At 30.0% G+C, this 131,106-nt stretch overlaps 9 protein-coding genes, 2 long non-coding RNA genes and 1 other non-coding gene across 14 annotated transcripts; 5 read left to right on the top strand and 7 right to left on the bottom strand.

The window, feature by feature from the left end:
* Nucleotides 1-31,740: 31,740 nt before the first annotated feature.
* On the top strand, nt 31,741-41,160 carry LOC126682658 (probable disease resistance protein At5g63020). The gene is made up of 9 exons (XM_050378398.2): nt 31,741-34,415; nt 36,411-36,515; nt 36,609-37,052; nt 37,200-37,286; nt 37,420-37,490; nt 39,360-39,436; nt 39,728-39,875; nt 39,970-40,119; nt 40,520-41,160. Exons 1-9 carry the CDS (start codon nt 31,892-31,894, stop codon nt 40,706-40,708), a joined length of 3,795 nt encoding a protein of 1,264 aa, XP_050234355.1. The 5' UTR covers nt 31,741-31,891; the 3' UTR covers nt 40,709-41,160.
* Nucleotides 41,161-42,401: 1,241 nt separating this feature from the next.
* On the bottom strand, nt 42,402-42,473 carry TRNAP-UGG (transfer RNA proline (anticodon UGG)). The gene has a single exon. It is a non-coding gene; the product is annotated as a tRNA-Pro (tRNA).
* A 4,439-nt stretch (nt 42,474-46,912) lies between these two features.
* Nucleotides 46,913-47,688, bottom strand: LOC126682660 (triphosphate tunnel metalloenzyme 3-like). Its single transcript, XM_050378400.1, has one exon. The coding sequence runs from the start codon at nt 47,601-47,603 to the stop codon at nt 46,986-46,988; it is 618 nt and encodes a 205-aa protein (XP_050234357.1). The 5' UTR covers nt 47,604-47,688; the 3' UTR covers nt 46,913-46,985.
* Nucleotides 47,689-51,574: 3,886 nt separating this feature from the next.
* LOC126682659 (probable 2-oxoglutarate-dependent dioxygenase AOP1) lies at nt 51,575-54,302 on the top strand. Its single transcript, XM_050378399.2, has 3 exons — nt 51,575-51,992; nt 52,860-53,181; nt 53,825-54,302. The coding sequence occupies exons 1-3, from the start codon at nt 51,616-51,618 to the stop codon at nt 54,050-54,052; spliced, it is 927 nt and encodes a 308-aa protein (XP_050234356.1). The 5' UTR covers nt 51,575-51,615; the 3' UTR covers nt 54,053-54,302.
* A 3,525-nt stretch (nt 54,303-57,827) lies between these two features.
* On the top strand, nt 57,828-58,706 carry LOC126681383 (probable CCR4-associated factor 1 homolog 11). Its single transcript, XM_050376924.1, has one exon. The coding sequence runs from the start codon at nt 57,828-57,830 to the stop codon at nt 58,704-58,706; it is 879 nt and encodes a 292-aa protein (XP_050232881.1).
* An 8,867-nt stretch (nt 58,707-67,573) lies between these two features.
* On the bottom strand, nt 67,574-71,303 carry LOC126682664 (uncharacterized). The gene is made up of 5 exons (XR_007641482.2): nt 70,359-71,303; nt 70,237-70,278; nt 68,820-68,912; nt 68,642-68,736; nt 67,574-68,039 (listed from the first exon to the last, which is right to left on the bottom strand). It is a non-coding gene; the product is annotated as an uncharacterized LOC126682664 (long non-coding RNA).
* Nucleotides 71,304-82,912: 11,609 nt separating this feature from the next.
* LOC130015515 (probable CCR4-associated factor 1 homolog 11) lies at nt 82,913-83,788 on the top strand. Its single transcript, XM_056105835.1, has one exon. It carries the CDS (start codon nt 82,913-82,915, stop codon nt 83,786-83,788), a length of 876 nt encoding a protein of 291 aa, XP_055961810.1.
* Nucleotides 83,789-84,315: 527 nt separating this feature from the next.
* Nucleotides 84,316-89,975, bottom strand: LOC126683180 (uncharacterized). 2 transcript variants are annotated; one of them, XM_050379020.2, is made up of 9 exons: nt 89,699-89,975; nt 89,083-89,174; nt 88,860-88,984; nt 88,668-88,764; nt 87,647-87,756; nt 87,144-87,218; nt 85,362-86,262; nt 84,684-85,204; nt 84,316-84,553 (listed from the first exon to the last, which is right to left on the bottom strand). In XM_050379020.2, the coding sequence occupies exons 2-7, from the start codon at nt 89,150-89,152 to the stop codon at nt 86,212-86,214; spliced, it is 528 nt and encodes a 175-aa protein (XP_050234977.1). In that variant the 5' UTR covers nt 89,153-89,174; nt 89,699-89,975; the 3' UTR covers nt 84,316-84,553; nt 84,684-85,204; nt 85,362-86,211. The 2 variants fall into 2 exon arrangements, with proteins under 2 accessions (XP_050234977.1, XP_050234976.1); XM_050379019.2 differs by lacking the exons at nt 87,144-87,218; nt 87,647-87,756; nt 88,668-88,764; ... (1 more) ...; nt 89,083-89,174; nt 89,699-89,975 and having other exon boundaries at nt 85,362-85,619.
* A 7,355-nt stretch (nt 89,976-97,330) lies between these two features.
* LOC126681327 (arogenate dehydrogenase 2, chloroplastic) lies at nt 97,331-101,132 on the bottom strand. 2 transcript variants are annotated; one of them, XM_050376867.2, is made up of 2 exons: nt 99,768-101,132; nt 97,331-98,916 (listed from the first exon to the last, which is right to left on the bottom strand). In XM_050376867.2, exon 1 carries the CDS (start codon nt 100,892-100,894, stop codon nt 99,788-99,790), a length of 1,107 nt encoding a protein of 368 aa, XP_050232824.1. In that variant the 5' UTR covers nt 100,895-101,132; the 3' UTR covers nt 97,331-98,916; nt 99,768-99,787. The 2 variants fall into 2 exon arrangements, with proteins under 2 accessions (XP_050232824.1, XP_050232823.1); XM_050376866.2 differs by having other exon boundaries at nt 97,331-98,815; nt 99,768-101,131.
* LOC126681328 (codeine O-demethylase-like) lies at nt 97,782-99,497 on the top strand. The gene is made up of 4 exons (XM_050376868.1): nt 97,782-98,027; nt 98,107-98,354; nt 98,566-98,890; nt 99,085-99,497. The coding sequence occupies exons 1-4, from the start codon at nt 97,782-97,784 to the stop codon at nt 99,319-99,321; spliced, it is 1,056 nt and encodes a 351-aa protein (XP_050232825.1). The 3' UTR covers nt 99,322-99,497.
* Nucleotides 101,133-102,527: 1,395 nt separating the features above from the next.
* Nucleotides 102,528-108,059, bottom strand: LOC126681326 (pyrophosphate-energized vacuolar membrane proton pump). Its single transcript, XM_050376865.2, has 8 exons — nt 107,691-108,059; nt 105,350-105,924; nt 104,890-105,269; nt 104,402-104,488; nt 103,989-104,319; nt 103,310-103,720; nt 103,148-103,207; nt 102,528-103,059 (listed from the first exon to the last, which is right to left on the bottom strand). Exons 1-8 carry the CDS (start codon nt 107,944-107,946, stop codon nt 102,850-102,852), a joined length of 2,310 nt encoding a protein of 769 aa, XP_050232822.1. The 5' UTR covers nt 107,947-108,059; the 3' UTR covers nt 102,528-102,849.
* Nucleotides 108,060-115,691: 7,632 nt separating this feature from the next.
* Nucleotides 115,692-119,106, bottom strand: LOC130015594 (uncharacterized). Its single transcript, XR_008790797.1, has 2 exons — nt 118,887-119,106; nt 115,692-115,894 (listed from the first exon to the last, which is right to left on the bottom strand). It is a non-coding gene; the product is annotated as an uncharacterized LOC130015594 (long non-coding RNA).
* Between the last annotated feature and the right edge of the window lie 12,000 nt (nt 119,107-131,106).

Below are 131,106 nucleotides of genomic sequence, written 5' to 3' on the forward strand. Positions count from 1 at the left end.
TAAGAACTTAGAGAAAAACGCCGTGAGAGCGGGTTGGAATTTAGGTAGTCATTGAGTTTGCTTCATAATTATAATTTGATTATTTAATTCAGTTTTAATATCGTGAGAGCGAGTTAATAATTGGTTAGTTAATTAGGTTGTGATTTTATTCGGATCTTTGAGGCTTGAGAGGGCGGGATTCGGTGCTTTAGAATAGCTCGATTCGCGATAAAATCACTAAGAAATCCTATTCCATAATTTTACTTATTTATTTGGGATTATCAATCCTTGAACTTTTTAATCTTATTGTTTTAAACCCTATTTTATTATTTGTTTTCAGTTTATATTAGTTTAATTAAATTACAAAACCCTATTGATTTTTCTAGCTAGCCGATTAAAGAATATTTGAAATTAGTGATTAAGTCCATTGTCTCTGTGGGATCGATACTTGGTCTTCCAAGTTATATTACTTGAGCGATATCGTACACTTGCGATTATTTGCCAACAAGTTTTTGGCGCCGTTGCCGGGGACAATTGCGTACTTAATAAATTAAGATTATTATATTCTTGATTGTGTTAGCCTTTATTTTCTGTTTTTTATTTTTTTTGTGTTTATTGGATTTTACGTGGGGTGTTCTTGTTTTTGGGTGTGCAGGAAATTTGATATTTGTTGGTTTTTCCTCAATTTGTTTTTGGTGTACCTATTTTGGAAAGAGTAATGGCATGGAATCAAAATTATATGCAGTACCAAAATTTTCAGTATAACTGTGAAATTTGTGGGGATTTTGGTCATACTCGAGCTGACTGCCATGTACTCTATCCAGATTGGAATGGACATGCCAACTATATGGGTGATCAATGGCAAGCTAGTGAAACTTATGGTTGGAACGATACTTGGGAGAACTTCAATGAAAATTTGAACTTTAATTCAAGTTATCACCCACATCAAAACGAATGGGATTTCAATTCCAACTTTGATAATGAACCACAACAATCACCGGATTTTCAGCAAAATTGGAATGTGGATGAAGGAAGCAAGATTGACGAATTCATTGAGGAGATGAGAACCGGTTTCCAAAATCAAGCCGCGGCCAACCACCGTCTTGAGACGCAAATTTCTCAATTGGATATTTTGATTCAAAATATAGCTCAAGATGGTCTACCATCTACAACAGAATCAAATCTAAAAGAGCAAGTAAAAGTAATTGAGCTTCGAAGCGGAAAATCACTTGACAATCCGTATGTTACGAAGGTGGTTCAAGTTGACGATTTGTCGATCAATAGTGAGGATGAGATGGCTGAAATTCTATATGTCAATGCTTTAGTTGGACATCATCAAACAAAAGTACATGTAGAGGTCGAAAAAGAACAGTGTGAGGATGGTGAACTTGAAATTCCGATTTTCCGCCCAATTAGAACATCCATGAGCTTAAATGATAAAAATGGAGAAAAATTTGGTATTACGGTACTCTACGAGGAATTTAATAAAACCTTTGATTTCAAAGATCCATTCTTAGAAGGATTTGATTCCGAGTATGATGGAAATAATACTAAATATATTAATATGCTTCATACTCTTCATGTTCCCTACAATAGAGTACAAGCATATTTTATATATTATGAGCTTTATTTGAAGGAACCAACAAGGAAAAAGAGGGAGAAGATGCTACCACGAAGGCTTCCTCATGTTAGGTTGTATTTTTAGCAACCTTACGCGAAGAGTCAAGCTTTAGACTCTAACTAAAGCGCACTTGGGAGACAATCCCAAGAGGTATTATTTTCCTTTCATCTTACACTCATGTTTTTCAATTTTTTTTATTTCATTACACTGAGGACATTGCATGAAATAGTGTGAGGATGGGGGAAAAACATATCGTTTAGTTAGGATTTTTTATTTATTTTATTATTATTATATTTTCTTAGGGTTAGTATGTGTTTGTTTTTTATTATTATTTTATTTTTCTTGTGTTTTTATGCTTTAATAGATTGTTTTAGGGTGTTGTTAGGGTGTTAGTAGTTTATTTTCAATGTCTTGTATCGGTTTAAATCTTTGTCTTTCAAGTATGAAAAAAGTGTTAGTTGATTTGGTGTTATCTTTACAATTTGTCAATTTTAGATTTTCCCAAATCAATGAATGTATAAACGCGACTTCTTAATTCGACAATTGATAAGTGATGCTTGCTTAATAACTTAATAATTCGTTGACATAATCCGATGAAATAAGGGTGAATTCAAAATTTAGACTTGTTCAAATCGTTGAAACATAATTGAATAACTTGATGCGGATTCATGACATGTTGATTGTTTATTTTTATAGTCGTTTTTAAACTTTTGGCATGAGTAGCATAATTTAAGTAGGAATTGAGTTTATGGCATAACACTACACACTTTTGAGAGTTTTGAGCTTAATTTCCTTGTTGTGAGTATTGATTTCATGTTTTATTCCTAGAACTTGCTCGGTGTCCGTTTAAAGTTACACGATTGAGTTTTCAACAATTAGATGATTATGGCAATTAGGTATAACCTTTCTTTTAGACCACTTAAATAGACTACCCTTTATCCCTTAGATTACACCAATTTGAGCCTTAAACCTTTTTATTGTTTTTACCGTATTTTACCCTTTACCGTTCTATGCTTTACCTCTTTTGTTTACCTTATCGACTTTATATATTATTTGTTATGACTATGATGAATATAGGTGATTAATAACTCGAGATTAATGAAAAGAGAAAGTGAACTACATTGTGCTTAAAAGATTAAAGTTACGCCTTGAAAAAGATTGAAAAAGAAAAAAAAAAGATAGAAATTTGCAAGCAAAAAGCTTCAAAAAGAAGAAAAATTCTGAGATTGCAAAAAGCAATGAGTAGAGCGTAAATTCAAAAATAAAAGAAAGTTATAAGTTCACATAAACGCAAAACCGGAGTTAGATCAACCTAGAAGTTAATAGTAGTAATAAAAAGTGTATTAAGTTGATAATTAGCCTTTGTTTAACCTTTTTACCTACCCTTTACCTTAGCCACATTACAACCCAATAAAAGACCATATGATTTTTGTTGATTACCGAATCAAGTAGCGGAGTCCGGGACTATGAGCAAGCTTATGGTGAGTATTCATGTTTTCAATTGTGAGTTTTTTCTTTGTTATATACCCTACTTGTTGAAATATTGATGCCATTAGCTTAGTTTTTACTAACTTGTGCTATGATTTGCCTAAGTGAGAAATTGATTATTTTCCATGTCCCGCAAGTGATAGTGAAACTTGAAGTGTGATTCAATTTGACCTTGTACTAATGAGTTAATAACCTTTGTTATATTGAATTATGTCATAAATTATTATTGTTATTTGATTGCATCATTATTTAGTTGTCGGGTTTAGAAGTTTGTTTTTCATATTGTTCATAGGTTTGGGGATTTCTATTATTGATATATTTTCAAGATTGTGCTAAGTTTTCTAACATGTTTTGTAGAGTAAGATTTATTTCTTGCTTGAGGACAAGCAAAGGGTAAGTGTGAGGATGTTTGATAGGAGTAAAATTACTCCTATATTCCGAGTCGTTTCTAAGCGTATTTAATCACTTTTATCGTATTATGCATACATTATTTAGTATTTTTATGCTTTATGGTGTGTGTTAGTGTTTCAAGGATTATTTAGTGATTATGGAGCATTTTGAGCAATAAAGAGTATAAATCGTGGATTAGATCGAGGTCGTGAAGCTTGGGAATGAAGAAAGCACATTTGCACACATGAAAATCTGACCCCGGCGCATTCATTGGCAATTTTGGAGCAGATGATGACTTCAAATGACTTTATGTTCTTCATAAGAAATAAAGTAGACATCCTAAGCTTTCCAGCGGTTCAAGAACCGACTCATTTGGAGTTTTCTACATCGAGTTATGAAGTTTTGAAGTTTGTAGTTTCGCAGCTGAAATTGTGTCCCGAACGGAAAAGCCTTGTCCCGTTCGGGACTCAAGAAGGAATCTGATATCAAAGCTTTCGGTCTACAGTTTTTTCGAACGTGAAGGGGTTGTTCCGTTCGGAAAAGAGGAAAATTAGGCATGTCACGAACGGAACCAAGGGCTTCCCGAACGGGACAAGAGTAAAACACGCGTGCTTCAGGATTTGATTTGGACTGAAATTCTTCCTCAACTCACAATTACAACTCCTATTACAAATTGATTTGCAATACGAATTAGAAGACTCCGGAACTTCTCCTACTATATAAAGACCTTGTACTAGACTCAATTTAATATGTAGAATAATGTAGAATAATTTAGAATACATTAGTTTTAATTATTTTCTCTTAGATTAGCGTTTTAGTTTTCTGTTTCTCAGCAGTTTATAAGTAGTTTATAATTAGTTTCTGCAAGACGATTGTTGAAGATTTCAAGCTTAATCAAGACGATTCTCTCCGAAATTGACAACTCCGGTATTTATTGTTTAATTATGCTTTCTTCTTCATCATCCTTCTTGTTTTGTTTCAGTTTTAATATGTGTAACTAAAACCCTTGTTCGAGGGTTGATATGAACTTATAAATTGGTAATTACTTGGATGGGATGGATTAGTGTTAATTCGTGTCTTAATTATTAATCTTATTGCTTGGATTAAATTAGCTACTTAGTTCATGATTTTGTGTTTAATTAACTAATTGAGAGATTGTTAATTAAATAGACATAGATAATTAAGAACTTAGAGAAAAACGCCGTGAGAGCGGGTTGGAATTTAGGTAGTCATTGAGTTTGCTTCATAATTATAATTTGATTATTTAATTCAGTTTTAATATCGTGAGAGCGAGTTAATAATTGGTTAGTTAATTAGGTTGTGATTTTATTCGGATCTTTGAGGCTTGAGAGGGCGGGATTCGGTGCTTTAGAATAGCTCGATTCGCGATAAAATCACTAAGAAATCCTATTCCATAATTTTACTTATTTATTTGGGATTATCAATCCTTGAACTTTTTAATCTTATTGTTTTAAACCCTATTTTATTATTTGTTTTCAGTTTATATTAGTTTAATTAAATTACAAAACCCTATTGATTTTTCTAGCTAGCCGATTAAAGAATATTTGAAATTAGTGATTAAGTCCATTGTCTCTGTGGGATCGATACTTGGTCTTCCAAGTTATATTACTTGAGCGATATCGTACACTTGCGATTATTTGCCAACACTATCCGTTTTGCCATCTCTTGAAATAAGCATTGAAAATGGACATCCATCAGCCTTGCAAGTAGCCCTAACCCTCCACCTCTCATTAGGTTTTATCTTCAAATCATGGCCCTTTGCAACAGCGTACTTAGCAATAGCATCTCTGGCTTCATTGGCATTTCTGAAGGTCATTCCCAATACAAAATGTGGTCTATCATCATCCACATCATATCTAACCCTTTGTTGACTATTCTTTATGATTTCAGCAATATCATCATCAGTAGCATATCGTTCCTCGTCTTCAGTATCGACCAGCTCCTCATTGTCCTCGTTTTCTTTGTCTTTTTCTATGTTGTAATCCCCATCCTCAGAATCACTCCTCTCACTAGAATCTTCACTTCTCATTTCAGGCCCCCCATGAAACTCTGTAGCCCCATTACTTCCTGCACCATCTCTATCATTGCCTTGCCCAGGATTATCCTCAATAGCCTGCCCACAGACACCAACAAATATGCCTCCACTACAACCCCCACCATTCATATCACCCTCATTAACATGGTCTGGTATAAGGTCAGACATCTCTGGCATGTCTTCCATGTCTGCAAACATGTTGTTACACCATTTTCCAAAACTGGATTGAGAAGTGTTACATGGTGTAACCGGTGTGTTGTTCACCACACTAGCTTGTGTCTCCACTTGATTATTTTGCTGTGAGTGCATTTCACTGAGTTCCTTTTCAATTTCTTCGATGGCTTGAACAAGCTCTTCGTCACTTCCCCCGATGTCATCAGCACCCCCATTACCCTCATTACACTCATTATCCTAACTTGCCTCATTAGCTTCATTATGTCCATTATCCTTATTACCCTCAATAGCAACAACAATTTCATTGGCCTGATTAGCCTCAATAGCAACATTAGCTTGGTTAACATGATTATCCTCTTCTTGTACTTGCTCATCAACAACGATGACTGGTACTGCTACAAGACCAGCAATATTGGTTGAAGGGGGTACACCAACATCATATTGAGGATATATGTGCATAACTGATGCTAGAGTCCTTTGAAGGTACGATGTTACCTCTCTTATACCTCTATCGTTCTCTACCAGAACCAACCCATCAAGTAGCCTACTTCCACACAAAACCAATACATCAATAACCTTCCTCTCTTCCAATCCTCCATTATATCTTTTCAATATGTGTGTATGTGATAAATAGTCCATGTCAAACCTTTCGATGAGTTCTGCCTCCCCATTCACATATGCCACAGTAGGTTCCACATTCCATCGTCCACCATAATGTATCACTACATTAATGCAGTCCATCCTGTAAAAGTCATGTTCAATTTCAAATATTACAACCAAATTTAAATGGCACGGCAGGTTCAAATTATTTTAAATTTTGTCAGCCAAAAATTTAGAGCAATTGATATAAATATACAGCCCTAACTCAGCAAACCCTAACTCAGTATACCCAAACTCAGCAAACCATAACTCAGCAAACCATAACTTAGCAAACCCTAACTCAAGTAACCCAGACCCAGCAAACCCTTTCAATAAATGTACCGAGTTACACATAACTTTGTTTTTTGACCTAACCCTAACTAGCCAACCCTAACTAACCAAACCCTAACTCAATAAACCACCAAATATTTTGTTTTTCACTAAATAAACTAACATTACGATTAAATTACAATTGTCAGTTAGGGTTTTTACGAAAAAGACAAGAAATTAACACTTACCTTCGTCGTACGGTGCGGGGACCACAACGTCTCACAAGCTGATATTCTTTCAAGATTCTACCCTTCTTGACCACAAAGCTTATTCTTGTGGTCCCTCCCTTGCTTTTTAGTAAATACTGAAGCAGTTAATGGTTTTACCTTACTCCATGAGGAGCAGTAATGGAGGATGGTACAGTTGGTGAAAGTGAAAGAGTTAAAGAAGAATTTTCTTTTACGACTTACATTTAACCCTAAAATGACTGTGTAAACAAACGACGCCGTTCAGTCCTTGCATCACAAAATGGAGGAACGACGTCGTTTCCATTTTTGCCACGCGAGATGCAAGCAACTGCACAATACAGCGTCGTTGAGTAATTGTGACACGCTGGCCACAAACTAACGGCCAGCGTGTCATTCCGTCATTGGAGGGTCCAATGGGCTAATTTTTTTAAACGACAAGTACCCAAATCAAAAAAAAGTTTCTTTAAGGTCCAAATTCAAATCCGAACCACACATGAGGGTCCAATCTGTACATTTGGCCATTAAATTACAGTATGAGACTTTTCCCGCATTATTTACAAAATATAGTCAATATAAATTTATTAATTTATTAAATTTATAAAAATTATAAAAGTAATATACTTCATAATTTCACATTTGTGGATATGATATCAATATCATATTATAAAAAAGCCAGCTAAATGGAACATTTGCTCATAAGAATTGCACTATAATAACGATGTAGTATATCAATTTCACCAAGAAAAATATAGAATTATTCGAATTTGTATCTTAGTTGTTATTTTTGTTAGATAATGCAAACAATTATACGAGTCACGTATTATGTCGAATATAATTACAGTAGAAAAATTCCCAGGAAAGATCGGAGGGTCACAAGCGGACCGCTTAAGTACCGACCTCCTTAGACAGAATTTAACTAAATGTAATTAACCGCATAATACGACTTGCTATATTTTGCATTAACAAGACATCATTAACATAAACCTAAGGATCTTTAAAACTAAATAATTTCATAATACCGTAAATAAATATTGATAGAAAACTTACTTGAATTTCCAAGAGAATTTTCATTTGAAGCCATGAGTGAAAATTGATTTCTCTCCCTTAACCCTTAATTTCTTAATCACTCTCTTTTAGATGGAGTTAGAGTTGTGTTTTTTTTTGGTGGTAGAGAGAGGACCAAAGTTCATGCTATATATAGACATTTCAATTCAATCCGGTACGTCCATCACATAACCAAATCAACGGATGAGATTAATCCATATCATAATAATTTATATTAATTTAATTAGACCATAATTAGGTGTCAAATGAATGTTTAAATGCATGACACTTAATGCATAATGTGTCAAATTTATATTGTATATTTGACACCTTAATGCCTAATGTGTCATATTAAAACATAATGCATTGTCCATTTGACACATATTTTTCTAACATGAAAAATATATAATTTTCTAACATTCTCCCACTTGGTCTAATTAAAATTAATAAAAATTTATTGTATTCATAATGATTAATCTCTTTATGATTTCATCATAATATATAATATAAAAATCGTTCAATGTGAGTTATGGCGGTTATGTCCTATTTAATCGAACATTTCCTTCCATATACTACAACACTTAGAATTTTTTATATCATATCGATACTTAAATACATTCAAAATGTCATAATGGTCCACAATAATGTCAAATAAATGACTTTCTTGTTTATCGTTTAAATCATTAGTGTATACTAACATAAGAAACAAGAAATCGTTAATGTATATCAGAAACACATAATAGAGCTCAGAGTGTTATTACATAATCAATTATCCTCATCATCATTACAACCAAGACCCATCTTTAGAACATGTTCCTTAAATAATTTTGGTTGTAGACCTTTCGTTAAAGGATCCGCAATCATAAATTCAGTACTAATGTGCTGAATAAACACTCTTTGTTTCTGAATCTCCTCTTTAACAACAAAATACTTTAATTCCATATGTTTGGTACCTTTCGAGTATTTGTCATTTTTAGAGAAGAACACTGCTGCGGAATTATCACAATAAATTTTCAGCGGCCTGGTAATGGTGTCGACAACCCCAAGTCCTGAAATAAAGTTCCGCATCCATAATGCATGAATTGTAGCTTCAAAACATGCTACAAATTCTGCTTCCATAGTGGATGAAGCAATGATAGTTTGTTTTGCACTTTTCCACGATACTGCTGCTTCTGCTAATAGAAACACATAACCAAATGTGGACTTTCTACTATCAATGCATCCAGCAAAATCTGAATCTGAATATCCAATTACCTCAAGTTCATTGGATCTTTTATATGTGAGCATATAATTCTTTGTTCCTTGTAGGTACCGTAACACTTTCTTTGCAGCTTTCCAGTGATCAATTCCAGGATTACTTTGATACCTCCCTAACATACCAACCGCGAAACTAATGTCCGGTCTAGTACAGGTTTGCAAGTACATTAAACTTCCAACAACAGAAGCATATGGAATTGATTCCATTTCTTTTCGTTCTACATCATTTTTCGGACACTGCATAAGACTAAATTTGTCACCTTTCTGTAAGGGAACAACCCCAGGTGAACATTTATCCATATTGAATTTTTCAAGAACTTTTTCAATATATGTTTTTTGAGACAATCCTAACAATCCATGTGATCTATCACGAAATATTTCTATTCCAATCACATAGGATGCCTCTCCCATATCTTTCATTTCAAAGTTCTTTGCAAGAAATTCTTTAGTCTTATACATTATACCCAAATCATTAGCAGCAAGCAAAATATCATCAACATACAGAACCAGAAATATAAACTTACTTCCACTAATCTTTTGATATATGCATCTGTCAACATTATTTTCTTTAAAATCAAAAGATGTAATAATGGTATTAAACTTAATATACCATTGTCTGGAAGCTTGTTTAAGTCCATATATTGATTTTTTAAGTTTACACACCATTTGACTTTCACCTTCAATGGAAAAACCTTCAGGTTGATCCATGTAAACTTCCTCTTCTAAATCTCCATTTAAAAAGGCTGTTTTCACATCCATTTGATGTAACTCTAAGTCATAATGAGCTACTAGTGCCATAATTATTCTTAGTGAATCTTTCTTTGAGACAGGAGAAAATGTCTCCTTATAATCAATGCCATCTTTTTGAGTATAACCTTTAGCAACAAGTCTGGCTTTATATCTTTCAATATTGCCTTTTGAGTCGCGCTTTGTCTTAAAGACCCATTTACACCCGACTCTTTTACAATCAGATGGCAATTTAACAAGATTCCAAACATTGTTTTGCTTCATAGAATTTAACTCATCTTTCATAGCATTGATCCATTTATCAGATTCAGCACTATTAATGGCTTGTGAATATGAAACCGGATCCTCATTAATTTCAAAATCTGACTCTTGCAAATATACCACATAATCATTTGAAATAGCTGATCTCCTTTCCCTTTGAGATCTTCTTACTACTATTTCTTGTGGTTCATTTGCAATAGTCATTTGTGAGTTAGTTATTTGATGGGATGGTTCTTCATTCGAATGTTGTTCAATGTTATTATTGTTTCTTTCAACATCAGAAACAACATTCGGCAAAGTAATAGATGAAGGAATATCCATATATAATGGGACATTTACTTTAACTTCCTTTATCTCCATACTTTGTTGTTCATTACTCCCACTAACATCACCATTCTCAATAAATTTTGCATTTCCGGTTTCAACAATCCTCGGACTATATTTTGGACAGTAAAATATATACCCTTTAGATTTCTCTGGGTAACCAATAAAGTAACCACTAACAGTTCGAGAATCTAATTTTCTTTCATGTGGATTATAAATTCTTGCTTCCGCTGGACAACCCCAAACATGCAGGTGTCGTAAACTAGGTTTCCTTCCAGTCCACAATTCAAAAGGAGTCTTTTGAACTGCCTTACTAGGAACCCTATTTAATAAATATGTTGCGGTTTTAAGAGCATACATCCACAAAAATTTGGGTAAAGAGGAGTTACTCATCATACTCCTGACCATATCCATTAAAGTCCGATTACGCCTTTCTGCTACACCATTTTGTTGAGGTGTGCCTGGCATAGTGTATTGTGCACATATGCCATGATTTTCGAGGAGCTTTGCAAATGGACCAGGACACTGTCCAGACTCATTATATTTTCCATAATATTCACCACCTCTATCAGATCTTATATTTTTCACCTTTTTATCTAATTGCCTCTCAACCTCCTTTATGTATGTCTCAAGGGCATTAACTGATTGAGATTTTTCATGAAGCAAATAGATATAACCATAACGTGAAAAATCATCAATAAAAGTGATAAAATATTTTTCTCCATTAATAGTCGGAGTGTCAAAAGGTCCACAAATATCGGTGTGTATTATTTCAAGAAGCTGAGTGCTTCTTGTGGCTCCTTTCTTAATATGTTTGGTTTGCTTACCTTTAATGCAATCCACACATATTTCGAAATTAGTAAAATCCAAATTTGGAAGAATTTCATGTTTTACTAATCTCTGTAATCTTTCCTTGGATATATGACCCAAACGTTTATGCCACAAGTAAGCAGAATTTTCATTCATCATGCTACGTTTAAGACCAATACTGCTATTTACAGCGAGCAAAGATTCAGAAAAAATATTATCAAGTTTTAGTTTGTATAAACCATTAACAAGAAAACCAGAACCAATAATTCTAGAATTCTTAAACAAACTAAAACTATTAGATCCAAATTTTCCATTAAAACCACAAACATCTAGTTTAGAAACAGAAATAAGGTTTCTACTGATTGAAGGTACATAAATGGTCTCAGATAAGTCTAATTGATAGCCATTATCCAAGATTAGACGATAAGTCCCAATTCCTTCAATCGGTGCCTTCATGCGATTTCCCATAAATAGGAAATCACTTGTTGGGTTTGTAGTTTGGATCGTAGTGAATCCCTGCAACATATTAGCCACATGAGTAGTAGCACCAGAATCAAGCCACCAAGTATTATTAGGAACTTCAGTTAAGTTTGATTCGAAAATCGGAGAAGCATAATGAAAGATACCTTTCTTTTCGAACCAAGCTTTGCGTTTTAAGCAATCTTTCTGATAGTGTCCTTCTTTCTTACAGAAATGACATCTATCAATCTTTCGTTCCTTTTCTTCGGCCTGAGAAACATTAGTCGGCCTTTTGGTTTTCTTAAACTTTTTGGCTTTGACTTTCATTCTTTTTTCAGCTCCTTGACCCACAAGATTGACCATGTGATTCCTTTGAGTTTTTAACCTCGTTTCCTCCTGAACAAGCCTACCAGCCAATTCATTAATATCCCACTTATCCTTTATAGTGTTATAATTAATTTGGAAAGGCCCATATTCAGGAGGAAGCGAGTTCAACATAAATTGCACTAAAAAGGAATCTTCCACAGCCAATCCCAAGGACTTCAGTCTTGCTGCGATATTAGTCATCTCGATGATATGATCTTGCATACTCTTTGACCCATCATACTTTATGGTCGTGAGCTTTGCCATTAATGTACCAGCGAGAGACTTATCAGCAGAACGAAAACGATCTTCCACGAATGCTAGAAATTCTTTAGCATTTTCTGTTTGTGGAATAGTAGACTTAATGTTGTTGGCAATTGTCATTCGAAAAAATTTTAGGCATAATCTGTTACTGCGTTCCCATGCTTTAAGGTGTAACTTCTCAGCCTCACTACTTATATCAGTTATAGCAGCGGGCTTAACTTCTAATAAAGCTAAGTTGAGATCCATAGAGTCTAAATGGAAATCAACTTGCTCGTGCCATTCAGAGAAGTTTGTACCATTAAAAACAGTAACAGATGATGCATGTGAATGAATTGCAACAGCTGCAAAATATAACATAAAGCTCACAATTAATTTATATTCAGAAAAATTCTTAAAGTAGTTCTCCTTTGGGTAGATACTACATCATACTTTAAATACCATATATATAAACATAATGGATAATTATCACATTTTAATTAAATATATTTATTATCTTTGGATAATTAAATATATTTAACTAAAATATCTTAATATTGTTCAACAATCATAAAATAATAATTTATCTTTGGATAAATATTTAATTTTTTTTTTTTTTTTTATCGATTGTCAAACATTATACATTATTATGGTATTAAAATACATATATTATAGTTTAAGTTACTTTGATAACTTTAAACTATATATGTAAAGTTTATTCTAGTTTAAGTTACTTTGGTAACTTTAAACTATATACGTCAAATTCATTCTAGTTTAAGTTACTTTGGTAACTTTAAACTATAACAATTAATATATTTATTTACATATAAAACACATGTAAATTATAATTTCATCATGAACTAATAATTAAATTAACTATCATGAACTTTATGTTTTATATGTAATTAAATCATAAATCTATTATTAACATAAATCTATCAATTATACGTAAATCTATTATGTATAGAAATTATTTAGTTTTTTCAACCATACGCTCCGATACCACTTGTTAGATAATGCAAACAATTATACGAGTCACGTATTATGTCGAATATAATTACAGTAGAAAAATTCCCAGGAAAGATCGGAGGGTCACAAGCGGACCGCTTAAGTACCGACCTCCTTAGACAGAATTTAACTAAATGTAATTAACCGCATAATACGACTTGCTATATTTTGCATTAACAAGACATCATTAACATAAACCTAAGGATCTTTAAAACTAAATAATTTCATAATACCGTAAATAAATATTGATAGAAAACTTACTTGAATTTCCAAGAGAATTTTCATTTGAAGCCATGAGTGAAAATTGATTTCTCTCCCTTAACCCTTAATTTCTTAATCACTCTCTTTTAGATGGAGTTAGAGTTGTGTTTTTTTTTTGGTGGTAGAGAGAGGACCAAAGTTCATGCTATATATAGACATTTCAATTCAATCCGGTACGTCCATCACATAACCAAATCAACGGATGAGATTAATCCATATCATAATAATTTATATTAATTTAATTAGACCATAATTAGGTGTCAAATGAATGTTTAAATGCATGACACTTAATGCATAATGTGTCAAATTTATATTGTATATTTGACACCTTAATGCCTAATGTGTCATATTAAAACATAATGCATTGTCCATTTGACACATATTTTTCTAACATGAAAAATATATAATTTTCTAACAATTTTGTCCAAGATTTAGGTTTTATTAAATATTTATCTGTAATATTTTATAAAATTAATAACATTGGGATAAATTTGTAGAGATAAAACTAAAAAAATTTAGTTTGATGAATTAAAGTAATATGATAGAAAATGTCAGAGATCATGTTATATATAAAAATATCAATGGTTCTAGTGATATCCGTATCAAACTGTACCGAACCGAATTTCCGTATCAAACTGTACCGAACAATAAAATCTCCAAACCGAACCAATTTATGCTATGGTTCTGGAGATCCTATTTTAGAAATTCCCGACTTTTGGTATAATTCTCCGGATTCTCTTAAACCGTGCACACCCCTAACTATAATTGACGAGACAATGCGGCAATTACGACCTGTAATAATAATCAAAATAAAATAAAATAAAAACAAACCGAGTTTATTATAGTTGGTGGGTAAAAACCGGCTAAACTGTTCCTAAGTTCCCACCAAGAACTTTCCTTCACATATCATTTAATACCCAAGTCAAAGTCGTCTCTCTTTTTTTCCTTTGTCATTTTCTTCATCTTCTTCCTCCGTTTTGATCCACACTTTCTTTTCATCTAAATCTAATAATCCGTCTCCCTTTCTCCAATAAGTTAAATCCATGGAGGCCGCCGGTCTGGCGAAATCAGGCGCGGATTCAGCTTGTGAAGTCTTACAAACCTCAATAGGATTCATATGTACCCGTGGAGATTACTTTTGCGAACTCGAAGATAATCTCCGGGAATTAAAAAATCACAAGCGCCACTTACAGCGCCTGGTGGCGCACATACAGTTACGCGTCAGAGAAGATACCCGACCGGAAATGCGAACCAGGTTCGTTGTAGAGTGCTGGTTCAGCAAAGTAGAAATATTCGAAACTGAGTCAGTTCTAGTTATTGCAGAAGCCGATGAAGAAATCGGAAATAAATGTATACGATTTTGCTGTCCGAAGAATTGTTGCTCGTGCACCAGAGTCGGAATCAGAGTGAGCACTAAACTGGAGAATGTGAAGGAGCTGTACGACGAAGGAAATGGATTCACCGATGTGGTGGAGAGAATACCGAATCAAGATAACGGTTGGGTTAGAGCGGTCAGACAGAGTGTTGACTCAGTGAGTGGGATAATCGCAACTTCTCGAGAGCATGTTTTGGGTACCGGACGGTCGTTTGTGCTTAACTGGTTTGGGTATTCGACCGGAGCTAATATGAGTCCGGTGGTTGTCAGCAACTGAGTTAGTTTTTCCGGTGATAATTTTTTGGGTATCTGCATTCTTTGGAATAATCGTTGTTATTGTATTTTCAGTTCTTTTTCTAGATGTGGATTTTTAGTTGTTTAAACTTTATATTCATTTTGGAAGTGTGTTGAAGTGTGATCTTAAATTTAATTACCTATTAATTTTATAAATTAACATAAATTCTCCAATAATGAAAGATGAATATGAGTACTTATTTAATTTATTATAAATTGAGATATCAATTTTTAAAATAAATATATAATATATTGTTCATGTTTTTTTTTTTTTTGAGAATATATATTGCTCATGTTGAATGGATGTAAATTCAAGGCTAAAAGTAGAGGTGAGTATTCGGTCGGTTTGTTTGAAACCAAACCGACAAACCAAATCAATCATTCGATTGAAAAGCCAAAACCGAACCGATTAAATAAGAAATTTTAACCGAAAAATTGAACAGACTGAATAAGATAAGAAATAATTTCAAAATTGAACGGACCAAATAGGTCAATTAATTTGGTCGGTTTGGTAAAACCACATAATTATAAAAAAAAATTAGAAAAAAATTCAAAAAATTCAAAATTTAGTTAATTCAATCGGTTTGGTTAATTTAAAATTTAAATCGAACCGATAACAATGAATCTTTTTCATATTAAAAAACCAAACTGATTGAGTTAAACATTTTAACTAAACCGAATCGACAAAATTTACCAGTTTGGTCGGTTAATTAGGCCGGCCGGTTTTTTCTCACCTAGCTTTTAAAAGGAATCATTTGCCTTTTGGCGTTTTTCTTTTAAATTAGGCTTAATTCCTTAAAAAAATCCCACCTTGCATTTTTTCTTCGTTTATACCCTGATCTTGTAAAAACACCATTTGTGCCCAATTTAGGGTTTTTATGTTTCATCTCTACCCAATGGATTAAATTGTACTTTTTTCATTTGGAAAAGAGTTTAAAACATACTTTTTTCTATTTTAAAAAATACAAATAAATTCTTAAACTTAAAAAATTATCAAATACATCCAAATAATTAATTAATTTTTTTAATTTTATAAAAAAATTAAAAAAATTAAAAAAATTATTATTATTTTTAATTTTTTTTCGGAGATATATTTAAAAAAAATGAAGAAAAATTTAAAAAATGAAAAAAAAAATTCGGACATATTTTCTAAAAAATTATTATTATTTTTAATTTTTTTGAAAAAGATGGTATTTTTGTACTATTAATAACATTAATATTTAATTAGTATATAAGTTAAAAATGAAGGATTGTTTTAAACTCTTTTTCAAATGAAAAGAGTACAATTTAATGCTTTTGGGTAGAGATGAAACATAAAAACTCAAAATTGGGTACAAATGGTGTTTTTACAAGGTCAGGGTATAAACGGAAAAAAAATACAAGGTGGGTTTTTTTTAAGGAATTAAGCCTCTAAATTATTAGCAACATCAATCTACTATCTATCTACTATATATATATAAAGTAGGACATTTTCTCCCTATAATTGACATTTGGCACTCTCTCATTCGTTAATTAAAATCTCACACTCATAAATCATAACAACTTTTCTATTATTTTCCTTAATAACGTTATATTAATGGTTACAAAAATAGTAACTTATAAATAATAAACTCCAATTTAGAGCAATAAGTATATATTTAAAAAACTTACCTAATAAATTACAAATTTCCTTCCTTTGCATTTAATATTTCAGTTTCCTTAAAAAACTTACCTAATAGATTTCAAATTTCCTTCTTTTATATTAAATTCTTTCATTTCTGTTATGGACATAATAATTATTCACATCTACCTTTTTAAAAATAAATTAATTTTGGACATTCAACATATAAATTTTTTATTTTTTAGTAAAAATAGTTTCATAAACATAACCACATACTAAATAATTATATATTAATTTTAAATATTTTCTTTTAAAAATAATTTATATTCATTTTTTTTGTCTCAATTCAATATCATTTATATTTATGATAATAGATTCATTACCTTTTTAATATGATATTTTATATTTTAACCATTTTTTTAATCAAAGTCAATAATACAACTCCTCCCTATTAAAAACCATTTTTCATAAAAATGCAATAAATTAGAATGCCAGTAATTTAGCATTTATTTTAAAGATAAACGGCTGCCTTTTTATTTTACCGTTTCTTCAAATGATCAACTATTGCCCCATCCCATTCAGCAATATATATATAGAGAGACAATAGAACTTAATTTTCACCACCTCAGCTCAGTTCATATTTTTTTTTTCTTGTTAGATACCTCAAGTGCTTCTTTCTTGCTGATCAATTCTCTTTAATTTTCTTTTTAGAACTCTATCAATTCTTCAAGAGCGTTTTTTCATCCATTGATGTAGATTTTTGTATTTTATATTTGAATAGATAATTGTTATTTTATTGTAATGAAGTATAGTTCTTGTGCTTGATAAAAGGCCTTATAGATCCTTTTCTTTAAATTGTAGAGCAAATTTATGTTAAACTTTAGATTATATTTTATTTTTATATGCAACTGAAATCATAAATTGTTAATTTAGTCAAACAATATTTTAAAAAGAATATTTATATATCTTCACATTTCAGTTTTGTTTTTCTTTTCTTTGTCCTTAATCTACAGTATAATATATATGGCAATAGAATATTAGATTAGATTTAATTATGAGAAAACAAAATGTGTAAGAATTTATGTGGCACAATTTATTTGAATTATTAATAGTTAAATAAATTTTATAATTTTAATAATTTAATTTCAATTAGACTACATTATATTTTGAGATTAAAGTATATATTAATAATGTAAAAATTATAATATTTATAATTATAGAATCAAATAAAATTATTAATAAGTAAAATAATATAATTAGAATAAAAAATTTCAGTTTATTAATATTTATTTTGATTTGCTAAAACAATTTAGAAATAAATGACATTTCCTTAGTAGGTTACATACTTAATTTGGTTTTTAAGTATATTACCATTTACTAAATATTAATATTAGTTGATTTGCAAATTTTATGTGTGTGTTTTTAATATATGTGTACTTTTAAAGTTCTGGAAATAATTTTTATGATTTTTTTTGGTAATGTTATATTAATTGTTTCACACATTTTGGCAACAATTGATAATTAATTGACAAATGATTTGACCCAAAAAAATTGATAATTAATTCCTTAACATAAATAAATAAAGAATCAAATTTTAATGTGTATCAAGTACCAACAAAAAGAAAGAAAGAAGAGGGGCTATAATTAGAGATACCATTTTTTCTGATACAGAAATTCCTATAAAAATGGGAAATGCCCTATCTTTGAGTGCGGTTTGAACTATTGATTTACATAATTGGAAGTAATCAATTAGGTTTACGACGAAACCTAAAAATCGATCACTGATCCAAATTGAATACTTCTACAGGATAGATAAAGAAATAATACATATCCAAATGAGATATTTTTATTTTATAAAAAACAAATATGACGTTTTTCCCTATGATTGACACTTGGCGTTCGTATAATCACTCCTATTTTTTTCTTTTTAATTTTAATGATATTATATTAATTAGTTTATAAATTTTATTTGTAACTTGCTAAACTAATATAGAAAGCAATTGATTTATTATTTATTTGGTAATTTTACTTTTATTTTTTGTTAAAATAGAAACTCTTTAAATTCTCTTCTTAATCACATAGTCATTATTAAGGAACTTTAGTAATCTACAATAAAGCTATTAATAATTTTATTAAAATTCATATTTCCACCATTTAGTTTAGTCAATTAAAATACAATTAAATAAAATTAAAAATTGAAAAATATAAAATATAAAATATAAAAATATAAAATATATAATTATAAGTAATTTGTGATAATTTTCCTAAATTGTCATTTTAATTTCTTGAAGTAAATCATAATAAATTAGTGATTCACACAACCCAAAGCCACTATATAAATATTAGCTAATAGAATTTTAGATGCATAAAAAACAAATATTGAAACTTTAAATCAATTAATGTTAATATAAGGATATTTTAATAATTTTATAGTTACTAACACTACTTTTTCTATTTTTGTGTGACAAAAAAAGTAGCTACTTTTTCTATATTTACGGAACGGAAGGAGTATATAATCTTAGAATAAAAAAAAAAACAAAAATTTAATGATTTTTAAGTAAGGACAATTCAGTCATATATGACTATATAATACATAAATGGAGTGCAATTATAAATGGGTGGAGTGCGAAAATCTCCACCCAAGAAAAATATTTTAATCATTTCTTTTCATATTTAAAAATTATTATTTTAAAAGGGAGGAAATACAAACAGAAAAAGCCCCAGGATAACTAAAAATTATTGATTAAAATTTTAATATTAGAAGTAATTAAAGTAGATTTATCTAAAATCGTAACTGCCATTATAATTTAAATTAAATAATAATTTTCAAAACCTGAAAAGTGTTTAATAAACCATAAATGAACAAACAATCGTTTGATTTATCCAAAAATTACCATTGTATAAACTCATGTATTTGTCCTTTTTCGATACTAAATCCTTTTGAGTTAAGTTTTCTTTTATTTAGTATAGAATATCTTCTGTGTTTTACAAACATTTCAATGTTAATTTTGAGTTTGCTATAAAGTTTTGTTATTATAATTAAATTTAACTGGTTAGATGGTTCAATTCTTGATCAAGCAAATCAGGTATTTTGATGACCATTATTTTTATTTTAAAGAGATTTGTGTTGTTGATCATGAAAAAAAAATTCACAAAGGCTATATCTTAAAAGGAAAAATTTAATAGTTAAGTTTGAGAAATTGAAAAAAAAAATGCAAAAAAAGAGCTCTAATTATTTTTTTATCTTACAATTATAATTTTATTTAAAATATTGTGGTTGAGGATGATGTAGATGATAAGGCAGATTTGAGCCTAATAAGAAAACTTTTCACAAAGAAATATTAAAATAAAATATTTAAATAAATATCATGCAACGCATGGGCCTAACGCTAGTCTACTATATATATATAAAGCAGGACATTTTCTCCCTTTGATTGACATGTGGCATTCTCTAATTAATATTCTATTTTTCTTTTTTCTTCAATATTTTTATTACCATTTAACATTTATGATTATAACTTTCCTAAACAAAAACGTATTTGACTCCTTAATTGTCATGTTTACTCTTAAATTTTTGATTATATTTTTCTAAGAAAGCTAATTAATTAGTTCAATTTTATACTATAAATGTACCTAATATAACTTTCCTTTGTAAATAACTTCCTTTTACAAAGACAATACATCCAATTTTAGTATAATTGAGAAATTAAATAAAATAATTTTTTAGAGAAACATTTCAATATATGGATTCAATAAATTAAACAACCTTCTAATATTTCCCATCTAGCATTACAATGGTAAAGGTAACAAAATTATAACACTAAATGCATTAGATTTTGAAATATTAATTTATCATTTTTTATTTTATTTTTTTTAGAAATAACTTCACTAAAAAATCTGAAACCAAAATTTTAATTCAGTGACAATTTTGGGTCAAATGTTTCCAAGATTCAATAGTGCAAGTGGTGTAATTTTTAATCTTTAAATCCTTCTATTTAATATTAGCGCTTTGCTAAATTATTCATAAAATGAAACTGTAAACATAATGATTAATGACTTTTTATTTTATTTTTAGTAATAAGGCACTGATTGGGTTAATTATAGGAGTAATTGACAATTTAAAATTCAAAAAAGTAACCTTCTCATTTACTCTTCAAATCAAATTTATTATCATAAACTGAAAAGAGATTAAATGTTTAATCTGAAATTGGTTTATGCCCCCACCAAAAGCCAATAACTATCATTGCCAGTAATCTTCTATAAAACCCTTAAGAAGAAGATATGATCCGCCACAAAACAAACTCTATGTTTTGCTCATGGAAATTATTTTACTACCAATGATTATTTGAGATATTTTATTTATTAAGGTTGGAATTCTTTTGCTCTCTCTTTTTAAATATTTTTTTAGTATTCTTATTCTTATCCGTCTGGTTATTTAGAATCTTTTTAATTTGATTTTATTAAAATATATTTTTAAATATCTTTATTTACTATTGCAGGAGCACTTTTATTCATTCATGTAAATATATTTGGCTAATTAGGTACAAGGTGATTCTAAAAATTATTGTTATGTCATTACCATTTTTTATTTTTATTTTCTATTTATCTTGATTTTTCTATTATATTTTAGTTTTTACTTGATATAATAGTGTTATTATCAGGATTTGACTCCAAAATCCGAAAAGCGACAATAACAAACTAAATTGATTATTAATTATTTTTATTTTTTTCTTTTGAATGTCAAATGGCACTCCATAACAATCTAATATGATATATATATATATATATAAAGCAGAATATGTTTTCCATTGATTGACACGTAACATTTAAATATAGAGTGTTTACATAATTTCCATAAATATACTTTTTTTCTTTTCTTTATTTTAATCATCATATTAATTCTCTACATTTTACTATGCCAAATGGCAATCAACTATCAATCACATTAATGGTAATTAAATTTATAAGAATTGAATTGGTAACTTAATTTCGTAATTTTTGCATGACTACCCTATTTGATAAATATGCCAATAAAGCTTACTATAATTTTTAGGAAGGTGTGGATTTCATTGGAACCAAATCCACACTTAAAACAAATATCGAAATAATCTAAAGCAAATAGAAGTATTGATGGAAAATGGAAATTGTTTGTCATTTAATATTTTATTTTGTTAACATAAACATTACAAAACTGCAAGCAAATTATAGTAAGCTTAATAATTTCCTTAACTAATTGCAAACGTTACCAAAATACCAACATATTAACATTAATATTAAAAAAACTCCTAAGCTTCTCTTAAATCATATTTAACTTAGACAATTGAAACGAAATTATAATAATATTAATGACTAATCAATGGTTCTCACCAAATCTGTATATATAGACTTTGCTTCTAAAACATTTTCAAATCATCTTTTTCATCTATATTAAACCTTCGCGTCCTCTTTTCGATTGGGGGAGAAAACTCAGATTGTATTATGTTATAAGACAAGAAGTTAAGTGAAGATAAAAAGTCAAAGCATTTGAATATTATACAAGGGCTTCATATTTTATATGAATGACATTGTTTTGATAAGAGCAAACGGCTATTTTATTTTCTTGACAAGGTAAGTTATTTGGTAAAGTAGTTTCAATATTTTTATATTTGCATCTTTATTGAAAAAATAAAAAATAAAATGACTTACTAGGAACGAAAATACTTAAACTCTTTTTCTAGATTTTCTTCATTTAAAAATTATTGATCAAGAAAATTTATAATGTTGCAGATTATGTATGAGGAAGCAAGACAAAATGCAAATGAAGCTATTGAAAGTAATGTGAAGGACCTTTTATGACATAAATTAGGCAAGAGATTATTAGTGGAGCATCATTCTTTTTACTATGTCGATAGAATCATATATGTATTAGATTTGTTAAGATTTTGACGAAGATACATATTAATCGTTTTTTAATTTTTATATTTTTAATTATTTTCATAATTATATAATAAAAACATTATAAACTTAGATTTAATCTTTAATCACATGTAATATTGTTTGTTATAATAAATATATAAGGATGAAAAAAATTGTATGTAGTAAGTAATAAATTAAAAAGTAAGAAAATAACATATAAAAGATATAATTATTTATAAAATATAAATATCTCTTGAAATTAATTATTATAATCAAGTATGGCAATAATTGATAATTTAAATTTGTACTTGATAACTGTTTTTCAATTTACCATGAAATTAGTTTGGCATGGTACATGTAACTGGTGGATCAATTTGTGTAAAAAAGGAAATATATTTAACATAAAAGAGAAACAAGTTGTTTGTTTTAAAAATAGAATAAAGCAAAAACAATAAAAAATGACAAAGGTTGAAAAACAATTAAAAATCTGAAAAATGTTAGTTTCATTGAAATACATTATTTTTTATAAAATTGAAATACGTTAATCAATCAATAGTATATGATGAAAATCATTTTCATTACTTTTTTCTTAAGTTCATAATTATTTGCTACCATTTTATTATAATATTTTTATGATGATTATTTATGAAACTGTCATTATAGTTTATGAAATGAAGGTTGTATATGTATGTGCCTATTATTAATTGTTAGAAATAAGAGATATATGTTGATTTTTAGTAATATAATTAGAGTTGATTTTTAATAATATAATTTACTTTTTCTATATCCTTTTTTAGATACATAAATAGTATTTACAATATGTATTTTTCTTTATTATATATTTATTTTTATTTTTATTACTTTTTATAATTAGAATATAAAAATAATTATATATAGATTTTAAGCTTATCACACTCAAATAATATTAAACAAAAAACGTGCAACGCACGGGTTAAAGCTAGTATATATATAAAGCATGACATCTTCTCCCTTTGATTGACATTTGGCACCTTATAATTGGTTCTTATACTTTATTCTTTCTAATTGTTTTAACATTCCTTTCTAAATTTTTATAAACATAAAACGTTTTATTTTTATTTTAATGGAACCTTCATATTTAAATTGATAACATTCTTTCCTAAATTGCTATATATTTAAGTTGGTAACATTATTTTTTCTAAACTACTATATCCCTATAATATTTCTTTTTAACTTTTATAGAAAGAAATTTACCTTTTAAAATTTATTTTTATTATTAAAAATAAAATATTTTAAATATTTTTTGAAAATAATATTTAATATTAATTATATTAATGATAATTGCATAGCTATTTTTAAAAATTCTTTCTTTTTAATGTCTTTCCTTTATTTTAAATTCTTTCATTTTTAATACAAAAATGACAATTGATCACATTAAATACTAATCAAAATTAGTCTACATGTAATATATTTACATTTACTTATTTCATTCACTTATACAATTTTACACCTACTACTAATTGGGTCGTTACTATATATAATTTCCCACATTACACTCAATTAATGCATTTACTTACTACTAATTCGGTTACTATATATAATTTCTCACATTATGCTGAATTAATGCATTTACCTATTACTAATTCCATTACTACATATAATTTACCACATTATACTGAATAAATATAAAATTTAAAACAATACTAATTAGTAACAATTCAAATCAAATCCATCATCATAATAACTGAAAAAACATCAAACGCTTGATTTGAAATTGGCTTATGCCCACCACCAAAAATCAATAACTACAAGGGTGAATTAGGATAAATACTCCATTTTTAAAAATAATTAGATTTCCTACCTCAATAAAAAAAAGATAAAGAAAATACCTCACCCTTTTATTGTTTTTATTTTTTTACTCTAATAGATATTTATATTATAATTATACCTAACTTTTATTATTATTTTACTCTAGTCATAATTTTTTTACTCTCAAATGACAACTGTCATTATTTTCTTTTTTCTCTCTTTCTTTTCTCTCTCCTCTCTCCTCTCTTCTCTTTCTTCTTTTTCTTCTTCTTCTTTTCTTCTCTGTTTGACTTTTCTTCGCCATTTTTCTTCTTCTTCTTCTTTTTTCTTCTTCTTTATTTCTTCTCTTCTTCTTCGTCGTTCCTTCATCGGTCGTCGTCGCTCCGCCATCACTCAACCGTCGCTCCGCCGTTCTTTTCATATTTGATTTTAGTTTTTCTTAAATTCGTGGTGATTATTACGATTTATATTAACTTTTATATCTAAATAAATTATTCTTTGATTTTCTCAATTCTAGATCTAAAAATCTGCATGAAAACGATTTTATGATTGAAAAAAACGATTTTCTGCACAAAAAATAGCATCTGATTATCATATGAGTATCACTGCATTATCATAATATTATCATAACACTGCAGAAAAAATGATTTTTTTTAAAAGATAACGTCTGATTATCATATGAGTATCACTATATTATCATGTTATTATCATAACACTGCAAGAAAAAAATGATTTTCTGGAGAAAATAATATTTGATTATCATATCGTTATCATAATATTATCATGTCGTTATCATAATATTATCATATGATACCGAGATGATAATATTTATGGTAACTAGATGATAATGTTATGATAATATCTATGATTATGTTATGATAAAACAATGTCTGATTATCATGTCAGTATCACTACATTATCATGTCGTTATCATAACACTGCAGTATGATAATTAGATGATAATGAAGTATGATAAGGTTATGATAATTGTATGATAACCTACGAAAAAAATAAACTACATAAGTGTTTATGATAACCAGATGATAACGGAGTAAAATCATAAATATTTTAATACCGAGAGTAAAAACATAAATCTGGAAAAAACATGAGGTATTTTCTTATAACTTTTCCGTGTTGAGGTATAAAATGTAAATATTTTTATTTTTGGAGTAAATACCTAAACTTCCCTAACTACAATTGCCAGTAATCTTCTATAAAAGCCCACGGAAATTATAATCCGCCACAAAAGAAACTCCATGTTTGCCCACGGAAATTATTTTACTACTAATAATCATTTGAGACGTTTTATTGATCAAGGTTAGGATTCTTTTGCTTTTTCTTTTTGGACGCTTTTTTAGTATTGTTATTTCATTTTTATGGTCTTTTGGAATCTCCTTAATTTGATTTTGCTATAATTTATTTTTTGAATCTCTTTGTTTTCTGTTGCAGGAGCAAATTTGTTCATTCATATAAATGTCTTTGACTAATTAGATACAAGGTGATTTCGAAAATAATTGTTACATCACTATCAATTTTAGTTTTTGTTTTTAAGTTTATCTCGAATTTCTATTATATTTTAATCTTTACTTGATATAAGTGTGTTATTATCAGGATTTAACTTCAAACCTGGAAAAGTAACAATAACAGATTACATTTTTTTTAAGAAGTACAGACTAAATTATTTATTAATTATTCCCATTTTTTTCTTTTAAATCTCAAATGGCACTCCACAATAATTTATGCATATATTCTTTTTTCTCTTTTGTACATTTGAACATTGTCTCTAATCCTTTATTTTGATTTTAAACTTTATTTGTTGCTAGCTAATATAAAAATAATTAATGACTAATACTGGATTTGTTTACACTAATGTCAATAGAATATTTATTTGGTAATCCTATTCTTACAATTTTTAAATTGAATTTCTTTGATAACAGATTTGACCATTACCTTTTGATTTGCTATTGCAGCAATTAATTTGATTTAAAGGAAACTTAATTTAGATGTAAAATATACATAATGTTTTTATGAGAATTTCTTTTTGCGTCACGCGTTATATGCTATATTTCCTTTGAATTACTAATAATTAATATCGATTTGATAATTCTAATAATTTATTGTCAATTAGACTATAATTTTAATTATTAGATTAAAGTTTATTAATAATGTAATGAAATTAGAATTATAGAATTAAATATTTATTTAATAATCAAAATATGTATAAGTAGAATAAAAAATTTAAATTTGGTAATATTTATTTTGATTTGTTAAACTAATTTAGAAATAATTAATTATTTTCTAACATTGCCTTAATTGGTTATTTACTTAATTTGATTTATAAATTTATCATTACATGATTATAATTCTAATTTAAAGTTATAAATTTTGGCCTCTAGATAGTCAAAATATATTATCGCAATTTTCTAAATTTAAATATTAATATTAATTGATTTGATAATCATATGTGTAAATTTCAAGCTATGGAATTAATTTTTATGATTTTTTTTTTTATTTTGGTAACATTATATTAAATGTTTTGCACCTTCCATAATAATTCATAATTCAATGGCAATTAACACTGTAATCTTTTTTTTTTAAATTATTTTTGGTTGATTAAATTTATTCATTTGAATATCTATTTTAAATATGTCAGTTTTTTTTTCTTATTTTTTTTTCTGCTTAAATAGAAACTCTTTGAATTATATTTTTAATCGCTTTATTATTCTCAAGACAGTTTAGTGTATAAGTAAGTTGGTTATAATTTCATTACAATTCATATTTATACCATTTTAACCTCTCAAGAAAACCATTATTGAGATCATTGATTGATGATAATTAATTATTTAAGGCTATAACCTTTTTTTATTTACTGAGGCAATTTATACTAACAATGTCTAATCATTTGCCTCATAAAATTTGTATAAATAGACTCTTTTTTTTTCATGAGTAAAATAGACTCTTGGTTGATTACTATTAAAACCTTTAACCCATTGATTACGGTGTTAACTTCTGCCTTTCTATTTTGCTACTGAATTACCTTATTTGAATACATCATTTCACTGAGATAATACGTCACTCATAGTAATAGCTAATTAAGTTTAATAAAAATAGTGTAATTATTCTTATCATTCTTTCCAAAAATATATTAGTTATTCTTTTCAATAATAATTTAACAAAAGTATTTTAAATTTATATTTAATTTTTAGTTATATATAAATTTGTTATTCTTATTGTTTAGAGACTATAAATTTATCATCTAATGGAAAAAATAAACTGAAAATTAAGACTAAATGGTCAAAATGAATAAAAAATATTATTTGATATATTTACGATGATATGAAAATTATTGTATCAAATATAATTAAGAAAATAACATGTAAATAACTATAATACAGTTGTTTATATCAATTATTTTATATATAGTATGTTGTATTTAAAGATTTATAAAAAATAAAAAATAAAAAATAATATTAATTATTTTAAAAAAATCGTACAATGCACGGACAAAAGCATATGTTATGTTTCTCAATTTATCTCAATATTGACAATGCAATATCGTATCTTTGATTTTCTTTATTGCTATGAACTTTTTAAGTAAGTACTGGCTCTTTTAAAAAATACATACTGGCTTTTTTAAAATACTTAGTTTTAAAATTATCAAACATAGACTACTAAGAAACATCAATCCTCTACAAGGCCTATTCAACGGTAATAATCACTCAACTAGAAAAATATATAATAGAAGGAAAAATCTTGAACGGAAATAAAGTTTGAAGTAAAGATTTGATACCAAGAATTACCATGACTAAGAATGAGTCGAAATGACATTTCAACATTAAAAGAAGACAATAACTATTGAAGACTTGCTATGCAATGATAGTAAATAAATGTCAAGGCCAATCACTAAAATATGTTTGGCTTTATCTTCCGAAACCGATTTTCAGTCATGGACAATTATATGTGGCCATATCAAGAGTTACTTTTTCTGACGGGCTCCAGACCTTAATAGAAGAAAATACTGCAAATTTTAAATCTTCCACAAAAATTTATTATTTACAAAGAAGTTTTTAATAATCTTCTAATTGTATAATTTGTATTATATATTTTTAATAAAAATAGTTGTTGTACATCTTCAGGTGCGTAAGCATATTTTTAATAAATTACTAAGAAAAAAGGTTAATAGCAAGTACATTTAAAGTTATTTGTATTATTCCTTCCGGTTAAAAATTAGTATTGTTCAACGGTAAAAATCATAAGATTTTATCATCGTCGTTTTATCTTATTTTCTAAAATCTTAATTTTTGTATCCATAGTCTTTCATTTTTATTTTTTTCTCTTTCGATTAATATAACTACTCTCACAATCATTCTCATATTCATTTCTTTTAAATTTTAATATTTTTTTTATTAATATTTCTTTTTAATTTTTCTAACTACTTACTAAAATTAAAGGAAATAAAAAAATACATATTAATTTATAAATTTAAAACTATTCAACTAAAAAAACTATACTGATTATTTATTTTTTAAAAGTAAAAAAAAAGTTATAATATTAAATAAAATCGTGCAACGCACGGGCCTAAAGCTAGTCTTTTTAAAAAAGAAGAGATAATTATAAACATGACTCGAATGTTTAGGGGCCATAAAAAAAAACGAACCTCATTTGAGAAATTATAATAATATGAATGATTATTTTAAGATGCTTCAAAAATTACACTTGTTGATATAAAAAAGTAAAAATAAATAAATTATATTTATCTCCAAATATATAATAAATAAGTAAATATTTTATTTTAACACGAAAATAAAACATTATCATCGTCGTCCTTTTCTGGTGGTATTGTGTACAAGAAAACTTCATTATTATAGTCATGCGTAATTTTTATGTTGTTCATATATATTTATCATTGATGGAGTCTACCTTCTGATTCGGTGGATTAACATGCAAAACAGGGTAAATGCTAACTGGACGATGGTTGTCCGATTACCTCTCCGATGCTAAAGTCGGTTTAGAGGTTTGAACGGCGTTTTGAGAATATGAATGTAATTGTGTGTTTAAACATACCTCAAACTCTTTATATAGTAGTTGAATGTATACCTTGTAAAGTTGAAATAGGAAAGTGAATCCTATTTAGTAGGGTTTGACCCTCATTAGGAGTATGATTTCTTATTCAGATATGAGTACTATTTAAGAACATCTTTCTAAATAGTCTCGTATTCGTAAGTTGGAGGTTATCTTCCTAAACTGTAGTTCGTATCCAAATAGGAAATATATTCGAGAATCCTTATAGATATGTTGATATGACTGAATCCCAAGGTCGACGCGCTTTATTTGAGTCATAAGGGATTCAGTATTATTCTTGTGGATGAGATTGTATTCCAGTCAAGGCGGATCTCATAGATTCGGCCATCGGTTTCGTCTGACTTAGCCTTTTGGGCGGAAATTTGATATCGTCTGGGAGTGGATCTCCTGCGACTCGGCGTCATAACACTTATGGTAGGATTCGGTATCCATCAATCATTAAAAGGAATAAAATATGATTATATTCCAATTTGTTTTGATGCTATTGATTTTGTACACAATAAATTAATTTATGTTTTCTTAGGAAAAATGTATCATAAATACACGAAGTGCTGGTGTATTTATACTAAAAACCCAATCCTGGCATTCTAGAAATGCTAGCTTTACGTGAGGCGTTAAACTGGGCAATCAGTAAAGGCTGGACAAATGTTATTTTTGAAGGAGACGCACTTCAAGTATCCAACATAATCAACACCAGAAACTGCACCAATGGTGCGTACCAGGGTATTTGTGAAGATATATGGCGTCTACTACGATCCTTCACGATGGCACGCGTTCAGTATACACAAAGGAAGAACAATGAGGAAGCACATAAATGGGCTCAGCAGGTTAAAAGGCTTTACCGAACACCAAGGCCATAACACTTTCAAGCGTTTTCAAATCCGGGTTCATTAGGTTAATTCCTATTTATTTGTTTGGCTTTGTTGTTTTTTTGATAGCTATCCTTATTGCTCTGTACTTAACATGCTTTTTAATACACATACCTCAGTTAAAAAAAATAAATATTAAAAACCCAATAAAATACACTATGAAAACACTATAAAATATATCATTAAAACACTATAAACTATAAAAACATCATAAATATACTATAAACACCACTAAAAATATTTAAAAAATCGATAAAAATGACGTTAAAGGTAGAAAATAAAAAAAGATATTTTTGACATTAAAAAACTAGACACGATATTTTTATAAATAAAAAAAATATGAATTGTAAACATGCCAACAAACGGAATAAAGAGATAAATAAAGTTTAAAACAAAATATTTTAAAAAATCTACTTCTTCTATTTAGGCTATTTACAACATTTATCGCCTAATTTAAATTAGGTGAGAAGTGTTCTCCAATGAGTCATTGATAAGAGTTCTCTTTCTCTCATTAAAATATTTGACTCCCTTTTTGGATTCGATTTATAATTAAAAACTCAAATATATGAATATTATTTATTTATAATATTATAGAATAATTTTACACATTAGAATATTAAAATATTATAATTATTTGTCATCAATTATTAAAATTAATATAAATATATTATATAAATAATTTTACAAAAAAATAATCTAAAAGTTATATATTAATAATTTAACGAGACGAGAACATAAAAACATTATATAAAATAATGTAATATTCGTTTAATTTAGTCTTTTGGTTGTGTTAACTTGAATAAATTAATATAATTTTTTAAAGTAATATTAATAAAAATTAAGTTTTAAATAATATAAATATTATAACAAAAAGTATTTAATAATATTTTATTTATTTTTCTTATCATACCCCTATTTAATATAGGGGTTCACTTGCAATTTACTTTCAATGAATTCATTAATGGATTTTAAATAGGGATAATATAGGAAAATTGAGTGTAAAATTTAGTTATTTTTTAAAAGTGGACAAGTATTTTGAGACAAAATAATTTCTCAAAATAGACAACTCTATTAAGACGGAGGGGGTATTTTTTAGTGTTGGAAATGGTGATTGTGGTTGGAGTGAATTTGATAATAAATTATTTAATTAATATTTGGCGATGAAAATCAAATGATTTGAGTTGTATCTCTGAATAAAACGGAAAGTCAACTTTGTTTTGTTTGACTCCATTGTTGAATTTTTTCCTTTGTTTAGAAACCACCTTCATCCATATAGTCCACAATTTTCTGGTTTTCTTTAATTCCATACTCCTCCTCTTTGATCAGGTAAATGATCTCACATCCTACCTATGAAAACCTTTTGTTCATCAACTATGAAACACATATGTCAACTGGAACACAATCTTGACGCCTTAAACGACGCGTTGCACAAGCTCAAGATTAAGATAGAAAACATACAAACTAGCGTTAAAATTCAAGAAAATCCATACGAGCAGCCTACTTACCAAGTTGTCGACTGGCTCTACCGGGCAGAACTTCTGGAATCACAGGTGAGTAAAGTACTCGCCCAGGGTGAAGAAAAACTCCGAAATGAAAAGTACGGGTGTTGCTGTCTGATGAGATGTTCATTCAGCTATAAATTGGGGAAATTAGTTTACCATAAGATCGAGACGGTTAATCGGATTTTAATTGAGAGTAATTTTGATGCTGTGGTTCTGAGACTGCCTCATGATTCTGTGGAGGTGATTCATGTGGAGACGACTGTGGGATTTGAGTCGAATTTGGGGGAGGTATGGAGACGCCTCGGCGACGAAAGTGTTGGAGTTGTTGGAGTTTATGGGATGGTTGGAGCTGGTAAAACTACTCTGTTGAACAAGATTAGAGATGAGCTGGTTGTGCAAGGATTTGATTTTCAGGTGGTGATTTGGGTTCAGGTTTGTAGAGGAGCAGGGTTTGATGGAATTCAGAATGCTATTCATAAGAAGTTGGGGAGTCCTGATGAGAGATGGAGGGTCAAAAGTGTGAAAGACAGAGCTTTGGTGGTTTCGGAATTGTTGGGGGAGAAGAAGTTTATATTGTTTTTAGATGACTTATGGGATAGGTTGGATCTCGTAAAAATTGGAGTTCCTTTGCGTAATGAGAATGGTTCTAAGATTGTGTTTGCTACAAGATCTGAGGGTGTTTGTAATGAGATGAAAGCTCAAGTGAAGGTGAAAGTGAATTGTATGCCGCGGGAGGAAGCGTTAAAGTTGTTCTGGATGAATGTTGGAGAAGACAATGCTAATTATCATGATCAGGTGGAATATCTTGCTGATGTTATTCACACACAAGTTTGCCAAGGTTTGCCACTTGCTCTAGTTGTTATCGGGCGGGCAATGGGGCGAATGAGGAGTCATAGGGAGTGGGAGCTTGCAGCAAGCACGCTAAAGAATGATCCAGGAAGGCTGCCAGGTATGAAACATATATTTCACATTCTTGATACTAGTTATGGGAGCATGGAGGATGATGTTCTCATTAGAAATTGTTTCTTGTATTGTTGCCTACTACCTGGAATGGTTAGAAAAGATGAACTAATTAGCCTATGGATTGGTGAAGGATTTCTTGATATGTCTAATAAGAATTTGGGAGAATACATTATTAAAAGGTTAGAACTTTCATGCTTATTAGAGAGTGATGAAATAAGTGATTGTGTCGGTATGCACAGGGTCTATCGTGCTTTTGGCTTGTGGTTAGCTAGTGAATATGGCAAAAAGAAGGATGAGATCTTCTTACAAGATCAGAGGTATGAGAAGTGGACAAAGGCTGTAAGAATATCAATATCTGGTCTGGTTGGTGTGATGCCTCCTTCCAATCCCTGTCCCTTGGTCCAAACATTGCTTATTAGGGATACCAACCTGAGCGTATTTCCAGCAGCGTTTTTGCAATCTATGAATGCTTTGCGAGTTTTGGACTTATCAGGAAACAAGATATTAGATGAATTATCACTTAGCAGTATTGGGGTCTTAATCAACCTGCAATATCTCAATCTTTCTTATACAAGCTTAAGAGAACTACCAACTGAAGTGAAAACTTTAAAAAAGTTGAAGGTTTTACTTTTGGATTATACTGAAAATTTGCTAATTATATGTAAAGGATTGATTTCAAGCCTTTCCTCACTACAATTATTTAGCAAGTTAGGTAATGAAATCTTTGATGACACATTCCTGTTAGAGGAATTGGAATGCCTTGAATATGTGCCTCAGATAAATGTTTGTCTGTTTAGTCATCAAGCTATACAAAGAATGGTGAGCTCTGAAAAATTACAAAGTTGTATCAGAAAGCTATCTCTTAGAAAAGTAAAGGGTCTCAAAATACCAATTTCAATTCTGTCAAGAATGGTGAATCTGGAGGAACTTACCATAGAAGAATGTGAAATTCTAGCAGCTGAAACTGAGAAGGACCACTACTGTGTGTTGAATTTCCGTGATCTACGAATTCGTCATTGTTCTGCAATCTGTAGTTTGGAGTGGCTCATTTTTGCTCCAAAACTTCGGACTCTCGACTTGAGTAGCTGTGAATCATTACTTGAAGTTATAGGGAAAGATTTTAGATCGGAGGAAATCAAAGAAATCGATGAACGCCTGGGAATATTCTCAAGTGTGCAGCAGTTACGTTTACAAAATCTACCATCTCTTGAGCGCATTTGTCCTCAAATTCTGCACTTCCCAGTTCTCAAGGATTTACTTGTAATTGGCTGCCCAAGACTACTGAAGCTTCCACTCGATTCACGATGCATAAACGTGTTAAAGCAAATTAAAGGAAGCAGAGCCTGGTTGGATCAATTGCATTGGGAGGATGAAAATGTTAGAGCCGTATTCTATTCGAAATTTCAAGGTCATGCTCTGAACTCTCTCTTAGCATTTAGCAATACATTGTAAGGCTTAAAATATTATTTCTCTCACACTTAATCCCTTAAACATGCAAAATAAGGTAATATAGGTTAACTGATAACCTCCGTTAACCCATTCAGTACCTATTATTAAATAATAATGTAGTTTAAATTTGGCCTAATTACTTAAAAAACCCCTACCTTGTAATATTTTTTCGTTTATACCCCGACCTAGGAAAAAATTCATTTATACCCTTTTTTTGATTTTTTGTTTTCAACTCTACCCTAGAGCACTAAATTGAACTTTTCTTATTTAGAAAAAAGTTTAAAATAGTCCTTTATTTTTTAACCTATATTCTAATTGGACTTTAATGTTATTAATAGTACAAAAATACCTTCTTTATAAAATTAAACTTGTAATAATTATTGAATCTATATTACCTATGAATAATTTTTGAACACAAAACCGTAAAACTATATAATTTTTTTTCGAATTCTCCGTCCGGAGGAGGAGGAGCCCGCTGCTCCTCAGGAGGAGGAGGAGCGATCTGCTCCTCCTTGCTGTCAAGGAGGAGCAGATCGCTCCTCCTTCACATGGAAGAAGGAGCAGATCGCTCCTCCTTCCATATGAAGGAGGAGCGAGCGGGTCTGCTCCTCCTTTATATGGACCCGGAAAAAAATAAAAATAAAATAAATTTTTTTGTCAAAAAATCCATAGCGGTGTATAAATTGAAAGAGTACGGTGGTTTGTCGGAAATATTTTTTAATTTATTTAGTAATTTAATAATAAATTTAAATATAATTAATTTGTTAGATTTATTTAAACATTTTTAAACTTGAAGGACTTATTTTTATTTTTTCAAACAGAAAAAAGATGATATAATCTTTCTATTTAATTATTTTTAATATTTTCACCCTTTAATTAAAGGCCTATTATTTAAAAAACCCCCACCTTGTAATAATTTTTTGTTTATACCATGACCTAGGAAAAAATTCATTTGTACCCTATTTTTGATTTTTCATTTTCAACTGTACCCCAAAGTACTAAATTGATCTCTTTTCATATACAAAAAAGGCTAAAATAATCCTTTAAATTTAACTATTATTCTAATAAGACATTAATCATATTAATTGTTCAAAAATACCTTCTTTTCCAAAAAAAAAAAATTAAACTAATAATAAATATTAAATTTATATAATTTTTTTTTTGAAAAAAAATTCCGGGCTCCTCCTCGAAGGAGGAGCACGAGTTGCTCCTTCCTCCATGGAAGGAGGAGCAGATCTGCTCCTTCCCCATCTGCTCCTTCCCCCCAATGGGAGGAAGGAGCAGCTGCTCCTCCGAGCAGCTCCGACATTAAAACGATAAAAAAAAAATTAAAAAAAATTAGCGGGTTCGATAAATCGGGGGAGTACGATGATACGCCGAAAATAATTTTTTAAATAATTTAATTTGTTATTAAAATATTTAAAAATAATAAATTAGAAGATTAATTTGAACATTTTTAAAGTTGAAAGACTTATTTGTATTTTTTAAAATAAGTAAACATATGGCGGAACCCTTCTATTTAGTTGTTATTAACATTTTTATCCTTAAAAATTTTATATAGTCAATTGTACCCTTTTTGGGGTAGAGATGAAAATGAAAAATCAAAAAAAAGGTACAAATGAACTTTTTCCTAGGTCATGGTATAAACGAAAAAATATTACAAGGTGGGGGTTTTTTAAGCAATTAAGCCTTAATTAAATAAACTGTCAAAAAATAAAATTTTGGGGTACAGTTGAAAACGAAAAATCAAAAGAAGGGTACAAATGAATTTTTTCCTAGGTCGGGGGATAAACGAAAATATGTTATAAGGTGGGGTTTTTTTTAAGTAATTAGGCCTTTAGTTTTATGCAAATTACAAAAATTATTAAAGTTTTGGACTGTCTTTTTGGTCTGAAATTCACAGGTTCCTGTATGCTTACCAGGATTCTATTTTTTTTTACTATTATTAATGTAGATTGCATTGAACCTGGAGGAGTTCAACACTCCACTGACTCTGTGAGTTCGTCTCCGCATACAGTCATAGAGGAGCAACAAAACCTAGAGCCTCTAAACATTCGAGGTATCATTAAATGTACCTTATATTAGTTTCAGTGAAGAATGTTGCACAACCATTTGGTCCAAATGCTAAGTTATATTAATTCCTTAATGCCAGTTGAGGATGAAATCGTTCCAGTTAAACATAAAAGTGGCACGTCCCACCTGAGTGTCCCATCTGCAGGAACTGTTCTTTCAATGATGAAAAGGAAATCAGTGCTGGAGCCTCGTGTGGGCAAGCATAGTATTGTAATTGTTTCACCAAAGCCCTTTACCTATAAAGAACTAAAACAGGCAACTAACAATTTCTTAAACCAAGTTGGCGCTGGTGGTTATGGTAAAGTGTACAAGGGAATTTTAACAAATGGTGAAGTCATTGCAGTTAAGATATTTAAAAATGAGTCTTCTAGATCAAGCTTGGGGTTTCAGACAGAGATGAAAATCGCTGGTCGGATCCATCATCGAAATGTTGTCAAGTTGGTCGGATCCTGCATTCATAAAGTTCATCAAATGCTTGTTTATGAGTTTGTTCCCAACAACACCTTAAGATATCACTTATATGGTGAGTGATTTTTCTACTGCTTTTGGTTACCATATTTATAAATTCCTAAGCTGATAGAACTGTAGATACAATTAAAATCTCACTTGAGCTAAAAACTTTATGTACTAATGTTATTGTAATTATTAAGGAAAATAATTGACATTGCAGATTTGGACAAAGTAGTTATTAGTTGGTCAAAAAGAATGAAAATTGCATTAGGCACCGCAAAAGGATTGGCATATTTGCATGAAGGCTGTGAGTGTTTTCTTTATACTCCTTTTATTTACTTTACTTATAGTAACTAGCTATTTTGTGTTGTGAATTCTGATTTTGTTTATGGAATTGCTAGTTCAGTTTTAACCCTTTCATGGTTTTCATCATTTTTCAGGTTCACCCAGGATCGTTCACAGGGATATTAAGCCATGTAATATTCTTATTGACTATAACTTTGAACCAAAGGTAATATTCATGAGATTGTAACTATATTTTAGATAGCTTGTTTTTTTAGAATTTTTTCCTTCAATTTTTCTTGTAAATTACTTGTGCATTTTGATTACTCATAAGAATATAGATCTCAACCTGATCGGTTGACAGATTTTGCATTAAAAGTCAAAAACAACACAAGACTGAGACAAATCATGCCCAAAAAGATATATAAAAAAAACTGAAAGCAACTTGAAACTTATATGATCAGAGACCGAATTGTTTTTTAGATAAAAACAATCTAAAGCAGAAATAATTATAGACCAAAACTGACTCAAAATTTTCATAACTTGAATTCTGCAAGACCTGAAATCGACGACCGAAAATTTAGTATTATTTCAGTTTATAACTTGCATGAGCACGGTTTAAATTCTAGAACCTATGAAATACCATTTTTAGTTAATAAAACAATAGAATACCAAAATTGAATTTCCATTTAAAATTTAGTTGGATGGATCCTGATAGTTTAATAGAAAAAGTAAACTAAAGAAAGAAAACATAAGTATATGTATATTCAATCCTTTAATAGTTACTAATATATTTAGTTTTTTGAAAAATTATAAAATATTAGAACTATTAATGTAGTAAATCTGTAAAAAATGAAAATCTATGACAACACTTCTCCAATAAATTTTAAATGGAGATGTAAAATCAACAAAATATTAAATAAAGAATTAGATTCTATAAAAGTAAAAATTAAATGCATGATTTTCAATTTGGAAAGTGATGATATTACTGTTGTCTATCAATAATAAAAAAAGTTTTTTTTCTTTCAATCTTATTAAAGTCGATATTCTCATTATATGATGATCTGCTAATCTTGTTCATCACACCGCTCAATTTATGGTTAAAATCAATGAAATTATTCATTGTATAACTATAGTCATTTACTATATTCTTTCTGATAGTCTAGTTTTTAAAACTTTAGTGTCCATTTTAGAAGATTAAGCAAAATCCATGTCATGATATGGGTTCATATATGCATGACTATATGTTAGGTTGACATCATTTTAAGCCTTGTTATTTGTAAAAGTTCCAAATAAGATTATTTTGGTTTGATTAAATCTATATGTTAGTCTTGAAGAATATGTATGATAGAGCAATGCTAGTGTCCACACGGTTGGAAAAGATATTAAAGAGTTTCCCATTACAATTGGGTTATACCAAGAATCGGCTTTTAGTTTGTATCTCTTTACCCTACGTGTAGATGGCTATGAGTTCTGATAACAAGTGTTTGGCAATGAAAGGACAACTCACTTAAAAGATGAATGTGATAGAGATGGAATATTAAGATGAATGTGTTGACATACAAGAGTAGATAGAATTTGTAACGAGCGTGTTCCAGAGAACTTTTTTTCCTCTTCTCTTTAAATGAGGATTAAAGGATTTCACTCCAACTCCCGTGATGACTCGAACCCAAAACCTATCTGTCTTAGGTGAGGGAGAGATAGACATAAGTAAACTTAGAGAAGAGTGATTCAAAATGGTTTGGAGGTTTTGGGCCTGTTTGAAAATATGATCCGAAAAAATACGAAACGAAAGAAAAGAATTTATACGGCTGACCCCACTTAATTTAGGAAGTTGAACTGAGTTGAGTTTAATTTATCAACTTTTACCAAATTCAGCTGGGCTTAATTTGCATATGAATTTTCATACAAATGTCTAATATTATTTAGCTTACCCATGTGAACAGTGTGACAGTAATTTAATTGTCATTTGATTTAAGTTTATGTTATTTCATGCTCGAACATTTTATGATTGGTTTTTTTTATTCTAAAATACAATAGATTATTTATAGTCATACAAAAATCTATGTTCATACATACTTTCTATGTTTTTGTTCAGATTACAGACTTTGCAACTGCAGTAGAATTTTCAGATGATGATTCTGATATTGAAGCTGATATCACTGGAACTATGGGGTAAAATATGCATATGCTCTTTACATTTTCATTTTTCCCATCTTCATTATGAAATGAGTTCTAACAATGAATACGTAATACCATCATCACTAAGTATTTATTAGTAAAATTCACAATGGTTAAAATGAGAATATTCGTAAATTAACATGTATTATCTTGTAATTAACCCTGACAGCTATGCAGTTATAGTTGCTCAATTGCTGGTCGGGTTCTTGTTTTAGCTGTTATACTTATTCCATGAGTTTGTTAACTGTATTCTAAAATATATATATGTTTTATTCGTGAGTGTAGTTATTTGGATCCAGAGTATTTAATAAAGAACTCGGTCAGTGATAAGGTAGATGTCTTTTCTTTTGGTGTCGTGCTTCTGGAGTTGATCACCGGTGAAACCCCTCAAAGACCTATAGAGCGCTATAACTCTGAGAATCTACTTTTTGAGGTATTTAACTATGACATCTTAAAAAGTTCCGAGATGATTGATTAATCAAAATTTTCTGAGCAAATAACGAAATCTTATGTTTATCAAAATCCAGGTCAAGCGAGTTTTAGGAACCAGGGACTATGATTATCTTATTGATCCCAAGTTGCAGAAAGAATATAATGAAGATGAAATGCAGCGCATGATTTATTGTGCCGCAGCCTGTGTTTACAAACCTGGACGAGATCGCCCAAAAATGAGTGAGGTAGGTGAAAAGTAGTGTTGATTTAAGTAGCAACTGGGTTGTTGATTCTAATTATTTGTTCAATTTTATATTCTATATACAGCACATAATAATATTAAAGATATAGTTGATTAAATTGAGTATACTTAATTGAGGAGATAAATAGTGTTTTAATTTTGGAAAAACTAATGGAAACGACTATGAATGTAAGTAATTATCAAACTTTGGAATTTTGAAAGGTTATTATTATATAGTATTGTATTTCGATCTGATAGTCTTAGATTCGATTCCCTGTCCCCATTGTGATTAAAAAAAAGGCTAATACAGTAATTGATTTGCAATACAAGGCCTGAATAATTCAACTCCTCCCGCAAAACTACTTCCTAAGCAATAATACATCATCTCTGTTTTATCCATGCAGATAGTTGAAGCTCTACAAGGGAATATGCCTTTGGAGCGCATATGGAGCAACGATGATGTCAAATTTCTGTTTCTTGACAATTTTAAACAACCATACGGGTCATTTCAGGGGAGCGGTCGCTCAAGAGAAGAGAGTGATTGGGAAGAAGTTTGGGAACACATGGAAGAAGAGTTGAGCACGGCAAGATAGTGAAAAGAAAGGAATTTATTCCTAGATGGGTTTTTTTATGGATCACTCGCATAAGACGTCAACTATTTCTGAATTGCGGAGTTCACTCTTGGAAAAGTGGTTAGCTCAAGCAAGAAAAATCAGACTTTTATTGTAAATAACCAAGTTTTTATCATTTCAAGTAATTGATTATGATACATAGGTCAATTTTCTGTAAAGTTTCTTCAATTTAACCATTGAATTTTTGCGCTCAACTATCACCCTAGGTGGTACTGCAGCTAACATTAGCAATAGCGAAGATGATCGGCTTAAATGTAAATGAATGCCGGTAAAAAGTTTTGGTATAGGAGTTTGTTGACAAAGTCTTCAACATAGGCAAAATGTATTAACTAGCTCTTGTACTCTTTAATTCTCTAAGGTCCTACTATTATTTAACTACTTGTATTGAACTATAGGGCATCTACTTTTGTTAATGACTTTGGTTTCTACCAGAAGTGCAATCTTTCTTGACCCTAATCATTAATGTCGCACCCATAATTTTAATAGATATAGCTTATGATTACACCACAGATTAAAGAATCGTATATGACTGACTGGTTGCTATCCAGTCCAAAAAGTTTGAACTGGCAGTTGAACCTGTTAAACTGCCGGGGGAATTGTTTGAGTTTGATGTAGGGAATTAGCGACGGCCAAATCTATCCGTAACTACCTAAAAGCCATCGCTTTTTTATTTGTTTTATCTTTTACTAAATTTGTTCAACCGGTTAAACTAAAAACCGGAAGCCCCAATACTTTTGATCTACATCTTTATCAGGTAGCAGAACTGATATTTTTTTGGTCGATTCGGTTCGGTTTGAATTTATTGACATATCTGTAACTTTTGATCTAAAATCAAACAAAAGCCTTAAAAACTTGGGCAAAGCAAAGTAAAAGAAAAGTTTCAAAATTAAGATAAAATCAAACAAAAGCCTTTTCATTTTCTTCGATTTCTTCAGTTTTTCGATTATTTTGGTTTTACAAACCCTTTGAGCGAATCATCAGCCAACTTCAAAATTTCTTCAAACTGGCTATGAAACCATACCGTTTTCACCGAATAATTGAGCCAAAGAGTGAACTTCAGTTCGGTTAGGAGTTTGGTTTGATTTTTGCTCAACTCAATATATATTCCGATGTATCAAGTCTGCATATATATATATATATACACACACACACACACACACCAATGAACTATAGCTCAAATGGTATGTGTGGTAGACTGTAGGCAGTATTCTACTAAATAAATGAGTTCAATTCCTCCAACAGACGCTGAAAATTTTCCTTCCCAAATGATATAAGGTCTGCATATATATAGCGTACTGCTTTACATCAATAAGAATAAAACAGTCATGAACAATCAAAACTCAATTCTACCGATTGGCAAAAGATTCAAATGAGTCAATTGCACGATACGTTCAATATTGAAAAATCATGCATGATACTTTTGCAGCGTTGAATATCCGGTTTCAGAAGATGATCTAGTTCTGTTAAAAGAAGAAGAAGATGATCTAGTTTAAATGATAATTATTGGTTTCGGTTCGGTAAACATTGGCCATTTGTGGGATCTTTGTATGAACACCATGGCAGGTTGCTGTTTCAGAGGTTCAGCTAAGCATTTTGTCAAACAAATTGCTTCTACAAAAGCATTCAATTGAACAAACCAAATAAAAAACAAAAAGGGGCGTTCCGAGAATCGAACTCGGGACCTCTTGCACCCAAAGCAAGAATCATACCACTAGACCAAACGCCCTTATTGCTATGTTTTATGAAATGACGGTAAATATAATCTCAAACCTTAATCAAACATTTTAATTTTTTATTTTAATCACTAAATTATATTTTTTTAACTTTTATTTCTCTTTATCTTTATATTTTTCGGTCAAAACTATTTTGATAGTAGCCGTAATTTATTTACTTTTTATCAAAAAACTTTCCATGTATTATAATTTGATCTAAAAATTCGTTTTTAAAATAAAATTAATAAAATCCGGTTGCACATGTCAATTTCCGGCTACCACCTAAGCATTTTTTGTGACAATATATCAAAATATTCATTTTAATGATAAAAAAAAATAGTTTAATAACTGAAATGATAAAAATTTAAAAGTTAAATGATAGTCAAGATCAATTATCCTAGGATCAATCATGAAATGTTAGGCAACAATTTTCTCTCTCTACAATTTTTGCTCTCACTTCTCTCTAAAAAAAGGTCTCTTCTTCTTCATCTTTTAAAGGGTGGGAGAGAATGATTTCCGGTTAACCGGAAAATCATCCTCTCTCCGCCCATATTACTAATTATTATAGATCTACTTGTTTTAATTCAATAAATCTTAATTTAAAGTCTAAGTTTTTGATTTGGGTCTTGTTGATTCTCTTGTTGGAATAAAGTTAAGGTCTTTTATATCTCATTTGCTTAGATTTCTTAGATCTCATAAGAAATTTTAGTGTTTATTTGAGCTTTAACTTTTAAAGTCTTGTAGATCTAAGAAATTAAAAGGGTATGGATCTATCTTTTTAGAGTTTAAATGAAGATGAGGATCGAAGATCGGAAATAGTAGGTTTCAAAGGATCAAGCGGATTGAATGGAAGATCGGAAAAAGAAAATATCGACACACCCTCTCAACGGAATTGTTGTGTTAAAGTTTGGGGATTTATGTTTAGAATTTTCTTTTTTTCGATTATTTTTTGCTTGTATCTTATTGTTCCCTATTATTTTATTGGGATTTTTTGAAAAGTATCATGTTTTTGCAAAGTAATTAGAAAAATACGGACGGGTAATTATATTTGGGAACAACACTTATTTACTTAAACTAATTGTATTTGTACGTGATTATTTGAAATAATTTATAACAAACACGTACTCCATTCCCATCGGGAAACGGGATCATTTTTACTTCTTTAATTTTCTGTTGTTGCTCGCTTTAATTTTTATGCTGTCCCTGTTTCCGTTTCTACCGTTGGATTTGTAGACTTCTATTCTAATCTTTGACTTAAGGACAACTTTATGCTGCTTTTAGGAGTCAAAGTGGACTGTTGGGTGGGAAATGCTAAATGACAATTTAATATTGCAGGATTATGAATATTCATTAGTCATCAAAAGAAATTAGTTCACCCCTTCATTGTTTGGGGCTTCTGTTTTGGGATCAGGAAATAAGAGTTTCTAAATATGTCTTTTTAAATAAAAATTTAATTATTATATAAATAAAAGAGAAACTGGTCAAATAAAATTGGATGAAAGATCCCACTAATTTTATTTTCTAGTTAGCTCTAAGATTAAAATCTAACTTCTATTAACATTAAAGTAGGTGTAACTGTTTTATTAATTTTTATTTATTGTTTGCTATTATCATGATTTTGATTTAGAATTAAGAATAAGTATTACTCCTCTCTCTAATTTAAATTTTAAAATTGTATTTAGGTATTTAGATAATTAGAAATATTTTTATTTTTAAATTATAAAAAATATATAAAGACATTCATAAAAGATATTTATTATTTTTTATAAAGTATACATAAAATATATTTATTATTTTCTTTTTTAAAAGAATCTATTCAAAAATATATCAAAATTAATTATTTTAAATTACAAAGTATACACAAATTACATATAAAATCTATCTATTATTTTTTATAAAATTTACACAAAATATACTGATTATTTTCTGAAAAAATAATACTAAATCTATTCAAAAGTAATTATAAAGTATACACAAAATATACATAAGATATATTATTATTGTTATTATTATTTATAAATTATACACAAAATATACATAAAGCATACTTGTTATTTTCTAAAAAAATTATCAAATCTATTCAAAAATAATCACAAAATATACATACAATATGTTTACTATTTTCTCAAAAATATACGCAAAGGATGCTTTTTTTTAAAGTACCAAATCTAATAAAAAAATATATCAACATCAATTATCTTAAAATTGAAAAGTACACACAAAGTAATTTATTATTTTAAAATTTAAAATTATACACAAAATATATTTATTATTTTAAAAATTACAAAATATACAGTATATATAACATATATTTATTATTTTAAAATTAAAAAATATACATAAAATATACACGAAAAATACACAAGGTGTATATATTATTTTAAAATAAAAAAAGTACAAATATACATAAAGTATACACGAAGAATACACAAGGTTTAATTATTATTTTAAAATAAAAAAAGTATGTACAAACTATACATAAAATATACACGAATAATAAACAATGTGTATTTATTATTTTAAAATTAAAAAATATACACAAAATATACACGAAGAATGCACAATGTGTATTTATCATTTTAAAATTAAAAAATATATGTACAAAATATACATAAAATATACACAAATAATACACAAGGTGTATTTATTATTTTAAAATGACAAAATATACACAATATATAACAAAGAATATTTATATTTTTAAAATTAAAAAATATATACAAAATATACACGAAGTATACTGATTTTTTCTATAAAAAAAATACAGCTGATATACAACAATTATACGGATTGTATGCCTAAATATTTACAACCCATTCATCACATAAAGTATCCAGATTATATGCCTAAATAGTTGACAAAAAAATGATAATCAAAATTAAATCAAACACATAAAATATACAGATAGTATATAAAAAAATATTTTAAAAATATATTAAATCAATCTAATATTATGTATATTAAAAAATGCAGATGGTATATAAAAAGTATACAAATGGCATACCGAAAATCTATGGATAATATACAATAAATATACAATAGTATACCAAAAATGCTTGTAATCTTCCTAAAATTTACATCAAAGAGGCTCCTGATAACATAAATCATTGACCATAATTAGAGCAAATTGTTTGCCAGTGTACTTGAACATTATGCCGGAAGAATTGCCAAGAAAATTATCAATATAGACATCTTTTCCAAAAGAGATGTAAAATATAGAGGATCTGATAAAATGGTTGGCGGTTCCCTCAACAACTAGATCCATTTTGACCTTCAATTGTGACCGAAAAACAACGAGGTACTTAAAAAATCCCATCTGCTCAATTGTAGTAGCCATAGAAGAAGAACAAATAATTATGATTTAATCTACAAATTAAATGAAAGACCATGACCAAATCAAGAGACAAAAACCCAATTATAATTTACTGTTTTCTCATAATTCTTCTAAAGAAAATAAAAGGTGGGTAACAAACAAAATGGAACATGCATGCATGCTGCTAATAAAAAAATCAAGAATTTGGAATGTTTGGATGTTGAAGGGAACAAATAAAAGAGAACCCATTTCATGAATTGAAGGAAAATAAAGAAAACGCATATAAAGATTGAAGAATCAAGAGATTATGATACTTAACTCCGGTCACGGTGTCATCTCTGAAATTAAATGGAGGCTATTGAAACAAAGCGAATCCAATCAAAATCTTGGAGTTAAATCTGTACATGTACGGATAAACCTTGACTAACAACAACGAGTTTCTTCTAAGAACTGTAATAAAGGTCTGATCACCAGCCGACTACTCGGTTTGGAATAAACCGGAGGACGGCGGAAAGTGGAGAGCAAAATATACAGATAAGGGCAGTTTAGCAGGTTAGTGTTGTGTGAGTAAAGGAGATAAGCCATCAGAGAAAAAACTATTGTCAGTACGTATCCAATCAAAAAAAAAGATGTCAGCACGTGTTATGGAAAATAGAAAACTTTTGCTGCAAAAAATTTAATGTGTCGGTATTTATCTAATTATTTTCAGTTTTCACGTGGTAGGTCTAATTTCCTCTATTTTATTTTAATATTTGAAAGATCATATATGGATCCATTGTTATATGACTTTCACGTTTTGTAAGTTGAATCTTCATAATCGACTCTATCGTTTGGAAAAAAAAAAAAAGATCAATTATCCTAAATCTTTGTTGAGTTTTCTAAATAGCTTTTAGGTCTTTTTATCCACTGCTTATTTCATAAAATTCATAGCAATTCAGTACTAAGTTCTACATATTTGCATGACAATTCATACTGCAAAAATCTCTGCTGGACAACCAAGTGATTAACTTTCAATAAATTTTAATCAAGCAAGCAAAATAAAGCACAATTAATCAATTTTTTGTTTAAAAAAATGAATTCCCTATAGATTTCCTTGCAATTCCAGAAAGTTGCAAATTTTCGTTAAAGATACACATTGAATTGAACAACTAACAATTCAAAACCCATTATTAATGAATAAAAAATCTCACAAAAAATAACATCTTTACACAAATTAAGGCAACTTCCCAGATAAAAAAACAGCAAACTTATTACTCTCAGAGTAACAAAAATCAATCCCATGACCAATCAACAGCTCTTCAATCAATCTCTGAACTTCCTCAGGCACCTCACTCTCACACTCAATCTCATAACATATACCAAACTCAAACACACTCTCATCAACTTCCAATTTCAATCCTCTCCAATCAAACACTTGTCTCACATTCTTAAACCCACCTAAACAAACCAACCCATCATCATCATCATCCCCACCAACCCTAAACTCCTCCGCAACTCTCATCATAATCTTTGACCTCTCCAACGCCCACAGCCGCCGTGGCTCGGCCACACACATCCGCCCGAGTAGCGGGTCGACGGGCTCTTCTTGCTCCTCTATGCGGCTGATGCCGTTGGCGAGTGTGGGCTTTGATTTGAGTGTGAGGGTGCAGTGGGAGTCTTGATTGTAGAAGCGGAGGCGGAGGATTGCGAGATTTGAGGCGAGGTGTGAGGTGGGTGTGTCGAAGAAGATGTTTTCTTGGATTAGGGTTTGGGTGTGGAAGGGTGAGAGGATGTTTGAGAGTTTTTGGTGGGATTCGGAGTTTGGGAGACGGAGTTTTACTTCTACTTCCATGGTGGTTTTGTTTTTGTTTTGGTTGGGTGTTTGGTTGGTGAGAAAGTGGAGGAAAATAAAAGTTCGAGAATTTTTATCTTTTATGAATTTAAAAGGAGATAATTTAAAGTATCTGACGTGGAAATGGAAAAGAAAGATGACAATAAGGACTGGTGATTTTTACGAACGGTCCCCCAATTTTACTTTCTCGCCTACTATAACCCATCCCTAAAGTTTAAAACGTATCTTAGCAGTCTTTGTATTTCAAATTATATCACAACTAGCTCGATTCTTGCGCATTGTGCCGGTAAAATTAATTTTTTTTAATTATTTATATTATATTTTGGGCATATAAATATTCCTTACTATGCGTAAGTGATTCAACAAAGTATAGAATAATTTATTTTATTATAATTGTTTGATGTGGTTGTATTAAGTTTCTTAAAAATAATCAACTAATATATACTTTATAAATATAATATCATAGAAAAACATTACATTTTCTTTAGACAGATACTCGTATAAAATAATTTTAAACCTTTCTAAGTATATAATTTTATTTCTATTTAAATTTTAAATTAGATCTTTGATTATTTTACTTAAAAATAAATGAGTCATATATAATCAATATTTTATTTAAAATAAGAAAATTAAAATCAATTATCAATAAGTAACTTTTTTTAAAAAAAAAAATATCTAAAAGAACGATCAATCTAAATATTGTATACCTCGCTCATTTTGATTTCGAAAATATGCTTATTTGTTTTTATGAGTATTATGAATTTATAGCTCCAATAAATTGATCAATTCCTATCCACTAGAATATATTAGCTAGAATAAAGTCAAGGGTCACTTTAACAATATTATAAAAAAAATATGTAGTATTAATAATATCTCTTAATATGTGTGTAAGTCAAGAAGTAACAACTTTTTTTCTATATATATGGGACAAAGAAATATTTTTAATGACGAGAAATTCTTATGTAGACTCGGTCTACCACGTCATCCGTAGACTAAGCCAATGATATCATAACACCTCATTAAAATGAGGGTATTCTTGTAAATTCGCTTTTTATTTGCATACACTTTTGAATAATGATATTACAAGAATACCCTCATTTTAATGAGGTGTTATGATATCATTGGTTTAGTCTACAGATGACGTGGTAGACCGAGTCTACCTAAGAATTTCTCTTTTAATGACACAAACTACCAAGAATGGTTGAAATATAAATTTAAAGTACATGAATGGTTGAATTAATACGTTTTAAATTATAAAAATAGTTGAAGAAGAGAGTAAAGTTTAAGGACCGTTGCTAAAAATTGCCCTAATTAAAAAGAATTTATTTTTATTGTTTAAATGTCTTCTATCTATTTTCGATTCTTAATTCGTAATAAATTGTATTTCCTATGTGCTTCATCGGTAAATTTTAATCATTTTAATCAATAAAAATTAAAGATTTAAAAAAAAATTATATTTTGTAAATTAAAATAATATAAAAAAAGAAATGATTACTGTCAATAATGAAAACAAACTATTGACAACAGTTAAAAATAATATAAGTAAAAATTTATAGACTGTTAGGGTTTTTTATATGAGAAAAAAAAGTGGGAGAGAGCGTTTTTTTTAAGTTAGACTAATGTTTACAATCAGTTATAACTCTACGGTTTAAAATTTTCTAGACTTAATGTCATAAAAAATCTATTTGGAGACGGATATTATCACATTTTGGCGAAAAAATTATATAATTTCAACTCAATTATAGTGATATGAGAAATAATTGTGATTTTGTTTTTGAGCACATTGAGTTGGAATTATGTAAGAATTTTTCTTTAATAAACCATGGCATTACACTTGGCTAAAAGCCCAGAATACGTCCACCAATTTGTTACAAATTCCACTTCTCTTTAGGAGGAAAAAAAGGTTTGTTGTTCTAGCCAGGATTTACATTATCACTAGATCCAAATTACCAGTCTTAGATCCCTCTCAAATTGCAATATTTTACAAACTTGTTGATGTTACATGAGAATTGATCAACTTTCACATTCTTTTTTCTAGGAAATTCTTACTAATTTTTCAAGTGTATGACTGCAGAAAATATCAACATCTACGTATAAAAAAACAACAACAAAAGATGTTAGTTACTGAATATGAAAACGTTACAAAATAATCAACAGAAGAAAAAAATATTATATCAATAGGACTAAAAAACAGTTTGATGATCAAAACTGAAAACATCAGCTATAGTGGGGTAATTGATCCTAATGATATTCAAATTATTATTTTTTATATTTAGGTGACTAAATTTTAATTTATTTTATTTTAGTTATTAAATTTTAATATAATCTCAAATGAGATTTTTCGTGCCAAAATGCATACGTTGTAACAAATTTTCCCATGTCGCCAGATTTTGCTAGTTTTCTTAAAAACTTTCACGTATACATAATTCTAATTTGAAAGGAAGTTTTTAAATTAAATTATGCGTACATGACAAACTTTTAAGTAAAAGAAATAAAATTTGGCTACTATATATGTATCTTGACCAAAAACTTTTCATTAAAATTAAATTAAATTTTAGTAGCTAAATTGAAAAGTATTTAAAATTTGAAAACCAAATTACAAATAAACTAAAGTCCATTCATCAAATTGCAAAAAAAAAAAAAAGATAATTTCGATACCATCATAATCAACTTCCCATTGAATTTACAATTCAATGGATGAAGATTTGGACATCATGTAGTTCCTAATTATTCCAAAAAAAATATAAATAATTGTATTTGTATCAACCTATGTAGGTTTTTTTTGTGGAAACCTATGTAGGTCATATCTTCACAAAATTGACATAAAGAAACTCTTTTTTTCTTTTGAATTGACTAACTGATGCAGCCTTAAATACAAGTCATTTAATAAATTATAGTAGAAGACTTATATGCAAATAAATACTACTACTCCATTCAATTTTCTTACCTAAATGATGTCTGATTAGCTGCTTCATGCAAGTAGTTCTGTATTGTTCAATTTTCTTTGCTTAGGCCCAGTCTGAATGACTTTTCTTATAGCTATATATAAGTCAACTTTACAATCCACAGATAGTTAAATTTTAGTGGAAGAATTTCATAAATTAAATCCGATTTAATAAGAAATCCCGTAATTTGACTGCAATCTATTTAGTGTTACACCTAATTTACAATTTGAGCCCATAATTAGCCAACAAAAGCTGTATATACTTATTTAATTACATGGCTAATGACTGATTTTACGTTAATGGAAAATTATACTAATGGTATTTGAACGTTTCTAAATTTATTTTTTGAGTGCCTGAATTTTAATTCTTTTTACATTAGTAGTTCAACTTATTATATGCATGGAACGAGTAATTTCAATCATTTTTTGATTATCGGACTATTGATAAGACCAAAAATAAATTTTAAATTTACTGATATATATATATAATTAGCTATTGATTCCACAAGTATCATATAACACATACTATTTTTGCAACTACGACAGAAAAAATTACGTAAATATGAGTTTAGTTTTAATTTTAACATAAGTCGATTGAAAAAACAAATAAAAACGCTTGTTTGATACTCTTAAGAAATTTTTTATTTTTGAATGTCCCATAGTATTTGACAACTGTTATTCATAAAATACTTTTTTAACTTTTTTTTTGTACCATCTTCAATTGAGAGTACATTTTTAAAGAACATTTTCGGAAAAATGTGATGTATTTAATGTAATATGAAGAGCTAAAAGTAAAATTACAAGAAATTTTTAAACAATATGCAACATGAATATTCTCAATTAGGATGGAACGGAAAGAACATATTACCTAAAAATAAAAAAATTAATTTAAAAGAAATAAAATTTCAAACACTGATATATTAAATTTTTAAAAAGTTTTGATACTACCGACATAATATTTTCTAATTCAATTAAAAATGAGTGAATTAACACCAACTTTTCCTATAAAAAGCTATGAAAGAAAGCAAGAAATCTCCACCAAACATCTCTACAAAATAAACAAGAACCATGGTTGTAGTTGAATTAGCACCAAAGCTTCCAGTTCTTGATTTCAGCAAAGAAACACTCAAGCCTGGTTCAAGTTCTTGGCTCAAAGCTTGTGGTGAAGTTAGGTTAGCCCTAGAAGAGTATGGCTGTTTTGTTGTAGAGTACAATAAATTAACTGCAGGGCTTCGTAATGAAGTTTTTGGAAAGTTGAAGGAGTTGTTTGATCTTCCTACGGAGGTTAAAATGCAAAATAAGTGTAAAAGGCCATTGATTAGTTATATTGGTCAAAATTCAAGGATTCCTCTGCATGAAAGTATGGGGATTGAAGATGCAGAGACTCCTGAGGCAGCTCATAATTTCACCACCCTCATGTGGCCTCATGGGAATGATCGTTTCCGGTACGTAATTTTACTGATCTAAGTAGAATTTTGCAAAATTAACCGGATCGAATACTGAAACTGAATTGAAAAATTAAGTTTGACGATTTTGTTTGATAATATAAAAAAACTTGGTTTTTCGGTTCGTTCTGGTTTTTATAAGTGTTACAATTTCAGTTTAATTTTTGGTACAGGCTGAATTGATAAATCTGAATAAACCGAATAAACCAACTGAGTTGACTAATTTGGCTGGGTTTGATTTTGAGAAAAATGTTTTTTTGGTTTGGTTCATTTTGATTTAAGGTTTAATAAAAAAAATTCAGCTCACTTTTGGTACAAATCCAATTGAAAAAACCAAAAAAACTGAACAAACCAATTGTGCTGATTACTTTATTTCGGTTTGATATTAGTATAACTTTTTTTATTTCTGGTTTATTGAAATTTTGTAAGTTTGCTTTTGGTACAAACCAAACAAAAAAGCCAAATAGAATCAAACAAAACGATTTGGTTTGATTTAATATCATAAAACGTCGAATTTTAATTCAGTTCAGTTTTAAATAATTTAAATACTTATAAACTCAATTTAGTTCGATTTTCAAAAAAAATCAAACTTTAGCTTGATTTGGTTTGGTTTGAACCGAACTCACAATTATATTTCTCGATTAACATATTAAACTCTATGGTTATATATATATAATACAGTGGCGAAGCCACCTTAGGCTTTAGCTAATTATTTTTTTTTTCATTTTTTACTTACATATTATATTTATATAATTAATTGTCCATCTTTATTACCGATATATGCCTTTTGCCCACCTTTCGAGGAATTTCTGGCTTCGCCCCTGTATATATATATTCAATTTGTTGATTTTATGTTTTGATGGGCAGTGAAAGCATTCATGCATATGGCAAACTTAGTGCGGAGCTAGATAAAATAGTGACAAGGATGTTATTCGAAAGCTATGGGGTGGAGAAGTACCATGACTCTTATGTTGACTCCACTTGTTATGTTCTTCGACTGCTAAAAACCAGAGCACCCAAAGAAGATGAGAGTTGCATGGGTTTAGGTGCTCATACAGATACCAGCTTCACAACAATTCTTCATCAGAACCAAATTAATGGCTTGGAGATCGACACCAAAGATGGCCGCAAAATTGACGTCGACTTTTCGCCTTCCTCCTTTGTGGTCATGGCCGGTGATGCCTTAATGGTAAGTCCATATAGTTGAAGGGCAAAACGCATATTTAAATCCATATAGTTGAAGGCCAAAACACATATTTGAATCCATCCATTATAATTTATACATACTAAATTTATATATTTTAATTTATGAGCATCAGATTCCTCTTTCGTAAAAAAGTGTTAATGGTGATAAGTCAGGTCGAAAAAAAAAAATGATTGATTGGCTAATTTTCAATAAAAATAAAAATACAGGGACATTATTTTAAAAAAATTAATTTAGAAAAACGAGTAAAAGATTATCCAATCGTATTAACGACGCTTGAAATATTAAAATTATATGAGAATTATCAAAATAAAATTTTTAGTTAGATTTACATAAGCTTTAAAAATGTAAATTTTGTATTCAATAGCCCTAAGAAAAATGTAAATTATTGCGTTCGTCCGATTACCACATAGACAAGTTAGTTTTCAAATTAGGAAGGGATTTTCGTTAAAATGAAACATAAGATCAGTAGTCTAATTGAAATAATAAAAAAAATTATTAACTAAATTATAGTAATATGTTGATAGCTGAGTGGCTTCTCGGAGGATTTTCGCACCGAGTTCGATTCCTATTTTTCAAATAAATTTTATTTTATTATTTACTAGTAAATTGTTTAAATTTGTTATAGGCATGGAGCAATGACAGAATAAAATCGCCTACTCACCAAGTGAGAATGAATGGAAATGTAGATAGATACTCAATGGGACTTTTTACATTCAACAATGGAACATTGCAAGTGCCTGAAGTGCTGGTTGATCTGGACCATCCATTAATGTACAACCCATTCAATCATTTAGACTTTCTTCAATCCTACCAGAACAATCGCCGTCCGATTAAGGCCTATTGTGGTATTTAATACGAGACTTTTACTTTTATTTTTTTGGATAATTGGGGAGGGGGGAGCGCTTGTGGGAGGAATCGAACCCACGACCTAGCAGTTTGCTGCCAGCGCTTATACCATTTGAGTTATAGCTCGTTGGTAATACGAGACTTTTACTTGATCATGGTTTAGTCCTGTATTGTGTGATTATGTTATAATTATTAGTTACAATTTTGAAGTTTAATGTATAATAAAATTAGTTTTCATTTCGGAAACTTTTTTTTTTGTAGAGAAGCTTCTTGTATGAATAATTAAAGTTTGAATTGGCTAATTAAATTCTATGAAGGTTATATTTCTTTTTAATATTTATATTAAGAGAAAATTACTCAAACACTCCCCACATATGACGTAACTCATAATTTCGTTCATTTTATTTTAAAATCAAACTATATGGTCTTTCCATTTTATATCCGTTAATACCTAATTCTACCGTTTATTTTTAGTGTTAGTCAACTAAATCAGATGACTTAATAAAAAAAATGTTTAGTCTTTAAATTTATTTTTGTTTTAAATAAAAATAACAATGGCCTCTTTAGATAAATACCAAAAAAAGATAAAATATTTTTAAGAATACTACCTCAAAGTTTTTTTTGAAAAATACAATTTGTACCTTTTTTTTTGCAAAAATAACTTTTGTTATTCTCAAAAATATTTTTTTTAATCTCAGAAATACGATTTTGGTTACCCAGCGGTATACCAACACCGTTGGTTAACCAACAAAAAAAACTATTTCAAATTCAAACCTCCATTTTTATTAAACTAGTTGAAAATTCTATTACAAACCCCTCCCATTCATCACTGCAAGAGCAACCGTCAAATAAAACGTAAATCGTCTTTTTTAAAAACTAAAATTATTGATTCACCATTTGTTAACCAACATGGTTCTAAAAAACAAGGTCATTGGTGTACCATTAGTATACCATTGGTTAACTAGCAACAAACATAAAATTCAGCAACTGTTTGCTAACGATTTCATTAATGATCTATTCAAAATAAAAATTACAGGTTACCTAACGATTTACCCAATGTTAACCATTGATTACCCAACATCCAAAAATATTACAATTCTCACAAATATTTCTTCAAACACCTAGAGTGCAACACAAAAAAGTCGAACCACAAACATAAAATTCAGCAACTGTTTACTAACGACTTCATTAATGATATATCAAAAATAAAAATTACAGGTTACTTAACGGTTTACCCAATGTTAACCATTGGTTACCCCAACACCTAAAAAATATTACAATTCTCATAAGCATTTCTTCAAACACTTAGAGTGAAAGCAGTGCAACACCAAAAAAATTGAACCACCACCACATCACCACTGTCGTTTACAAAAGAAAACCAGTTAACTAACGATTGGTTAAATAGCAACAAAATTAAATTTCATCACAACAGATCTGCCATCTCCGGCGATGACAACCAGTTAACTAACGATTTTATTACTAATATATTCAAAATAAAATTTATTACAAAGTTATCCAACGGTTTACCTAATGGTAACCATTAGTTACCCAACACCCAAAAACATTACAATTCTCATAGGAATTTCTTCAAACACCTAGAGTGCAGGCTGTGTAGCACCAGAAAATCGAACCACAACTACATCATCACAATCGTTCACAAAAGAAAAATAAGAAATGGATTAACTAACACCCAAAATAAGAAATCGATTTTAACTAACACCCAAAATAAGAAATGGATTAACTAACACCCAAAATAAGAAATCGATTTTAGATCTGAAAAAAATTGACTGAAACGATGGTGTGCGACGACGGCGGCAGTGGGCTTTTGGCGATGGTGTGCGATGCGGAGGTAGTGACTGAAGACGAGGAGAGTATGAAGATGACTCGCGGCGAAAAAGAAAGACCGAAAATCGCAGTAGCAGCGGTAGAAGTGGACTCGCGGCCGAGAAGAAACACCGGCGAAAGAAGGAGGTTGAGTTGGAAAAGATAGATTTGGGTAGCTGTGGATAAAAAGAAGGAAAATTAGAATGAGATGGTGAAGAAATTAGGTTTGGCTGAGAACAAAAGAAGGAGATGAAGAGATAAAGGTATTTGTCTAAAATAGAAAGCTTAAAAATGAAATTAAAAAAGAACAAATTGTAATTATCAAAAAAGAAAGATGACATCGTAATTATCTAATTAAGTTTACATATTGTAGTATTTTGTCTAATTAACTCAATAACAATTACTTCCTCTATCTAGATCTGTTCGGACCGGGCCCGACAGACTTTTTAATTTTTTTTACAAGACCAAGCTCGGCTCGAGCCCTGTTCGGCTTTACATTTCTATCCAAATCCGGCTCTAACATTATATTTTTGCGCGTTCATGCCGGGTTTGGGCGGGCTTATATGTAAATTTTATTAAAATGAAAGTCTGAATCCGCCCATAAAATAACGGACTTTTTGCGGACTCGGACTCAGGCCGGCTTGGTACGAAAAATCATTACCCAAGTTCGGCCCTTAACATCGGGTTTGGACGAGTCTGGACAGGTACCCAAACCCATGAACAGGTCTATCTCTGTCAAAAAAAAAAACCACAATTAATAGAATTTTATGATTTTTTTATACTTTTCTTACTATGTCCATAGCCACTAACTCTTATTTAGTTATATATATATATATATATATATAATTAATACTAATTCATTAATGAATTATGTTAATAGTTCCTAATGATTTGAGGTAGATTTCACTTTTTTCATTGCATGACCTCATATTGAAAGATTAAATTTGGCAAAAGATACATATAGACCCTTGAACTTTTGCACAAAAAATATTTAAGTCCTTTAAGTTTTGCCTCGGTAATAAACTGACCTTTAAACTTATACAACTGGTATAAATATGCCATTTCAGCTAACTCAGTATGTGATGATTATTATTTTTCCTCTGATATTAGGTGCAAATTACTAGTTTTTCCATGATTTTAAAAATTAATTGTAATTTCCTTGACATTTAAAAGTTAAGTCCGTTTGTCAACTTAGTCAAAAAGTATAATTAAAAAAAATAAAATAAAATTTAATTCTTAAAGTTAATTCTCTTTTACAAAATCTCCAATTCCGACATCTCAAACTGCAGAATATAATACGGCCTTCAAGCGGAAGGGTCTTGATGCGTACCAACAAAATAAACTTAAGAGAGTTTGCCAAAATTAGAGATTGAAAAATGATTCAGTGGCAGCAAACCCTCAACTTGTTTATTTTTTTTGTTCTTGTAAATAAGAACAATTAACAATTCATAGTCAAAAAATTCAAAGCAAAAGTTACTTAATTTTCTCCATCAAGGACACAATGAATGAGTTTCACTTATTGTTAAGTTGGTAATTAAGTGAATAATATAGATCAAAATATTCAAAAGAGGAGGAAAAGGAGGACAATATGGTTCGGATATACAATAAATCAAAGGTTATTTTAAAGAAAATAAAACTCAATAAATGATCTATAGTCGAATTAATTTTTTGGAAAAGAGTAAAAAGAATTGGAATCATATTACTAGTTTTTTTAGGTAAATTTATTACTTTTTCCTCTCCGGAAAAGGAATATCTGAAGACTGAAACCCAGTTATGAAAATCTAATCCAAATCCAAAACCAAAGTGGATCAAATATTTCTCTATATATAACCACCACAGTCTCTCTTTTTTCTTTACTATATCATCCACCATATTATTTGATTTCTTAGCTTTCAAAATCCACAGCCGAGTTTATCAAATTTTCTTGCTTATATTTCGAAAAACCTGCCATCAAAATCATGTCGCAAAAACATGTCATGTTACGTCAAGTGTGGAAGAATAACTTAAAATCTGAGTTCTCGCTCATACGGAGCTCTTTGCCCTATTTCTGTGTCGTTTCGCTAGACACGGAATATCCCGGATCAGTTTACAAGTCCTCCATCAAAAAAGAACTTCTGTCGCAAGCCTCGCCTCAAGACATCTATTCTGTTATGAAAAAGAACGTCGATGAACTAAAAATTCTCCAGTTCGGATTAACTCTTAGTGATTCTAATGGAGTTCTACCAAGTTTTGGTACAGAATTTTACTATATGTGGCAATTCAACTTTAGCGATTTTGATCTTGAGCGTGACTTAAAAAATGAGGAATCTATTAAGTTCCTTGAGAAACAAGGAATGGATTTTAAGAGGCTTAGAGAAGAGGGCATTGATTCTTCTGAATTCATTAGGTTATTGGTAAGTTCCGGGTTGATTATGAATAGATATTCGAACCTCGTTTGGATCACTTTTCATGGCTGTTATGATCTAGGGTTTTTGATCAAACTTTTGAGTAAGAAAAAGTTGCCCGATAACATAGGGTCCTTTTTTGGGTTAGTAAGATATTACCTGGGATTTAGGGTCTATGATTTGAAATACATGAGCCGTTTCAATGGATTGTATGGTGGATTAGAAAATATTACAAATTTACTGAATGTTGGTCGAGTTGTTGGGGAGAGCCATCAAGCGGGATCTGATAGCTTATTAACTCTACAGTGTTTCATGAGATTGAAGGACGTATATGCCATCGGATTCAATAGCTATTATTATACCGGCTACGTCAGAAGGTACTGTAACGGCTACGAAGGATTAATGTACGGACTCTGTAAGCAAATCGGTACGCGCAACCCTCCGTCCAGTTGATGCTTCTGGTTTCTCTTTTGTTTAAGTTCAAATGAAATATGTAGTCTTTATCTAGTATGTTCTTATGGTGTGATTATTAATATATTTAGTTTAATTGCAATGTAAATTTAGCAATATGGATTTTTCTAATAAAAATATCTATATTTTTCATTTACTGTTCTATTATAATTATTGTTATTATTTTACTTAGTAAAAATACAAATAATTTTATTGACTCCTGAATTTAGCTAATGTCTTAGCTAGTTTTGGAGGATCAAAGACGAAAATATATGCAACATTAAGTGAGATGAGAATCATGACTGTTTATCTAATTATATGCTGAGACATATCCATTTATCAGCACACAGTAAATTGATTCCATAAATTATGGCATGTAAATAAAAGATTAAAACTATATTCTTTAATTTTGAATCATATTTATTTATAAAAAAATCTAATTCTTTTGAATCACTGTACGCCTGAAATTATAACTAATATATGTCTGTACTTGATGTATCTTCCTTTAGCCAAAATAGTAATAATAATAAAATTGGTCCCTAAACTTTGGGATGGAAGTCAAAATGACTCCTGAACTCAACTCATATCCAATCGGACCCTTATTTTTAAAAATAATCATCCTTGTATTCTTCAGAAATCCATCAAGAGAAGTGAAAATGCTTGTATATAACAGAACAAATGTGTAATACCAAACAGCATGAAGATCCAACCATATTTATTCTTCTGGATATTATTTCAGTGCGCCATGTATTACTTCTTCGGTTTTTCGGTTTGTCGTCCTCCATTCTGTTTCAACATCAGATGTCTCATCATCATATCAAATATTGATAAATTTACAAGCAAGAATTGAGCAAGAACATATTCGGCCCAGCTTTTCCAAGTAGAAATTATACTACTTTTGTGAGTTTTTTATATACTTTTTCGCATTTTACCAACCAAGAGAGAATTTTTTTCTACCTCATTAAAAGATTCATCAGGAAAATCTCTGTGCTATTATGGATTTTCAAGTTGAAGAAAATAGTATACAACACGAAAATGCTGATAAATCTCAGTCATCAACATTTTTCTCTCTTGCCTCAATATTTTGCTTTCTTCTTCAAGAAACTTCAATCTCTCTCTCAGTTGATCAGTTGCTATTCTCTGCATAAATTGTTTCCCATTTACTACCCATGGAATTTCATCTAAGGGTCAGTTCATCGATACGTTCCGCCTCTTGACTGCTTGAACTACTTTTTAAATCCCTGACAGCTGAGAGATTCTGTTCTGAGGAGTACTAAAAGTCTAACTTGTTAAGCAAGGCACTCTGCAATTCCTTACTCTGCATAATTTCTGTAAGTTTATGCAGCTCATTGGAACTTTCAGCATCAGATTTCTAGGAATTTTCCTGTCCGAAATATCTATCGATCTCAGGAAATAATTAGAAGAACCATCAAAAAGTACACAAGTGAATCTTCAAGAACATTAAAAGTATAACAAATTGTACATTATATTTTCTCCAAAATAATGGAGAAGATGAAAGATCAGATTGAAGAACATGAATGAGTAACCAAATGATTGTTGCTTGGCTAAGAGTTAACATTTTCAATTGTGAAAAAGGCACTGCGACTTCAAACGATTGATGGAAGAGTTGTTATTCTTACACTATCATCATCTAATATATAACAACTCCTTTTGTGATGGTAATGTGGACTAATTTTAGCATATTTTTATGATTTTAAAAAAAATACGTTGTGAATTGTAACTTTTAAGTGTAATTGGATGACTCATTTAATAGCTAAAATCCTTTACGGTATGTGGATGATTGCTTTTTGAAGCTTTCATTTAATATAAAAGATGACTCGCTCCTTATTTTTAAGGAGTCATGATTTGTCTTTGTATTATTTATAGTCATTAACAATTCAATAGTGATAAATAAAACACCCATGATATTGAATATCTCTAAAATAATAATTGTAATAAAAAATAAACTGAAAGAGAAATATTATTGTGAAACTTAAATACATAATGAGAACAAAATTTACTTTTACTAATACTTGTATTTTTTTTCCTCATGTGTTTGTCCTAATTAATAGTTATATATAATCTTTTGCACTCTCACTTTAAATTTAATTTGGACTTTTACTATTATTTGTAAAATATAAAATGATTGAAAAATAATTAAAGTCCATTATTTGCACAAATTATTTTAGTTCTTTTAAATTTTTATTGTTTATACTTTCATCACTTCAATTATCATGTGTGTGTGTGTGTATATATGATTTTGTTTTCCATCTAGTAAGTCTATTAATATTAAAATACATTAAGTATACATTTATACCAATTTTTTTTAATAAGTTCAAAATAAAATAAAAATTATTTTACAATATTTAATTTTTAAAATCAGCTCTGCATTCAGTTTCTATAGTGATTATTTTATTATGCCATAGTAATAGAATTTATTTATTTAGTACTATGTTAATATGTTGTCATAATGTTAACTTGACTGAATTATTGACAAATAAAATTTAAAGAGTAAAGTGTAATTTTTAATATATGAAAGGACCAAATATATTATTTTTCCATCTAATTTAACTTGTTAGAGCATCTCCAATGGTGCTCTTTATTTTAAGAGCATCTTTAAATAAATAAAAAGCATCTTTAATTATAAAGACTAAAAAAATTAGTTGTATGCAATGAACTCTCTAAAAGTATTTTATCTATTACAGTTATTTGACTATTTTTTAAAAAACTGAATGAATTAATCTGAGCAATTTACGAATTCAGTATCAAACCCAGCAAATTAAATTTACTGAAGAATGTGCTTTATTTGTAAGAAATGGCAAAATAAAAAAAAAATTAACGGAAGATTTGAAGCGGTGGAAGTTTTCCACATTGAAAGAAATAATTTTCTTATAAACAAAAAGAACCCAGTATTCAGATTTAAATTTTAATCACTCAAAAGTTGAAGAAGATCCAGGTTCAGCCCCTTCATAGACAGAAAATGGCAAAAATAATGAAAAATGAAAAGGTGGTTTGCACTGTCAATTTCACTATGAATTTATCACTTTGTTGATGAGAATAGAGAAGTTTTATTTTTTCCGGAAAATAATGAAAGTAGTGGAGATATTTGATAAGTGATACACGTGCTTTTAAAATATACAGAGTTGGTTTGACTCTCTAGATGTAGAGAGCCAAATAGACTCTTTATTTTTAAATTTGGCTCTTTATTTTTATTTTTAAAAATAAAAAGTCGATTGAAGTGATAATATATCATTATACTCTTTATAATAAAGAGTTATAGGTTAATAGAGAGCTCATTGTAGATGCTCTTAGGCGTTGTCACTTAGGTTAGGAGAGTGAAAATACTGGCATAATAATCATCACCTAATTTGTTTTGTTGATTTTGTTACTAACTATTTTTATTTTCTATAATTTGATTTGCTCTGCACTTATTTTTAGCTTAAAAGCATCTCCAACAATACTTTTTATTTTAAAAAATATTTTTAAATAAATAAAGAGCATCTTTAATTATAAAGAGTACAAATTTAACTAACATATAATAGACTCTTTAAATTTATTTTCTTTCATAATTATTTTACTTTTTCATTTTTAATATCCTTCTTCCTTTTATTACAGATATGGTTATTCTTTCTAATTTTCTTCAATTGTTTTTTTCTTATTTAAACTCTATACATCTAAAACAAATAAATTAAACTTCTAGTTCACCGTTTTAATATATACTAGTTTTTTTGGCCACGTGCTACGCACGTTAACGATATCTATATAACCCGTTATTTAATATTATAATTGTATATTTTTTAATAATATATTATTATTTAAATTTTATTAGACTTGTGTTTTTTTTATTTAATTATTTTATAATATTTTAATTTATTTATTCGAAATGTAAAAAATTAGAATTAAGCAATAGATTTATTTTTTGATATTCTTGTTATTAAAAAATGATAATATGATTGGAGAAAATTTATATTATTTTTCATAGTAAATAACTAATAAATATAAAAAATATCAAAGCTTTAACACAAATATTATAATATGATTATTTAATATTAATAAAACTCGCCATATTCTTTTAGTATTAGAAATTTAACCATAATGATAGTTGTTGCACAATTCCTTTTAGGATTAGGAATTTAATACATAATGATAGCTACTGCGATAATTATTTTTAATATATTTTCTTTATAGATTAGGAATGTCATTTTTCTATTTGTTAAGCACAAATATTCTTATATGTCACAATTAGAAATAAAATATATAGAGGGTATATTTGTTCGTGAATGGAAGTGTTACCCCCCCGAATACACTTTTATATTTATTATAGATATAGATTCTTTAGTTTTCACTCATCTTTGTATCTCTTCTTCTAATTTCCTCTTAATTCCTCGAACTTTCAAACTTTGCCTTCTTCAACTTAAAATTATGCATAGAAAGAATGAAAAAGAGGCGGGCTCGAATTGGAACTTAAACAAAAAATTGGCTAGATTGTTCAATTCACATTGAAAAGAAAAGGAAAGTGACAAATGGCTTTAGATTCTATGGTAGTTCGTCCCATAAAGTGAAATGGGTTGCTGCCATTGTTAATAAATGAAAATAAAAAGCAAAAAAGAAATACATGAATAGAAAAACTTTATGATAGAAGATGACGAAAAGAGGAGGTTTTTTCTTCTAAAATTAAGGAAGTAGTGAGAAGGTAATTCACAAATAATTAAACACGTGATTTTAAAAAGACCTAATTATTTAAAAAAAAATCCGATCTTATAATATTTTTTCGTTTATATTCCGATATAGGAAAAAATTCATTTGTATCCTTTTTTTAATTTTACGTTTTCAACTGTACCCCAAAATTTAATTTTTTGACAATTTAATTAATTAAAGGATGCAAATATTAAAACCAATTAAATAGAAGGGTTATATTATACTTTTTTCTATTGGTAAAAATACAAACAAATCCTTAAATTTTAAAACTATTCAAATTAATCCTAAAAAATTTTATTTAAAAAACTTCCGACCCACCATTGTACTCCTTCGAATTACGAATCCGCTAGCAAAATCAGATAAATATTTTTAACAAAAAATAAATACTTTTAAAAAAAAATCGGAGGAGCTCCTCCTTCACGAGAGGAGGAGCAGCAGTAGAGGAGGAGGAGCAGCGATATGCTCCTCCTTATGCTCCTCCTTCAGGGAGGAGGAGCAGCGGGCTCCTACTTCGGACGGAGAGTCGGAAATTTTTTTAAAAAAAATTATTTATTTTTACGGTTTTGTATTTAATAAATTATTGATAATTAATATAAATTAAATAATAATTAAAAGTTTAATTTTATGAAAAATAAGGTATTTTTGTACCATTAATAATATTAAAGTCTAATTAGAATACAGGTTAAAAAATGAAGGACTATTTTAAATTTTATTCTAAATAAAAAAGTTCAATTTAATGTTTTAGGGTACAGTTGAAAACGAAAAATAAAAAAAAGGATACAAATGAATTTTTTCCTAGGTCGGGGTATAAACGAAAAAATGTTATAAGGTGGGGTTTTTTTAAGTAATTAGGCCTTTTAAAAAATACAAAGTTTGATTTGGCTCTTCAAATGTGGAAAGTCAAATTGACTTTTTATTTTTATTTCTATAAATAAAGAGTCGATTGGAATAATGTTTTTTAGTTATATTTTTTATTTTAAAGAGTTTTAGATTAATAGAGAGTTAATTGTGAATGCTTTAAGGGACTATCAATTTGGTATAATCAGTCAGGTTATGTCGTTTGTTTCTTAATCATGTATAGTATAATAGGTTTTATTTTCACATTATTGGTATGTTATATCTCATATTAAATTTGTTTATTTTAAAGTCATAAAATGTGCATTCATTTCTTATTTTTATATTGTTTTCCAATTAAATGTAACCATTTTGATTTGAAAAAAAATATCAACACATAATTCACTGATAATTAAATAATTCTCTCTAAAAAAAATGAGATTTTGGAGCACAACTAAACTTTTTGAAATTTGATAATTTATACTAAGATAGTTTGGCTTGACGGTGAAATTAAGTCTTTAACTATACATATTGTTGCTAACAAAAACTTTACGATATTTTCAACAAACTTGTGATTTAGGTTTCTTAATCAAACTTTTAAGTAACTACAAACTACCTGATGAGATGGGATCATTTTTAGAGTTAGTAAGATACTATTTGGGATACAGGTTATATGATGTGAAATTTATGAGTTATTTCAACGGATTGTACGGCGGATTAGAAAACATTGCGAATTTGCTCTCGAGTTGCTGGAAAGAGTCATGAAGCAGGATCTGATAACTTGTCAACTCTGCAATGTTTCATGAGATTGAAGAATATTTATGCCATCGGATTCAATAGCTATTATTACACCGGCTCTGTACTGTAATGGCTATGAAGGACCGATGTACGTACTCTGTCAGCAAATTGTTACACACAACCCCATCCGGTCGATGAATATAACGCCGATGAATAGCAAATCAGAATGCATTAATACTTCATCTTAGACAAGTTTATTTTATGTGTGCATTATTTCAAGTAAACGTTATTAGTTCCTCTTTGTTCAAGTTTGAATCGAGCATTTTCTCTTTATTTAGCTAGTATGTTTATTGGTATGATTATCAATATAGATTTTTCCAATGAAATTATCTACATTTTTCATAATTATTGTTTATTTTTACTTACTAAAAACACAAATATATTATATATGATAACTATTGACTTTACTTTATTGTTTCATCAAATTATTTATTTTAATTAATGAGATGTATAATATTTTAATTATTTAGGTTTGCAGTGAAGATGGTATGCAACATCAAGTGAGCAGAGAATCATAACTGTGTATCTGAATATATGCTCGTAATACTATTTATTACGAACCGGTAACTAAGTACGAGAGTTAGGTTTTGGACAACTATTGTATAGTTCTTATTTATATAATTAGAGAGGAGGAGGAGCTGTGGGAGGATTGACCCCACAATCTTGACAGTTTGATGTCTAACGATTAAAACATTTGAATTACAGCTTGTTGGTTCTAAATTGTAATAATTTTATTGTGCCTACTGACCTTACAAATTCAAATGTTTAGCGAAAAATATCAATTTATTTGTCTAAAACTTTTAACAATGGGATTCTAAATTGATATATTTGTTTCAATTGTAGCCAATTTCTTAATTAATCTATTTTTATAATATGGCAGTTATGCTTGCACAATTAATAAACATGGTGGTCATGGTTGCATGAAAGTACGTACATAGTGGCCATATGAGTTTTTTTTTTTAGTAAAATTGTAGTCAAAAAATTAAAAAACGCATCTAAGTATTTCAACTATGTTAACACACTCTTAACGTATGCATTATTTTTTCCGCTACATGAAATTAATAATAATAAAAAATCAATACAAGATCCAAGAATATAACTGACAGTGGGGTTATTGCAGCTGCAAATCAAGAGAGAAATGTTGTAGCGGGTGAAGGGGAAATTCTGAATTCATTAGTTACTAGTAGAAATTTGGGGATAGGAATGGTGCAACAAGAGGAAGCAAGTTCAGGTACGCCATTTATGTTCGTTTGGAAATCTTTAGTTGATCCTCGCATTAAATTCTTTGTTTGGCTAGTTTTGCACAACAGAGTCCTATTTTTGGAGTTTTTAGCAAAACGATATATTGTCAGAGTAGATACTTCTTTGTGCTCTATCTGCAGTGTTGTAGAAACGCAAGATCACATTATTATACACTGTGATTTTATTAGAAGTATTTGGTGTGGTATTCTTCAGAAACTTAACTTAGTTTGGATTTTACCGGAAAAATTTGAGGATTTTATGATACAATGGCAGAGCATAATTGATAGAGGGCATTATAGACAACTATGTGAAATTCTATGGTTTCTGGCAGTTTGGGAAATATGGAAGTGCAGGAATGGGAGGATTTTTTCACAGTCTACTTTTAACAAGGAGGCGATCATTTTTAATTGTTTCACTCGGGCAGTTTTTCACTACAAAATCTGTAATATGAGTTTCAGTTACTCTAGTTTGGATTTTTATAGAAATCCAACATCTATTTTATACTCGGATTTTTGATTGTTTTTTGCCATTACTCTATTCCGTAGCTTCTAGTGTGCCACCTTGAGTGTGCCACTTCTTGTGCGAAAATTTAGAGTTTTTGGTTTTGCCACTTCTTGTGGAATTTAATATATTTTTATTCATAAAAAAAAGCTCCAAAACAAATGAGCTATTCACAAATTAAAAGGCTAATCAATAAATCTTCATAAATTTAGCTTTATCAGTTTTTTGGAGATTTTTTTTTGAAAGATTCGCCTTGAATTTCTTCCGATCTGTCGAGTTCACTACCACATAAGTCACTTTCAGCAACACCGGACAAATGTTGCCGTATATACAAAAACTGTTGCCTTAGGTCTATTGCAACGCTTTTCAATCGGCTACATTTGCGGCCGCTGCAATAGGTTTTGATTGCTATTGCAATAATTTTTTTATACTATTGTAATGCAAATAAAAGCGCTGCAATTTATAACAAAAGCAACGGTTTCAAACATCTACTGTAACAGTTTTGTAATGCATTTTAGGCAACATTTATTTTTTTAAGGCAACGATTTGTATAGAACTTTAGGCAACATTTATTTTTATAAGGCAACGATTTTTATAATATTATGGGCAACATTTATTTTTGTAAGGCAACATTTGATAGTACTTTAGACAACACTTATATACACTGATGCAATGGTTTGGCTAAACTTGAAGTAACAGTTTATATAGAAAACGCAACAGTTTATATTTAAAGAACAAGAATTAAAAGCGGAAACTATTATTTGCTAAATTTAAAAATAGAAAACATTCGCTAAAAATGGATAACACAAAGACGGAAAATATTCATAAAATTCAAAGTGTAAAAATATTCCATCCATTACATCACAAAAAGAAAATGTATTCATCAAACATAACGATTATACAACAAAACATAACTAGTACTTAACTAGAGGAGCTCTCAATCAAAATTGAGCGCTTTCAGAATCCGAATTTTCACTTGGTTCATCTACTGTCGGATTCACTTGAGACATAACACTTTCAAGTAACGCCTTATACCCAGCCATCTCCTTGTCAAATTGATCTTTCAGTTCTTTCCTTATTTTGTCCGTGATAGATTGCACAAGCTCTTCGGATACAATTATTGAAGAACTGCATCCTACTCCGTTCTTCAAATTGGTTATTGTAACCCCCTCTTCCATACAAAAATGCACGACTGGGAGACCTCTCACCTATAACAGTGGAAAAAGAATCATTTCCACTGTTTAGGATCTTCTGCAATTTGGACTTCAACCAAATAAGACAGAATATAGTATCAGAAATATGACAAACTAACAACCAGATCTTGGACTATAATGCTATAGACAACTACAAAGACTTGCATTTACACAAAACGGAAAACATTCACTAAAAAGGACAAATAACCTCATCATAAAATAAGGACATTCTATATTCATGGGCAATGAACAGCCTCCACAAGATGTATAAATTTCTTAAAAACACATGAGAAATAGATAATGTATATAAAGTTCTATTTCCAAAAGGCTGAACAAATAAAAAACAGTATCTTTTACTATTGTCTCTCATATTTCATTTCCTATTGCATATTCCCTTTTTCTTTTTCTAAGGGATGATTACTAATTACATAAATAATGACATTCTACATAACCAAATTTCTTTTAGGCAATTTAACAAACGCATTCTTTACTTTAAAAACGTACCCACGTCAAATCAACAGCAAAGGTCCCCATTCTAACATCATTGATCAAATCAGTACCCTTAATACTAAAATGTTTCTTTTTCCCTCTCTCTGATGCATTTAGCCTAGCACAAATTTTTGAAAAGTAGAAGCGAAATTGAATCTTACAATTTTGCTAGTTGTATCTTACCTTGATTCCTTGTATGAACGGCGCGCCTTTCTCTTGCGTGTGGCAATGAACATTTCCGCCAAAGTCGGATCAGCCTTATCCTCCTTTTCATCTTGCTGCAACATGGAATTATAAAACCGTTGGTGAAAATCATGTCATAGTTTGAAATCAAATCAAATCAATTAAATTAAATTCTTACCAATTTTTTTCATATTCTAGCAAAACTTTTTGTCCCCGCAGTATGCATATCCTTCTGTTGGTTTCGATTTTCAACATTTATCTCACTAATGCACTGTAAAAAAGACAAGATGGAGATGACAAATTCAAGATCAGAAAAGACAAGGGGAATATGAGGCATGAAAGCTGATTATTTAATAGAAAATCTTGAGAAAAGAATAATATTAATAAGATAAGCAACCTCCGCAAAATAATAAAGAACATAAAATAAATGTTCTACTGCAATTAAAATTTAGATGATTGAGATCTTAAAAATTAAATTGAAACTAGCCATCCGGGCAAATATTCTAAACTAATCTTTATAACAGAACCTTAAATGTAAATCATCATTGAATTGAAATTTACATTCTATGAATCTTCAGTTTGTCTCGCACTACCCTTTCCTTTTAAAAAAACAAGCTTAAGATATACAAATAAATTTGTTGAATTCACTGTATCCATGAAGTCCATAAATAAGTAGACACATGCTTCCACTATCAACATCACAATTTAAAAGTGTCATCATCCTCCTCATCATTGCAGACCTCAAGTTTTGTCTATTTTGGTTGGTTGGCTGGTTGCTTCAATTCCATATAACCATAACCAACCTCAACTTTCACAAAGAACAATTCACAAAGAACAAACAGCAATAAAAAGGACAGCATATCATAAAATTTACACAACAAAGCACACTGTCCTGCAGCAAGATTATATCAATAATATCAAAGACGCAAGAACAATTTTGTCTATCAAATCCACCCAATCAGTTTATTTACTTGTCGACGAGCATTTTACATTTTTTAATGAATCTAAGAAGCACATAAGGACATGAATCACACAAAAAATAAAGAAATTTATAACACAAACTACAACAGGAGGCTATAACCATGATAAAACAAACTGAGGCAGAAACTATTGAGTGAGTGTTACTGATTTCTGTTACCTTAACTTAAAATGCAAAAATACAGGATGTAAGCATAATATAATGATATGAAGTCAGAATAAGATTCTTAGATACCTGAACTTGTCTCTTCGTTTGGTTGTACTTCAATATTCTCATCAAGATGTTCGGTTTCTTCTTGCTTCTCCGTATCCTTTTCAAAATGTTCTGGTTCTCTTTGCTTTTCGCTTTCAATAGCGTCATCGACTAAATCCTCTTCAATTGCATGAGCTCAAACTTAATTAAAATAACTCCATTACCAAACTAAGAGCATTCACCCTAATTAAATAACTAATACGCTGTAAACCCTAATTACATCCATAAGCATAAGATATATAACATATATACCCTAATTACATCCACAATCATAAGATATCTAATTGAAAGATAGAATTTATTTTACAAACACTAAACCCTAATTACATTGAAGATTAAAGAAGAATCAGTAAAATATACAAACCTTAACTTAGGATGTGAAGACATTTGAAGAGATCAGTAAACCCTAGAAGTTGAAGAGAAAGAGATATTAACAATGAAAACTTATAAAAGTGAAAATAAAATTGAAAGAGAAAGAGATGTTACCTTTAGCGATGAATTTGAGATTGAAAGAGAAAGAGAAGCTCGATAAAATTTAATGGCGATGACGATGGCGATGGGAGAGAAGCTCTATCGCTGAAATCTAAAAGAGAAGCTCTATCGCTGAATTTGGAATTTTCATCAGTTTTGTATTGAAATTGAAAATTTACTTCTGGAAAGCAAATTTAAAATTCCTTTTGGGCCATGTCCATATTTGGCCCATGTACAACTTAAATAGAAGAGTCAATATCTCCTTTAATATTAAGGACATTTAATTGTATTATAATTTTCAATTTTTTTACTGAACTCATAAATTAATTACTAAACATAATTTTTATTTAATCAATAATGAGATCCTCGCGGTAAGCAACTTTCATGAAAAATGGGTCAAAGGGGAAAAATTATATAGAACTCATAAATTTTACGGATGGGCCATATTTACTCAAAGGAGAAAAATTATGCATAACCAAAAATTATCTGCAAATTCCAACAAGCCAGTTTGACAAAAATTGTGAGTAGTCAGCCAAAATACTATCTGCAAGTTTCAAGTTTAAATTGGAACTAAAGGAAACATGAATCTGAAACTGAAACTAATAGAACAGCAGCTAATCCAAAAAATGAGGCTGCAAAGGTTGTAATTTGTAAAATGTTATTGTAATTTTAAGTTGTTTATTGATTATTAATACTTATAATATAGTTAAAAAAATTTAATTTGATATGATGTAATAAAAGGCAGCAGTTTAAAAGTGTTGATAGATTAAGTCTAACTGTTGCATTTTATTAAGCTAATGCAGCAGTTTCCTATATTCGTTACCTTATGTTGTAAATTTGTGAATTTTGTTAATTTCTTTGCAACAGTTTTTAACTGTAACCATTATGTTGCCTTATATACACTATTGCAACAGTATTGAAAGTGTTGCTTTGCATGTGTTGCTGAAAGTGACTTATGTGGTAGTGGTTTTTCCTTTGAGCTGTGTTTCATTTTTCTTCCTCTAACATATTTGTCTAACTTTAAGAAGAATTTGCTTCAAAATGTTTGTCATCGTCTCCATTACCTTTGAAGAATCTGAATTAGTCAAATCTGTCCATCTCTCATGAACCATTGCAACCATACCTAACCGTTCTCGAAAATATATCAGAGTAATTGAAACCTGCATTAATCTTATTAATATCACTAATCAACAAATTATGACTATCATTCAATGGACCCTTTGGAACACTATATATAGCCATGTAATAAAGAATTTGCCTCGTTCAAATTCACCTCAGAATTACTTTTTCCCGAATTTGTAGATAATTTAAAATTGGGCTAACCCTTTAAAAAAATCCCGACCTTTTAATTTTTTTTTCAATTGGATAAAAATTCAAAAAAAATATTCAAATAAGGTCGATTTAATGCAAAAAGGTTAATTTAATACAAAAAAAAGTCACTTTGAAGATTTGTTTTTTGAAGGTTTTCTGAATAAAATATAATATAATTTAAAATACAATTAATTTTACACATCAAGTGCTCAACCGTTTTTAATTTCGAAGGCTATCTGGTCCAGCATTGTTCTAACCCTAACCCAGCAGTTGTAGGCCATGAATGTTGTTTTAGAAGAGAGGAGATGGTTGGTTATGAATCTTGTAGCTCTAATATTAGTTTGGTGGAAGACCCAACCATGTGATATCCTTATCATCTATGCTCCAACACAACACTAGTAATTGATTTTAGGCCATATACTCAAAAATCGCATCCAACTAACCAATTCCAAACTACTCATGTCAACCATTCGCAATCTCTACTTCTCATCAAATAACTAGAGCTCCAACATTACTAATGGGGTTTTCTTTCTAAACTAATTTTCCGCCAATCGCAACCGGTAAATTATCTTCGAGTTCTTTAGATGTTCCGAAAGGATGCGTAGCAGTTCATGTTTGTAAGGCCCAAAAGAAGAGATTTCTGGTGCCAATATCATACTTGAATCAGCCTTCATTTCAAGATTTACTTAGCTTAGCTGAAGAAGAGTTCGGTTTCGATCATCCAATGACGATTGCTTGGGGAGAAGATACGTTCAATGATGTCATTTCCAGATTTAATAGATAGTATATTGGAGAAACCACTCAAATTAGTACAAAAAGAAGATTATGTAGGATAGAAAATACTAATTCAGTGTAAATATATGTTATTGTTATAGGGGGGCTGACAATTTTGTCTAATCTATATCCATTATATCCATTATAATCTTGAACTCCTAAAAAGCTTTCACATAATTTCGTCAAGTGTCTTTCTATATTTCATCTACGTGTAGAATTATTTTTAAATTTATTCTAATTCTTAATTATATAATTTAATTAACTGATTTTTAAACATACAATAAATTTATAGTTATGAAATTTATATAATTTAATACTATAAGTTATAAATTGAAGAGTTTTATTTAATTATTTATTTTTATAAATTATGACATAAAATAAATTTTGAAAAATAAATTTCATTAAAAAGGTAATTTTAAAATTAAAAAATAAAAGTTTAAATACATTGCATTTTAAAAAAATTAAAATTATGAAACTAAAATCTGAAGGAAAGAAATTTTATTAAAAAAATAATTTTAAATTTTAAAAATGAAGGTTTAAATCCATTGCATTTTAAAAAAAATAAAGGTTTAAATCCATTGCATTTAAAAAAAATAAAGGTTTAAATCCATTGCTTTTTAAAAAAATTAAATTTATGAAATTAAAATGTAAAGTGTCTAATTTATTTCTAATATTTAATATATAGTATATTTAATTATTTCTAATATTTAATATATTTTATTAATGTTTAAAAAGTTATAAATTTAATGAGTCTTTTTATGTATCATTAATGTTATAAATTATAAAATCAATTATTATTTAATTAGTTATAAATATAATTAATTAGAAATTTTTAAAGCCATTTATTATGAAATTTAAAAAAAATTATTAATATTTGTAAGTTTTGAAATATGAAAAAACTATTTTTTTATATATAAATGAGAAACATCAACTAAATTACGTATACATAATTTCTTATCTTATATACATGTATGGACTTGGATAGTAAAAGAAAGGTATGTATTTTTCATCTTTTCAAATGACAAAATATATTTATATTTTACAAAAAAACAAAATTACTTATAGTTGATTTTTTATTATTTATGCTCAATTGATGTGTTTTTGTTATAAGTGAAAAAAAAAAAGCACACAGATTGTTAATTTATAGTTAGAAAGCATGTTTGAATAATATTATTTTTTTTATTTGTTTGGTGTTGATATCTATGAATCATATTCTACGTGTCGTTTTAGTTTTACAACTATATGTTATCATGTAATGAAAGAAAATTATTTAACTTTTTTAGTGTTTAAATTATTCATGTATTATAAGATAATAAAAAAAATTGATGTAGACTTTATTATTAAATTCGCGTAACGCGCGGGCATCGAGCTAGTGAGAAAAATTCTTAGATGTTAAATTTTTTGTTGCTTCTCTTGTTACATATGCAGCAATTTTCTCATGCTAACCTTACAAGTTGCACCATATTAGTATATTGACAAGTAACATAATGACTAGCTTACCAGTTCCACCAACGACCACTGCTAAGAGATTTTATGGGAAATCTAGAGACATTTTTTTTTTGCAGCTAAAGAATTTAAAATGCATGTAAATTTTTTAAAACTTTATTATTTTTATTTTTGTTTTTCGGTGTCATCTTACAAATAGAAATGAGAAATTTTTGCAGAAAAAACAGAGGGAGTTGCAGTCCTCCATGCCTCGACACGGTCCCTGTTCGGTCAGCTTGATAATGCAAGAAATTAAATGAATTGAAATTGCCTTTTTATATGATTTCATTGCTTTTAACAATGATATCGTTTATCAAAATTATCTACAATCAGAACAACTAAAGAAAAAAGCTCAAAATTGCAACAATGCTTATCATGCAAAAGTTGGAGGGGTTAGGACGTTTCACATGAACTATCTTGAAAATGACATAAGTTTAATATTATCATAAAATTATTAGAATGTGCTGATGTATTTATAATTATTCTCCTTTTTCTTTGAAAATTTTGCAGATTTTAAAGTCATCTTCAATGGTTGGACTTTAAAATCATCTTCAATGGTTGGACTTTAATTACATATAAAATCATCACTTTTACACGAATTTTCAAAAATAACTCGACTTTCAAAACGTGTCAATTCAGGGCATCACCTTTCATTTCTTTTCAAAAACATGGGCATATTTTTTGGTAAAATTTCGCTGACTTGAACGCCTCATAGGTCAGCCACGTGTCCTGCCACGTCATCAAAAACGCTACTAAAAATTGCCGATGTTATTTTTGAAAATAAACAATAGGTGATGCCCTGAATTGACACGTTTTAAAAGTCGAATTATTTTTGAAAATTTGTGTAAAGGTGGTGATTTTATATGTAATTAACTTTTTTTATTTTGAAGATAATTTTTTTTTTAGGATAATTTGAATGGTAAAAAGTCAACATTAAACTCTTTAGTCAAAATCTTAGACATATTTCTATACTATACAATACATACAAAGCCTCAGTGCCCTTGATGCTTTACTAATCATAATCATAGGTTTTATCTTCACACTATTGGAATGTTATATCTCATATTAAATTTGTTTATTTTAAAGTCATACAATGTGCATTCATTTCCTATTTTTATATTGTTTTCCAATTAAATGTAACCATTTTGATTTGGAAAAAAAAAAATCAACACATAATTTTTCACTAATAATTAAATAATTCTCTAAAAAAATGAGATTTTGGAGCACAACTAAACTTTTTTAATAAAACTTTTGAGTAGGAAAAAGTTGCCCGATGACATACGATCCTTTATGGGTTAGTAAGATATTACTTGGGATTTAGGGTCTGTGATTTAAAATTCATGAGCTGTTTCAATGGATTGTACGGTGGATTAGAAAATATTGCGAACTTACTGAATGTTGGTCGAGTTGTTGGGCAGAACCATCAAGCAGGATCCGGTAGCTTGTTAACTCTGCAATGTTTCGTGAGATTGAAGGATGTCTACGCCATCGGATTCAATAGCTATTATTATACCGGCTACGTACTGTAATGGCTACGAAGGATTGATGTACGGACTCTGTCAGCAAATCGTTACGCGCAACCCTTCGTCCAATTGATGCTTCTGGTTGACTCGAACGAATAGCAAATCCGAATGCACTAATCAAGCATGGAGCTCATAAATTGTTTCAGTCAAGATTTTCTTATATGTGCATTACTTTCAAATATATGTTAAAAAGATTGGTTTCTCTTTATTTAAGTTCAAATGAAATATATTGTCTTTATCTAGTATGGTTTTGGTGTGATTATCAATATATTTAGTTTAATTGCAATGTAAATTTAGCAATATGGATTTTTCTAATTAAAATATCTATATTTTTCATTTACTGTTCTATTATAATTGTTGTTATTTTTTACTTAGTAAATACAAATAATTTTATTGACTCCTGAATTTGGCTAATGTCTTAGCTAGTTTTGGAGGATCAAAGACGAAAATATATGCAACATTAAGTAAGCTAAGAATCATGACTGTATCTAATTATATGCTAATGCTGAGACATATCCATTTATCAGCACACATTAAACTAATTCCATAAAATAGCATGTAATTATAAAAGATTAGAATCATATTCTTTAATTTTGAATCATATTTATATAAAAATATATAATTCTTTTGAATCACTGTACGCCTGAAAGTCTAACTAATATATGTCTGTACTTAATGTATCTTTCCTTTAGGCCAAAATGATAAAATAATAAAATTGGTCCCTAAACTTTGGGATGGAAGTCAAAATGACTCCTGAACTCAACTCATGTTGAATAACTCCTGTAGGACTGAGCAAAAACCGACTCGGACCGAAAAACCGAGTCAAACCGAACCGTAAATAAGATTCGAGTGGTTAAAGCGGAGTAAATGGTGTGGTTTGGTTTAGGATTATAGGTTTTCTCGGTTTTCGGTTATGATTTGGTAATAGGGCGCGGTTAACCGAACCGAACCGAAAAACCGATTTCCCAAACGACGTCGTTTAATATTTTAGTAGCCTGAGTATATATAGTCCCCTTTAACTTTTCTAACCCTAATTTTCACTCACCTCACACCGACATATTCTCTCTATTCTCTAATCAGAAACCCTAACTCTCAAAAATGCTCTCACTTCTCTCCTCTCGCCTCTCTTATCTGCACTCTCTGTAATCAAAAAACTCTTACTCCCTGTCCTCTCTGAGTCTCATACTATCTTTTATTCATCTTTGCAATGGTGCTTATGTCTAATAAACACAGTTACAAACATGATCAGTGATCGTTCTTCTCTTGCAAACCCTAATTTATTTTGTCTGTTAACTTTTCTATCCTGAAAGGCACTTACTTAACTAAGGTCATCTCTATTCTCTAGTGATTTTGTGAAGAAATGCTTCAAATCTTAAGGTAAACGACTAAACGTAGTCCATTTAATTTTTTTTTTTATTTTTCTTATTATTTTAGGTATTAATGTATTGTATCTAACTTTTGTTTCGTGTTTTGTTGTTTATTTTTACAGATCTAGCATTTCTTACCAAAAACATTAGATTTAAAGGTAAATCCGAGATGAACTGCTTATGGCTTGTTGTTTATTTGTTTATTATCATTTTTCTTTCAACGATTGTTGTTTTATGTTTGCTAATTTAGTGTTTTTTTTTTGTTTATTCTTTCATGAACAACTTCTTAAAGTTACTTGTCAAAATATCTGCGGTGGAAGCTTTGAAAGGATAACTATAAGGTAATATGACTCTTGCTGTTACTCATGTTAGTCCCTGTTTTTATGAAGTTCTGTTTGATTTTTTTTTGTAATGGCTGCCTATCTGAGGTTATTTTGTCCCTGTTTGTATTTTAGATGGAACCTGAGATGCTGGTGATTCACCAAACAGCTAGCCAACTTGAGCCTGCAATTGGCCAAGAAGCAGCTGATGTGGAAGCAGTTGCTAGACCTGATCATGTTGCACTGAATGCTGATAATCTGGAAGCTATACCTGATCCTGCTTGTGCTGTCCAAAATGAAAATGTGGGAGCAAATCCAAAAAAAAGAAAGGAGTCACAACAAAGATCAGTGGTATGGGACCACTTTGTATCCATTAAAGATGGAAATGGTGTGACTCTACAAGCAAAGTGTAAGTACTGTGCTCGCATCTATAATTGTCATGCCAAAAAGAATGGCACATCTACTCTGAGGAGTCATATGCTTAGATGTACTAAACACCCACACACTCTTGAAACTAGGCAAGCCCTTTTATCTTTTCAACCTGCTATGAATGTTGGTGTTGCTGGTCCTGATATGTTCAATGTTGCTTCATGGAAGTTTGACCAGGATGTAGTTAGACAAGCTCTTGCATATATGATAATTACTGATGAATTGCCCTTTAAGTTTGTTGAGAAACAGGGTTTTAGGAGGCTTATGAATGCTGCTTGTCCAATGTTCAAAATCCCTTCTAGATTTACTGTAAATAGAGACTGTTATAGCATGTTTGTTGAGGAGAAACTGAAATTGAAAAACATTTTAAAAACAAGTACACAAAGAGTTAGTCTAACAAGTGATTCTTGGACTTCTAATCAAAGATTTAACTATATGTGTATAACTGCTCATTACATTGATAATGATTGGAAGCTTCATAAAAAGATAATCTCTTTTGTCCCTTGTTCAAAGCATAAGGATGAGTATTTGTCTAAGTCATTAGAAATCTGTTTGCAAGAGTGGGGGCTTAAAAATATATTTACTGTGACTCTTGATAATGCTGAAAACAATAGTGCTGCCATGGGTTTTTTTATGAAAAAAATGATGACTTGGGGGTGTACTTCTGTTAGATGTAAATATGCACACATGAGATGTATTGCTCACATTCTCAATCTTGTGGTTTCTGATGGTTTGAAAGAGTATGGTTCTTCATATGAAAAAGTTAGAGGGGCAGTTAGGTACATTAAAAATTCACCTCTTAGATTAAGTAAGTTTAAAGAGTGTAAAAAGTCTACAGAAACTGTTTGTAAGCGTTCATTGTGTTTAGATGTCCCAACTAGGTGGAATTATGTTAACATATCTCATGTTGAGTACTGCTTTGTTGTATCAAAAAGTGTTTGAAGAGTATGAGGAAGTTGAGTCCAGTTTTAAAAAAGACCTTGGTGATGATGTGCCTGATTCTAATGATTGGGACAATGTTAGGGAGTTATGTGGTATGTTAGAATGCTTTTATAAAATGACACTTAGAGTTTCCGGTTCTCTTTATGTGACTTCTAACAACCATCTCAATGAGATTTTTGATTTGTGTACAATTCTTCAAGATTGGATTGCTTCTAGTGATGTGTCTTTGAGGTTAATGGGAACTAGAATGAAAGCAAAGTTTGATAAGTATTGGGGGGATCCATTGGTAATGAACAAACTGATTTTTTTTGCAAATATATTAGACCCAAGGGATAGGATTCTGTACATGGAGTATACTTTGTCTCAGATGTATGGCTCCTGCAAAGGGAAATTCTTGTTTACTTGTTTGATGGATGACTTGCATGATCTGTTTAATGATTATGATGTGCAATACAAGAAAGAGTTGGCTGTTGCTGGCCAAGGTAGCTCCCAATCTGAAACTCTTTCCCAATGCTCTCTAGCCAACTCTGTGTTGAAAGAAAGGTTCATGCAGCAAATGTTGGAGACTGGTGGTGTGGGTGTAACAAAAAAATCTGAACTTGATGTGTACTTAAGTGAAGCAGTAGTTCCTAATGATGGGAATTTTGATATCTTAAGATGGTGGAAGTTCAATTCTGAAAGGTTTCCAGTCCTATCTAGACTTGCTCGTGATATACTTGCAGTACCAGTCTCTACAGTTGCTTCAGAGTCTGCTTTCAGCACTGGTGGAAGAGTGCTAGATGACTTTAGGAGTTGTTTAACTCCTAAGATTGTGGAGGCCTTGATTTGCACTCAGGATTGGCTAATAGATCCATCAAAACCTGTTTCTGTTGAGCAGTCTTTGGAGGAGTTGGAGGAGATAGAAGAAGGTAAATCTATATTTTTTTTGTATTAATGTTTTACTTAGTTATGTTATTTGAATTGTTTATGTTTTAACTTGTTTATTTTGTGTATTTTCAGGTTTTCAAGATCCAGCAAATGCTATAAATGATTAACAGTTTGTTTTTAACTGTTTAATCTTATTTATTTTACTTGCTGGTTTTATATTCTGAAACTGGTGGAAGCTTTTGCTTGTTTTGGCTTTGTGATTTTCTTGCTGCATGATGCTCTATTTATCTATTATTGCTGGGTTGCCTTGTTGCATCATGATTATGATAGTTGGCATAGATATTGACATTGTAGAGATCATGTTGGTATGAATCTGTTGGTTGTGCTGTGATTTTTTTGATTTCTCTGTCTGTTATTTTGCTAACGGCTATGATGATGCTTCCACATCTAAGTTAGACTACTTTAGATTGTAAACTGTTGAGGCATGTACTTACTGCCACCTTTTTATGATCTTTGGTGTTTATACTTGATACATTTTGACATCTGAGCCTTACTTAGTTAGCAATTGGCAATGGCATTGATGAGATCTTTCTGTCACTCTGTCTGTTGTGACTGCAAATTGCCTATGATTTTTCTGTCTTATGCTAATTTATCATATCTTTTGGCAATGATGAAGCTTCCACCTTTTAAGTCTAAAATTGTTCAACTTTAAATTGTGTGACATAAGTTTGTTGTTGCCTTTAAGAGTTGAATGGTTTGTTGACTTAAAACCTATGAATGCTGAGCCTTATAATTGCATATGTTTAACTAGTTTAGGACTTAAATTTCAGATTCTGTTTTGTTTTTGATACAAATTGAATGCTTTCTTTATATTTCTTGTTTTGCAGCTTCATATTTTTGGGGGACTAATGATGTGGCTGTTTTTGTGAGCCAAGAGAAAAGAAGGCAAATTTCAGTAAATTTTGTATGTCATTTTTTTATTAGTTCCATTTTTTGTACAACTTGTATAAGTTGTAAATATGGCCTGTAAATTTTATTAACACAGGTCTTACCATTTTTTGTTATACGTATATAGTATAACTGTATAGTACAGGGCTTTAATTTGTAAAAGCCTTAATATTTTTTGTATGATAGGCCTTTTAATAGTTAATCTTAGGCCTTATTATCAGTGTATTTATTTATCTTATATATATACAGTTAAAATTTAAAAAATGTAACTTAAATTTTCTTTATTTTATTTATATGAGAACCGACCGAACCAAACCGAGAAAAACCGACTTTTCGGTTAACCAAACCGAATTAACCGTGCACCGAAAAAGGGAAATTTGGTTTTTAAAATAGTATGGGTGGTTTGGTTCGGTTTCAGCATTTTGCACACCGAACCGAACCGAACCGAACCGTGCTCAACCCTAAACTCCTGAACTCAACTCTTTGGGATACAACACGAAAATGCTGATAAATCTCAGTCATCAACACTCAACTTCCTCAACCAACTCTTGCCTTAATATTTTGCTTTCTTCTTCAAGAAACTTCAATCTCTCTCTCAGTTGATCCGTTTCAATACTCTGCATAAATTGTTTCCCATTTACTACCCATGGAATTTCATCTAACAGTCAGTTCATCGCCTCTCGACTGCTTGAACTACTCTAATCCTTGATAGCTGAAGAGTAAAAGTCTAACTTGTTAAGCAAGGCACTCTGCAATTCCTTGCTCTGCATAATTTCTTTAAGTTTTTGCAGCTCATCGGAACTTTCAGCATCAGATTTCTTGGAATTTTCCTGTCCGCAATACCTATCACGGGAAATAAGAAGAACCCCATGGCAGAAAACACTAAAATCATCAAAAAGTACGTAAGTGAATCTTCAAGAACATTAAAAAAAAATAAAGAAACTGTACATTACTTTCTCCAAAATAATGGAGAAGATGAAAGATCAGATTGAAGAACATGAGTGAGTAATCAAAAGATTGTTGCTTGGCTAAGATTTAATGTTTTCAACTGTGATAAAGGCACTGCGACTTCAGACGTTCGCTGCAAGAAATACTATAATTAGCAACAATAATTTTGCAGCTAAACTAATTTTGCTGCTAAAAGACATTTTATAGCAGCAGTTTAAAAAATTGTGGCCTTTAATCAAGTTTTATACAACAGTTCAAAAAGCTGCAGCCATTAGTCTATTTTTATGCAGCACTTTATAAAATTGCGGGCCTCACCGGTTTGGCTACCGTTTTGGTTTTTAAAACATTAGTTTCATGCCAATTAAAACGATGACACTTTTGGTAATTTCTGTCATAGAAGGACCATGAATGTATAAAATAAAAGTATAATGGTAAAAAAAACCAAAAATTTACAACTTGTTGCAATTTGAATTAATTTTTTTAATTTTTACAATAATAGCCAAATTGCACTTTTTTATTACAATAACAACCAAATATTTGTGAAGGATCATATGAAATAAAAGCTAATAATATAACTTTATGATATGTTTAGCCATAAAAAATTAAAAGATCGTGAATTCATAGAAGGACAACCCAATTTTTAGGTCCTTAAACTATATATTTTATGATTAACGGTCCTTGAATTAAAGTTTGTCGCTCTCTGTTCCGTAAACTTATAAAAATGTGTCTTTAAGTTCTCCCTCTAAGAGTATGCTATTCCCAAATCAAAAATGGCGAGTCACTTGTTAAAAATATATATGCCATATAACTAACAAAATTTCTTAACGGAGATCCATCGAAAGATTTGAAAACACATTTTTCTTGAATTGAGGGACCAGAAAGTCATAAAATTTAGTTCAGGGACCGATTAATTAAAAGACATTTAGTTTAATTACCTAATAATGGGTTAAAGCCTTTATAGAATTGTCATGTACTAAAAGACTTGTATCCCTAGAACTTCTTCGGTGGAACTTTTTGAAGATAAAAGAAACTGAGGTTTTTTTTGGTAGAAAAAAGAAGGGTTAATGTCAAAAAAAATCACAAACTTTACACGTTTTTCTCATTTTAATCACGCATTTTAAATTTTCTCATTTTCATGCACGAACTACCACTTTTTCCCAAATTCATGCACGGCGCTGAGGTGGCACTCATTCATTGGTGTAAAATGACCTCCACCTCAGCGAATTATATAATGGAGTCGTGACACCTCAGCACCGTGCATGAATTTGAGAAAAAGTGGTAGTTCATGCATGAAAATAAGAAATTTTAACATTAACCCAAAAAAGAAACCGAGTTATTTTAGTAGAATGAGTTATTTTAATATCCTTCAATGCAATTGGAGATAAAAGAAAAATAGTTATTTTAATAGAATGTTTTTTAAGTAAATTAATATTGTGTTACCTTTCCTCTCAGGAAAAGGAATATATGAAACTCAGTTATTGATTTCATATGGAAATCAAATCCAAATCCAAAGCGGATCAAATGTTAACCTATATATACCCTACAGCCTCTCCCTTTACTATATCATTCACCATTATTTGATTTCTTAGCTCTCAGAACCCTTTGCAAAGTATTACCATTAGCTTTTATATTTCGAAAAACCTGCCATCAAAATCATGCCGCAAAAGCCCGTTACTATCCGTCAAGTTTGGAGGAATAACCTGGATTATGAAATCTCACTAATACGGAGTTCACTGCCCTACTTCTGTGTCGTTTCTCTCGATACAGAATATCCCGGATCGGTGTATAAATCGACAGTAGAAAAGGAATTCCTGCCGCTAACCTCTCCTCAGCAAATTTATCATCTCATGCGCAGGAATGTTAACGATCTAAAGCTTCTGCAGCTTGGATTGACTCTTACAGACTCGAATGGACTCTTACCGTGCTTTGGTACTGCATCTTGCTATACCTGGCAGTTTAATTTTGGAGATTTCGACCTGCAGCATGATTTAAATAATCCAGAATCTATTAAATTTCTTGAGAAACAAGGAATAGATTTTCAGAAATTTAGAGAGAAGGGTATTGATTCTTCTGAATTCGCGAGGCTACTGTTTACTTCAGAACTAATCATGAAATATACCAACCTGATTTGGATCACTTTCCAAGGTTCTTATGATTTAGGTTTCTTAATTAAATTGTTGAGTAACCAAAAGCTGCCTGATGAGATGGGATCGTTTTTTGGGTTAGTAAGACATTATCTGGGATACAGGGTATATGACGTGAAATTTATGAGTTATTTCAACGGATTGTATGGCGGATTAGAAAAAATTGCGAATTTGTTAGATGTTCCTCGAGTTGCTGGAAAAAGCCATCAAGCAGGATCTGATAGTTTATTAACTTTGCAATGTTTCATGAGATTGAAGAATGTTTATGCCATTGGTAATCATAGTTATTATTACACCGGCTCTATCAAAAGACACTGTAATGGCTACGAAGGATTGATGTACAGACTCTATCAGCAAATTGTTATGCACAACCTTCCATCCTGTTGATGATTATGGCGGACTCCGACGAATAGCAAATCTAAATGCAATCACTCATGAAGAATGAAGTGTATCAATACTTCTTGTCTTAGACAAGATTATTTGTGGATTATTTCAAGTATATTTTAAAAAAGTTAGTTTCTCTTTGTTAAAGTTTAATCTAGCTAGTATTTTTATTGGTATGGTTATCAATATTTTCAGTTTAATTGTTGCAATGTAAATTTAGCAATATAGATTTTTTCCAGCGAAATTAATATCTATATTTTTCATTTACTGTTTTATTATAATTATTGTTAATTTTTCTTACTAAATACAAATAATATTATATATGATAGCTAATGACTTTTATTGTTTTATCGAATTATTTATGTTAATTAATGAGATGGAAAATATTTTAATTATTCAGGTTTGCAGTAAAAAAGTTATGCAACATCAAGTGAACTGAGTATCTTGACTGTGTATCAAAATATATACTGACACATTTCCATTCATCACCGCACAGCAAACTAATTCCATAAAAGGGCTTGTAAACAAAAGATTAAAACGATATTCTTTAATTCAGAATCATATATATATGAAAAAAAATTGTAACTCTTTTGAATTATACGCCTTTATAAGTAATGTATGTAATGTCTGTACTTATACAAATATGTAGTACCAATCTTTTTAAAGAAGCAACCATGTTTATTCTTCTGGAGATTCTTTCAATGCCGTGATATTGGTCCTTTGGTTTTCCGGTAAAACTTCTGCCGGACCGGTTCCTCGTCCTCCATCCTGTTTCATCATCATATCAAAAATTTATATATTTCAATCAAGAATTGATCAAAAACCTATTTGGTGCAGCTTTCAGAAGTAGAAATTTCAGTTTTTCTATTTTTTATGAGTTTTTTAAATTACTTTTTACCTCATTAAAAGATACATCAGAAAATCTCTCTGCATATTCTGGATTTTCAAGTTGTAGAAAATAGTATATAACACGAAAATGCTGATAAATCTCATTCATCAACATTTCTCTCTCTTCCAATTGCTCAACCAACTCTTGCCTCAATATTTTGCTTTCTTCTTCAAGAAACTTCAATCTCTCCCTCAGCTGATAATTTTCAATACTCTCCATAACCTGTTTTCCATTCACTAACTCGTTTGAATTTGAAGCCTTTGAATCTGTTAACAATTTTCTTTGAACATCTTTTCTGATCGGTGGAATTTCATGTACCGGTTTCAGTTCATCGATACGTTTCGCCTTTCGACCGCTTGAACTACTCTTTAAATCCTTGACAGCTGAGAGATTCTGTTCTGAGGAGTAAAAGCCTAACTTGTTAAGCAAGGCACTCTGTAATTCTTTGCTCTGCATTATTTCTTTAAGTTTTCGCAACACATTGAAGCTTTCGGCATCAGGTTTCCTGGAATTTTCGTGTTCCGAAATCCCTATCAAGAAATAAGAAGAAACACATTAAAAATAAGCTAGATTTCAAGAATATCAAGAAAAATAAACTTACTATAAGATAAAAGAAAGTTTACAATGGAGAAGACGCAAAGATCGAGTTGAAGAACATGAATGAGTAATGAAATGATTGTTGCTTACCTGACACTGCAGAATTGAATGAAATAGAAAACATGATTGAAAACCTTAGTTTGCTTTTCTTCAAAGAGAAGGAGAAAGAGTGTCAGGAAGACTAGCAGAATATGGTGTGTGCCTTAAGTAGAAAATTTGTTACGTAAAAACCCAGTTCGCCAGTTCGCAACGTAATATTATGAATTATTCATAATATTTGACATTTCTGATTTGAAAATCCAATCATATTCTTTTTAAGTATATAATTTATAAAAAAATTAATTTACCTCAACTCAATTATGATGATTTATAATCGCCCGTGGCGAATGAAAATATTTCATCAAGAGAGTAAGAGAGGGGTTTTATAGGAAATTACCAGGCAGTTACCAAGAGAATGTCTCAACCCTAGAAAGTGAAAGTGTTTACGTTATCAATGGCAGGGTAATTAAAAGATAAGTAGCAGTTCAAGAATTGTACAAACCAATTAGAACCAATTTCTGATGGCTTCTTATTTCATCATACAGAGGCAAAATTTGGCTTCATTAGGCCATAAGCTTAGCCGTATGTTATGCTTCACCTCGAAGCAACTGGTAAATTTAAGTTTGATCATACTATGAGTACAAATAGGAAGTAACTATTAAACCATTCACCAAATCATAGTTATAAAAAAATTAAGAAAATTAAATTATACATCTGAAATTTGTGAAAAGGTGATAATTATTTATGAATAAGCTGAAGTTTATTACAATACACATGTATTGCTTATCCTTCATTTTGCTTTCAGGATATAAACAAGAGGAAGCAAAAGAAAAAAGACATCTTTGGAGGGTTTACAGTACAATCCCTCATCTCAAAAGTACGGAAAGACTGCCCAGTTCGCTTAATCAACTGGAACTTCAACCTCCATTTTTAAGCCGGAATTTCCAAAAACCTGTGTCACATGCACAGCAATGACCAAAAAACATATTAATGCGGAATAGAAAAAACTAACTAAAATTAAACTATAACCATGTTTAGAAAATTGATCATAGTATCCATCTATCTGTACAGAACCTCTTCCAGAAACAGGACCGAGGCTCATTGGGAAGTTAAAAGTATTCATTATGAGAAAACCAGAGCATTATTGACTTATTGTACAAAACAAAGTAGACTGGACAATAAAGGCAGAGCTACTGTTCAACTGGGATTAGTTGCACATAATTTGTAAAGGAAGCAAGACTGACTCCTGCTCATTTACTCGAGAAAAATAATGCAGAGAAATTGTTGGACCAGAAGGTTGATATCTAAGGTTTCATAGTGGTTCTGGTTCATAAGCTACTCGTTACTGATATAAAACTGTTTACATTCAAACTTAAACAGTATTGTTTGAGAAAATCACTAAACAGTTCTTCAACATGATGTTGCTAAATAGCTTTTAATGGCATTGATGATATTAAGGCTTTCCAAGTCCCACAAGAAGTCAGCATTTCTAAATATCTTGTGGCGTCAGAGAAGCATAGGTGCTGTTATACTCCTTAACTGTCCTATCTTGGGCTAATATAAACCGGCCAACAGCAATGTCCTCTAGAGTACAAAGTTACAAATAATACCGTACGTGTACGTTATAGTTTCTTCTCCAACATTCCACTTCCAGACCACTTAAATCAGATAACTGATTAAATCCTAGAGCTATCTCTCTTCAATTCACTCCTTTTTGTGGTAATTGGCAATGGATAAATAATGTTTAACATATTTAAGTCGGTACAGTAAACAATACAAAAGGAGTAAGTAAAGTAAACATTAAAAAAATTAGTACACAGAAAATGAAGGCACCTTGATAAAGTCATCTAGCATTAAGAAAGATTCTCTCGTATAACCGGCCTCCTTCAAAACTTGGCACAACACTTGCTGCAAGACAAAGAAAACAAGGTGTAATTTTTAAGCTCCTAAAACAACAATAGTGTGTGGATGAAAACTTGTGCGGTACTTCACTAACAATTATTGTAATAAAGAAGGAATTGAGAAATCCAAGGATTATAAGCAGTGGAGGAGAAACTATATTACTGGTTCATAGATGTGATATCAATTCTTTTGAAAATATTACATTTATGTGTAACCAACTTTTCCATCCCTCACAACATGCAAAGCTTACATCCATATGAAAACTTTCTTAACAAATAGGAAATCTCTTCATAATTGGTTTCATACTTTTATCAATTATCAAGTTTTATAATGAGTGAGTGATAGCTATGAAATTGAGATCTTATTATACCTTGCATTTGATCGCAAGTTACAACAATACGGTTACTGGTGAAACAGAAACTTCTTGATCATACCTCTCTTTGCTCATCAGACATGAAAGAACCAGACAAATCTTGAAGTACTTCTAATATGTCCTTGAAAGATACTTTTCCATTACCATCTGAGTCATATACCTTGAAAATAACTGAGGCCAGGAAAGAATAAATTAATAAAGCAAACATCAGAACTTATTTTAATCCCGAATGGGATTATAGATTATTTACATAATTTACAATTTGAAGAATTAAGAAAGATAATAAAATATTCCAGATTTTGCAATCAGCGTCATTAAACAAATATTAACCACGACAATCGTATTCAAATATAAAGACGAAATATAGTGTCCAATGCATCTATGAGTATAATATACAGGCTAAGCCAAGTAATTTCAGCCATCATCAGCTCATTAGTCTGTTTTGCACAGCAAAAATCTTACTTTTTACATAAAAATAGAAACTAAGTAATTCATTCTTCTTCTTTTCTATTAAATATTTTGATGCTAAAATAAAAATATCGAGTTTTCATCCCACCAGAAACCTGATTGTCAAGTTTAGTGCAAGGACTACAAGGATAAAGACGCCAAAACACCGCAGAACTTCCATGTGACTCAATTCATAGTACTATAATTTTCAATCTTAATAACCTGATAATACTAATAGCAATAAAAGTCATTTTCATCTTTCTTATTTTAGTTTCACTTGTTTCTTGTACCTCTCTTTTACTGGAAATTAACCTCATCCATTTCCAAGCTTCATCATCAAGATGATTTAAGGTCAAATAATCCAAATAAAATCCAACAATGCATAGATATTATTTCACTCAAACACATTTACACTGAAAGCAACTATATAAGTGGTCTGCATATGTGCGAGAATGGAATGGAGCATCACTATTGTCCCAGTCAAAGCCCATAAGATCAATCTCAGTGAGTTTTCGGCCATCCTAATAACCCACACCACCAGTATTTATACGCAATCTCCCTTACTACAACAGATAAAGAAAATTACTAATCATAAATAGTAGAAATGTCACATTATCAGCCTGGTCAATACTTACGTCCTATTTTTTGTTCCGTACTTGCTTTAGCGCTAAATGCAGATAAGAAAGCCACAAAGTCCTTAAAATTCAAACCATCCACCATTTTAAGTAGCCTCTGCAATAACCAAAAAGTCACGCTTTCAAAATTCAACATATCATAAAGTTGAACTATTCCAAATTCCACGATAAATGCTCAACGCAAAAAATTACCTGACAAAGTGGATTCATCGCAAACTCAGGCACAGACAAGAATTCATCAGCGGAGATAAATCCTTTAGCATTACGATCTAGCTGGCAAAATCTTTCATATAAAGACACTATTTCTTGCTGAGAGACTGCATTTTGACACCACAAAACCGCATAACAAAAAACTAAATCAATAATAAAAAGAGGCAAAACTAGAAAAAGGATTGAAAAAATTAGGATGACTTACATAAATGATGACAGTGTCCTTGAACCTCTTCTATATCATACTGAGTGAGCACTGATGAGGTATTCCCCATTGAAATCACTTAACAACCAAGTCTACAAATTTAATTGAAAATGAAAATTACCCATTAATCATTTGCTCAAAATTACCAATACCCATTTTTTTGGTAGACTCAACCCCCGAGCTGAAGCCCAGATCACTCTCAAACCCAAGATGTGGACCGCCCGCTAGACACATGCCTGGCAAATCCCGGCTATAATGGCGAGCAGCCAGTCCCAACCACTCTATCTTTTTAAAAGGGACTAGCCCGGGTTTAAACCGCGACCATGGCGCCCAGCTAGACTACTAGACCAAACCCGTGCGGGCTACCAATACTCATTATCAAAATATAAAAATTAATAAAATTTTGTAATTAACGGTAATAACTGACACTATTAATGGCAATTCTACATCCACACTTATTCTAAATATATACACTTGAGATAAGTTCACATTTAATTCATTTACTGACATTCAGCATAAAAGACAATTAAATCAAGTGGAAAAAAGATAATTACTTTACTAAATTACTTCATTTTCTCGAGAACCAAACAGAAAAAATAATGAAAACGACACGAACCTGAAAATCAGTAAAGCTGATCCTTAGAGATTGAATCGAACTGGTGATAGAATCTTGATATTTGGAGAGAAATATAAAGAACAAAAAGGAATTTTGTAACTTTGCTAATATCGGAATTGGAAACAGAAAAAATAAATTTAAATGCGTCAGCTGTTTTTTGGTTTTGATTTGTATTGTAATAACTAATAAGAGGGGCGATTAAATTAATGTTGAGATCTTCGAAATTTCAGTTATCCTGTAAGCCGCTAGTGTTCCTGTGTTTTTCTATTCTTATTAGGGTGTGTTTGGTTCTTTACGTAATGAGAATAGAAAGAATATAAAATAATAAAAATGAAAATAATTATTTTTATATTTTATTTTTTTAATAAAATTAGGTTATATTGCTTTTTTGAAAAATTGTACTATTAAATCTTATTATATAATTTTTTATTGTATTTTAATTTTATTTATATAACTTGAACCTCAATCATGAGTCAGATATTATATAGAATTAATTAATTTAAATAATTTTAAATGAATCTAATTTAAATTTATTTTAAATTATTTACTTAAAGTTGATATTAAATTTACATTGAGTTTATACATACCACAGCGAATCCCACTACCACGTATCCGATCACAACCACCTTGGATCCACCATCAGACCATCACATGTTCGACTACATTTTTTCATATTGACAAGTGGATTGTCTTATTAGTTTTACTCAAGTATTAATAAAAAGTGTAAAATATAAATATAGGTATATTTTAGTTTTCGATTGTATAAACTTTTAATAAATTAATTTAATTAAACTAATTTAGTGTTAAGTTTATCTTAAATTTAATTTTAGTTGATATTTAATTTACATTAGAACTAATTTCATTCTAATAAATTAAATTACATTTATAATCAATAAAATATACTCCATCTATTTTTTTAGTTGTTTATTTAATCAAAGTTGTACATATTAAAAAATTATAAGATTAAATACTAATATAACTCTATTAATTAATACATTGTAAATTGACTCGTAAAATCATTTATCAATAAGAATTAAATTTGAAAAATAATAGCTAAATTTACATTGAAATCTTAAATGGACAATTAAATAAAGACAAATATATTTTGCTAAAAGGACAACTAAAAAAATAGAGAGAATATATATACATTATAGAGTCAGCAATAAGTATTTGTCTAGGTGGCAAAGCACAAATTCTTTCTTACAAGAGATCAAGGGTCCACCATCAGACCACCACATGTTCGACTACATTTTTTCATATTGACAAGTGGATTGTCTTATTAGTTTTACTCAAGTATTAATAAAAAGTGTAAAATATAAATATAGGTATATTTTAGTTTTCGATTGTATAAATTTTTAATAAATTAATTTAATTAAACTATTTAGTGTTAAGTTTATCTTAAATTTAATTTTAGTTGATATTTAATTTACATTAGAACTAATTTCATTCTAATAAATTAAATTACATTTATAATCAATAAAATATACTCCATCTATTTTTTTAGTTGTTTATTTAATCAAAGTTGTACATATTAAAAAATTATAAGATTAAATACTAATATAACTCTATTAATTAATACATTGTAAATTGACTCGTAAAATCATTTATCAATAAGAATTAAATTTGAAAAATAATAGCTAAATTTACATTGAAATCTTAAATGGACAAGTAAATAAAGACAAATATATTTTGCTAAAAGAACAACTAAAAAAATAGAAAGAATATATATACATTATAGAGTCAGCAATAAGTATTTATCTTGGTGGCAAAGCACAAATTCTTTCTTACAAGAGATCAAGGGTCCACCATCAGACCACCACATGTTCGACTACATTTTTTCATATTGACAAGTGGATTGTCTTATTAGTTTTACTCAAGTATTAATAAAAAGTGTAAAATATAAATATAGGTATATTTTAGTTTTCGATTGTATAAATTTTTAATAAATTAATTTAATTAAACTATTTAGTGTTAAGTTTATCTTAAATTTAATTTTAGTTGATATTTAATTTACATTAGAACTAATTTCATTCTAATAAATTAAATTACATTTATAATCAATAAAATATACTCCATCTATTTTTTTAGTTGTTTATTTAATCAAAGTTGTACATATTAAAAAATTATAAGATTAAATACTAATATAACTCTATTAATTAATACATTGTAAATTGACTCGTAAAATCATTTATCAATAAGAATTAAATTTGAAAAATAATAGCTAAATTTACATTGAAATCTTAAATGGACAAGTAAATAAAGACAAATATATTTTGCTAAAAGAACAACTAAAAAAATAGAAAGAATATATATACATTATAGAGTCAGCAATAAGTATTTATCTTGGTGGCAAAGCACAAATTCTTTCTTACAAGAGATCAAGGGTTCAAGTCTCATTAAATCAAACACTATTTTTTCATTAATGGGGCTTGAACCCTTGACCTCTTGTAAGAAAGACTATATGTTTTGCCATCAAGACAAAGACTTATTGTTGTTAATGTTTACTAATAATTTATTTATTGATATTAAAATAGATTTTCAATTCATCAATTTGTATATTATGAATTTTTTTCATATTTTCTATATATATATTTTTAATAAATCTATCATTCAAATTAAATATTAATTTGATCTGTATAAATACGCGGAATTTGCGACTAGTTTAGTTATTAAATTTAATGTATAAGTCGAGATAGTAATGGAAAGATGATAAAATACAATAATCGTCTTCAATATTTTATTTCTTAGTAAAATTTAGTATGAACATAAAAATTAAAATCAATATAATTTCTGTACTTATTAATTTATAATATTAAATAACTTCTATTTGAGTAAAATAAATTAAAAAATATTTTTTTTTGATATTTTTAATATATTTTTCTAAAAAATAAAAACAATGTTATATATATATTTTTGAATTTATATTATTTTAATTTTTTGAAAAAAAAAATTATGTATATTTTTATGGATATTGTATTTTTATTAAATTTATATTAAAAAAAGTATGATAATTGAAAAAGGAAAAGTGTTTGTGGAAGAAATTGAACAAACTATCTTCACATTTTACTACACAGCGACTACATCATTTAAGTTATACCTTGTTGGTATGTTAAAATTTATTGAATTCTTATAAAAATGAAAGTTTATTATAAAATATAAGGAAAATAATAAAAAAAAAAGAGTGATTTTTTATGACTGGAATTTATTTTATTTTTAGATAATTTTAAATTTTATTGAAATACAATAACAATCTTAGAGGGTGTGAATAGATTGCAAATGGTAGATTAAAAAAATTAATTTGCAAAATAAAACATTTAAAATTAGGTTAGGTTTTAGAAAGATGAACACAAAATTTAGAGTGGTTCGATTTAAATATAAATTTGCATCCACCATATAATTAAAAGTTGAAATTTTAAGATCCACTAACTCAAATAGTTTTACAAAACTAACTTTAAATTTGGTGTTTATATAAACACGCGCCAAATTTAGTATTTTCTAACTAAATATCAAACTATTAAAATGGAGTTTTAGAAGATTACTCCTAACTACGATAAAAGTCTACTTCAAACCACAAACAACAAACACTTAAAGAGTGTGTTATTAATATGATTTATGGAAGGAAGACTTGAGAGCATATAAGAATTGTTGTTATTGTTTTTAATTGAGATATCGTAAATAAGTTTGTATTTATACTCACTGCAAACAACTATCTGCTTTGCCCTTTGACTAAAAACTAAAGTGCATAATTAAAAGTGAACACCGTTCGAGGGGGTCTGGAAATCGGTGTATCTCCATAACCAAATCAAAAAACAGGGATTGTAAAAATGGGATCTCCAGATCCGTACCGATAATCAGTTCGGTTTGAAAATTTTATTTCTCGGTAAGATTCGGTACGGGGATTTGGTCCTAATGCTTTGATACGGTTACCATTAAAATCACAGATATAAATTTGGTGTAACAGTTCATTTACTGACTAAATAAACATAGACAAATTCAAAAATATTAGCCCCTGATCATAATAATAAGAATGTATCAAAACTTCCTCATGTTCCAGTACAATGATAATATCCTAATTAAACATACATCCAAAATCCATCACTTTATCAACTAACTAAAACAAGAACTGTCAAACGCTCAAAATTAGTCTTTGATCATAACAAATAAATTATGTTGTTAAAATGATAAAATTAAATAAATATTTTATTTGAAAAATGAACATGTTAAAATTCTATATAAATTTTATTTTTTAATGATTAGATAAAAATCAAATAAATAATAATATCAAAATAATAAAATTAAAATAAATATTGAATATAAAATGTCGGTTTGTTACAATTATATTTTTATGCAAAGTAATAATTTTTTTATATATAGACTGATATTTTAAAATATATTATTTAATATTATATCGGTTCTTCGGTTATAAATTCGGTTTTTCGGTTCGGTATATTTCGATTTTGGTTCGGTACGGATATCTATCTAAGATCCAGAACCGTATCAATAAACTTTTTGGTTCGGTTCTGTTCGGTGAAAATCAATGGTCAATATTTATTTTTCAATCCTAGATATTTTCAATTCGGTATTCGGTTAGATTTTGAAGATATCCAGGATCCATGCACACCCCTAACCGTAATGATGGTCTCCCAGCGAAAAACCTTCTGCTTCTCTTGAATTTGAAAACTGGAATTTTTGCTAAAATTGTCCAAATGATGTCTTAAATATTCTACAATATTTCTACACACTTATAAATATGTTTAGAACACTCATTGTTAGTTGTTAAAGTCAAATTAAAAGAGATTTAAAAGGCAATGGTTCAACATTTATTAGACCCTCGAATAGAAAAACTGCAATCGTATTAAAAATATAAGACTACAGTAAAAAGATAAAAGTTATAACTATAAAAATATAAAAAAAATATGAATAACTTAATTTTAAACTTAAGCTTTAAATTGATAATTAAATTACAATTTATAACTTTTAAAAAACCGATGTATATAATATGAGCAAATTACTTTTAAACTCCTTATGTATAACGTAATTTGCAGTTTCATATGTCATATTTGAAAATCAAATGATATCATCATTCATTTTTATTTTAATTTCCATTTATTATTTGTGTTATTAACTAAAAAACAAAACTTCAATTTAATTACATTTATCTTTAATATAATTATAAATAAGAACTATATTTATATGAGATTTAATGGCCTGATAGTTCAATTTTTATTTTTATTTTTTATTTTAAAAAAAAAAATTCTTACTTTTCTTACTTGTCAAAATTGAAAAAGAAATATTAAAACATTTATTTTTTTTAAAATAAAAAATAGAACATTATATATATATATATATATTAAATGAATTCGTTAAGTCGTTAAATCCAACAAAAATATAATTTTTATTTACATTTATATTAAAAATAAGTTGAAGCACCAAACTGAAATTTAATTCAATAAATTAAATTCTTCAATTAGTTGACTAACATTAAAAATAAACAAAAGAATTAAAATGTCAACGGAAATAAAAAGAGAAAGTCACAAAAACACCACAAAATAACTCTTTCTTTTCACACTTTACCAAAATTTTGAAATCTTTACATGGGTACCACCTTATTTTCATTAGTACCATTATGCTCACATAAGAGTCCATCATCCATAATCATAATGCACGCTGACATCACGTGGTTCGCCAAATGTAATGACTTGTGTTGTTGGTTTTTTTTTCTTTCAATAAAACAAAAACTTGTATTATACATTTAACATTAAAATTGAATCTTGCAAAATTCTTTGTAATATATTTACTTAAATTTTAATTTTAATTTTAAAATATCAATATTAATTTTAATTTTAAAAATATTAATATATTAAATTTTAAAATATAAAAATACACAAATAATACAATTTAAATAAAAATAATTTTTTGAATTACAGATATATTATTGATATATGCGAAACACGGTTTTGATGCCTAAATAACATATGTTATGTATAAATTATGTATCAGAAATGTATTTATTAAGTATATTAAAAATATATACATATATTATATATAAATTATGATAGCGATGTATATATTTAAATATATTTTAAAAATATATCTATCATGTATCACCGATATATTTGAAAAATGCATCTATCATGTATAACTCATGTATATGCGATATATCTATTAAGTAAATTTTAAAATGTGTCTATTGTGTATAATTATATAATAAAAATATATTTATCATATATAAATTATGTATCAAAAATATATCAAATATGTATTTAAATTTTTTGTAATAAAACTAAAAAAAGATGTAAAAAATGTGTCAATTATGTATAAATTATGTATCAACGATGTATCTACTAAGTACATTTAAAAAATGTATCTATCATGTTTAATATTTTTTTTGATAAATATCACGTATAAATTATGTATCGGGTTCATATATGTATCAGACATGTATCAAATATGTATCGGAGATGTATCAAATATTTTTTTTAAATGCCTTTTGTATGTTTTGATTATTTCTTAACTTTTTTACGTAAATTAAATTCATCGTTTTGAAAGGAAATTGAATATGTATCAAATATGTACTTAATGGTGTCGGAGATGTATCAACTATGTATTGGAGATATATCAACTATGTATCAGATATGTATTAAATATGTATCAAATATGTATCGGAGATGTATCCAATATGCATATCGAAAATATATCTATGATACAAATTTTTGACAACCATCAATTTATAAAATAAACTACAAAACTAATAATAAATGTATCAGAAATATATGTAACATGTATCGGAAGTATATCAAATATGTATCAGAGTTGTATCAAATATATATTTGATTATTTTTTAATCTTTAACGTAATTTGACAATATTTTATATAAATATATATTTTTTCAAACTTAAAATTAATATTTTTCGTTTACTATTTCAACTATCTTCTATTTGACTTAGGCATCGGAGTTTAGTCGGACCAAACCGGTCCGACTCACTTTAACCTTGAAGAACCATCATTAATGTTTGAAATAAGTTATTATGTTTCCTATTTAATGTGAAAAATTAAAAAGATAAAAATGAGTCAACTAAGTATATCTACTAGTCTAATGGTTCAAGTAAAATCACAATTAATAAATTATTAAAAAAATTAAAATATAATTTTAATAAGAAATTTTAACATTTAAATAAATTATCAGTACTAATAAAATAATGTTGTGAAATTAGCATAACTACAATAAAGCTAAAGACGTAATTATGTATGAAACTATTTGATAGATTTCATGTTTAGCATGTAAAATGGAAAAATGGAATAGGCATTATTACAAGGAAAAAAACGGATGGGGTTGGCATTATCCAGTTAAAGTGTAAGATAAAAAGGAGGCTGGTTGTCGTGGGCCATATGCCATCCTTATCCATTTAAAAAGAAAAATAGGTGTTTTGTGGGTGTGGGTATTGAAAAGATGGTGCTGGTGAAAAGTTTTAGAGAAAAATGATAAAATTGTAATAAAATAGGTAAGGAAGTAAATTATGCAAGAAAAAAGATATTGTGTGAAAATAGAAGCTTTTTTGTGGTTTTTTTATTATTTTTTCAAATAAAAATGAAAAACCATATCGCAAGATTTGCAAACGAAAGAGACGGAAGTGTGAAATATAGTGAATATCACAAATGTTAAAGAGTAATCTGCTCATATAATTTTTTCTTGGATGATAATATATTCATATTAAGTTAAAAGTAATGGATAAGATAAGATCATAAAACTGCTGAATGTTTTTGGTGGTGGTCTGCAAATTTAGCTTTTGCTTCTGTCGCATGACTATCAAACATCATATTCAAAATTTTCTGTTTTTCTGTGAGCTCATCCAAAACCTAGGCTAGCCAACTTGGTCGTAAAGCTATACACGCGTTAACTTTTAGTTGATATACGATGGATCAAAGCATGGCTCACTACGAGATAAGCAGAAACCTCCAAATTTTCTCATGCTCATCGCCACTCTATACTTATTTTGGCACAACCAGAACAAGAGCTCTACACTCAGGCAGCAGATTACACTGCTTGAAGCCTCAATATTGTGTTTAGTATCTTCAATCAAACATGGCTGGAAGTATTGTTCCTCCTGCTCAAGTTCTGTTATCACGGCGTGTCCAGGAGATGGTACTCCATGGTGAAGAACCACCACAACCGTACATGGGTCGAGATGATTCAACATATGATGTTTCTGTTCCACCGCCATATATGCCTCCGATCATTGACCTCAGCCTCCTCTCACCGGATTCATCCACTGCAGAAGATGAACTTCAGAAACTCAGATCAGCTCTTTCTTCATGGGGTTGCATTCAGGTATAAACTCTCAACGTCTTCATTAAAAATGTTTGGTTTTAAGTCAGCTACACATCCTGATGAATTTCCGGGAATTCAGGTAATAGGCCACGGGATTCCAAAAGCGTCTCTAGACAAGATTCGACAAGTGACTAGTGAATTCTTTCAACAGTCTATAGAAGAGAAGCAAAGGCATGCTAAACTAGTGGAAGAGTTTGAAGGGTATGGAGCTGACCCGGTTCCTGCAGAAGGTCAGTCCCTAGACTGGTCTGATCGTCTTTTTCTTACTGTATACCCCGAAGATCAGAGGAATCTCAAGTTTTGGCCTGAAAATCCAAAATCTTTCAGGTTCTTCAACCTTCCCTACTGTATTTTGATTGTTCAAACATTTACAGGAAGAGCCTTAAGAAAGTTCAGAACTTCAGTCGCTATTCTTAGGAACCCCATACATTATCACACAGGAGGCGACTATTCTTAAGGCTTTTCTTAAGCGGTATTTTGCATTCAAAGAGAGATTTTATAGGTTTTCATACCCGCATGATTTTATACAATTGTGCAGAGAAGTATTAGAAGGCTATACTACAGAGATGAAAATGCTAACCGAGCTTCTTTCAAAATCCATGGCAAAATCATTGAATTTAGTGGAAAATTGCTTCCTGAATCAGTTTGGTGAAAAGGAAACTCTACATGCACGGTTTAATTACTATTCACGTTGTCAGAGACCTGACCTCATTCTTGGCTTGAAAGCCCATGCAGATGGATCAGGGTACACCGTTATCTTGCAAGACGATGTTGAAGGCCTGCAAGTCCTAAAAGACAAGAACTGGATCACAATTCCCGCAGTTTCAGATGCCCTTCTAGTCCTAATGGGAGATCAAATGGAGGTAACATTGTGGCTTTAAGTTATGTACTACAAAAGATTTGTCTACATTTAGCATATGCACATAAACAATATTGCCTAAACGGCGCATCACCAGATAGCTTATACACTAATATGTAGATTTCATGACATAAAATTCATATATATCCAGCTGAGACGTGACCACATCTTATCATTTGTTTGCAATATGATTCACAGATAATGACTAACGGAATATTTAAGAGTCCAGTGCATAGAGTTCTGACTAAATTAGATAAGGAGAGGATTTCTGTGGCTGTCTTCTACACACCTGAACCTAAGAAAGAGATTGGACCAGAAGAAGGATTGATCAATGAGGAAAGACCACGAATATTCAAGAAGGTGAAAGATTATGCTGATGTGCACTGGGAGTACTACCAGAAGGGACAGAGAGCACTTCATGTAGCAAGTGTTTAGAGCCACGCATTTCATTGCATGAAAAGAGGACACTAGTTGTAGCAAGTAGCAAAATCTAGAGATAAACATAGTATCAAAACAGTAGTCTGATAGTCTTTTGTGCTATGTATGAAATTATGAATCTGTATGATTGTTAACGAATAATATAGACTTGGAAGATCATGAACTTTTATGCATCATATGTTTTAGCTTGCAGCAACTACATTCTGACTTCTGAGGCAGTTAAAGTAGAAAATTTCAGTTTATTCCGATTGCAAAGATGAACAAAAAAACTATTATACAGTAGAACTCATCATTAAAGTAGTTCACTATAATGACTGCATTGCTATTTCACTCGAATTTTGATCTTCTAAAACTAACATCACCAAACCAAAATAATCGAAATCGAAATAAATAAATAAAATTCTAAAATTGCTTCATAAACCGATACAAAAAAATAGTCGTACCACAAAAAAGGCCCGTCTCTTCAAGTTCTTTCCTGTTCCACAATACCGGTAGGAGGTTCAACAGGAGGAGCACCATTATGTAGCAACTTCTGAATCTTAGGCCGATCCTCAAACCCTTCAGAACTCCCAAACAACTGTCTCCTATAAACCTGATGCAACTTCCCAAACAATTCCTTCTTAATACCCTCAAAGGCCATATCCAACCTCTCTAACTGCTCCATAGCATTCTGATTATACATAAACAACCCGTAATACAACTCAAAGCTATCACTCGCCGTATTCTCAACCAAATCCAACAAAGTCTCGTACCCTTTGGTATTAATCGGAGACGACTCGAGCCCAAATCTCTCCAACACTCTCCCCATCGTATGGGTCACAAACTGCGACCCGGCAGCGTACCGATCGTGCTCGGCACAGCTCATTTCGACCATCCGACACCCTTCGCGGGCGAAAATATCGAGAAATTTCGCGCACCGACTAACCCGATCGTCACTATCACCAATCCTAACTTTATCAAACACGAAAGGCAAACCAACCCACGAAAGCTTAGCACTTTCAGGGCCAAACATGGGATGGGTACACAATATATCGAACTCAACGGGCAAATATTTCAACAAAATGTTCTTAGCGAATTCTTTAACGGATAAAACATCGACAAACAAGGTATTCCTCTTGAGTCGTTGAAACGGGAACGTTTTAAGAACGGATTCAGTGGAGAGAATTGAGGTGCATAGGATGACGACATCGGGGTGATTCTCACAGAGGTCGTGTGGGTTGGTGAAGAGGCGAGTGTTGAGTTGTTTGGCGGCGTCGGTGTAGTTGGTGCGGGAGTAGGCGAGGAGGGTGTGGCCTTGGCGGGAGAGGGTTTTGGCGAGGAATTGGCCGAAGTTGCCGAAGCCGATGATGGCGATTTTGAGGGATTGGGATTTGAGGTGTTGGGATTTGAGGTGGGTTTCGTAGTCGTAGGGTTGGGCAGCGTCGATTGCGCGGATTCGGAGAGGGGGAGGGCGGCGGAGGTGAGTTGGGTGGGTGGCGGAGAGGGGAGGGAAAGTGGGGAGGAGGTGTGATTGGAAATTGAAGGAATGGAGGAGGTAAGTTGGGGGTTTTGTTGAAGTTAATTGAAGCATTTTTGCGTCTGTGTTTGGTGTCTGTATTGGAGAAGGGAAAGTTTCTATTTCTGCTTTGATCTATGTAAGAGACTCAGAATAAGCTAAAAGTTAGTTACTTGTAATACTTTCTTGAGGTTATTGAACTTTGCACGAGTTGCAGTTTGGTCATTCAAGTTCGATTTCTTACAAAATGATTATCCTACTAGCCAGAAGTTGACTTCGGGTGAGGTGATTTACAAATGAATTCCGGCTAATTTTTCCTAGATGGCAGTTGGGCTCGGAGTCTCTCCTTCATTCCTTCCTATAGTGCCATATCAGTTTGTTACGTCATTATCTTCCTCCTCAATTTTTTTGATATATACACTAGAATAATCACTATTCTAATGTCCACATTAGCATTTTAGAAAACATACTGATGTATACGCCAAAATATAATCATTGTTCCAATGTCTACACTAAAATATAATCATTTTCCCAATGTCTACATCAGCATTGTTTTTGAATAAAAATTGTTCGATGTCTAAAACTGTAAAAGAACTTAGTTCATGTTTAATTTGCTAAAATAAAAAGTTCATATTAAATTTACAAAACACGCTTGACGATTTTTTACGCAATTAAGCCAAAAATTAAAAAAAAAATTGGCCATTTCATTTTTGAAATCAAACTGTACTATTTTTCCAATAAAGATTTTGAATTTCATACATCCATATTGAGAATCATACCAAAATAAAAATGAATTTTAATAAAAACCTCAACTACAATAATATTCCCTCCATTTTTTTAGTTGTCCATTTAGCTAAAATTGTACATATTAAGAAAGTGGGGTTTTTGTCTTAAATTATGAGAGTAAATACTCAAATAACCCTACTATTTAATACTCCCTCCGTCCATTTTTAGTTGTCGTTTTAGGCTAAATTGTTAAGATTAAGAAAGTGCCTTTTTTATCTTAAATTATAAACATAAAGACTAATATATTATAAACTCCACTAATGAAAAATTTAGTTTTGAAAATAGAGTTATTAACCTACTATTGGAAGATTTAACTTTGAAAATTGAATTACCATTTAATGAAGTGATTTAATAATAAGGTCAAATTTGAAATATTATTATAAAAGTCACATACAAATTCTAAAGTGACAACTATTGATGGACAAAAATATTTACCTAAAGCGACAACTAAAAATGGACGGAGGGAGTAAATTTTTTAATAAATTAAGTCATAGAGTCATTTATTAGGGGAAGGATAAATTTAGAAGATACTAGCTAATGTTATCTTAAATTTCTAAAAAGACAACTATTGATGGAAAAACACATTTGCCTAAAGTGACAACTAAAACAAATGGAGGGAGTAGTTAATTACTGTACATTTTCAAAATATTTCCTAATAATTCTCTTCAAAATCTTTAGACTTTTGTGTTAGTTTAGTACTAGTATATACTTTTCTCAAAAACAAAGTACTAGTAAAAACTATGCTGCTTATGGTACTATATTCAATAGATATAAATCCATCTAACAAATACAGCAGAGACCATGCGATAGATTCACAAATAGAAAGAACTTGCATTTAAAAGAAAGGACTTGAACTTCCAAGATAGAAGTAGAGGCTGACATGAATTGTAGGCATTGACATAAAATCTGAAAGGCAGGCTAATTCGATCCAAAATGCCAAATTGGCAGAGGGGAAAGGGCAACATTACAAAATTTTAAAGTAACCGATTACAAAATAACAGTAAAGGTAATAAATACTTAGACTCTCCTCAAGACACACTAATGACAATTTTCTCGCAATTCTGTGACCATCTTCAATTATCATCATCATCATCAGCCCTTCAAAAATTGTATTTAACTAAACTACATAAACTACCATAAAATCCCCATGCAAATGGGGCAAAAGATAAATGCAGAAGCAGGACGAGGATGGATGTGCATAAGTAGTAATTCCGTCCCTACTTTTTTGTGTCATTATCCTCTTCTTATCCGAATATCTTGAAAAGCAAGCCACCGTGAGTGGCGAAAAATGGAGCAAACACGAGAGATTCAACTGCCATGAGCTTAATGAGAATGTTGAGCGATGGACCTGAGGTGTCCTTCAGTGGATCACCGATGGTGTCCCCGATAACAGCAGCTTTGTGTGGGTCAGAACCTTTGGGGCCGAGTGACCTTGCATGCTCTGAGGCACCAGCCTGTAGAGAAAAAAACCCGACTTAACTTGCCAAATTCCAATCTCCATAAACCAAAATCAAGACTCTATATGAAAACTATTAGCAATACCTCAATGTACTTCTTGGCATTATCCCATGCACCTCCGGTGTTGGAAGCAGAAATTGCAATCTGTTGAAATCAAACATAATAATAATGATCAGATTGAACCAGATAAAATGGATTTCAATAAAGCATGTTGCACCAAATTGACTTGTAAAATGATTTCATTACCTGAACACCAGAAACTAAGGAACCAGCCAAAACGCCCGAAAGAGTCTCAACACCAAACAAGGTTCCAACAATGAGGGGTGTAAGCATGACAAGAGCACCTGGAGGAATCATCTCCTTGATAGACGCATCAGTAGAAATCTTGACACAGGTAGCATAATCTGGCTTGGCAGTACCCTCCATGAGACCGGGAATAGTGTTGAACTGCCTACGAACCTCCTCAACCATCTTTAAAGCTGCACTTCCCACACTCTTCATTGTCATGGCAGAGAACCAGTAGGGAAGCATAGCACCCACAATCAGACCAATGAAGACCTTTGGGGTCAAGACATCAACAGTCGAGACTCCTGCACGGCTCACAAAAGCACCAAATAAAGCCAAAGACACCAATGCAGCAGATCCAATGGCGAATCCCTACAAGAAAACATTACAGAATAAGTCTTAGTTTACCTCTAACGAACAACACTTGAAAGAAAAAAAAAACACAAATACACAACGATGATGTTACATGTGTTTTATTTCAACTGGTATTTTAAGTACAAAAATAAGTATATATAACAATGTAGCGAGTTCAAAGACCAGGAATGGAAGTTACCAGGAATGGAAGTTTCACAAGTCAAAATCAGAACAACATAAAATAATAACGGAATTGCTATACTTAAAAATGGGCAAATCACAGTACCTTTCCAATTGCAGCAGTAGTGTTTCCAGCTGCATCAAGAGCATCAGTTCGTTCACGAATGCGGTGACTCATGCCAGCCATCTCAGCAATGCCACCAGCATTGTCACTAATGGGGCCATAGGCATCAATAGCCAATCCAGTGGCAATTGTGCTCAACATTCCAAGAGCAGCCATAGCAATGCCATACATGGCAGCAAAAGTAAAACTAACAAAAATGCTAAGAGCAATGGCAAAAATTGGAATGATAACAGATTTATATCCCAAAGCAAGACCAAAGATGACATTAGTGGCAGCTCCAGTCCTGCAGGAGTCGGCAACATCTTGCACAGGGCTGTAAACGTAAAACACTAGTTTAGTGATTGAAAAAAAACATACAGCAATAAGATACTGATTCAAATACCATCACTTCACACCTGTAGGCATTGCTTGTGTAGTACTCTGTAACAAATCCAATAATAAGTCCAGCCCAAAGACCAATAGCAACACACAAGAACAACTGCCTGCATATGAATCAAGATATTAATTGTACCAGATAATTATAAATACTTGAAAATGTAGAAAAAGATAAAACAGAACTGAACCATTTAAAAAAAAACTCAATTTGATTGGCACTTGAATACATAGTGATAAATGTAGGTTAAAAAGAAGTCAAAGATTTTTAAAGTAGCTAATTACTAATGTGTATCTTGGGACAACTCTACACCCACTTCATCACATAGCTAAATAAGCAAAAGTTGGTTAAAACAATAATTTCTTACAACTGAAAATTGAATACTAGGAACAAACTGCAAAAAACATAGTATAATCAAACAAGAAATTGTATCAAAAGAACAAATCAAAACCATTAAACAAAGGATTTAACCATAATTAATCACTGATAAAAAAAACATTTGAAACATACCAGTTCTTAACAACCTTCTGAACACCAAAATTGTAAATTGTAAAGGACGAAGGCACTCCAACCCAAGTTACAATTGCGATGCCAACAGTCATTAGAATAGTGGAGATAACAAGCTGCTTCTTTAGTGCAGGCTCAATTTCCTTAACAGCCTTGATTTCAAAGAAATCGGTGGCAAAGAGGGTTGTAATCAAGCAGACTAAAATACCCACAGAACTAATGAGTAGAGGAAATAGCATGGCAGTAAACTCGTGGTTGATCCCAAAAGAGGATATGGAAGCCACAACAAGAGCAGCACAAGATGCTTCAGCATAGGAGCCAAATAGATCAGAACCCATCCCAGCAATATCTCCAACATTGTCACCAACGTTGTCAGCAATCACCTGCAAGAATTACAATTAGATTAACTCAGCCAGGAGTATAGAAGTGTCAAATTATAAGCAAAGTAATCATCGATGCTTACAGCTGGGTTTCTTGGATCATCTTCTGGAATGTTTCTTTCAACCTTTCCAACAAGATCAGCACCAACATCAGCAGCTTTGGTGTATATACCACCACCAACCCTCCCGAAGAGAGCCATAGATGATCCTCCAAGACCATAACCAGTAATAGACTCAAAGAGGCCTTCCCAATCATCTCCATAGTACAGCTTGAAAAGATTTATGGCGATGAAAAGAAACAAAAGACCATTTGCAGCAAGCAGAAAACCCATCACTGCACCAGACCTAAAAGCAGTAATAAAAGCCTTTCCAACACCCTTCCTTGCCTCCAAGGTAGTTCTTGCATTGGCATAAGTAGCAATCTTCATCCCCAGGAAACCAGAAATAACTGAAGTGACAGCGCCAAGTACAAACGCAATAGTACTGAATATTGCAGTAGCAAGTGCTGGCTTGCATGTCTTCTTTGAATCATAAGTACATGGTTGGCTCTTTGTGCTAAAACCCTCAACAGAACCCAAGAAAAGGAAGATCAAGATTGCAAAAGCAACCATGAACATACCAACATACTGATATTCAGTGAACAGAAAAGACGTGGCACCTGTTGAATCCATAAATTCACAAATTTAATACAAATAGATCATAGCTACATAACAATAAGTATAAGAGATAGTAATGACCACTAAATCACACAAAATTACGGCAACTAGCAACACAGAGTCATATTAAAGAGTATATAAGGTGAAGAAAGCAACAAAAGAAAACATGAGAGTATCTAGTAATAAGACTGAAGTTACCTGTTACAAATAATAAAAAGGATTTTGACATAAATTACAATATACATTTGTGATACATCACTTCCATCAAATTGTTTGCAAGCCATGCTACAATTTACGACGGACAATTTATACGTATCAGATTCTTACCAACCGGAGACAAATTGTCTCCGATTCCATGAGATAATAATACGAGTCAGATATGTCATTGGCATCATATATATAAAATGCTGCTAATAACACTTCATAATTTAATACAGATTTAGTATAATACATATACATATATAAACACATCTAAAAAACAGAATAATACAGATTCATTTAAAAAACTTTATCATGTACAAATAGCAAAGAATCGAAATTTATGTCCAAAAGAAGACATTCACTACGAAATATTGTACAGAAATAAAAGGACTGTCGGCGAATCTAATCCGGCTACTATAACAAAAATAAGAAGAAATATATTCCTTCAATGTCTCACTTATATAATCCACTTTGTACTTTTATAAAAGTTAAAGACAAATTACAAAGTAATTATAGTAAAAATTACTATTATTTATTAAAAACAACAATTAATATTAATAAAAAAATATCAAAAAACAATCTTTTAATATTATATTTTCATAAATTGTAAGAAGGAGTAACAGATTTAGTATGAAGAAAAGATGTTGAATGCCAAAAGATGGTTCTGCAAATTAACATTTTTTTTCCATACTTACATAAAGCAGTAAAAGAATTGATTTCATATTACACCACTTCCAATAAAGAAAATAAATTGAAAAGGACAAAAAACTAAAGCTATACAGTGAAGATAAGATTACAAGTAATTTTCAACAAAAAAAATACAAGAATCACCTCCAACAAAATTGCCAAAATTACACGCAAATTTAAAATAATTGAATATATTACTTTACGCTACATAGTTTTGCTTTATTCAACAGTCAGTCAGTCAATTCAAAAAACGATTCCTCAATCCCCGCCAAGAAGACATCACACACACACACACGTGGAAATGCACACATAGAGACAGCCACATATTATAACACCCAAAAGAACAGCCAACATATCCCCCATTAAACGCATAAGACAAATTCAATATAGTATCAACATATTAATAATAAAAAAAATCATTTTAATATCATTTCCGGTTCAAAAAAATAATACATTTACAATTTCTTTCCAAAAAATAATCCCAGTATAATAGATCCAAATATTCAGAGATTATAACAGCAGTTATTTTTAAACTAGATTTAGTCAAATATGTCATTTGTAGACTGAGCTAATGACATTATAACACTTATGTCTGGACAAATTTATTACAATATTATCATTTTAATTGTACAAATTCATTACAATATTATCATTTTAATTACGTGTTATAATGTGAACCGCCAGGTACAGTGACGGACTTAAAAATTTCTCAAAGAAACAGATCTAAACAGTGTAACAAAGAAAAAATCAGGTACAGTGTTAAACAAGATAGAACAGTTCTTGAAACACACAATAATAACACAAATTTATAGACAGATCTAAAATAAAACACAAAAGATCTCAAAAAAACACTAAACCAGCAGCTTAATTATTAGTATACCTTCAGAGATAGCGTTTTGAATTTCAGCACATTTAGCGACGACGTTTTCATCGTTCACACCTTCCTCTTCCTCAATAAGACTATCATTATACCCGTTCTTGTTACCCTTAGGTGCCGAGCCCGGCGCGTGGCGCTCAGGCGTGACCTTCACGCGCGAGACTATGTACCACTGGACTAGTGAGAACACTATGCCGACAACAGCGCATACCGGCACTATTATCTGTGTTCCTAGATCCGACAACAACGCCGACCCCATCCTCGCCTGAACCCTAGAAATGAAGTGTCTCCGGTGACGGTACACCTTAGAGAAAGAGAAGTGTGTTTGTGAAGAGAGAGATAAGAGAACGGAGCTCTTCAGTGTGTTTCGTGTGGTTTATTTATATTTGCAGATTATAACATTTTTGTTGGGGAATGTGAGGGTTTTTCATTGTGTTGTTTGGCTTATTTTATTGAGTTGCATCTGGACCGTTGAGATTCGTTTGGATTAGTTGATAAATTACTGCTGTAGTTTTACTTTATATACTTTTTAATCCCTATTGTTTTGACATTAAGAAATCGAATTGCTTCATATCAATGTATTTAAGATCAAGTATAAAAAAAAGTTGTTCTTACCCATTTATACATATAATTAACATAATCATCAAATTAAGACCCATTTAATATTATTTTATTAAACTTTATCCGTAAGTTACATTTTAAAAAGGATAAATATTTTAATTTTTTGTTTATAGGCCAAATTTTCAATATTTTCAATATTAACCTAAATTTTAATTTTTACTTTCAATTATAAATTGGAGTGGAAAAAAATTAAATATATCATTTATATTGCTTCATATTTGAAATTTTTATGATAAAGGGACAAGTTGGACAATGTGGAACATTATAACGGGCATATTTAAACTATTCTTCACTCCAGTTCTAATAATGACTTTAATCGAGACTATAGAATAAAAAATATGTTAAAATTGATGATTTTAAAAATTTGAACTATAAAAAAAGCCAAAATTATAGAATATTTTTGAATGGTACTTTAAAAAATTGTGTTACATAATTAGTGAATATGGTTCAAAATATTTCCCTTTTATAAGTTATTAGCCACTAAATTTAATAATTCTTTTGTTTTATTTAAAAGTTTTATTTTTGGATGTTTCAATTAAATGTTTTATTTTTACTTTTAAAGGAATTTTTAATTAAACTTTTTCATTTCTATTTTCGGTCATGTAAACATAAATTTTATACAAAATTTCATTAATAATAATAATAAGGACAAAGTATAATTATATAATATCTTAATAAATCTTTTAATCTTTGTGTAGAATGAAATGAAATTTTTAAAATGGCTGGAGAGAGTATATTATTTATGGAAGAGCTGAAAGTTACAATTTTAAACAATAAGGACTAAAATGCTTATAAAGATGAACATTAGGTGTATGATTTTTTAATCTTTGTTTTTCACCAATTTTAATCTGACGGTGATGTGCTGGAAATGTTTGTAAGAAGGAGATTATCGGATAGGTAGATTGGTGGATATGTAGGAATAAATGGAAAGAATATTATGAAGGATATAAAAGGTAGGAATAGCATACTATTGTGCACTTTAATGCCAGGTTACATCTGGGATACTGGCCGTTCGATTCTTTCTAGTAACGGTGATTAGTGGATGATGAAACGTTTTTAAGTTAATAGTGGGAATCTAACGCATGGTATAAAGAGCGTATTTTCCACGCATGAAAGTTGGAATCTAATCGCTTCCGGTTTAATTTAATGTTGTGCATTAGGAAATGTTTATCTTTAGAAATAAATTAATTAAAAGAAAAACATAATTATGCACCCATTTTCTCATGTCCTCATATAGTCATTTGGTCTCATACAATTCTGACACATGGAAAATTGTTGCGCCAACCAGTAATGAGTCATTTCACTCAGGTTTAACCACAAAAAAATACCTTAACTTTTTCAAATTTTCGTCTATGCTTAAAACTTTCAACATCATTAATTTTGACCAACTTTTCATTTTTCAGTTTCAAGTTTCAACTCAAATTCAAGTGAGAAAAATTCAATATACACTTGATATTATTTTATTTTTGGAATTTTAAATAATAAAAAAAATATTAAAATAATATAAAGAGCATGTTTAAACTTTTATCCATTTTTAATTTGAGCAAATAGTTCTATTTGAAACTGAAAAATGAGAAATTTGAAATTAGCTAAATTTGAAAATTTGGAAAGATTTATGGATATAAATAAAAAAATTGAGATATATTAAGAGCATCTTCAATGGTGCTCTTTATTTTAAAGAGCATCTTTAATAAAATAAAGAGTATCTTTAAAATAGAGAGTGATATTTTTATTTGTACTTCATTGAGCTCTTTAAATTTTAGTTTAAATTTTTAAATTTTTACAGATAATAATAAAAATATTAAATATTAATAATATTAATTTAATGAATTTTTTAATTTATTTTTTTTAATTTATTTTTATAAAAAATAATACTAATTATATATATTAATAATATAAATTTATTTTTATTTTTAAATTATTTATTTATTCAATTTTTATATTAAAAATAATTAATATTATATTTTAAAATAAAACTAACTAGCTTATTTTTTTCAAAATTTAAAATATGATCCTTTAAGATTTGAAGTACAGAGTGAAAATAGATCTCTATATGTGGAGAGTCATTTTCATTCTCTTCTCTAAATTTAAAAAATAGAAAAGCTATTAGAGTTTTAATTTATTGTCAAACTCTCTAAATTAAAGAATTTGACAATTTTAAAGAATCCTTTGGAGATACTCTTAGTCCTTCTCTATAACTTTTTTTATATTCGTTTTCATTATACTGCCTTCCGTGACAATCGACAAATGAAGAAATTAAAATTTTTATGGGTTTCAAAATATTTTTCCTTTTTAATAGTCTCGCCTAGAAAGATAAGACAAAATAAATTTGATCTGCACATAAATAAAATAAAAAGTGAAGTATGTTACTTAGATTTAAATTTGATTATATTTAGGTGGTTCAAACGAAAAAGAGAGAAACTTGCAATTTTTATTGTTAATAAAATTATCTATTTTATATGATGGAAGGAGAATTAATTTTTTGCTAAAATTTTATGTCTTTAATTTCAGATTTTTTTAGCCCACTACTGGTTGGCTCAGTTCATTTCGAGTGTGTACAGATAAAGTGAAATAAGATGCAGATCATTGGTTCGATTCCGAAAATAAGACTTATTGGAAGCATTTGACCGAGTTGTTAAAAGAATGTATTAAGTGGAAGGCTTGGGCGATAATATAGCAAAACTACTCTCTCTAAAGTTTATTCAAATGGTCGAACTCTGCCCTAAAAGGATGGTCGGCTTCCGCCAGAAGTTCCCTTATCATGAAAAAACATAACTAATAAATAACCAACGAAATTATTTCTTAAAGAAAGTCAATTGTGGTGAAGGAAAAAAAGTGAGGAGCTCAAATATCAATTTATTTTTTAAAATTTCAATATTTTAATTAAAAGTGTAAACATCAAGTTCATTACTAAAATAATTAGAAATTATTAATTAATTTCATCAACTATGTATAACATACGTAAAAATAATAAAAATAAATTAATAATAAAAATAAAATAATTTACTAATGCAAATAATTTTATAGCAACAAAAGTTCATTTTACTTTCTCAATTCGGCACAAAATATCAATTAAGAATATGTGCATCGACTTGGCTAATTAGACTTATTTTACTCTCTTAACTGAGGTGACACAAAATAATTAGAGCAATTGGAACTGAGTTGACAACTAATCATTGGATATTTGGAGCTAGGGGTGAATTTTCGGTTGGTTCGATCAATACCAAATTGACAATCACTTAATCAAATTAACGACCTGGACAAATAAAAAATGTTCAATTGAAATTTGGATAATTTAAATTTCAAACCGAACCGATAACTTGAAAATTAATTTTTTTTATCTAAATTGAATCAATCTAAACTTACAACTGAATCGATCGAACCTAAATTTATAATTGAACTGAATTGACCAAAATCAACAGTTCGGTTAGTTAATTTGGCAATCCGATTTCTTTACTCATTTTTATTTGGAGTTGAAATGATAAAAGGAAACAAAACACTTATTTTTAGAGTGTTATGCCTATTCTAAGGATGTTTTTATTCAAAATTTTAAATTTGGTCTTATTGGACCTTTCTTTTTAAGTTCAAGAGTTAAAATAAATTTTTATCTAATTTTATAGCACCAATTGATCAACAAAAAGGAAAATATTCGAAGTGTACGGATTTTAAAAGTGACAGGTGGCCTAAAGGTATAGAATCACAACAATACAATTGATCCCAAAGTAAAACCATCTAGATAAATAAAGGCTAAACTCATTTTAAGATCTTTAAATTTTCATTTTTTGATTTATCAAGTTTTCAAATTTTATTTGGCTTTTTTAAATCCTTAGACTTTCATTATTTGGTTAATCAGGTCCCTCAGCTTCTATTTGACTTTCTTAGACTCTTAAACTTTTGTTTTTTGGTTCATGAGATCCTTAAACAAAAATCCATTTATGGACTCAATGAACCAAAAAATAAACAATTAGGGACTTGAGAAAGGCAAATAAAAGTTGAAGGGTCTGATGAAACAAAAAATACAAGTTTAAAGATCCGAAGAAGTCAAATAAAAGGTAAGGGATCTAATTAATCAAAAATGTATAGTTTAGAAACCTCAAAATAGGTTTAGCCATAAATAAAAAGAAAAAAGTAAAATCATCTAGAATTTCCGAATTAAGTTCGCTGTAGTCACCCGACCTGTGACATTCAATGTGTATCCTTGTCCTAGAGCTCCTGTATATTTAAGTATGAGTGTCTAAATAGGTCAGCGGATCGTAAATATGTTGTGTCTATTTACTATATTAACGTGATTAAGATCAATACAAACACGATTTGTTTAACTAATCGTGCTAAAACATTCAATGTTAATATGACAAGATTAACATGTTAAAATAAATGGGTAACACGATTAACACAATTACACGACTAACACGACACGCCTAACACGGTCCATTTAACGTTTAAAAATATTTAAAACATAAAAATATAATTTTAGCCTCAAATTTACCAATTAATACTTTAATTATAAAAAGTTAACATAAAAAATTAATTTATAAATTGATATAATTATATTTAATTAATTTAATAATTATATTTTTATTTATAAAATTATAACTATTTTATATAATCAGTAAACAAGTTAGATAAGTTCGCTAGTCAAAGCGTGTGGCACTATCCATTTATTTCGTATCATAAACGGGTTGACAGGTTTATGACACGAACTCGTTAAACTCAACCTGAATTCTCCAAATTTACGTGTTAAGCAAATCGTGTTATCATGTCATGACCCATTTTAACACCCCCTACATCTAAGCCTGATGACCTAAATAAATCAAACATTTACTAAAAATTCATATTAACTTGAAAATTTTAAAACGTTTTGATAATATCCAAAAACACATTACATCATTTTAAAAATATCAAAGTCTAAAAAGGAGTGTGTTGATGTGCTTCTCGCTGACGGAAATTGCCACATATTTGTCGTATATAAAAAAACGTTTTTAAGTTTTGGACAAAATAAAAAAATTGCTAAATATTTGCTTTTTGGGGTCTTTATCTGACATTTACTTAATATTTTTCATACATGGCAAATAAGTAGCAGTCGATGTCGGTGACACATTAATATCAACGTATTCCTTTTCAAGTTGGGACGATTTTAGAACAACATAATATGTTATTAGCTATTGATGGAGTCTGCTTTCTGATCCGGTGGATTAACTTGCAAAACAGAATAGAAGCTAACCGGACGGTGGTTTTTCAATTAACTCTTTGATACTAAAGTCAGTATTGAGTTTTGAGCAGCGTTTTGAGTATATGAATGTAACTGTGTGTTTAGCCATACCTCAAACTCTTTATATAGTATTTGAATGTATATCTTGTAGACTTGAAATAGGAAAATGAATCCTATTTAGTAGAGTTTGACCCTGACTAGGAGTATGATATCTTATTTAGACACGAGTCCTATTTAAGAACGTCTTTCTAAATAGTCTCGTCTTCCTAAGTTTGAGGCTTTCTTCCTAAGTTGGAGTTTGTATCCACATAGGAAAGAAATGCGAGAATCCTTATAGATCTGGTGATCTATCCGAATCCCAGGGTCCACGCGCTTTGCTCGGATCCTCAGGATTCGGTATTATCCTTGTGGATGAGATTGTATTCCAGTCGAGGCGGATCTCATAAATTCGGTCAATGGCTTAACTGTTTTGGCGGGAATTCTATATCGCCTAAGAGTGGATCTCCTGCGACTCGGCTGTATAGTATTTATAGTAGGATTCGGTATCCATCATCTATTATTAAAATATTTTGAAGATTTGGATAAAATACAAACTTTTGCTAAATGTTGGACTGTTTTATATCATTAAACATGTATTTAAACATATTTATAAATATATTTATAAAATTGAAGCAGCATAAAAAAAAAAGCAAATTACTCTAAAATTTTCCAACATATGTCATAATTTATAGTTTGACACCTCATGTTTGAAAATCCACCGATTTGGTATCTCACTTTTAATATAGAAAAAAAAAGTTCACATACCGAAATAAATATTTTATAAAAATTCAGACGCCGTTGCTGCAATTTTTCCTTATATAAATACTACTAATAAATTAAATATTTCATAATTATATTGCTTACAAAACAAAACAAAACAAAAATCACAACAATATAGGAAAACGAAACCCCATGAGAGTTACAGTATTGTTGGAAGCAGGAGATAGAAACATAGAGGGAGAGAGAGGATATAATGTATGGATGGTGACCGGTGAGGTTTTGTTAGAGCGCTATTTGAGCAACCAATGACGTGTGGTGTATTGGATGGTGTGCAACTCTTCTAATCGGATAATATTTTATTTGTTCTTTTCCTTAATTTTCGTTTATAGTATTATAATTTTTATTTTTTTATTTTTTCCCTAGCCACTTAAAAGTTAAAACCCTATCTTCTTGCACTCCACTTATCTAGGAGATTTTTTTTTTTATTTTTATTTTAAGTTTTCTTCTTCATAGATTCTTGTTTTAACTTTTAATCTGTGTATGAAAGAAAGTAATTTATGACTTTCAAAAAAAAGTAATTTACGAATGTAAATCAAACTGTAAATTTTGATGTGCTTAATAATTATTGTATGGATTTAAATTTGAATAATGTTGATTATAAGTTATTTAATTTATTAATTGAAATATTTAATAAAATTAAGATAAATAATCAATATTCCTCTTATTACAAAAATTAGTCGGTATTTCGAAGTGTAAAAAATTAATAGTTTTTGTATGACGTTGCTAAAATTTAAATTGTCTATCAAGCTGGGACAAGAAGATACTATATTAATTTTAGATTAAATTATTTAAAATTATCTCAATTTTTTATGTAATAGAAAAATTAAATTGATAATAAATTTTGATTCAAAACATATCATGATCTTTTAAAAAAAGTTCCAAAATAAATCTTATAGTGTTAAGAAACAAAGGAAAAGGGCCAATTTGGCCATTGAATTTATAATAGTTGATTAAACAATAAAAAATAAATAGTACTTTTATAAATTAGTCCAGTGTCTTTATTTAAAATATAATAAATTTAAAAATTCATTAAATATTTTTTATGCATTTTTTTAAAATAAAGTAAAAATACATTATTTTAATGTAATATCTTAATCTAAATAAAACTATTATGGGCAATGGTGGTTTTAGAGCTCTAGTTCGCTCAAATTCATCGCAACCTTGGTGATTAAAAATAGAGACGCCACCTAACTCAACTAGAAAATACATTTTTTATGGATTGGATGTTCCACTCACTTATGGACCCATTGTCACGACCCGAAATCTCGAGTCGAGACCGGCGCTAGGGAATGGGAGTGGTTGCTCCGAAACCCGTAGCAAGCCTGAAAAACACTATAAATTTTTCTCTTTGAAAATAGAAATGTATGAAACATTTATTAAATAACTGATGGGACAAAACATCAGAGTTTAAATGCGCTTTAAAACATTTGATTACAATAAGACTATACTAATCTACTGCGGACAACTAGAACTTAAAACCTTCTTTACAGTCTTTTATCAAAGCAGACTTCCGAGAAATAAACGTTCGGAAGCCTTCATCAAAATCGGACCAGCTTTCCTGAAAAATGATTCCACAACGTGGGTCAGATATACTGGTGAGTTCATGCCGTAACAAATAAATATTTCATAAAGTTAAAAACCGTTTTATATTTAAAATAACTTTATGTATTTTCGAAATCCTTTGAAAACATCTTTAAAACAATTGAAGTCTGAGCTCACACATAACATATTTCAATCAAGACTTCAATATCAAAGAATTTCAACCATATACGTTGACCTTTAAATTAAACCACATTTCTTAAATTCGTCCATCTACATTGATGGCGAAACTTATCAACACATCATACATGCATAATCTTATGGGACCGATAGCACAGCCAACCGATCAACCATATCCACAACATACATAAATCTTAAGGGACCGATAGCACAGCCAACCGATCAACCTTATTCACCTGAGACCGATAGCACAGCCAACCGATCTAATACACACCCACACACACAATATTATGGGACCGATAGCACAGCCAACCGATCAACCATATTCACCTGACATCGATAGCGAAGCCAACCGATGTAACACACACACACATTCCTGACATCGATAGCGAAGCCAACCGATGTAACACACACACATAAACTGACATCGATAGCGAAGCCAACCGATGTAACACACACACATAAACTGACATCGATAGCGAAGCCAACCGATGTAACACACACACACAAAATATTATGGGACCGATAGCACAACCAACCGATCAACCATATTCACCTGACATCGATAGCGAAGCCAACCGATGTAACACACACACACATTCCTGACATCGATAGCGAAGCCAACCGATGTAACACACACACATTCCTGACATCGATAGCGAAGCCAACCGATGTAACACACACACATTCCTGACATCGATAGCGAAGCCAACCGATGTAACACACACACATTCCTGACATCGATAGCGAAGCCAACCGATGTAACACACACACATTCCTGACATCGATAGCGAAGCCAACCGATGTAACACACACATTCCTGACATCGATAGCGAAGCCAACCGATGTAACACACACACATAAACTGACATCGATAGCACAGCCAACCGATGTAACACACATTCAAGCATAAGCAATTGCATAATAATTTTAAAAACTATGTGTGTACCTTTCTATATCAAAATAATATATACATATAGTATATACATAAAACATACATCCATACAAGGCATGTAAACATATAACACCGCAACACATATATCACATAGTATATTAAAATAGAAGACTTTACGAATACCGAAATGTAAAAACATGTACTCACAGAAACCGTTTAACTACGGTATTACTCCGTCAATGCTCCTTTAAACAACTCCGTTAATTCCCTTGGTCCTCCGACCCGATAGCTCGACAACTTATCGAATCTAGTTAGGATCAAAATATTAATTCTCTTAATTAATAAAATCCTACTATGAAATTAACTCTATACCATCTTAATTTAATTTAATTAATTAATTCTAACCTCCAAATAATTTCTTATTTAATAAGTTCATAACTTATTAATTTAAACTTTCTTTGTTTATCTTTTTTTAACACGTAAAACCATTTTTCATCACCACTCATTTAAATATTTTATTTTTCATAAATATACTTCAATACATAAAATATATTTCTTCCATCAAGTAATACTTTCCACTTCAAAGTTATTTATTTAAATATATTAAAACAGCCCCATATTGGTCGAAACTCCACTTTCGGTCAAAACCAAAATACCCTCAAACTTTTCAAAATTGACCATTTAGGTCCTTTTGTAAGTCAATCGATTTTAAAATCGACAAAATTACTTAAAATACCCAAAATCATTTTACCTCAGATTATTAACAAATATAATCTGGAAACTTTGGCTAACATACCATGTAGCCCTTCAACTTTGGAAAAATACAATTTAACCCCAAAACTCTAGTTTTCGGCAGAAACATTCAAATCTTTCCAAAAATTATCAAAATCATTTAAAAGCATTAAAATCATTTTGTATCAGATTATATACATCTATAATCTGGAATTTTGGTTAAAATACTGATTGGTCCTTTATTTTTATGAAAATTACACTTTAACTCCTAAACTTTAAATTTTGACAATCAAGTCCAAATCCAACCAAATTCAATAAATCATCAACTCTCAAACTAAGAATCCCATTTATGTTTTGATCACTCCGGTCACCAAATTCCGGTCACCGGATTCCGGTCAAGCTCCGATGAGCTTTAAAAACCGTTAAAACGTTCAAAAATCATTTTTTACACAATTTTAATCACCCAAAAATCTACCAATACATATTTATTTTAATTATCATATTAAAACAGCAGCCCCAAAATTAAAATAAATAATTTTTCATAATTTTAACAATTTTGACAATTTTAAACCGTATAAACAATTAATAATCAAAACCGATTATTAATCCGTCAAAACACCTCAACTAAATCAATTAAATTCCATAAATAATCAACATATATATTTCATACATTTTTCATGAATAATTTCTGTCCAGAAATTAAAATGACAAAAATACCCTTTTTAAACATTTTTTTTTACCGATTAAACTATTATAAAAATTAAACCCGATTAACGAACCATTAAAAATTCATCATTAAACATTTATTCACCATCAACCCAACATCTAACTCAAACATAAACCAATTTATTTCCAGAAATTTAAAATCCATTTATTTACCCTTTTTAAGCGATTTTTTAAGCCTTTAAAACTATTAAAAATCGAACTCCAAACCATTAAATCAATACCCGAAATGTTTAACATTTTTAATCCACAAAAATCACACTTTAAAGCATATTTTAACCTCACTATTTAGATCAGCCCAGAAAATTTAAATAATTAATTTAATTTCACGAAAAAATTATTTAAAAACCGAAACTCATCAAACTAGCAATTAAAACCGATTATTTAAGCATCAAACCATAATTTTTAGCAACCTAAGCATGTATCTAAAGCTCAAATAAAATCAGAAAATAAAAGTTAAGATTTGAGCTTTGAAATTCACCTTGATCCAACATGCAAAGATAGATTAACGATCTACGGAAAATGCTCAACGTTTTTCGTTAAGAAACTTTTGTGAGTAAAGTTAAAAATCTAGGACTTGTGTTTTATTTTTTTATTTGAGAGCTTAGGCACCCACACAACAATGGAGAATGAATTATGCTAGAGAAATGAAGAAGAAGATTAAGAAACTTGGGCATCAAGTTTGCTTATGGAAATATCTAGATATTAGTTTCATGTTTCATTTATTTACAAGTTTGCCATTATGGCATTCTTGTAAATAAATTGAACTCTAGGGGCAAAATAAACTCAAGTTTCTCAAATATTCAAAATAATTAAATCATAACATATGGGCTGAATTAAAATATTTTTGGGCCTTTAAATAAATTAAAATAATTATTTTGACGATTTTTAGCGTAAAATCGCAAAATTCGCATTTAACACATAAAATTACCAAAAGTTAAACTTAAGGCAAAACACACACAAAATCACATTTTCACACTTATAAATTCATCTCGTGAATTTAATAACTATTTTCGAGGTCCTACTTAATAAAAATTAGACACGCGCGAAAATAAATACTATCAAATAATACGGGATATTACATTCTCCCCTCCTTAAAATAATTCGTCCTCGAATTATAATATCACTTATATCTCAACATCTATTATCTAGGACTAATAGGGTTCTCTCCCTTATCCTATTCCTTTGTTTACATTACAGAGCCAATGTCTCAGCGTACTTACGTTAAAAACTTATCCTTTTAAAATCACTTTTCTTTTCCACATGTAAATCCATGTCATAATTGTGCACCGGTGTGATGACTTCTCTCATCACCAAGAGTTGCAATGACATTCCTCTTTTTTTTTTTTTTTTTTCAACATACATAATGCACATGATGCATGTTCTAATAGTGAATACAATATGAATGTAGTGATGCAATCCTATTCATGCCAATGCAATGCTCTCGTGATTCGTGTCCGGGCACAATTATGTGTTCATAAAACAACTCTTTTTCATTAAACACATTTGTTTTTACAAAACTGGCGCCTACGTAAGTTTCTGTAGACATAGAGCTCTGCAAAATTGCTTATTCCATAATTTTTCTATTTAAGCTCTCTACTCTTTACTACACATCTAAAGGATCTAATCTTATTCCTTGGTTTCAGGCATAGCTTGCGAAACTAGCCCAAATATTCTTATTAATCCTTGATTGATTGAGGGAATTTCGCCACTATTCAACCTCTCAAGTTCGGATTTTCACTGCCTCAATCTCTACCGCGTATCGCGTTAGGTTGACCCGGTCTAGAAACCATTGTGTAAATAGACCTTGCTTACTGAGGAAGTGGTTGGTCCACATTCTCTATTGTATTATGCTGTACGGAATACGGGCATTCTCTTGCGTAATGACCTTGTTGGCCGCACGAAAAACATATATCCGTAGTAGCTTGATAAATACCTAAATGTCTCCTTCCACATCGTTGACACATAGGATTTGCAAAACTAGAGCTTCCTTGCTCAAAATTTTGACCAATGGTTCTAGCCTTCTTGGCTTCTTTTCCTTGTCTACCTTTCTGATGGGTTCGACCACGTCGTCGTACATTTTCTTCACTTATTTGCCTTGAAGTTTGGTTTCCATAACCAAAACGTTCATCTCTAACTTGGTTTGGTTGTGAGGGGTCAGGAATTTTACCAAATTGGATTAATGCGCTTTCCAGTTGTCTTGCGCTGTCGACAACTTGCACAAAATCCTTGTCTCTCTGAGTCAACAGTTCTATAAACTGATGTCCTAATCCCTTCACAAACATGGTGTTTACTCTGACTTGATCTGTTATCAAGTCTGGAGCAAATCTGCTCAATCGATTAAACTCGGTAACATATTCTTGTACAGATCTGTTACCTCGAGTTAACGATAACAGTTTGTCCCGGTTACCTTCAACTACCGCAAACGGTAAGAAGAAGTCCTTATATCGGGTTACAAACTCTGCCCATGTTATATGACCCATTATTGGTCCAATTACTTGTCGAAACCAATCCTTGGCTGGACCTTTCATCGACATCTCCATTAACAACATTGTCTGTCTTTCGTTAGCTTGAAGTCTACGAGCATTTTGCTCGACTTCTTCCAAAAAGTCTAACGCATCACTTGATCCATCAAACTCTTTTCGGCTCAGTTTTACGTATGCTAACACCAGGTCTCTATCAGCATTTCTCTCTTCTCGCTGATGCTGGTGTTGCATCCACTGCCCTATCATTAACACACAACTTCGTATATCAATAACTTCTGCTGCCAAATAATTTATATCAATATTGGATTGTTGCGGCATTCCTTGTGCCTGCACATTCCCAGCTTGATATACTCTAGGTTCTTCTTGACCTCTATTTTGTCCACGGCCTCTATCTGCCTGTCGGACTGGGTCATACTCTCCTAAATTAATTTCGGCCTCCCTTCGGGCCTTGTTTACTCGTTGTGCCGCTGCACGCGTTCGAGTGTTTCTTTGTTCAGCCATTCTAAGGCACAAAGAAATCTAAATGAGCTCCTAATAACATGGCATCCGCATCATGTTCGCAAAGTTCTACCGCACATATAGTCGTGTCTCATTCTTACTTTACGAATTAGGCTCTAATAAAATTTTCATTCGTCTATGTCATATCTGGCTATAACTCACGTGTTCTATACGTTTCATATACACTATTCCATTGCATGCACATAAAAATCAATCACATTACATGCACATAATCAAATCATAGCCATCACAAATACATAAAAATTAGGTCCAAAGAAACCCAATTTATTTATGATTTACTCAATCACAACACATTCCATAAGTCTCGAGAGTATACTACTCTACGTAGACTAAACAACACTCAAAACATATAATCATTCAAGTAAACAATTCTCAACACACATGTCACCATATATCATATATATAAGCCATATCCTAATGATAATCAACTCATTTAGGAATTCTCGGCTAAAGCACATAACGCAAGTCTCGTGAGTATATCTCTCTACGCAGACTTTATCACATTTGAAAGCATATCACTCCTTTCAGTGAATACGCTAAAAACATACCACATCAATCAATCAATCATACTCATAATAAACACACATTTCATAGATAGTATGAGTCTCGAGAGTATACAACTCCTCGCAGACTATATACTCGAAAGCGTAATGCTTACTCGAGTAACCACAAACATATATTGTGCTAACTAACACATCTAACAGATATCTTGACACCACACATAGGACAGGACGTTTTGAAAAATATTTGAAAAACCGATGAAAACGATGAAAACGTTTAAAAGACATGACTGGAAATCCTATAATCCGCAATAGTTCCTAACTTAACCTAGTGACATTGTACATTGCTCCTAGGTACACACATCATCTACACAGACTAGCAGTGGTATCTCTGACCAACTGCACTCAATTCACATATTAGCAGAGGTAACTGGACCAACTGCTCTGATACCACCTTTGTCACGACCCGAAATCTCGAGTCGAGACCGGCGCTAGGGAATGGGAGTGGTTGCTCCGAAACCCGTAGCAAGCCTGAAAAACACTATAAATTTTTCTCTTTGAAAATAGAAATGTATGAAACATTTATTAAATAACTGATGGGACAAAACATCAGAGTTTAAATGCGCTTTAAAACATTTGATTACAATAAGACTATACTAATCTACTGCGGACAACTAGAACTTAAAACCTTCTTTACAGTCTTTTATCAAAGCAGACTTACGAGAAATAAACGTTCGGAAGCCTTCATCAAAATCGGACCAGCTTTCCTGAAAAATGATTCCACAACGTGGGTCAGATATACTGGTGAGTTCATGCCGTTACAAATAAATATTTCATAAAGTTAAAAACCGTTTTATATTTAAAATAACTTTATGTATTTTCGAAATCCTTTGAAAACATCTTTAAAACAATTGAAGCCTGAGCTCACATATAACATATTTCAATCAAGACTTCAATATCAAAGAATTTCAACCATATACGTTGACCTTTAAATTAAACCACATTTCTTAAATTCGTCCATCTACATTGATGGCGAAACTTATCAACACATCATACATGCATAATCTTATGGGACCGATAGCACAGCCAACCGATCAACCATATCCACAACATACATAAATCTTAAGGGACCGATAGCACAGCCAACCGATCAACCTTATTCACCTGAGACCGATAGCACAGCCAACCGATCTAATACACACCCACACACACAATATTATGGGACCGATAGCACAGCCAACCGATCAACCATATTCACCTGACATCGATAGCGAAGCCAACCGATGTAACACACACACACATTCCTGACATCGATAGCGAAGCCAACCGATGTAACACACACACATAAACTGACATCGATAGCGAAGCCAACCGATGTAACACACACACATAAACTGACATCGATAGCGAAGCCAACCGATGTAACACACACACACAAAATATTATGGGACCGATAGCACAGCCAACCGATCAACCATATTCACCTGACATCGATAGCGAAGCCAACCGATGTAACACACACACATTCCTGACATCGATAGCGAAGCCAACCGATGTAACACACACACATTCCTGACATCGATAGCGAAGCCAACCGATGTAACACACACACATTCCTGACATCGATAGCGAAGCCAACGGATGTAACACACACACATTCCTGACATCGATAGCGAAGCCAACCGATGTAACACACACACATTCCTGACATCGATAGCGAAGCCAACCGATGTAACACACACACACATTCCTGACATCGATAGCGAAGCCAACCGATGTAACACACACACATAAACTGACATCGATAGCACAGCCAACCGATGTAACACACATTCAAGCATAAGCAATTGCATAATAATTTTAAAAACTATGTGTGTACCTTTCTATATCAAAATAATATATACATATAGTATATACATAAAACATACATCCATACAAGGCATGTAAACATATAACACCGCAACACATATATCACATAGTATATTAAAATAGGAGACTTTACGAATACCGAAATGTAAAAACATGTACTCACAGAAACCGTTTAACTACGGTATTACTCCGTCAATGCTCCTTTAAACAACTCCGTTAATTCCCTTGGTCCTCCGACCCGATAGCTCGACAACTTATCGAATCTAGTTAGGATCAAAATATTAATTCTCTTAATTAATAAAATCCTACTATGAAATTAACTCTATACCATCTTAATTTAATTTAATTAATTAATTCTAACCTCCAAATAATTTCTTATTTAATAAGTTCATAACTTATTAATTTAAACTTTCTTTGTTTATCTTTTTTTAACACGTAAAACCATTTTTCATCACCACTCATTTAAATATTTTATTTTTTATAAATATACTTCAATACATAAAATATATTTCTTCCATCAAGTAATACTTTCCACTTCAAAGTTATTTATTTAAATATATTAAAACAGCCCCATATTGGTCGAAACTCCACTTTCGGGTCAAAACCAAAATACCCTCAAACTTTTCAAAATTGACCATTTAGGTCCTTTTGTAAGTCAATCGATTTTAAAATCGACAAAATTACTTAAAATACCCAAAATCATTTTACCTCAGATTATTAACAAATATAATCTGGAAACTTTGGCTAACATACCATGTAGCCCTTCAACTTTGGAAAAATACAATTTAACCCCAAAACTCTAGTTTTCGGCAGAAACATTCAAATCTTTCCAAAAATTATCAAAATCATTTAAAAGCATTAAAATCATTTTGTATCAGATTATATACATCTATAATCTGGAATTTTGGTTAAAATACTGATTGGTCCTTTATTTTTATGAAAATTACACTTTAACTCCTAAACTTTAAATTTTGACAATCAAGTCCAAATCCAACCAAATTCAATAAATCATCAACTCTCAAACTCAGAATCCCATTTATGTTTTGATCACTCCGGTCACCAAATTCCGGTCACCGGATTCCGGTCAAGCTCCGATGAGCTTTAAAAACCGTTAAAACGTTCAAAAATCATTTTTTACACAATTTTAATCACCCAAAAATCTACCAATACATATTTATTTTAATTATCATATTAAAACAGCAGCCCCAAAATTAAAATAAATAATTTTTCATAATTTTAACAATTTTGACAATTTTAAACCGTATAAACAATTAATAATCAAAACCGATTATTAATCCGTCAAAACACCTCAACTAAATCAATTAAATTCCATAAATAATCAACATATATATTTCATACATTTTTCATGAATAATTTCTGTCCAGAAATTAAAATGACAAAAATACCCTTTTTAAACATTTTTTTTACCGATTAAACTATTATAAAAATTAAACCCGATTAACGAACCATTAAAAATTCATCATTAAACATTTATTCACCATCAACCCAACATCTAACTCAAACATAAACCAATTTATTTCCAGAAATTTAAAATCCATTTATTTACCCTTTTTAAGCGATTTTTTAAGCCTTTAAAACTATTAAAAATCGAACTCCAAACCATTAAATCAATACCCGAAATGTTTAACATTTTTAATCCACAAAAATCACACTTTAAAGCATATTTTAACCTCACTATTTAGATCAGCCCAGAAAATTTAAATAATTAATTTAATTTCACGAAAAAATTATTTAAAAACCGAAACTCATCAAACTAGCAATTAAAACCGATTGTTTAAGCATCAAACCATAATTTTTAGCAACCTAAGCATGTATCTAAAGCTCAAATAAAATCAGAAAATAAAAGTTAAGATTTGAGCTTTGAAATTCACCTTGATCCAACATGCAAAGATAGATTAACGATCTACGGAAAATGCTCAACGTTTTTCGTTAAGAAACTTTTGTGAGTAAAGTTAAAAATCTAGGACTTGTGTTTTATTTTTTTATTTGAGAGCTTAGGCACCCACACAACAATGGAGAATGAATTATGCTAGAGAAATGAAGAAGAAGATTAAGAAACTTGGGCATCAAGTTTGCTTATGGAAATATCTAGATATTAGTTTCATGTTTCATTTATTTACAAGTTTGCCATTATGGCATTCTTGTAAATAAATTGAACTCTAGGGGCAAAATAAACTCAAGTTTCTCAAATATTCAAAATAATTAAATCATAACATATGGGCTGAATTAAAATATTTTTGGGCCTTTAAATAAATTAAAATAATTATTTTGACGATTTTTAGCGTAAAATCGCAAAATTCGCATTTAACACATAAAATTACCAAAAGTTAAACTTAAGGCAAAACACACACAAAATCACATTTTCACACTTATAAATTCATCTCGTGAATTTAATAACTATTTTCGAGGTCCTACTTAATAAAAATTAGACACGCGCGAAAATAAATACTATCAAATAATACGGGATATTACACCCATATAATTTCGTATATCGGACAGAAAGATCTGGATTCGTAGACCCAATTAATTCTTGTATTTTGCTTATTTATTTTTTGATTTATCAGACATAAATAACTCATGTTATATACGCGGTGGTGGAGGAACTGGATCCGAAAAAAAAAGGATTCAAGCGTTATCCGGAATGATTGGGCGTAAAGCGTCCGTAGGTGGCTTTTTAAGTCAACAGTCTCTTCAAATAGGAAGTTTGGGAATAAATACTGAAAAATAAATGACTGAAAATGAATGCCGAAAGTAAATGTAAACATGCATTATATTTATAAATGATATATATAACTCGATTTGTACTGGCGCGGTGAATAAAAAGCAAAAACTCCTAAACAAACATATAACTTTTGGAGTTTCTAACATATAAATTAAATTTATGTTTTAATACATTTCTTTAATATGATTATGGAAAAATATGTTTTTCTCTATTTGTGTTAAATATTTATATTTTGAATTTTAAGAGTTATTACTACTTACATTAATGAACTTAGATCAATTTGTTATGAAACAAAATGATAAAATATAGTAAAAATGATATGCTCGGTTGATCAATCTGATTTATTTATGTTAATTTCAAAAATGTATAATATTAATTAAACAAAAAAATTATAGTCCATACTAATTAATTTTGACGACAGCTAGTTATGTGTATAAAAAAATTTGACAAACAATAGTTTTTATGTTGATTGTTTGTCGTTTGCTTGTAATAAATCATAAATAAATTAGATTATAAAAAAGGCAAATAATTTATAACATTTTTTGATTAGTTATAATTTTTATGTGTTTAAATTTCAAACATTAGAAAGTATAATATATATAGCATAATGATATTTTTTATTTAAATAATTAAATAGTGATTTAATTCATTAAATCGATTTAAATGTAAATTGACGATTATTACAGTTGAGTCACTGATTGGATTTTTAAACCACTGGTCTCTACAATAAAGATTCTTTATTTTTTTCCATAAACTTTATTTTATAATAAAAAACTTTTATTTTTGAATCGTATAATAAAGAAGTTTGTTTGCTTGAAATTGAAGAAAGAAGAGGTAGAGTGTGTATGTGCACAACTTGGACCGACTGACAGGTATGGTCCCAATAACCGCTGATCTTGATTGCAAGGATTAAACAAATTTATTTTAGAAATATACAATTGGCACTCTTGTTTTCACTCACTTTCAAATAAATTATTTTCGCAATATAAAATTGACATTCTTATTTTCGTTCACTTTCAAATAAAATGTTATTTTGTCGATGCATGTGTTTATTATTTAGCAATTTTTATATTTTTTCTGGTGATTACAGGATCTCAAATTTATAAATAGAGGAATCGGAAAAAAAAAATATTGCGAAATGACAGATAAAATGACCAAAAAGATAGTAAAATTTTTGAAATAGAATTTTTCTGAACAAAATAATGAAGTATAAATTTTTTCATATAGGTAAGCCTTTTTCTTGGGCTTAATACATAGTTTGACCCCTGAACTTGTATCCTTTTACCTCTAACCTCTAAACTTAACGTCTCACCTATCGAATCTCTGAACTTGTTAAATAATCCGATTTGACCCCTGAACTTGATAAATATATAAATATTGAACCCTTCGTGTCCACCTGTCACTTGAAACATTCTAAAAGAAATTGTGTACGAAGGGGTTCAATGTTTACGTATTTATCAAGTTCGGGGGTCAAATCGGGTTATTTAATAAGTTTAGGGGTTCGATAGGTGAGACGTTAAGTTTGGAGGTTAGATGGGTAAAAGAGTACAAGTTCAGAGGTCAAACTATATATTAAGCCCTTTTTCTTGTGACATTACACCATCATGTATTTTACTATGCATGCGAACATATATATTTCACACTAACCTCCTTGAAAAATTGATCCAAAGAATTATATTTTCAATCTTCCTTCACATGCAGTGGTTCAGATGTAATTTAATTCATTTCTAACCCTCCCAACATTATGAACTTAACCTCTCTTTAATTCGAAGGGATGAGACGACATATGCACGCACGAGATGGACTGATATCAACTCAAAGTCTAACTACGAGCTTTTTAACTGCAACAACTAAAGTATACTTATTGGGGCCGAAATTACCACGACTGCTAACACTAAACTTGCTCTCCAATGGATCCTCGTTAAAAAATTTAGATTATACTCATCTTAAAATAATTGAGTACAGTTGTTATCTTATCATAATAATATATTATTTTATCACATATTAAATTTATCAAATGAAGTAATAGTTTATCAATTAATAATTTAAATTGAAAAATATATTCAAATATATGTGCATGTCCTTTATTTGTAATTTGATATACGTTTCTCATTCCCTCCTAGTAGAATTGCTCATTTTCTCATGATCACACAGTTAAGAAAACATAAGCAATATTATAAAATTTTATATTTTTCTATTTTATCCATTTTGTCCTTATTTAATATAATCCTTAATTCTCATTCACTAAAAAATGATGATAAACACTATAAATTAGAAGTGGATTTTAAATATAAATAATAATTTTAAAAATTATCGTTTATTAAAAACAGACGAATTTTTTTTGGAAAAAGGGATAAAAAACAGACAAATCTATTGAAATATGGAAAGTAATAAATATAAATAAAATAAAAATATCTGGTATATAATGGGGTTCATTTTTTTTAATACCAAACCTTTACGATTTTATCAGTGATAGTGAAATTTTTCAAAATCAGATGGTTTAGCCCATTTGAGAATTTTTTTTATCTTTTATAGCAATTTTTTAAATTTTTGCCAATTTGACATCTACGTCACAGCCAAGTCAGCGAATTGTTTATATGGCAATGTTCTCTCATCCAACCAAATTCATGATTATCAAACCAAACCAAAAGCCAAACCAAACTTAAATCAAATTTCCAAGCTAAATTAATTAATTTCATTATTACAAATTTTTTATATATTAAAAAATTATTAATATTTTCTAATTAACTAAATACAAACCCTAATTTAAGAAAGTAAATAAATAAAAAAGTCGTCATAGTAATTGATAAAATATATATTTAGGAAATATATGTTTGAAACTTTCGTCTTGTGGTGAAAGAAAAGTTTCGGATCTAGATGGGGTTAACTTTTACTTTTATCGACTTGCTTGATTTTTTATGAAAGGTTAATTTTTGGAATTTTTCACGGAATTTCATAGTTCTCATACATTTCCCAGATGTATTAATACCTCTTTTATGGCGTTTGTTCCTAAAGTGGATGGTTCGACTGATATTAAGGACTACATATCTATTTGTTTAGTAAATGGTTTTTTTAAAATTACTCTCGAAAACCCTTTCTCTAAAAGGAGCTCCTTTCCTAACTAAGGTAGTCTTGATTAATCGACATGCTTTCTTCAAAGGCAGAAGTATTATGCAGTACTCTATGTTTGCTAATAGGCTTATTCATTTGACAATTAGGAGAAGGAAAAAACTATTGGTTCTTAAATTTGATTTTCACAAGGCTTTTAACAGAATTGACTAGGATTATCTTCTTTTAGTTATGCGTTGCATGAATTTTTCAATTAGATGGATGGATTGGACGTTTATTTGCCTTTCTTCGGCGACTACGGTTGTTTTAATTAATGGAAGTCATGTGGATTTAATCATGTTGAGGAGAGGTGTTCGTTAGGAGAATCCAATTTCGTCTTATATGTTTTTAATTGATGTGGAGGGAATAAAACACATTCTTGATAGGCTGGCCAATTGGGGCTCACTCGGGGTTTTTGTTTTGCTGAACATCATGAGCCTATCTCGCTATTTCAGTTGGCGGATGATACTCTATTATATCTCCCTTTTGATATTGAGCAGCTTATGAACTTAACCCTCATTCTACGCCGTTACAAATTAGTCTCTGGGTTGACAATAAAAGCTCCATTATGAGAACTAATATGAATGAGGCAGATTTATTGTAAGCTGTAAAAACAGTAGGATGTAAGATTGACTCTCCCTATGAAGTATTTTGGGTTACCTTTAGCCAATCGTTAGCTATCTTCTGGAAGATGGGACCGTGTCGTTGAGCGTTTTCCTTATGGTTCTCTATTGTTTCTTGCATTCAGGTTAGTTCTTATTAAATCTATCATCTTCAGTATTTAAGTCTATTTTATGTCTTTTCATAGCACATCGAATCATGTACATAAGCGGTTAGATTCGTAAATGGTTCGATTTCTTTGGAAGGGTGATGTCTCATCTCGAGTTCTTAGCAAGGTTTTTTTGGAAGACCATTTGTAAAGACTATAATACGTGAGGTTTAGATATCATTAATCTCCATATGAGGAATCATAGTCTTTTATTTAAAAAGATTTATTTTATGTCTCTTCATATCACGCCGAACCATGTTCATAAACAGGTAGATTCGTATATGGTTTGATTTTTTTGGAAGGGTGATGTCTCATCCCGAGTTCTTAGCAAGGTTTTTTGGAAGACTATTTGTAAAGACTTTGATACAGGAAAGTTAGGTATCAATAATCTTCACATGAAGAAATAAAGTCTTTTATTTAAATGAAATTGGAAGCTAAAAACTAATAATAATGGCTCACTTTGGTCTAATGTTATTTATATTAGATGGCTGGGAGTGTTTGTTTAACGGAGATGTTAAAAATCTTTCTTTCATCCGGAAAGGAATTCAGAAATCTTGGTGTATGGATAAAATAGCTTCGGGTATTTTTATTGCTAATATAAAATATAATGTTGGTGATGGTGCGTCTATCTCGCTTTCAAATGATAACTAGATAGAGAATGGTCCATCGACTATCTTTTTTCTCGGCTATATAACCTTTTGAATCAA

This window comes from Mercurialis annua, linkage group LG5 (genome assembly GCF_937616625.2).
Source record: "Mercurialis annua linkage group LG5, ddMerAnnu1.2, whole genome shotgun sequence".
In the NCBI taxonomy this organism is placed as follows: Eukaryota; Viridiplantae; Streptophyta; class Magnoliopsida; order Malpighiales; family Euphorbiaceae; genus Mercurialis; species Mercurialis annua.

Bases quoted from the DNA above. Each gene is read 5' to 3' on its own strand.
- LOC126682658 (XM_050378398.2), top strand. From the start codon at position 31,892: ATGAAAACCTTTTGTTCATCAACTATGAAACACATATGTCAACTGGAA. The intron at 37,053-37,199 runs GTGAGTGATTTT...TTGACATTGCAG, and splicing joins CTTAAGATATCACTTATATG to ATTTGGACAAAGTAGTTATT. The intron at 39,876-39,969 runs GTATTTAACTAT...ATCAAAATCCAG, and splicing joins CTGAGAATCTACTTTTTGAG to GTCAAGCGAGTTTTAGGAAC.
- LOC126682660 (XM_050378400.1), bottom strand. From the start codon at position 47,603: ATGGAAGTAGAAGTAAAACTCCGTCTCCCAAACTCCGAATCCCACCAA.
- LOC126682659 (XM_050378399.2), top strand. From the start codon at position 51,616: ATGGTTGTAGTTGAATTAGCACCAAAGCTTCCAGTTCTTGATTTCAGC. The intron at 51,993-52,859 runs GTACGTAATTTT...TTTGATGGGCAG, and splicing joins CATGGGAATGATCGTTTCCG to TGAAAGCATTCATGCATATG. The intron at 53,182-53,824 runs GTAAGTCCATAT...AATTTGTTATAG, and splicing joins TGGCCGGTGATGCCTTAATG to GCATGGAGCAATGACAGAAT.
- LOC126681383 (XM_050376924.1), top strand. From the start codon at position 57,828: ATGTCGCAAAAACATGTCATGTTACGTCAAGTGTGGAAGAATAACTTA.
- LOC130015515 (XM_056105835.1), top strand. From the start codon at position 82,913: ATGCCGCAAAAGCCCGTTACTATCCGTCAAGTTTGGAGGAATAACCTG.
- LOC126683180 (XM_050379019.2), bottom strand. From the start codon at position 85,395: ATGTTTTCTATTTCATTCAATTCTGCAGTGTCAG. The intron at 85,205-85,361 runs GTAAGCAACAAT...ATTTCTTGATAG, and splicing joins ATTCAATTCTGCAGTGTCAG to GGATTTCGGAACACGAAAAT. The intron at 84,554-84,683 runs GTAAAAAGTAAT...ATGATGAAACAG, and splicing joins CTGATGTATCTTTTAATGAG to GATGGAGGACGAGGAACCGG.
- LOC126681328 (XM_050376868.1), top strand. From the start codon at position 97,782: ATGGCTGGAAGTATTGTTCCTCCTGCTCAAGTTCTGTTATCACGGCGT. The intron at 98,355-98,565 runs GTTCTTCAACCT...ACAATTGTGCAG, and splicing joins GAAAATCCAAAATCTTTCAG to AGAAGTATTAGAAGGCTATA. The intron at 98,891-99,084 runs GTAACATTGTGG...TATGATTCACAG, and splicing joins TAATGGGAGATCAAATGGAG to ATAATGACTAACGGAATATT.
- LOC126681327 (XM_050376867.2), bottom strand. From the start codon at position 100,894: ATGCTTCAATTAACTTCAACAAAACCCCCAACTTACCTCCTCCATTCC.
- LOC126681326 (XM_050376865.2), bottom strand. From the start codon at position 107,946: ATGGGGTCGGCGTTGTTGTCGGATCTAGGAACACAGATAATAGTGCCG. The intron at 104,320-104,401 runs GTGTGAAGTGAT...TTACGTTTACAG, and splicing joins TACACAAGCAATGCCTACAG to CCCTGTGCAAGATGTTGCCG. The intron at 103,060-103,147 runs GTATTGCTAATA...TTTTCTCTACAG, and splicing joins ATGCCAAGAAGTACATTGAG to GCTGGTGCCTCAGAGCATGC.